This window comes from Saccopteryx bilineata, chromosome 4 (assembly GCF_036850765.1).
Source record: "Saccopteryx bilineata isolate mSacBil1 chromosome 4, mSacBil1_pri_phased_curated, whole genome shotgun sequence".
NCBI lineage: Eukaryota > Metazoa > Chordata > Mammalia > Chiroptera > Emballonuridae > Saccopteryx > Saccopteryx bilineata.
The window spans coordinates 43,437,771-43,581,949 of NC_089493.1; the positions used below are offsets into that span (position 1 = coordinate 43,437,771).

The window sequence follows — 144,179 nt, forward strand, 5'->3', positions numbered from 1 at the left end:
GTTGTTTTGATTGAGCTTAGTATTGGTGGTCATTTACATTATAAGCTTCAGAAACACTCTAAGGTTTTATTTGTCATAAAGAAAGCTTAATTCATTGGAAGAAATTAAATAACGAAAAAATACTTTAACCTGGCAATCATATATAGAGCAGTTATTCTAATGTTCCCATTGTAATAAGTATTAACGAGTATATGCAACCATGTTGATTGCAGTGTTCATGCTAGTCTTAGTTTCTTAAAAGAAAAAGCTGTTTCAAAAGCTTTGGATTCCTCTGATCTAGATTCTTTTCTATTCCATTCTAATGAAATTAATTCATACACATGATCAAGGTGACTAGGTAGACAACAGTGACGTGAAGACAAAAACAAACACAAAAGCCATTCCCTGGTAGAAGTGATGCCAGGTTTGATTTATGGGAACTGTGTTTGGCTGTGGTTTGTATGCATTTCTGGGACTATCTCTGAGTCTCTAGAACCTTCTTTTGGAAATGCGGCCATAAATATCACTGCAGCATATTGCCCACAGCACTTCATTGCATACCTGCAAAAGACAGCATCTGCACGCAGGACAACGAGAAATAATTTCCCACGAGGTGAAGATTTCCAATGATGATTAAAGAAACACACGCATAATGAATTCGCTCTTTTTTATGCAAATGTGTATTGATTATTTCCATTGGAGCATTAGACAGTGAAATGTGTACAAGCATTTAGACAAGTTCTTTAAAAGGGTTCTATCTTTACAAAGAGTATTTTTAAAAATTTTGAGATATTTTTGCTTGCAAATTGTGATTGCTGCTGGGAGTCCCAGAAATGATCAGCATATCCTAATTTCTTCAAATGGTTTTTAATTAAAACAAAGAACAAAAAAGAATAAACACGAGGTGTGTTTAAAATGCATCAATATAGGTAGCTATATTTTTTATTTCTTTTGAAGATTTCACAGGTAAAGACAAACACAAAAGCAAACTGAGTGAAGATTGTCAATAATGCTGCATCATTCTTTATAAAATACTATTTTATTAACTTGGTGCATTTTCTCTATTTACCCCTGTTTGACTTAGAGAAAGGATTTACTTACTCAGTGCAAGGACAGAGAATATATAGGAAGATACCGAGGTTTGCCATTTGATTAATAGATATAAAATAAAAATAGACTATAATGACATATATTGCTATCCCTTTAATAAGATAAACATATGTTCTCAAAATACATGTGTTAGAGATCAATGTAAAACTCACATTTAAAAATTCCAAAATTACATTTTATTTAAAAATAAAACTCGTCCTACTAAAAGCTTTAGAAATCGGAGCTTCCTCATAAGTGGCTCAGCCCTAACTTTGAATTTAAGATTATATGATAAAATGCACAAATTTTTGGACATCATTCACTTAAACCCCTGACTGAATCCTTTCCTGTGGTTTAAATTAACTACTTAATCACTTCATGCCAGGTAAGTAACACATTTTACATTTGGTTACAAAGACAACCCTAATGATTGGGTTAAGTGTTGCGCTACATATGTTAGTGTTTCTATAGACAGGATAAATGGGAAAAAAAAATGAAAATTATTTTCTGAAACCTGCTGTGTTTAAGAGTTGAGAGGCTGTTAAAAATGTTTCCAATAAGAGGCTTTGTTTTTTCCTTCTCTTTTCCCCCTGAAAGGTCTATCCCAGCTATCTCAAAAAAACAACAAAAAACACAGAATATGCATATCTTTTTTCGAAATCCCAATACAACTCTCAACCATCCTGGCATCCAACAGTAATTCCCACACATACGTAGCTCAATCTAAGAGCAATTTGGAAGAGTTTGCAGCATGGTAGTAGCATCTGTTGTTTCATTGTTCAATAATTCACAGTTAGCCCAAGTAGGAGATGCAAACAATCCTTTTTCATATTTGCATACTTGGAATTTGGCTTTTTGATTCATGATTGCTCCCATTAGCTTTGAAAATTCACGTTTCTGTCTAGTTGCATGTTTTGCTTGAGTGAACTCAAATCATGCTCTTGACTCAAATATTATTACAAGTGTAAATACTTTGGAGATGTAAGTGTCTGCCGCTGATTCGGGGGATGTTTGTTTTATTGATTTTCATCTGGCGAGTTTAAAATATGAGCAAACTTTTCATGAAGGGTTTGGGGCATTTGTTTGAACACTCCTGGAGTAATTGGAAATGCAACAATTGTTTAAAAAGTGGCATTGCCCATGAAAAGATTTAGTGAGGGATGAAGAAATTTCTTGAACCTAAAGACCTAATCTGGTGATCCAATTCTCCCCACTGTGTCCATTCCCGTGAAACTCCATTTACTCGCCCAATCCATCGCCAGCTCCCCGCATCCTACCTAGCCAATCCTCTAGGTTTCCCACATTGTCTCCTCTTTTGTCTTTTCAGTCTAAACAGAAGAACAACAGATAGGGTTCTGAAGGGCAGGGAGCATCAGGAGCTGCAGGAGAATGGCTGAGATGAGGGTCAGAGTCCTGCCCCTACTGCCAACAGTTACTACGGTTTGTGCTGCCCGGCTGAACAGTGTTCAAAGGCTTTGCTGGGCTTTGTTCCACTGTGTAGGGATTAGGCCTGGCGGTCTGAGAATTTGCCTTCTAATTAAAAAGGATAAAAGATAGAAGTAGCATTAGACTAAAACAGAGCAGTGATACTTCACAGGCTGATTTTTTTTTTTTTTTTAAGTCACAAGACAACGCTAGAAGTGGTCAGGATATTTTATTTCTTTGGTATTCCACTCAAATTAAAAAGAGAAAACTTTGGAAACTCTTCCCAGCTGCTGTGCGTGGCACATGGAAGTCTAATTGCATCTAAAATAGCCGCTGTTTACAGGGAGGCTGTTTGGGTGGGGGATTTGCAGTCAGCATCGGAGAATGAAGGCTGCTCCCAGAGCCACCTTCCTCTTTTTCAAATGCTGGCAAGAAATTAATTCTACCCAAAGTGAATTCTGCTTTTCATGCCACCCCCATGTGCCTGGCTCTCCAGCCTCTTGATGCCTACCCTACCTATTCTCTTTCCAGGGATCAATCATTCCTTTCATCTCCTTGCAGCTGTAGACACTATCTTAACCAGGTGTGAAATGCAATTAAGAAATAATTCTGACCTCACAGTCTTTTTTTTTTTTTCTTTATAGCAACCTGATGGAGGGCGATTTTGATTCTCTCCCTTCAGTACTGTTCATGTTCTGTGACAGTTAATGAGACCCTGTGCCTACATTTGTTGAGAAAGAAGCCATACCCGGATCCAGGGGCAGACTAGCAGTCTCTAACTAGATGATTGGGTGCACCCTTTTTTGCCAGGTCGAAAGAACTAGTGCTGACAGCAGAGATGCGACTGACACTTGTTGAATTTAACAAGCGACTGGGAGTGATTTGCCAAGTACTCCACAGACTGGTTCTACCCACTCCGGCACAGGAAGGAATTTGAGGTGAGAATTTTTGTTAGAACTGCTGATGAGATTATATAAATTAGTTGAGGTGGGGTTTTTTAAGGGAAAAAAAAAAGGGAGGAAAGAATTTTGTGGAGGACTTCAGAGCTTTCAAAGCCACTGAGCTCGGATTGCATACAAGTATAAAGGAATGCTCCCATGTTCCCACAGAGCTCATATTACGTCATGAAGTCAAAGGACTGCATTTCTTATTTTCCACTTATTTTTGTTTTTCATTCGCCCAGCATAAACAAGTAAAGCTCCCTTAGAGAAGGGATATTTTTTTAAGTCTGAGGTCATGAGACTAACCTGTTCATTTCAGAGGCACACATAAATACACTTAATGTTCACTTTTTTGAAAAACCCATATTATTATTATTATTATTATTATTTTGCTTGCTTTTATCAAATTGAGCAACTTATCTATTGACTACACTGAGCATGAATGGAAACATGGTGATCTTGGGAAGGACACAGAGCCATCTCACCATCCAGCATATCATTTTTGGAGCCAAGTCTATGAGTAATATGAATATTGTTTTCGTCACGAGAAAGAATTCAGTACAGAATTTCTGATTTTCTAAACTTTAGCTTTTTTTTTTTTTTCTTTTAAAGCCTCCATGGAACTAAAATCCCTTGGCTGTATCTTTTAAACGTACGAATTACATTCTGAAACTAGATGAAATTTTTAAGAATCAATGCTTGTGAAATAATCCTTATTAATTTCAATCATCCCCTTTGCATGAAAGAATAAAAGGATCTTGTCCAGTTCTGAGTTCAAAGACAGCCATGGGAATGTATATTAACTTTCAGTCACTCCTTTTATTTTTGCCTTTTTTGAGATGACCATTCCCCCTGCTGATTTTTCAAATGTAGCAAAGCTGGATCTGCTAGTTTCACTCTAAAGAAAACAAAGATAAGAATCTGATTTAGATGTCCAGGAACATCAGTATGAATGACAAGAGTAGTAGCTAACAGTGAGTCAACATTTCTGTTTCCAGTCCCAGACTCTCTTTAGCATTTAAAATGTCAGCCAGTAGCACAAAGCCAAACCATTTTAAGAATGTAATTCACAATATTTTGGCTTCTATTTTTCACCAGCTTCTGAGTAATATATTGTATAAGAAAGAGGTCTTTGTTGTGTTTCTAATACATGTATAACCTGGTGGGAAGCTGAATAAAAAATGTATATTATTTGCATAACTTGAACTAAAGAACCTAGTGCATTATTGGGTCTTGAATGTCTTAAATTTAAGTGAGCTGGCTTAAGAGTAATATTACTCTATTATGGCCCTGTAATTCATATAATGAAATCATACGGCTAAAAAAATTTAAGGTTTTTTAACAATGATAAGTGGAACCTGATTTTTGAGCTCCTTTTTAATGAAAACAGTAATTTATAAACTGGCACGTGTGTGCCCCGTTTTGTTTGCTGACAATAGCAGGCCATTGCACTTGTATCCTTTCATCTGCTCTCCCCTCCGTGCATGTGAGAGAAGCCCGTGCAGCCTAATGGTCCAGGCACCAGGGACGAGCAAGCTCCTGGAAAACCCAGGGATCTGCTTCTCAGACAGACCCACTGGAATGACTGGGTCTCTGTGCAGCTTTCTGTGTCCTGACAACCACTCCCACCCCAACCGGTGTTTCCTGCAAGTCTACCCTATGCGCCGTTTGAGCAAGTTGTGTTAGACTGAACTCCAGCGTGCTCACACTTGGCTCCTTACATAGAAAATTAGGAGACTACACCTCACATAGGTGCTGCTAGTCATCTTTAAATCTTATGGTGAGGGATGTTTTCCTTTAGTAGAAACATAAACCGGTAGCAGTGTTCCCTCTCACACCTAGGAAATGAGCCCTTGCTTTTAAAATAGCTGAAGTTACTTAGTGTTTGTATATAGAGAACAGGATGTTACATTCTTCTAACAGTTCCCTCATCGAAGTGTACATGTTTGCCTGGCTGAGTGTTCTTACATCTGAGGAGAGGTTATTCTTATCTATTGATATTTGGAGATAAAGAATACAGTGTATAACCAGATGTCGGAAAGCTCCCTTCTTGCAACACCCAAAAGATACAATGATTTATATAGTAACTATTTTACTCTACAATTACTAAAATATTTCTTGAAAGGACCTAGGAATGACTAAATGAGTAAATTAATAGAGTAAAAAATAAAGGAAGTGATCAAATGTACCAAAACAAAGAGAAATTGCTTATGATATTACACACTTGGGATATATATACTCTTATCTATTATCAGAGAAATTCAAATGTCCGATACAAACTACACTGTCTTTTATTAATTTGATTTAAAATTAAAACAAAATTTTGAAACTGGTTGATGGAGTAGCTCTCCATCCTGAGAATAGAACACCGCAGGCGTCATTGTCATAACAGTTAACTCTGTGATCTAAATAACGCTACCGAAGAAGCAATGACTGTTTTCTATCTTAATTTTTAAAAAGCAAGGTCTGAAACATATCAGCTCCATTGGAATCATTCTTTCAAAAGATTAAAACCAGCACACTAGTTCTACAAATGTCATCCTGAAGATCCTTCTGGTTGACTTTCTGTTTTTTGTTGCTAGGAAAAGGGGGTTGGAGGAGGGGAGGGTTTGGAGAGGAGATATTGGCTGGAAAAAAAACTTGGACGAGTTGCAAGCTCTGAAAACAGATTTCTTTATCCGCACGCCAGGTTGGAGCGCATCCCCAGACCGCTATGTTGAGCCACCCCGTCCAGCTGAGAAGACCGCCATCTCTAGGACGGCACACGAGCTGGATGCGTTTTCTCATCCATGGCTCTGGACCGCTTTCAGCCTCAGGTCACTCCTACACAGGAAAATTCCAGTTCTGCCTATCTGTGTTCTGGTGATATGGACTACCGTCTACCTGTGTGGGGCTGAGATCATAAAACTCCTTTGACTGGCAATATGGTCTGGATCGGAACCAAGGTCATAAGGTAAATAGCCAGTGCTTTATCCTCTCAGCCAAGCCCTTGATAAGGGGTGCTCTTTGATGTTGAGAATGATAGTTGGCTTTTTCAGAACTTATATCCAAAAACAGTAATGCATAATGCATTTGCTTCCATCCTACAGCTGCTGACACATGGTGGAGGGTTAATTTAAAGACTACTTAATGATGAGAGCTACTTTAAATTAATCAAATGCTTCATAAAGCAAAAATGATCCTCCACTAACAACAACAACAACAACAAAAAATTGCAAGCAAATACACCTACAGTTTTCAACTTCTGCCCAACAATTCCTTACATCTCTTCTTTTAAGACAAGCCAACAGCTGGCTGGTAGAGTCCCTCTCACTAACAGCGCCTCTTCCTCCATGGTCTCATCGCGATTCGCGATTCAATTATTTACAGTACACATTGTCCCTGCTATAAGGTGTAAAGAGTTCTACTGGTGCATAGAATGACCATATTTGCTATATCGGTAATTAATGGCTACCACCCTGGTGCCTAATTATAAGAAAAAGTTGTTTGTTTTTTTCACTTGCTTTGATTCTGAAGATCATATCTCTTTGCTTACCTGAGTAGCATAAACATAAAGCATAGAATGCATCTGCTTTCCCCAGGTTTGTGTTAAATACTTGAGCAGGTATGCACAATACCGCCAACCTCTGCAGTTTTTCTTTAATACAATCATTACTTCCTCTGGGCCTCCTAATAACATGGTTCTTTCTTGCTTTTTTCCTGAGACACCCGGTTTTGTTGAGACATACCTTCAATGGATTTCAGAACATGTTAGAAAGAGAACTAACAAAAATAAGAGCGAGGGATCTGAAAGCTAGAGTTAGTAGGAATTGGTAGGTCACATCATGGATGCCTAATTGATACCAACAGCAGAAGCTAAAATCACACTGCTGGAGATGGAGCAACTGTGACTTAAACTTAGTAGTCAGTCTGAAAGCCCTGCCTTTCAACCACTATACTATAAGCAACCAGCCACCATCCTCTGGAAAGGAAGGGCCTAGAATGGCACAACATCTGTTTATTACGTATGAGTGTTTAAAAACACAGACTATAAATTCCAACTGCCTGGGTTCAAGTCTGTTACTAGTTTTATGATGTGGGCCACATAACCTTTCTGTGACGGTTTCCTCATCTAAAAAATGGGAACAATAGTCTCTTCTCGCAAAGCGATGTTGGTAGGATGAAATGAGCTGGTATATAGCACCTAGGTGGATGTGATCAAGATTTATTAAGTGACTTGTTTTCTTTTGTTGGAGTTAACTATCCCAGTGTTGCTTTTATTTTTTAAAAAAAAAATTGTATTGCTTGATTTTAGAGAGAGAGAGGAAGAGGAGAGAAAGAAAGAGAGAAACATTATTTTGTCATTCCACTTATTTAAGCATTTATTGGTTGATTCTTGTATGTGCCCTGACTGGGGATCGAACCTGCAACTATAATGTACCCAGACAATGCTCTAACCAACTGAGATACCAGGGTCCAGTGTTGATTTTCTTAAGCTTTATCCATATATTTTTTTCTGTGGCATGAATGCCCCACTCAGTTCACTTTGCTGGGATACGTGTCTACTATCACCAAATAGCCCATTGTTCAAATAGCCCTTCCACTAGCAATCTGAAAGATAAAGCAAGAACTCCTTTCTTTTATCAGAACTCTTAATCAAAATCATATATATATATTTCATTTCATTCAATTCCTAGGGAGGAACAAAATGTCTGGATTTTTAAAAATATTGGTTGTAACTTAGTATACCGTTAAAATCAAAGTGTAAAATTCAAAAGCATTTTAAAATTATCTCAGAAATTTAAAAAAAGGGAAGTATGCCAGCATCATTAAGTACGAAGTCAAACTTATAAATTGAAGCATTCAATAACTCGTAAACGTGCTTAGCACTGCTGTAAACAGCCAATGGCAGCGCTGTGGACATTCTCCCTACTTCGCTATGTGTTTCTGACTGTGATGTTAATGGCTCCTTCAAAGAGGTTAAAAGCATATTGAGAGGAGCAATCGATGCAACTGTATTTATATGTAGTGATTTTCTCAGATATTAGGCTATACCTTAATCAGAAATGCATTCACCAGATTACAAAATAAAGAACACTTGTCATACTGATAAATATTGCTTATTGTCTTTGATTTTAACCCAACCACAGAGATTTTTTTTTTTTTTAGCATAGCACACATGGAGATGATATAATGCTAACTAAAAATGTATTTATGGAAGACTACAGAAATTTGAGCAAAATTTTCAGAAATCCCAAGTTTCCATTGCTGCTTATTTAAATTGGCCATATTTTTCTTTCAGTGCTGTTTTGGCCACATTGAAGTCCTGACCAGTTTCCCTGGGGAGTCAACAGAAGTTTGGCAGGTGCATAAGCTCTGCAGGGCAGAGAGCAAGAGGAGAGTGCAGCTCGGAAGGTCACTGTAAAATTTTGGACACCTTTCTGCAGCTTTCATATCTTAAACCCAAAGTTGTATTCAAGAGCTGACAAAATTTGGGAGAATTTTGAGCTGGAAGTGGATAGGTTTGGTAGTTTTATTCTGGCTAAGATCTAGAAACACTGGGAGAGAGCCTCCACGGTTGACATAAACAAGAATCCACACGCAGACAACTGCCCCTGAGAGTCGGGGCACAGCCCACCACTGCCCACGGTGACCCACTGACACCAGGTTTCTACAAGGGGGTTCGCAGCCCTTCACCCAGCAGTGGGCATGTCCCTGACGAACGATCTGACATGTGAGCCTAGGAAAAGCTGGAGCACGATGTGGACTATCTTTTCTTTGCATTTCTTTGTTTTGATCATCTTTGTTCATTCTTTATCAGAATGCCTTTCTCCAATTTCCTCACCCCAGCGGTCTGAATGTTTGCATGAAGTAGACACGTATCACTGCATATGAACCATGAAATGTATTAAAAATAAACGTTTTAATTAAAATTGACATTTCTGAGCCTACTGCTGAGGGCAGCTGCTTTTTCTCTGAAATTACTTTGTCCTTCTCTGTAGGAGCCCCATATAAGAGGAGTTTTCATCCACTTTAATACTAATTTAATATTAAAAGAACAGCATTTCTGTGTATACACAAAGTTTCTCCTTAAGGTTGTTAAACCAGCTCAAAAGACTACAAATGGGTGTTACGCTCTCATAAGGCATTCACCCATTTCCCCATATGTGTACACTGAAGGTGGCTGTCCACACCGGTGGCATGCAAGCTTTCTCAGTAGGGTTTAGGATTGGAGTGCCCGGTCTTGTTCCTGTCCCCCAGCATTGCTGGCCCAGTGTAGAGTCAGAGGCAGCTGTGTCTCATCGACGTAGCACCAGATGTTTTGGGAACAACTATAGCTAACCTGGATGGAGCACATAGTACGTGGTAGACATCATTCATTCACTCAACAGAGACAACGGGATTCTGACCCCCATGAAGTTTACATTCTAGTGGGGGGAGGTAGAAAATAAACTAAATAAGACATACTGCATATTAGCATGTGAGAGTCGTTACGGGGAAACGTAAAGCACAGAAGGAGGACAGAGACATCCAGGAGTGAGGGTGTTCGTTATGCAGAAAAGTGTGGTGACATTTGAATGAAGACTCAAAGGAGGTGAGGGAGCCATGTGTGGTGACACCCTGGAGCCGAGCGGTCCAGGCAGGAGGACAGCAAGTGCAAAGGCGCTGAGGCAGGCCTGTACCTGGTAGGTTCAGAGAGTCAGCAAAGAGACGGGTATAGCTGGAGTAAGAAGAGCAGAGTGAGAGATAAGTTCAGGGAAATAAGACTTTGGTCTTTCCTCTAAGCCACTGGAGGTTTTCATTATCAATGGCATGGTCTTACCTATTTTTTAACAGGATAACTCTGGGTGCAGTTAAGAGCGGATTATAGTCCTTTCCTGACACATACTATGTATTAAGTCTCATCACAGCCCCCTAGAAGGGTATTATTTTTATCTCCATCTTAAAGACGAGTAGCTAAAGCACAGGAAGTTGTGTGACTTGCCCAAGGTTCCATACACCTAGAAAACAGAAGGGATGGGTTTTCAAACTCAAGTTGCCTGCCTACAAAGCCCTGGCTTCCAACCGCTACGCTCTCCTGCTCCTCCACAGATAGAACCCAAAGTGATACATGCTGCCCCAGGAAGGGCTTATTTTTCATTGGTCAGCCAGACGAAGGCATAGACGGCTATAACTTAATATTGTGCTGATAGGAGTGTATTAACTATGCCATCAACTCCCATACTTCAGTAACCACCTGAGAGCCAATGACTTGTCTCTTCCTCAATTCTAGATCTCATCCTACACCGAGTCTCCTAATTCAACCATCTAATTCAGTTCAGTGAGCTCAGCACGCTTGATTAATAGCCTATCACGTGCCAGGATTTATACTAGGCAATTGTGTTATCTTTGCCCTTAAGGAATTTATATCGTAGATCACAAAGAAGCAGATGCGTGAGCATTGTTCAATAAGTGCCTCCTGAGATCTCCACTGGATGTCTTGTGGACACTTTCCAGCAACAGGTCCTAAATCAAAGACTCTCTCTGCCCTGATCCTCTCTCTTATATTTTATATGTTGGAATGATTCTCCTATATGCGGAATTCTTTGATTTATCCTTGATATCACCTATTCTCTCCTTCACCCCCTGGCCAGGATTCCTGTCGGCTCAAGGTCCTAAGTATTTTAAGGATGACTTTTCTCCTCTTCACCCTCTCTCCTTCCTTTCTCTCTTGCAGACCACCACCAGTTTTAAGCAGAAGAGATGTCAGGAAATGTTTTTTTGTAAAGCCGGATGATAAAAGTGATGGGCTGTGCAGGCCACAGTGAGTCTCTGCAAGCACTCTTTGCTTTGTTTGTTCGTTTTATTTTATAACCCTTCAAAAATGTAAGATCCGTTCTTGGCTCCCAGGCGGGATTTGGCTATGAGATAACAGCAACAGCCCCCAGTAGGTCTGCCTACTTCAGCCCCCAGTAGGTCTGCCTACTTCCAAGGCGTTCCCTAGGCTGTCCTCCCACAATGATTGCCCCCTGCCCATCTTTCTTTATTAGACATTTTAAAGTCCCAAGGCTTTGATTATTTCCTTGTCATTTAAATCAGTATTTAAGTATAAAGCAGCTCGTATAATTCTTCTTTAAAATTGTCAATATGCCCCCTATTAACTGCAGAATAAAATATAAATTCCTTATATACCAAAAGGCCTTCTGGCACCATCTCCGATTATTATCCCATCCTCCACACTGAAGGTCCCACACTGGGAGGGAGCCACAAAGAACTTTTCTTTCTGCAAACACTCTGTGGCTCCCTGAAGCCTTCCTATCTTTGCACATGCTATTCCTCTACCTGTCATACCTTTCCTCCTCTTCTCCCCCCTTCACCTCTCCTCCTCTTCCTCCTCCTTCTTCTTCCTCTTCCTCTTCCTCGTCTTTTTAAATTCTTAACTAGTTTACACTTCAAGGTATCTCAATTCATATTTATCCTTCAAGGTCCAAATTAAAAAGTCATCTCCTCTATGACGTATTCCAGATCCCTCCTTTGCCACTGTCCTGTCTGGCCGGAAGCAATTGCTTCCTGTGCTCTCAACAGAATTTGTATACCCCCTAACACATAGTTGTTTCCAGTACAAGCAAGGTTGCCTGGTTTCAAGTTCAGCTCTGCCACTGACCAGCTGGGATGCTGGCCTGAGTTTGTCTTCGGTTCCTTCTGGGGAAAATAGGAATTGTATAGTGGCTACATAGTTAATACATGTCACATCCTTAAGACTCTCTGACACATCCTCAAATCTAGATATGATTGTCTCAGCTAAAACATTGAGTACCATGTCTTGACTTCAGGCCAGGACTTCTATGTTTATGAGATGGCTACAGTAACTACAGTCTGGGAATTCCATTCAGACACAACATTCATAGGATGAAGAGGAATGTCTCTTCTTGTGTGCTATTTTGAGGAGGAAAATACCTTTTGCAGAAGTCCCAGGGAGACTTTTCCTTTATGTCTTATTGGTCAGATTAGGGTCACATTCCCAGCCCTAAACAAAGACTGTCAACAGGATCACCATGATTGATTAACACTAACCGGGATTTGCCCTGAAATTAGGAATAGGGATAGATCCTGGAATAAGAGGTTCTGTAAAAAGGGAAGGAGGGGGCAGTGGCTATTGGGTGGGCAACCAGCAGAGTCTGCTATAGAAAATTTTATTTTTATATTTATGTACCACTGTCACAGTAGTTTATTTTGGAAGAATTACTACATAAAAGGACTCATTTAGACTGATTAAAGTATCTCAGCAGGGTTGTGAACTTCTTGTTTTGTGTTTATATTTTTTATATTTTTAAAATATTAGCACATCGAGATTCTGGTTTAAAAAATCTGGGCAGTGCAGGCAATGGGGTTTCTCTCGCAGGTGTAACTGGTGCACAGTTGCCAAAGAGCTCTGCTTAGGAGCCCAAAGGGAGCCTTTGTGTAAAAAGACTATTTCCATGTCCATGAAAACAGAAGAGTCAGCCTAATTGGAAGGGTTCATATCTGAAACAAACAAACTGGAGAATCCTAAAGAGAAGTGTGATCCGACCATGTACCAGGCTTAAACCTTCACCTTAATTGTATTCGTCACTGTCCTTGTTTCACCTGAAATTGAATAAGAGCCTTTGATGAGCGTCAGGTTTCTAAAAGGGCACCCAGCTAACCACTGTGGTTTACAGAACTGGACTTTATTTACAACTGAAATCAACACCTCAGCAAGGCAGGCTCTTTCCACTTCAGAAATATACCTTCTGCTCAACATTGCCATTTTGTAAACTTCTTGGCTAACACCATAATAAATTCATAATAAACTCATAATAAATTCATAATTCATAATGAAATCTTGTAATGGTATCTTTTGGACAACTCAAATTTTATATTTATATAGGTCCAGAAAAAAAATCCTAGACACTAAATCTATAAAACATTCACTTTGGATAAATTTAAAGAGGAGTAATCTTATCTATATTTCACAGTCAGAGAATCTTTATAATTTTGAATGAAGTTCATTTGAATTTTTAGCATTTTGTTTTATTTTAAATTTATTTCTTGATTTTAAAGAGAGGGGGAGGGAGAGAGAAAAACATCACTTTGTTGTTCCACTTATTTGTGCATTCATTGGTTGATTCTTGTATGTGCCCTGACCAAGGATTGAACCACAACCCTGCTATATGGGGATGATGCTCTAATAACTGAGCTCACCAGTCAGGGTTGAGTTTTTAACATTTTACAGATGAGGGGACTGATTCTCAGACAGAGCGAGTGGAGTTTGAGAGCTGCAGAATTGAGAATAAGGTCATTTTGCAACTCTTCTCCTTGAGACGTAGAGTCTAATTCTTCTCCCCTTGAATCTGGCCTGACTTGATTGACTTGCCTGACCAATAGGATGTGACTGAAGTGATGTTCCGGAGCTGACAAAGCTAGGTCAGAAGAAGCCTTGCAGTTTCTGCCTCGGTCCTCTCGGAATGCTCGCCCCAGGGGAAACCAGCGGAGAGCAGTCGGACACCCCTGACTGACTACTGCCCTACCATAAGAAAGTTTGAGCTAGCCCATGGGAAGATAGCAAGAAGAGATGGGAACCCACCCAGCCCCCAGCTCTTCCAGCCGTTCTCCAGCCCAGACGCCTGATATAGGAGTGAAGAAGCCTTCGGATGACTCCAGCCTCAGCCATCATTTGATTGTAACCACATTAGAGACCCTAAGCTAGAACCATCCAGTTAAGCCCAGCAGATCCACAGAACTATAAGATGTAATAATATGATTTGTTTTAAGCCACTAAATTGTGGGAGAGTTTTGCTAAGCAACCATAGATGGCTAGAACATCCTCGAATGCAACCCTTTTACCCATACCATTAATAAAATACACACAAAAGGAAATTCGAATTCTAGACGGAACAAAGATTCATCAGGCTGTGGAGGAGTTACATCCTTGCTGTGCTGACACAGCATGGTGTCATTCGAAGGCACAATCCTAAAATTGCTTTAACAGTCGACATCACATGACAAAAATGATCTCTATTATTCATGTGACGGTGTAGCTTAGGAATTGAGGCATGTTCAGAGGGTCAGGCTAAGATACTTCTGGACTCCTCAGTATTTATGTCAACATCATAAATGACGTGAATACAATTTCAAACAATGGATTTTCCACCCTGGCTAGACAGATAGCTCAGTTGGTTAGAACATTGGTCCAAAGCGCAGAGGTTGCTGGTTCGATCCCCAGTCAGGGCACAGACAGGAGCAGATCAATGTTCCTGTCTCTCTCTTTCTCCCTTTCTCTCTGGCAAAACTCAATAAATAAAAATAAAATTTGAAAAAAAGTGATCTCTCTATCAGTTTTTTTAAAGGCCCTTTCAAGAATTTTCAAGATTCAAATGCATCCTTCAATGTTACAATAATTGTACAGCTGATATCATTTGAATGTATTATCACTCAGTGTTTAGTTTTACTGAACAAAATTCTCCTGGGAAGAAACTATATTATTACCACTAAGGAATCAATGATTCCTTACCAGTAAAGAATCAGGACATTGATTTGATTACAGCTGCCTTCCATGGGAAACTGTCCTCAAATATCTGAAAGATTTATAAGCTTATAGAGAAGAAACAAAATTGTCCCTTATGAATCTGTTGTATCAATGCACTTATACCTTTTACAAATCTTGAAAACATTGTACCAAGTGAAATAAGCCAGACACAAAAGAAAAATATAGTATGAGTCCATTTATACAAGGAACCTAGAGTAGTCAAATTCGTAAAAACAGTAGAATGAGGGTTGCCAGAACCTGGGGGTGGGAGGTATGGAGGTTTATTATTTAATGGGTTCAGAGTTTTAGTGTGGGCTGGTGAAAAAGTTCTGAGATAGATACACACAACATTGTTAATGTACTTATACCACTGAATAGTACACCTAAAAATATTTTAAAAAGTAGTCTGACCTGTAAGGGCAAAGTGAATAAAGCATCGAAACCCTGGCTACTCTGGTCAAGGCACATATGGGAGTTGATGCTTCCTGCTCTTCCCCTTCTCTCTCTCTCTCTTTCTCTCTCTCTCTCTCTTTTTCTTTCTCCTCTCTAAAATAAATATAACCTTAAAAATACTTAAAATGGTACTTTTTTTTGACAGAGACACAGTCAAAAACAGGGACAAATAGGGAAAGACAGACAAAAAGGAGAGAGATGAGAAGCATCAGTTGTACGTTGAAGCTTCTTAGTTGTTCAGTGATCACTTTCTCATATGTGCCTTGATGGGGGAGGGCTACAGCAGAGTGAGTGACCCCTTGCTCAAGCACGTGACCTTTGGTTTAAGCCAATGATCTTGGGGTCATGTCTATGATTCTGCCTTCAAGCCAGCAATCCCATGCTCAAACCGGATGAGCCCACGCTCAAACCAGGGACCTCAGGTTTTGAACCTGGCTCCTCTGTGTTTCAGTCTGATGCTCTATCCAGCACACCCCCACCTGGTCAGGCTAAAATGGTAAATTTTATGTTATGTATATTTTTCCACAATAAGAAATACTTTTTACTTAAAAAAATACACACACACACACACACAAATAAAAAGAAGAATTTAAGTGTTTTATCAGTCAGCTTCTCACCAGGAAACAGATGGCACATTCAAATTAGGACAATTTGAAGAGAGTTTAATGAAAGGACTCTTTACAAAGGTTTGAGCAGAGCATAAGGAAAATGCAAGGGAAAGAGGAGATCCTCAGGGCTGGGATGGAAGGAGCATAAACCAGAAGCCAGAGAAAGAGAAAGCTATATAGAGAGGGTCTTGTAGAGGAGCCAAATTTTCAACCGAAGAAGAGCCAGCCCATAACTTGCCTGTAGGAAGGACACCAGGAGTGTAAATGCCCCAGCCTTCCTCTCCTTCACTCCCCAGCCTTCTATCAGTAGTCCCCATTGGCCAAACCCGAAGCCAGAGGACGAGAGAACCTGTTGATGCCATTCCTATAGGTCAACCTCCAGGGAGAGAACAGGGAGGAAGCATAGAGAGTGGATAAGAGAAGTAAAAGGAAGACAGTGTTTGATCTAATGCAATGTCCTCAAAACAGTTACACTTACCTATTAGCCACAGCAAATACTCAGCTCCCAAGGCTTACCCCACAGCATAGTAATGACCAGGCTAAAGCAATGACCTTGTGATAACACAAGGGAACAAAAAATAAATATGTATGTACTTGGATACCCTTTCTCAGAAGACAGGGTTTGTTCTCCGGGGCTCAGAAGGGCAATCCCGTTGTAGCTGCCCATGAGCTGTATCATCTCTGTGTCGCTTCCTGGGAACTGACAATGTAACTCTAGAGATTGAGACCTAACAGAATGAGGCCCAGAGGAGGGGAGAAAACAGTTACCCATCCTTCTTTATTCTGTCTTAAGAAACCCTGAAAGTTCTGGCTTCCAATTTAAGAACCCATCTCTTTCATGTCCATCCTACTTATGGGATGTAGACTTCTTCTATGGGATCAGCAAAATAAAAATGTTAGACTACTTAGCAATGAACCCCCTATGGTTCTGGTTCTGGTTCTGGTTTGGCAGAAAGGTTTTCAATAAGAGTAATTTTGATTCAGCAAAGGGATATTTTGAGAAATCCTTTTTATTCTTTGCAGGTTAGGTATGAAAAGGGTTAATGCAACTCCAACATTAGGAAACACATGTCACGCTCTGAGGGTCACATTTGCCTGACTCTAACCCTCTCCTGCCTGCCTCACCTCAGCTGTCCCCTCCTACTTGACTTAAAATTCTCATTCCATTAATGTCAGCCCTCCGGGTTAGATCACTGTGGCCAGGTCACGGTCTCTAGAAGATCACTGCTGCTATGCACATATGTTACCTGGCAGGGAAAGGGCCCCCGATTAGGGGGTAAGGGAAGGACAGCCATCTTCTGTAGGCCTCTTTCATTAGCACATTAGCATGAATGAGCTTATCAGATTAGCTAATTGTCACCTGGATACTTTGGACAGTGCAGGGATACTGGTGAGGCACATTTCCACAAAAAGCAGGGGGAAGAGCACAGTGATGAGAAGTCCCAGAAGGAGCCTGGAGCATCCTGGGAGGGCCGGGCAAAGTGAGGCAGGACAAACAAGACGCTGCAGAGGACAGGAGAGGTGGAAGAGAAAGCTCCGCACAACAAGATGCTCAAGATGAATTTTTACCACTTTCAAGGCCTGCCTGAGAGCCGCCATCCCCTGTGTGATAAATGGCAAATATGCAAAACAGCTCAGACGCAAGCAGATAACTTGACTTAAATTTCTTAAAATAGTATCATGGGCAATGACAGGCTCTGTTTAGATGAAAAACTAGAAACCCTTCCATCTCTTCCCCTACGAACACTTAGAAAAGTTAGATAAAAACACATATATTTAAGTACATAGATGAGCATCAAAGGAAGAAAGGGAAAGTGTAAGCCTCTATAACACAGAAACTTCACTTCTAACACTCATATAAGAATAGAAGACAAGACTTTGGGCTAGAGTGAAGTGTAGAGTTGAAATTACGATCCTGGCGTAAAACCTGAACTCTGGCCTGACCCGTGGTGGCGCAGTGGATAAAGCGTCGACCTGGAACGCTGAGGTCACCGGTTCGAAACACTGCACTTGTCTAGTCAGGGCACATATGGGAGTTGATGCTTCCTGCTCCTCCCCCTCTCCTCTAAAATGAATAAAAAAATAAATAATTATATATAAAAAACCCAAAACAAAACCTGGACTCTGCCCTGCAGTGAAAGGAAGGACTGGGGAAAAAAATCTACCCAATGACACTGAAAAATAATAAGAAAATTTATCTGAAATTTCTTCAACTCTAGGTGGGAAAATAACCTCCTCTGGAACTCATACCACCAGGTCAGGAAAGCCAAAGAAGTGTAAACTGACATAAAAAGTGGTCCAGGCCAGTGGTAACCAGCATTTGAGATGACCTTCAGTGATCCAGTGACGTCCCTTAGCTGCCTGGCAAGAGCACATTCTCAGCGGGGACATACCTAAACTGAGCCATGCAGGGTTCCCTCAGATCAAGTCTCGCTGCAGATGAGCTCACAGTCAAAGCACATCATAAACATTTCCATATTGTTAAGTCAAACAGACACGGTAGACAAAAACAAAAGACTCCGCTATATTTGACTCTTGAGAAATTCAGATAATAGAGTGAGCAGCGATATAAATATATTTTAAATCATGTAAGAAGGAACTGAGCTTGACCTGTGGTGGCGCAGTGGATAAAGTGTGGATCTGGAACTCTGAGGTCACCAGTTCAAAACCCAGGACTTGCCTGGTCAAGGCACATATGAGAGTTCATGCTTCCTGTTCCTCCCCCTTCTCTCTCTCTTGCTCTCCTCTCTAAAAAAGAGTAAATATAATCTAAGGAAAATAAAATAAGGGAATTGAAATCACAAACACCGGGCATTATGGAAAAAGTGTAACCAGAATAGAGAAAAATAAATCCAAAACTTCTAAAATGAATTTTCACTTATTAAAAAGAAATGAACTGTCCTGGCCGGTTGGCTCAGTGGTAGAGCATTCGCCTGGTGTGAGGATGTCCTGGGTCTGATTCCTGGGCAGGGCACACAGAAGTGACCATCTGCTTCTCTACCCCTCCTCCCTTCCTCTCCTACAGCCATGGCTCCATGGTTCCAGCAAGTTGCTCCCCCCCCCCCGTTGTGATGCTGGTAAATGGAGCAAGGGCCCAGATGGGTGGAGCACCGCCCTTACAGGGCTTGCCAGGTGGATTCCTGCATGCAGAAGGAGGAAGAGAAGGAGGAGAAAGAGGAAGAGGGAGGAGAGGAGGAGGGGGGAGGAGGAGGAGAAGAAATGAACTTATTAAATAGTAAACTAGACCCAGATGAAGTGAGAATTAATGAGCTAAAAAACAGACTTTCCCTGGCTAGGTAGCTCAGTTGGTTAGAGCATTATCCTGATACACTAAGGTTGCAGGTTCAATCCCTAGTCAGTGCACATAAGGGAATCAACCAATGAATGCATGCATAAGTGAAACAACAAATTGATGTTTCTCTCTCTCTCTCACTATCTCCCCCTTCCGCTTTCTCTACAATCAGTAAATAAAAATTTGAAAAACTAGATCTGAGGGACTCTCAAAATGAAGCACAGATAGATGAATGTTAAGCTTCTTCATGTCATTAACTTCTCAACATTATTTTATTTTTCCTATTTTTTTACCTTTTATCATTAGGATTTCCATAAGAAAAGAGAAAATTAAAGAGATGAGATAATTTAACAGCAAATGACTGAAGTTTTTCAAAATTCAAGACACAAATCCTTAAATTTGTGAACCACAATGAGTCCCAAGTAGAATATGTGACTAAAAATGTATGGTTGGACATGTTGTAATAAAAATGCAGAACACTAGAGAGAGAGAGAGAGATCCTAAGAGCCTCCACATAGAAAAGACAGATTATCTTTTAAAATATATTTAGACATACAACAGAATACTCAGTACCAACAAAAACAAGAAAATAGACTAATGTCTTTACAGTACTAAGGTAAAATAACTATCAACCTAGAATTCCATATATAGCTAACTCTAATTTGAGACTGAAATCACAGTGAAATCATTTTCAGGCAAAGATATGAGGGTTTATCACTCACAAATTCTTTCTGAAAGAATTTTCCAGGGATAGACTTCAGAAGAAAAAGGACATCAACTCAAAAGTAAGTAGGATGGAATAAACAAAGGAGAACCAATAAGTTACTATGTATGGGGGTAAGTCTGAACAAACATTGACTGGTAAACATGTACACGCACACACATACAACAAGAGCAACAACAAAAAACAAGAAGATGATTAAATATCACAGTTAAAGTGTTCTAAGATCCATATATTGTACAAGATGAGGTAGGGATATTAATTAATTTTAGACTTTGTTAAATGAAATATGCTTGTTAAAATTTTTAAGATAATTGTGATCAATAACCTTCAAGAAGGTCCCCAATAAGCCTCATTTCCTGGTATTCATGCCTTTGTGTAGTTCCATTCCAGTTGGTCTGTGTCACTAAAAAATTATGGTGAAAAGCATGGTGTGTGACTTCCAAGGTCACAGCAGTCAGACAAGAAAAAGAAATAAAAATAGAATTCAAACTGCAAAGAAAGAAATAAAACTGTCATTATTTGCAGATGAGATGATATTGTACTGTATACAGAGAACCATAAAGATTCCACCATAAAACTACTAAAACTGATAAATAAATTCAGTAAAGCAGCAGGATACAAATAAATATCCAGAAAACAGTGCATTTTTATACACCAATAATGAACTATCAGAAAGGGAAACTAAGAAAATAATCCCATTTACAATTGCATAAAAATAAAATACCTTGGAATAAATTTAGCCAAGGATGTAAAAGACCTGTACTTGGAAAACTATAAGACTGAATGAAGACATTAAAGAAGATACAGATAAGTAGCAATCAAAACAGCATGATGCTGGTGTAGAACAGACATATAGATCAATGGAACAGAACTGAGAGCCCAGGAATAAAGACACATGTTTATAGTCAATTAATATTTGATAAAGGAGGCAAAATATACGTTGGCGTAAAGATAGTCTATTTGGTAAACGGTGTTGGGAAAATTGGACAGCCGTGTGCAAAAAAAATGAACTAGACCGCCTCTTATAACACACAAACACACACACACACACACACACACACACACAACTCAAAGTAGATTAAAGACTTAAATGTTAGACTCAAAACCATAAACATCCTAGAAGAAAACATTGATTGGCCTGACCTGTAGTGGCGCAGTGGGTAAAGCGTCGACCTGGAAATGCTGAGGTCGCCGGTTCGAAACCCTGGGCTTGCCTGGTCAAGGCACATATGGGAGTTGATGCTTCCAGCTCCTCCTCCCTGTCTCTCTCTCTCTCTCTCTCTCTCCTCTCTAAAATGAATAAATAAAATAAAATAATTAAAAAAATAATAATAATAAATAAATAAATAAATACTTTAAAAAAAAAAAAAAGAAAACATTTATTGTAAAGTCTTGAACATTTCTTGTAGCAGTATTTTTACAGATCTGTCTCCTCAGAAAAGGGAAATGAGAGAAAAGATAAATAAATGAAGCCACATCAAACTAAACAGTTTTTGCACAGCAAGGGTACCATCAACAAAAATGAAAAGACAACCCACTAAATGGAGGAACATGTTCACCAACATATCTGATAAGGGATCATTATCCAAAATTTATAAAGAACTTATAAAACTCAACACCAGAAAAACAAACAATCTAATTTAAAAAATGGATAAGAGACCTGAATGGACACTTCTCCAAAGAGGGAATAAAGATGACCAATAATCATATGACAAGATGTTCAATGTAACTAGTCATCAGAGAAATGCAAATTAAAACCACAATGAGATATTACTCACACTTGTCAGAATGGCTATCACCAATTAATCAACAAACAGCAGTTGTTGACGAGGCTGTGGAGAAAAGGGAACTCTCTGCACTGTAGATGGGAATGCAGACTGGTGCAGCCACTATGGAAAGCAGTATAGAGTTACCTCAAAAAATCTTGATAACATTATACAAAGTGAAATAAGTAAATCAGAAAAAACCAGGAACTGCATTATTCCATACATAGGTGGGACATAAAAGTGAAACTAAGAGACATTGATAAGAGTGTGGTGGATACAGGGGGAGGGGGGTGAGAAAGAGGGAGAGAGAAAGGGGGAGGGGCACAAAGAAAACTAGATGGAAGGTGACGGGGGACAGTCTGACTTTGGGTGATGGGTATGCAACGTGATCGAACGACAAGATAACCTGGACTTGTTATCTTTGAATGTATGTATCCTGATTTATTGATGTCGCCCCATGAAAAAAAAATAAAATTAAAAAAAAAATTAAGAACGGAATTGCCTTTTGACCCAGTGATTCCACATCTGGGAATATACCTGAAGAAACCCAAAATACCGCCTGACCTGTGGTGGCGCAGTGTGATAAAGCTGGGACTTGGAACACTGAGGTCACCAGTTTGAAACCCTGGGCTTGCCTGGTCAAGGCACATAAGGGAGTTGATGCTTTCTCTCCTCTCCCTTGTCTCTCTTTCTCTTTCTTTCTCTCTCTCTCTCCTCTCTGAAAATTGAATAAATAAAGCCTTTAAAAAAAGAAAAGAAAAGAAACCCGAAACACTTATTTGAAAGAATATATGCACCCTTAAATTTATTGTAGTGTTATTTACAATAGTCAAGATTTGAAAACAGCCCAAGTGCCCATCAGTAGATTAGTGAATAAAAAAGCTGTGGTACGTTTACACAATGGAATACTACTCAGCCATAAAAAGAAGGAAATCTTATCTTTTGTGACAGCATGGATGGACCTGAAGAGTATTATGCTAAGTAAAATAAGTCAGTGAGAGAAAAATAAGTACCATGTAACGTCACTTATATGTGGAATTTAATGAACAAAATAAACTAACAAAATAGAAACAGACTCATAGATACACAGAAAACAAACTGACAGCTATCAGATGGAAGGAGGGATTGGGCTGGATGAAAAATGTGAAGGGATTAAACAAACAAAAACAACAACAACCTATGGACACAGACAACAGTATGGGAATTACAAGAGGGGAAGGGAGTAGGGGGAATAGAAGAGGGTGAAGAGGGGATAAATAGTCACAAGAAGACTTGACTCGGGACAGTGAACACACAATACAATGTACAGATCATGTAATAGAATTGTACACCTGAAATTTATGTAATTTTATCAACTAATGCAACCCCAATAAATGCATTAAAAATATATATATATAAATTTAGAAAGAACATTTATGCTTGAATGGCACTATTACTAAGCTTGATTAAATAAACATGCAGAGAATTTTACACAAATAATTAGTGAACATGCTTTCTTTTCAAGCCCACATGGAACATTTACACAAATTGACCATGTATTCAGCCACAAAACAAGTTTTTAAATATCAATCCCACTGATCATTTTTTCTGGCCACAATAAAATAACATTAAAAAACTAACAAAAAATTACCTGACATTTTACATTTAAAAGTACACTTTACAGTAATCGTGAGTTAAAGAAGAAATCATGATAAAATTAGAATGTGTTTATAAGTCAGTCATAATAATAATAACAATAGCTTGTGTCATGCAATGAAAGCATCCTTGATAAATAGAAGAAATTAAGAGATGTGCAATAATAAAAAAGCAGAGGATCAAGATAAATAAAAGCTGTTTACTGAAAACATTTACCGTATTTCCCCATATATAAGATGCACCATTTTCCTAAAAATTAGAGGTCTAAAAACTGGGTGTGTCTTATACAGTGGTTGTGATATTTCAAATGCCATAGATGGAACTGAGGACGAGGCAGTATATGAAGACAGTGATTCATCATCAGACACAGATGAGGACAAGCTAATAGAAGGGAGTTTTGACAGTGATGAGGAGTTGTATGAATTTTATGATAAATAAAATTTGAGTTCAATAACTTTATGTAATACATTTTTTTTCAAATTTCAGGCCCCAAAATTAGGATGTGTCTTATACATGGGGGTATCTTGTACATAGGGAAATACGGTATAATACAGAAGACAAAATCTCTGTTTAAGAAAAGCTAAGAAGTCATAAAAAAAATAACCTAAAAAAGAGAGAACATAAGTACAGGTAAATAAGTGAATGCTATGATCAGCTTCATGCCACCAAATTTGGAAACATAGATTAAATGAAAATTTTATCTTAAAAAATAAAAACTGACCACAGCTGATGAAAGAAGCAATATAAAAGTAAAGTTCATAACATTTTTAAAAAATTAGAACAGTTGTGAAAAATATGTACACAAAACAAGCAAACAAAACCACCTAGCTCACTTTTATAAAATCCTACCAAGCTTTTAAAATATACATAAATTCTATCTTACACAATGATCCAAAAAAGAGAAGTTCCCCACTTTATTTTTTGAAGCTAGTATTCTCTTCACTTTTGACACCAAAAGCAAGTGAGGGTATTATGATAAAAAGAAAAGTACAAATTAAAAAAGCAAAAATGTGACTATTTCACTAGATGTACAAGAAAATATTTGATAAAATTCAGTCCCCCATCATTTAAATGCAAAACAAAATAAACAAAACCAAGAACTTGCCTGACCAGGCAGTGGCGCAGTGGATAGAGCATCAGACTGGGATGTGGAGGACCCAGGTTCGAGACCCCGAGCTCACCAGCTTGAGCGCGGGCTCATCTGGTTTGAGCAAAGCTCACTAGCTTGGACCCAAGGTCGCTGGCTCAAGCAAGGGATTACTCGGTCTGCTGAAGGCCCGCGGTCAAGGCACATATGAGAAAGCAATCAATGAACAACTAAGGTGTTGCAACAAAAAACTAATGATTGATGCTTCTCATCTCTCTCCGTTCCTGTCTGTCTGTCCCTATCTATCCCTCTCTCTGACTCTCTCTCTGTCTCTGTAAAAAAATAAAAAAAATTTTAAATTCTTAAAAAAAAAAACACCCCAAGAACTCTTGACAAACTAAGAATATTGCCAAACTTCCTTAACATCATGAACCTATACCAAATATAGTTAATGGTGAAACATTACAAACACTCTCATTAAAATAGAAATAATACAAGATGCTCACCATCACCACTTTTATTCAACATTGTGCTGATGGCTCTGGTTAGCACGGTGAAATGGGAGGAGAAAAATGGAAGGTATAAGAAATGCAAAGAGGGGTGGCACAGTGGACAGAGCATCAACCTGGAATGCTGAGGTCGCTGGTTCAAAACCCTGGGCTTGCCCATTCAAGGTACCTATGACAAACAATCAATGAACAACTGAAGTGAAGCAACTATGAATTGATACTTCTCCTTACCCTACTCCTCTCTATATAAAATCAATAAATAAAAATCTTTTAAAAAAATTAAAATTTAAAAAATAGAAATCATTTAAAAAATAATTGCAAAGAAAGAAAAGAAGCTGTCTCTGTTCAAAAAAAAATACCATTGGTTAAAAGAAAAACCTAAGACAAATATAAAATTTTAACAAGGTTGCTAAATATAGATCAATATACCCAGATTAATTGCATCCAACAAACTATTGGAAAATGTCATTTAAAGTTTTCCATTTATAATAATCTCATGAACTTTAAGAAATGTTGGAAAAATAAGCAACGACAAAAATAGCCTTATGGGAAGACATGAAACTTTATTAAATAGCATAATAGAACTAAAACAATAAGTGGTATATCAAGTTAATATATGAAAAGACTCAATATCAGGGGTCCCCAAACTTTTTACACAGGGGGCCAGTTCACTGTCCCTCAGGCCACTGGAGGGCTGGACTATAAAATAAACTATGAACAAATCCCTATGCACACTGCACATATCTTATTTTAAAGTAAAAAAACAAAACGAGAACAAATACAATTTTAAAATAAAGAACAAGTAAATTTAAATCAACAAACTGACCAGTATTTCAATGGGAACTATGGGCCTGCTTTTGGACGTCTTCCATTGTGCAGCCACATAATCCTTTGCGTAGTACCTCGTTCTCGTTCAGTTACTCTCAGAATACTGACCACCAATGAAAGAGGTGCCCCTTCCGGAAGTGCAGTGGGGCCGGATAAATGGCCTCAGGGGGCCGCATGCGGCCCACGGGCCGTAGTTTGGGGACCCCTGCTCAATATAGTAAAGATTGCTGTATACTAAAGATACATACATGTATATATATATTATATAGTTGCTATATAATACTCAATATAGCAAAGATCTCTCTAAATCTAAAAATTATATACAATGCCAATCAAAGCCTCACTTTCACAGACTGACAACCTGTATGTATCTTATGAAAGCTATGAGAACTAAGAAGGGGGTAAGGATGAGAAGAGGAGGCTCACTCCCAAAAGAGTGGCATTAGAGCAGCAATAGACAGATAGAGTGAAACGAAATAGAGAGCCCAGAAAGAGATTCTCATTTATAAATTTTTATTTATTTATTCATTTTAGAGAGGAGAGAGAGTGAGAGTGAGAGAGAGAGAAAGAAAGGGGGAGAAGCAAGAAAAACTCCCTTATGTGCCTTGACCAGGCAAGCCCAGGGTTTTGAACTGGTGACCTCAGCATTTCAAGTCAATGTTTTGTCCACTGCGCCACCACAGGTCAGGCTGAGACTCTCATTTATATAGGTGCTTGATAAACAGCAGAGATGACATTACAAATCGATGAGGAAAAATATATCATTCAACCAATGGGGCTTAGGTAATTGGAAATTAATATGGAAAAAGATAAAATTAAATCCTTTTCTCACATTATAATCAAAAGTTAATTCCAGAAGAACAAAAAAGTTAAATGTAAAAAAGGTAAAACTTCAGAACTTTTAGAAGAAAACAGGAGAATATCCTTATGGTAGAGAAGGATATCTTAAACAATACATGAAAAGCACAAACCTTAATGGAAATATGAACAGATTTTACTACTTTAAATTTAAATATTTGATATAATGTCATAAACAAAATACAGACACAGATTAGAAGAAAATATTTACAAATGATATAACAGTGGATAAGCATCCAAGCCATTAAAAAAAAGACTTCCTAAGAACAAGTGAGAAAAAAATTTTTAACAAAAATTTTGACTCAATTTCTAAAGTGTGAAAAATTGTTTGCCAGATGAACATTCACTATAAGACTAGGTTGTGACACAATTTGAGAAAGCAAGAAACTTGAATGGCAAATAAACATGAAAAAAATATGTTCAACTTTCTGAACAACTAATGAAATACAAGTTAAAACAATGACTATTTCATACTCATCAGACTGGCAAATATTAATATCTGATAATACCAACAGTTTTTAAAGATATGGGGCAATTAAATATTATGCATTTCTAGTAGAAGTATAAATTGGTACCATCACTCTGAAAAGCAGTTTCAAAATCCAGAAAACTGAACCTTTTCATATTGTCAGGTGTTATCTTTTTTAAAGAAAGTCTTGAACATGTGTATACAGAGACATCCAATGCTGCACTTAGTGTATTAGAGAAAAAAATGTATCAACATTCTAAAAGTCTCTTAGCATAGAAATGGATACATTCATTGAATGGAATACTGTACAGTAGTTAAAATGAATGCATTAGATTTATGTACATTAACATGAATAATCTTTAAAACATGATGGTAAGTGAAAAGAGCAGATTCCCCCCAAATGTTCAGTATTTATTTTTAAAAAGATAAAACAATTGTTTATGTATCTATAAATATATTGTAAAATCATCCATGGGAAGGAAGTACAACAATCTCAGGGCAGCGGCCACCTCTGGGAAAGGAAGGAGAGAGAAAAAGGAATGGAGGTCGGTTTTCAGCAGTTTTTGTTATATTTTATGCCTTTAGAAAATACAAATCTATATCAAGTAATAATAATAACAGTAATATATATTACATATATATATGTTATATATAATAATATATAACAGTAATATATATTACATATATATGTTATATATATAATAATATATATATAACAGTAATATATATATATATGGTCTACCGGAAAGTTCTGTCTGTTTTTGGAACAAAACAAAATACAAATTTTTCTTACCGTCAATAAACTTTATTAAATAATATAATTGCCATTATTATTGATTTCTAGCCAGCATGAGGGCAATTTGTATATCCCATTTTTGAAAAATGTTTTATCTTTTGATGTGAAAAATTGAACCAGTGCTTGTTTGATATCTTCTTCATTTTTGAATTTTTTGCCCTTCAAAAAATTTTGTAAGGATAAAAACAAGTGATAGTCAGAGGGTGCTAAGTCCAGGGAATATGGTGGATGTGACAGACATACTTCTGTAGCATTTCTTCCTTGTTGAAATTCGTAAAAATTACAGTGGGCGTAAATGAACTTTATCAGTAGCCATGGGTACACTATCACTTCACACATAAAACTAATGTGAATCAACTTTGTTTTAGTTAATTTGCTACATCAGTATGTATACATTAAGTGATAAAAATAGAGAGGCACACATGCGCCAAATAAACATGTGCTTATGTGTCGAAACTTGTGATAGAAAAGGACAGAACTTTCCGGTAGACCTTATATATTTAATGGTGGTGGATACATAAAAATTCAACCCATTGTTTTCTGACTTTTCGGAGGTGTATGAGATGTATCATAATTGACAATTTTAAAGAGGAATTCAGAGATGTGAGATTATGGTTGGTTTTTATCTTATTGTTTCCTTAAAACTTTCTATAATTGTTATACATTACTTTAACAATAAGAAAAGAATATTGGAAAGTGTACAGACAGTCCTCGATAAACCTCCCAGGCCACCTCAATCTGAAACGTGGGCATACTATTATCAATCATTTAAAATCGATTTCTAAAGTGTGATAAGCGGTTGCCAAGTGAACATTCACCATAACACTAGGCTGTGGCACAATGGGCCAGGTCATTTCAGTGGTCTTGGTCACCACTGTAGCATCTGTACCATTGATCTATGCATAGCTATCAGTCTCATTCGTTACCAATAGCAAACTGATCGGCTCTGCTGCATATAAATACATGAGAATTTTCTGATTGCCTCAAAGGTTTCATTTTCCCTTTTTTACTTATGTGTGTACAGTAATATGTGTGCATGTATCCTTTCACGTGTGCATATAATTTTTTAATTCCGTGAACTAACTGCCTTGCAGAGATAAGGAACTGAGGTTGATTTTGGAGTTCAGGAAATTCTGGGCATTAAATGAGGCAGAGATTCTCTTACTTCTGGGTCACTGTTTTGCCTCCAAACAGAAGATGTCAACAGTTGCCCAGTGACCTCCCTGAAATGTTTGTGGTCTTGTGTCAGTTCCTAACAACAGTCGTCACATAATAGAAGTACTTTATTTATTGTATGTACTCCCTTGATGTCTGTCAGGTTTTTTGTTTCCTTTTCTTTTTATCGGGTTCCTCACCATTGATATTGCCCTGCTGTTGTCTTCCTGGGTTGAAAGGACCATGTCCACTTAACTAACTTGGCATGGTGACCAGCACAATTTTTTTTTTATTTTTTTGTATTTTTCTGAAGCTGGAAACGGGGAGAGACAGTCGGGGAGAGACAGTCAGACAGACTCCCGCATGCGCCCGACCGGGATCCACCCGGCACGCCCACCAGGGGGTGACGCTCTGCCCACCAGGGGGCGATGCTCTGCCCCTCCGGGGTGTCACTCTGCTGACCAGAGCCACTCTAGCGCCTGGGGCAGAGGCCAAGGAGCCATCCCCAGCGCCCGGGCCATCCTTGCTCCAATGGAGCCCCGGCTGCGGGAGGGGAAGAGAGAGACAGAGAGGAAGGAGGGGAGGGGGGTGGAGAAGCCAATGGGCGCTTCTCCTGTGTGCCCTGGCCGGGAATCGAACCCGGGTCCCCCGCACGCCAGACCGACGCTCTACCGCTGAGCCAACCGGCCAGGGCCATGACCAGCACAATTTTGATGAACACGTGAGCGTTTCATAAACTTTTTATGGTGCTGCTATTTGTGGCACCGAAACTGTGCTGACAACCATGCCTTAAAATGACTACCTATCTATCCACACACTGACATGAAGACACTGGTGTCCACCGCCAAGGCACAGAGTATCCAGAATTAGCAAATAAAAAAAATGCAAGATGGCATAAGTAGCTTTTTTAGCATAAGCATATCCCAATCATTGCATAGAACATATTTATACTAAAAAAAAAATTGTTGCATATCTGAAATTCTAACTTAACTAGTCATTCAGTATTTTACCTGGAAACCCTCTGGAGACACACTTCTTGAAGGTCTCTAAACCATTTGGTTGGTTAATCACCCAAAATGGGAGAGTTGAGAATTTTCTTAAAAGAAACTATCACATTCACTTGAATAAGAATCAAAGAAAATAACCACACATTGAAATCTGGTTCACAGTTATAGAGGCGCTTATCTCAGTGCGTGAACCTCATGACTGAATTATTTTGGGCTCTCTTTGGACAGAATAAAGATGTTGAATGCCAGATGGTTATTTTCTGAGTCACCAAAACTCTCCATTCTCCCTGCACTGGCAGCGGCACATTCTTGGAGCTTTCACTGAATGACAGAACTAGAACAGATCCAAGGGAACACAGAGTAATGGGGGGGGGGGGGTGGCTGTCATCTGATAGAGAAGTGATTTTCCAAAAGAAATTTCAACCCTTCCATGCCTTCTGTCTCCCTTTCTACCACCACCCAGTTCTGTCTCCAAAGCTTTCAGACTCAGGGTGTTCTCAGAAGTTATACATGCCAAAATCTTAGGACAGAAAAAAACTGTAAAATCCTCCTAGTTAAAATCAATCCATGGAAAATTTAAAATGGGAGGGGATGTCTAATCCCACTTACTGATTCAGTGGCAGACTATGTGGAGAACTGTGTATATATGAATATAATCTATTGTGAGACATATATAATGAGGAAATTTGAAAGAAATTTCTATCATAACTACTGACATGAAGATTGTTCATGCTTAGTTACTTGCTGCTTAAAACCACTGGCAAAAATACTCAAAACCTAGTCTCTGTGAAGTCTTCTGTGCCTTTCTGTATTGTCTACTGTCCCAAGCCTGCCACTTCCAATCCCCTCCTAAAAATAAACTGATTGCATTCCTTGCTGTATCTCTAGATCCCAGCCCTGTGTCTGGCACATAGGAAGTGTTTGAAGTTATTTATTAATAAATTTTAAAAAATCAGTCACCTATTTAAACTTTTTAAAATTGATTTTTCATTTTAAGATATAGCCCAACAGCTGGGGAATATAGTATTGCCATTTTTAATTTTTTATGCTTTCTCTTAGTTAATAAACTGTACAATAGAGTTTTATTTTTAAACCAAATAAATTAAAAAGCAATAAAAAGTAGTGTGAAGTAACTTAGGTGTGTGTTGGCTTTTAAATGTTTGCTTTATGCTATGTAAGCTAAAGGAGTCAAAACCAACGAGCAAAATGGAAAAACCAAAAAAAAATTTTTTTTTTTTTTGCTATGTGTTTGTTTTAACAAATGAAAGGTTAGGTATTTGAGCTTATGGTAGCTACATGAATAAATCATAAAGCCCACCTGACCTACGGCTTTCTTTATAACATGAAATCTCTGTGTTATTGTAAGGCTATTAAGCTAGATCTAAGATGATTATTTTGGAAGTAGCAGAAAGATAAGAACGTTTACTCAGATGAACCAGTTCTCTCACGTTTTTTAATAGGAAATACTTTTGAATAGATATTCTTGACAAGCTATTGCACGTCTGTGTTAGCTGTATGTCTGCTCTTAAATATATATATCTTCAAGAACTAAAGAAGCTGTGCTCATAGCCTGAATTGGTGTTGAATCTTTCTCTCTTCAATATGTAACAAATGAAATATGCATCATCCAACAATGACTCATTTTCTAAAATGTACATATTTGATCATTTATTCCCAGCAAATAAAGAATATAGACTGAGAGTCATACATTTCATGTTTTTTTTTTGTTCCTAAATAGTCTCCTGACCTCATGGTATGCCACTGTACATTAGATGAGCTTCCTTTGAGGGTCATGTAAACATCTGTGACAATCCCTAGCGAACACTTGCAACTTAATGCCAACACATCCAGCTGAAAACTAAAACTTACGAGTCGTGTATTGTGCACGATGTTTGACCATTGTAAAGCATCTGGTAATTGACTCAAAGTTTTCACTTTTCATTGAAATGGTTGCTATGCAGACATCACTATGGATCACAATAGAAAGAGATGCACATCACCCATGTTCTGCCCTGACTACAGTCCTGGCCAAATTAAAATCCCAGCCTGGTGAGTTGATTCCATAGTAAACTGTTATGCAAAAAAGCTTCAGTCACATATCACTGCCTCCTCCTGTCTTTTCTCTGGCAAAACATTAAGGCTGAAGATATCAACAACAATTAGAATTTAAACCTCTTCTCTGCTTAGTAACAAATCCTCTCTATCCCTGTCTACCCAGAAACAATCTGCCTGCTTATTCCTATTTTCATGTCCTCTCCTCTCAAATTAACCTTGGTTGCCTTCCCATTTCTGGATAATGTTATCGATCTTGAGTTAAGATGCCTAGATGATATAGAACTCAGCATATAAGCATCCACATTTTGAAGTCTAGCATAAAATATCTGTTTTGAACATGTTTATAGAATAAAAAACTTTATAGTGCTGTACAAATAGCCCCCTGAGTTCTGGTATTCTACCTATAACATTATTTCTGTAGATCTGGGACTTTAGGATAAGAATTGGGTTTAGATGTCATATTACAGGTTTTCCCTAGAAAAATCTTAGCTATAGGCAGGTCTCTCTCTTTAATGGCTTCCATGCTTTCTATTGCTTTTAGAATATATTCTCAATCTCTTATCATGACCTTCAAGGCCAGTAAAACTCCAGACTCACCTCATACCATTCCTTCAGCCCCCAACTGCTTGATCACTATGCTGTAGATACATGGAACATAACAAGTACAGGGTTCTGTGCTTCTTGCTCCCACTTTCTAAAATGCTTTCCCTTCTAGCTCTGTGCATGACTCTGGCTTCTTATCACCCTTCAAGTGTCAGTTTAAACACCACCTCCTCAGAGAGGCTTTCCCTGACCACTGCCTCTGAAGTAGCTCTCCTGAGTGTCCCCGAGCCTCCCGCAGTTCTCTTTATCACATCATCCTGTTTATCTTCTTTGTAGCACTTGCCACAATCAATAATTATCACCAGACTATAAGCTTTGAGATATCACCACTATATCTCTACCATCTAGTATAGTGCCTGGCACAAGATGGTGCTTGATATTTGTAAATTAATTATTAAGTATGTGAATGGATAATTAGGCTAATAATATACATGTCCCTCTTTTTTTATTCATTTTATTCATCTATAGTATCCAGCACCATACAAGATATTAGCTAGAAAAATTTTAATTCTATACTATTTTTGAGAAATTTTAATAATAAAGAAGAATATTAAGAAGCACATGTTTGCAAGTATTGCTAGTCATGTGCTAGGTAAGTTTGTCTTTTAGAACTATTGCTGGTGTAACTGTTGGACAGATTCCCTAGAATTCCTCCCTTCCTTCCTCTCTTCCTTCCCTTCTTCATTCCTTCTTCTCTCTCCCTCCTTCCCTTCCTCCCTTTCTCTCTCTCTCTCTCTCATTTTTAAGTTACATATGATATTGGTGATTAACATCTTAGCTCCCAGTTCTTCCATCTTAAAGCTCTTCCTCCAATTCTTACACGACTTTGTGAGCTGATATGCAGCATAAATCAGGAGTTTGTCTACAGTCACATGGTCCCCTGAAAGACAGCCTTTCAGGTACTAAAAGGCAAACAAACCTAGAGTATAAAGCATTACATTTATATTTGGAAGCAGCATGTTACAGATAAAAGACATTAGACTCAGAAAACTGTGATTCTAATCATTTTGCCACTATAGATATGATAGAAAATCAATGCACTATTCTGTGCCCCAATTTTCTCATCTATAAAATTGAAATAATGTCTCCTATCTTGTCTTACTTCAAAGGAGGAAAGGATCCATTGAAATGATTATGTGAAGCACCCTGCAAAAAACTGTGCGAACATAAAAGGTGTATTAAAAAAGAAGCACTATTTCCTAGTTTGCTAGAAAAAGAAAGATAGACATATCTAGGGAGCAATGGGTATAGTGACAATATTTTCAAAACCAAAATCAGGGCATATCTTTTGGCATATGATCTGACACATGGTCTGACCACATGACAGAATATTTGAAATCAAAATGTCCTGAAAAATCCAGGACATGTGGTTGCCATGGCAATGAGGAGCCATAGGGAGGCTGTGGGCAATGAAAAGACAGGGTCGAATTGGCAAGCATGGAAAACTATTTTGCCAGTGATGTACAGGACAGTTTGGAATCAATCGATGTGGAAGACTAAAAAGGCAAGGAGAAAGAAATGTTACTCATCTGAGTGTGAGGTGTAAGTAGTAGTCCCGTTACATCCTCATTTTGAGAAAATGTTCCCACTCACTCAGGGAAATCCAAGGCAGTATCTGGCTCACGTGAATAGGAGGCAGGAAGAGATGTTTTGGATAAGAATTTTGTTGGACCTGGAGAGTATTATGCTAAGTGAAATAAGCCAGGCAGAGAAAGACAAATACCATACAATTTCACTTATATATGGAACCTAATAAACAAAATAAACTAACAAACAAAATGGAAACAGACTCATAGATACAGAGAACAGACTGACAGCTGTCAGAGGGGAGGGGAGTTGGGGGCTGGGTGAAGAAGGTGAAGGGATTAAGCAAAAACAAAACAAAACAAAACCCTCATGGACACAGACAACAGTAGGTAATTACCAGAGGGAAGGGGGGGTGGAGGTAGCAGAGGGTAAAGGGCGGATAAATGGAGCCGGAAGGAGACTTGACTTGGGGTGGTGAACACACAATACAATACACAGATAACAGATTATAGAAGTGTATGTACTCCTGAAACCTATATAATTTTTTAAACCAATGTTACCCCAATAAATACAATTTTTAAAAAATGTTCCCAGTGGCGGTCTCATGTTTACTTTCGATACTCCAAGGGCACCTCTGAACTAAAAATTATGTCATGGTAGCTTTCAGTTCTCCAGACCAAGTAACACTCCCTAGAAGCCCCCCAGTCTAGACCCCACTCTTCCTCCATTGAGATGGAAAGTTGCATATCTCTTCAACTCTCAGAATTCCACCCTCCATGGGTACCATTCTGCCTCCACCTTCCCGTTCACAAATGCAAGCAACCTTTCCCTCTGTGGAATTGCTCAAGAAATATTGTTCGTGATTTACAACTCCATCAGTGCTCTTGACAACACAGTCCTGGTATCATATGAATTCTACTGATGACTTTTAGGACAGAAAGTCAGATATTTTTACAGCCAGCCAGAACTAATGTGCAGATAAATCAGGAAGGTGTATGGACTGAGCATGGGAAAGCTTATAAAAAGTTTCTTTTCTTTTTTTTTTAGTATTTTGCACATTCTTATTAAAATTAATAACGCTCATATTCCTAAGGAGCAAGCATTGTTTCAGGAAGCAGATTTCCCATCTAGCTCTCATTTCTTTCCAGCTCTTGAAGACTCCAAGACCTCTAAATGCCATCCAGTGCCTATCACAAGCTATTGAGTTGGCATGTTTGCAAATTGCATGCAGTGAGATCCTTCCATACCAACAGCCCTGTCTCAGATTCCCCAGCATTGCAGCCAAACTAGTATTGCCTGCACATTTTCTTCATCTTTTCATTGAGTTCAGTGTGGCAGCAGCACATTCCTCAGCACAGGCTCCAGTCGGCATGGTAACTAGGGAGGGACTGCAAGCTGCCTTCTTGCAGACTCTTATTTCCTTCCGAGAGTGCTTTTTTGGCGGGGGTGGGGGGAGGGGGGGCAGGGCGGATGGTGGTGGAGGAAGTGGTGAAAAGGAGGTAGAGAAAGAATTGATTGGGTTGGGCTGAGGGCTGGGGGGGGGGGGTGCGGAGGATGAGCAGAAGAAGGACTTAAACGCGCTTTTTTAAAAGAGTTATCTGGTCCACCCATGGTGTTGGTGTTAAATTGCCGGGGCAGAAAAAAAGTCCTAATTGGGGTGGGGAGGCAGTGACAAAGCAAAGCTTGTTCAAGCCTCGGAATCTGCACTGTTGATAGTGCAGGTACCTCAGGGCGGTTGGGAGTGATTGCTGTGTTGACTTTGTCTAATTGCAGGGGAGGAGCTATGTGAGCTGTGACGGGCAGTGTTACACCCAGTGGGGTGGTCGACAAAAACTGGCATCGCCACGCAGGGCTGAATAAACTGACTGACAAAGCTCTTGGCATATTATTAAAAATCTGGCAAAATGTTCATCTCTTGACAAAAATGTAGAGAGACTAGTAATGCATAACTTTATCCCATGTTGGATTTTTAAATGGCTAATGCCAAGTTGTCTGTCAAAATTAATAGGGTATTGCTTCTTCTTATAAAACAAAAAAATTTTTGTCCTACATTTTATTCATTTATTCATCGCTAAAAAAATCATGTAGTTGCTAAAATTTTCATTTAGGAAAGGGGTTTGGAGGTGGTTAACCTTGATTTTAAAGTGCTATGAATTAAAAGCTACTTCTCATCATGTTTGCTATAATAAAAACCATACCTTCGTTAAAATGTAAACCATCTTGTTCTTTGAGAATAAATTAAAACTCTGCGTATAATAAAGGGAGATATAAAAACTACAATTATTGAATGTATCTTTATATGAATTCAGATGGAGACTTTTTAAAACTTCTGTTATATCAAGAAAAATGTTAAATAGTTAACTGTTGAGTAGAGACTGCATTATCAGAGGAATTAATCAATATATTGATTGACTCTTTTTTGCTATTTCATGTTCATTTGTTTCTCCTCCTTTTTTGCTTCCCTCAAAGCCTTCATGCATGCAACTTCCTGTTCCAGAATCCGAGTTCAAAATATAAACAGTACTCTGCCTCGTCATGTGCATAGGGTGCCTTTGAATAGTTGTTTCCTTTCTTATTTTGCACATTCTAAATCTCTGTAATGAAATGGAAATGAAAAAAAAAAGTCTCCCATAAAAAGGTAAAAACCTTTTATAATGTATTTTAATTCCTAGTTTACTTTGTGGAACAATAAACTTTTTTGTTTATTAGTTTAGAATTTTTGTTTGCCACCCCCCCCACCCCCAATCCAAATGGCATTTCCTTCAAAATCTCATGCTTTTTGCTAATTCTGATTTTTAAGGTCTTCAAAAAATAACACAAAGTCAATGAGGTTGGTGGGGAGAGTTTGCTTTGAAGCCCTAATAAGTAATTTGGTTTGGTGGTTATTTTATTGTTGTTGTTGTTTTTTCTCTTCTTATAATTATTAAAGCTCCGCTATACAGTTGAATCTCTAAGCTCTGTTTGAAAACTAGGATATTTGAAGCATAAACATTGGTAGCTTACAGGTACACTGGTAGGCGTACAGGTACACTAATAGCTTACAGGTACAGTGGTGGGCTTACAAGTAAAACGGAAACGCAGGGCTGTTCCTTAACTGCTGAAGGAATAAACATATAAGTAGGAGATGGGCTGATTCCCTACTGTTCATGTTTGCTCACTGGGAACATTTGGTTCACTTGGCTTGGCTCGGCTCATTATTTCAGCTGGGAAAGTCACTATATGAATTAATAGCAGATTTCCTAGCTGAAAATAAATGTTTACCAGTTTAGGGGGCTGGGGATTTTGGCAAAGATCTGACTTTTTGTCTGACTGGCTCTTTTTTTTTTTGGCTTGCACATCCCTGAGGTGTGTAATTAAAGTAAGGGAATTTGCACATAGTGCTTTAGGGATTTAATGAATAGAAAACACAGGCTATTTCAGCAATTTGGTGCCTAATGTCAGAGTGTACATTTCCTGTGTGAGGTGTCACAACAATAGGACTCCGTGACAATAAAGGTGCCTGCAATCCCATGCAAAGAAAAAGAAAAGTGGCAGCATTTGTTCCTAAATTCCAATACAAAATACATTAAAAAAAAGAGAACAATTTACATTTTAAAACAGATGGACTTTGAACTTGAACATACCTTCAAAATTAATGGCTATTAAATCAACCCCACTTTGCTGAATATTAAAATTCCCTTCAGGACAAAGATCTTGGCTGCTGATATCAGGTTACATTACAAAATAGAACACACAGTATCAAATGGTTTTAATCATAACTGTTTTTGCCTTGTTGAAATATTTGAACAGCTCAACATCTGGAAAAGTATTTTTAAAGCTCAGGAACCTTGAGGGGACAGGTAGAAAACCCAGATTAACATTTATTGAGCACCTGTTATATGCCAGATACTTTTACATGATATAACATTTAATATTTTACAAAAATAACCGTGCAAAAAACTGACATTTTTCTTGGGGAAAAAATATGCTCAAAGAAATTAGGTAACTTGCCCAAGATCCCATAATCAGTGGCAGCAGTATGTGAGAAAGGACCCTGCCCAGTGAAAGTAAGCACTCAGGTCAAACAATTACCATTACTGTTGGACTCCAAAACCCAAGCTCTTCCAACATAGCTTGCTATTATTTTATATATATATATCTCTTACATAAAATTTATTCTAAAGAATAAAAATTTTGTTTCTCCCTCATCCCCAGTTCCTGATCATTTTTGTTTTGGTTTGGTTTGTATTTTTGTGAATAAAGGTTGCGGAAAATCTTTAAAATTTCTTGTTCCATCCTCTGCATAACAGTGTAAAGTGAAATGAGCTTGTGTATCCTGTGTCACAAGGGAGGACATCTCAATCTGAGGGTAAACTGTACTCTCAATGCAGGACCAGGGCGGCCACGACAAGGATGGAGTCTCCAACAGATCATGGAGTGAGGGCCCGCTGTGGTCACAGCCAGAGGCCCGGCTGTGGCACCCGCCTCACCACAGGGCTCCGCTCTCACCGCGTGAGGCCTCATTTCTAACATCTGTAAAAAAAAAAACTTTTTTGAATGGGTTAGATGGTCTGAAAAGCCCATTTAAAAAAAAAGAATCTGAACTACCAAGTGGCCCTTGGCTGAGATAAGAGAGCAGGGGGGCAGGTGAGGTAATCCATAAACATGGGAATTCACCAAAGATAAGCTTCAGGTAACTACCTTTCTTGTGGCCACTACAGAAGGACATCTGTCACGTTTTTATAGCCATGGTCTTTCATGAAATGATGATCAGGTTTCTACTACATCTTCTACAATGACAGTATTTGATATCATCCATAAACTAAATGCTAAGGTACAACATTGTCTTTAAAAGGCTTTTCTTCCTGCCTGTTCCTCTACTGACTTTTCACTTTATTTTAGGCTCTCAGTGGCCTTCCTCTGAGTCTCCAAAAACCAGTGAAGAGTCATTGACAGACCACACCTCTGGCATGGGGCACCAGCCTAATTCTTGTTAAAAAAGAAAAATGTACATGTGAGGTGTATGTGCATGTATGTGAGAGAGAGACCTCCCACAATCCTCAAACCATACAGTTCAAGAGACTGGAAACTCAGACCTGTCACCCCATACCAGTCATATTCCTGCTCGATGAGAGACCCACACTCTACCCTCTCCTCCCTCTCATCAATAAGACAGATGCTGGCAGCTCTCCAGCAATAACTATCCCAACAGAGGAGCCTCCTCCCCAGGAGAAAACCATCCCCATCAAAATTTTTAAAAATGTGAACATCAAAAGTTTGAGGTTTTTGGCCCTGGCCGGTTGGCTCAGTGGTAGAGCGTCGGCCTGGCGTGCGGGGGACCCGGGTTTGATTCCGTGCCAGGGCACACAGGAGAAGCGCCCATTTGCTTCTCCACCCCCCCCCCCCTTCCTCTCTGTCTCTCTCTTCCCCTTCCGCAGCCAAGGCTCCATTGGAGCAAAGATGGCCCAGGCGCTGGGGATGGCTCCTTGGCCTCTGCCCCAGGCGCTAGAGTGGCTCTGGTCGCAACAGAGCGACACCCCGGAGGGGCAGAGCATCGCCCCCTGGTGGGCAGAGCCTTGCCGTTGCCCCTGGTGGGCGTGCCGGGTGGATCCCGGTCGGGCGCATGCGGGAGTCTGTCTGACTGTCTCTCCCCGTTTCTAGCTGCAGAAAAATACACACACACAAAAAAAAGTTTGAGGTTTTTGAAGCACGTATATTTTTACTCCACTGGGACTTACGATCTATTGATCCTACCACCTTGCCATTGTCCTCATCTTTTCCCTCTGTGGCCCCACCTTCCTCCTCCTTATCCTACTTAAATTCCATGACCCATCATAATTATTCTTGTCTTGCAAGCACCCTCATCCTCTCCGCTCCTCTCTCACTGCATTGTACTGAAAAATTCTCAGGCCTGATTAAATGCAACTTACTATTTCATGCCAGCATCCCTGCAACAACAAAGTGTGCTAGCTAGAAACACACACCATGCTGGCTGATCTCGTTTGAAATTCCCGATCATTGCCACCTGCTGTGGACCACTGATGTTGCCCAGCTCTCATTTGGTGTCCTTGTCCCTTCCTTCTCCCGTCCTCTTCAACACCTCCTTCACCTCTTCTCCTCTCTCCTCAGTCCTCCACAATCAGTTCACTCATCATCATTCAGTTGCTTCCTATTTCATCAAGAAAACAGAAACATTCGGGAAGGTCTTCCATGTGTTCCACCACCACGTGTCCCCAGCTACCAGCATCAGAGCCTTTTCTCCTGTGACTTTGGGTGGATTATTTGGGCTCTCAGCCAAGGCCAGTTCCCACTTTTGTGCTAGAAACCACAAGGATATTTCTTTAGCAATTCTTTCCCTCTCCTGCATCATTGATCTCCGCCCATTTTCTTTAACCAGTGCTATAACATATAAACATGCTCTTGTTTCTTTCATTAAAAATACAATCTTTTGACACCACCTCTCTGTCTTACCACTCCACTTTCTCTTCACCTCTTGACAACAGAAATCCCCAAAGAACGAGTTTATATTCACTGGTAATTTCTCTTTCCTCCCATTCTCTCTTGAAGCCAACCTGATCACCGTCTTACCCTGCATACATCAAAATTGCTCCTGTTATGTTACCAAGGACCTCCCTTGGGCAAATCCATCACTCAATTCTCAGTCTTTGTCTCACTCATAAACGTTTTATATAGCTGATCACTTTGTCTCCACTGAAACACTTTAACTTGCCTTCCAGGACACCATGCTCTACTGAGTCTCTCCCCACTTCTTGGGTTACTTGTCAGCCTCTTCTCTTGGTGCCTCTTCATCTCCCTGACCCTAACAGTTGGAGAGCCGCAGGGCTTAGGGTTTGATCTTGTCTTTTTCCTACTACATTCAACTCATGATGTCTCATCAGTTACATGACTTTATTTTTTTACTTTTATTTTTTTATTAAGTCTCTAGGTTTCAGAAAGCTTTTTTTAAATTAATTAATTTATTAATTCATTATTAGAGAGGAGAAACAGAGAGGGAGAGAGAGGAGAGAGAGACAGAGAGAGAGAAGGGGGAGGAGCTGGAAGCATCAACTCCCATATGTGCCTTGACCAGGCAAGCCCAGGGCTTCAAACCGGCGATCTCAGCATTTCCAGGTAGACGCCCCATCCACTGTGCCACCACAGGTCAGGCAGTTACATGACTTTAAATACCATCTCTACACTCTGTCTGGATTCACATATATCTCCATATTGAATGGCTCTTATGCTGGGCCCCTACTATCCTACTATGGAAACTAAGATCTAGCTTCCTTTTTTTTTTTTTTTTTTTTTTTTGAGTGAGTGAGTGAGAGAGAGAAAGAAAGGCAGGGAAAAAAGAGAGAGGGGAAGGAAAGAGAGTGAGAAACATCAACTTATAGTTGTTTCACTTTAGTTGTTCACTGATTACTTCTTGTTTATGCCTTCATCAGGGGGTTCAAGCCGATCCAGTGACCCTTTTTTTGCTCAAGCCAGCGACCTTGGGGTCAAGGAAGCAACCTTGGGATTATGTCAATGATTCTGTGCTCAAGTTGGCAAGGCTGTGTTCAAGCCAATGAGCCCATGCTCAAGCTGGCAGCCTTGGGGTTTCAAACCTGAGAGCTCAGTGTTCTAAGTCAACACTCTATCCACTGTGCCACCACCAGGCAGGCTAGTTTTCATCTTGTTCCCCTGTTATGTTAAGTGGGTTTCTCTCTTACTTCCCTGTCTAATATCACAATCCCTTAAGGCTTGATTTCTTATTGGTTCCCATCAAGGGAACCTGAACCTGGTACCTGCTAACAGAACCTTCCTAATATTGCCTACTTGCTTAGGTTTCTGAATATCATCTAAGGAGGAGGAGAAAGAAGAGAAGAAAAAAGGGACGAGAAGAAGGAAGAAGAAAGGGAGGAAGAGGAGGACTCACGGCTAGGTACACAGCCCCAGTGATATTGAGTGTTGGGGGTGGTCATCCGTCACCCTTGGGAAGCGGCAGTAGGTTCCTTCCTGAGCAACCACTGGCAAAGTCATTAGTTTGGCGAGTTTGCTGTGAGTAAGCTTGAACCTTAGTATTGCAAATCAGAAACTTCAAATTTTTAGAGAAAGTAAATAAACTTTTCTAGGGACTGCCTAACCTATTTCATAAGTCTGATATATCAAATCAGGGTACCGGTTTATTAATTTGCATTAAGAAATACCAGTCATAGGAACTACGTGAGCAACATATTCTCTCCCTACCAACAAATATATATTTTGAAAATCTATATCATGTTCAAAGCCAGTATATTAACTTATAGTAAGAAATAGCTGCCTTGATGAACCAAATTCTTGAAGTTCATACTATCTGTGCATTCCCTCTTTCTTTTCAGACTTACACAGGGAACAAAATCATGACCAGATGTTAGAAAAATAGCAGCTAATTACATTGCGGCCAGAGTGATTCTTTTTTTTCAAAGCACACGTTGGACCAGGTCACCCCTCTAAAACTAGACACTGTTTGTAGAAGACAAAATACTCAACCTACTGGCTCTACATGGTCTGCCCACTTCAGTCTCTGCCTTCAGTATCAGAATAGGTTAAGAACATGGGTTCTGTAACCATGCTTCCAGGGTTCAAATCCCATTCCTCTAATTCTGAGCTCAGGTGATTGTGCCATCATTTCCACTTCAGTAAAATGGGAAGAAAGACAGTGTTTATCTCAGAGGATTGTGATGAAATGTTGGAGAGTAAACCACTTTCAACAGTGCCTGGCACTTACTAAGTATTCAATAAATATTATCTATTATCTAAAACCACTCTGGGTCCAGCTGCCCCACCTCCTGCCATTCTTCAAGTCTGCAGCCAGCCTGGTGCCCTGCACAAACACTGGCCCCATTTGAAGTCTTCTCCTTAGATGTATCTCCTTCTGCTGTTCAACTCCAACACAGCCTTCACCTGTCCCATCTACAGTCACTTCCTCAGACAAGTCTTCCCGGGGACCAGAACCCTCAGTCTACCGTTTTCTTCCTCATTGGCTTGTGCCTCCTTCCAGATGATACCTGGGCCAGGACAGTGCTCTGGCTTGAGGGGTAATCTCCATACTTGGTATTGGATCCCAAAGCCTGACAGACACTGTAGCTCTCCATGCCAATTTGTTTGAAAAAATATTTAGTCAGTCTTTCAGGGGCAAAGCTAGGACCAGCACCACTAACTATTGCCACAGGGACTTTTAAAAAAGTAATTTATTTGTTGATTTTTGAGAGAGCAGAGGCGGGAGAGAGAGACAGAAACATCAATCTGTTCCTGTTTGTGCCCTGGCTGGGGATTGAACCCACAACTTTCACATATTGGAACAATGCTCTAACCAACAGAGTTATACACAGCCAGGGCACCACAGGGACTCTTTTAACTACCTCTGGGGGCTGGCCAACCCCCTTCTGAATCACACATTTTTCCTTTGCACATGGTAATACATTTGGTCAGGTTTCATAGGGCCCTCCTCCGGTCCAAGAAAACCGTGTGTATCAATGCTCTATTTCAGTTCACATTGTTTTTAAAGTTTTGCTCTCAGTGGGCATCTTATTTCTAACTTCTGGCAGGGGTGGGGGACATGAGGGCTGTCTCTTTAAATTTCTTTATTACTGTCAACATACCTGGACCAGGAGTCCATGTACCAGTGGAGATACCCTGGTGTTTTGTATCACAGTGGTGTTCTTACATGAACACACCACTTTCCACACGGACCTCCCAAAGCCTGAGCTGGGTCTGCCCCACCCCAATGGACCTCTTCCAGTCTACTCACCTTCCTGGCAGGGTCCTAAAATAGAGCCCAGCAGATATTCTTTAAAGGGAAATCAACCCCAAGTGTGTTTTTCAATAAATGAAGAATACAGCACTGCTCTGGGAATTAATTATTCTGTCTTAAATGGAAATATTAAAACTGATTCAAGGACTAGAGTAATAAACACAGAAGTTACCATCACCACCACATACTTGCAATATACAATGTGACAGATGCAAATCCCCAAGTTAGTACCAGGCAAAAGTGACTACAGTTGTCAAGTTTCATTCCAGTTCTTACAAAGCCTCTATCAGAAAGACTCAATTCTATGTTAGCAAAAATAATTGGTCTACAACCCATTCTGAAAGCCTCGGAATGTGAAAAGCATTGCTCTGGGTTTTCGTACTGTTTCCATGATGTTGAGATCTGGTTTAGGCCAGAGATGTGTGTGCAAATGTTATAAGAAAAGGACCCGTCCAATCCAATGCAGAATGTCGCAGAAGGTAAGAACACAAAACTCAGGTTGAAGAAAGCCTCTCCCTGGGGTATTTCTCGTCCTTTATTTTTACCCCAGATCCAAGACTTGTGGTTAATTCAGATAAGCACTTGACCTTTGTGGGTGCTTATCCAAAGTCAACCTTCCCGTGTCTGAGGGTCACCTGTAACTCATTAATCTCAGTCCATTATTGTTTTGCAGGGATGTCTGTTCCATTTAAGATATAAAACTCCTATACAGATAACATGGTAGGTTAATGCACTCACCTTTCATTCCCTGATTGCTGGGTTCACACCAAACTCAATTCTGTTATGAGTAAGGATTACGTTTTGATATGTTCCCATCCCCAGGAGCCATTTGTCTGTAGGTCTTCACATCCTAAAAGGATGTTGCAGGCATCAGCATACTCTTTGGGGCCCTATACAGGAGATCCCAGGGAATAGAATGGCCCAGAGGTTACTGGGTCAGGACTGGAGAGGAAAGAACTATTTAGGGAATCTTGCTGAGTGCATGCTTCTGGGGTGCTATCAGTCTTTTGCCACTCTCAACTCTTAAGATGAAAACAAGGCCATTATCACTTTGCAAAAAATAATAAATTGCTTTATATAGACTCTAGTACGTTGTGCTGGCCTTCCTCTCCGACAGCACGAAACGTGCTAGCAGGCAGTCAGGAAAAAGGCACAAACTCTTTGCAGGTTTTTTAATTTTTTTTTAAAACATCATCCTTTTCAAGCATTCTCTTGTTTATGATTTACCTTCATTCCTTCTTCCATTAGAAAATGCAAATGTATGCTCATCACCTCTAGCAAAACCCGAGATGCAAATCTAGAAGAAAATGACAGCCAGTTCAACTACCCTCTAAGACAGAGAAGACGGCTCTGGGGTCGGCCAGCCCAGGATAGAATCCTGTGCCTGTCGCTTACAGCGTTTGATTGACCTCTCCCAGCCTCAGTTGATAGCTACAAAATGGAAATAATTAGAGCGCCCACCACAGAGACTTATTGTAGGAATCAAAGAGGATAATGATACGTAAAACGCTTAGAATGGTGTCTTGGCGTAAGTAAAGGGCTCAATAAGTGTTAGCTGTTATTGGTACTTAATTGCTCTGATGCATGTTATAGGAAATAATATATATATAATATATATTATTTATATATATATAAATTTGTGGTTTCCTCTCTAACCACCTGGCAGGAGACTGAACCCCAAAAGAATGCTTCTGGTTCTTTTTACTTTACAGGACCACACCAGTCTTCCCCTGCACCTCTTCCATGCCCCTTGAATTCCTCCAAGTTAAAGTACAAGGGAGTGGTCGAAGAGCGAGGGCGGCACGTCCCAGACTGCCTCACTTAATTAATTTCAGCCGACTCCTGCTGCCGACCACGCTGCCGCCGCCTCAATTACCCTCGGTGCTAACAACGGAAAGCAGCGAACAAAGGCTTTCACTTTAGAGCAAGAAAAGGAAAAAGGTACTGTCGATACATATTTACTCGTCAATGTACATGCTTTCAGGAGCCCTTTGCTGCTTCTTTTCATGTTCTTCGAGCCTAAGAACCATTTAGAGAAGCCCTGCTGTTCTAGCACCCTAAGGACATGTGAGAGGATGCGCGCAGGCCGCTGAGAAACAGAGCTTCTATTTATGTGGAGCGAGGCAGGACTGGTCTTTGACTAACAATAGTGGAATATCTTAATCGCAAGCATTCTGAAGTCATGCCAGGTAGAGAGCTTAGTGTTTGACCGCTCGCATTTCTTTCTTTTTTTAAAAAAAGTACTACATGGGAAAGACACTGGCACGTGCAGGTAGGCTGTTATTTTCAGGATCCACTGTTCTCCTTCCCATTAGGAGGTTACGAAGGAATTGGTCCAAATCCTCACCCCAGGAGTAGTCTAGATTCTAGACTCTAGAATGTCTAGAAAAGAACAGGTGCCAAGGATCGACAACCTTTTGGAAAAGGGGGTTACAGGACTACCCTTGAAACTCGGCATAGTATAGTAAACAGGCTATTTGGAGTCGTGTTTATTGGGGGTTAATCTGTAGGGCTGATGATTTTAAAGGTTGGAGTGCCCCTCCCCCCCCCACCACTCTTCACTTTGTAGTCGAACAACTATGACTCCCAATTCTCATTCCTTATGCTTTTAGGAGCCTTTATTACAGGGTCTAATGCAATGTCTTCAGCAGAGATAGCATGTTAGAATAAAGTCATTAGTAGGGTGGGAAATAAGAGTGTTTATCTGCCTTAAGAGATAACCTGACACAATAGGAGTTCAAAAATCTTCATTGAATGAATTTATGATTTTATGGAAACTACTAAAATGAAAGTCCTGGGAAAGAAGCCACCAACAGAATAACTGATTTCTATTTTTAGGTTTTAAGTTAATTGTTAAAAATATTTAGAATGATTCTGGTTCCCTGATTTAGCAATAAAATGATCTCTGTATAGAATATAAAAATTAGTTATATATTATACTGAGTGAAATAAGTAAATCAGAAAAAAAACTAAGAATTATATGATTCCATACATAGGTGGGACATAAAAATGAGACTCAGGGACATGAACAAGAGTGTGGTGGTTATGGGGGGTGGGGGAGAGAAGGGGCACAAAGAAAACCAGATAGAAGGTGACAGAAGACTATATGACTTCGGGTGAGGGGTATGCAACATAATCAAATGTCAAAATAACCTGGAGATGTTTTCTCTGAACCTATGTACCCTGATTGATCAATGTCACCCCATTAAAATTAATTTAAAAAAAGAAAGAAAATAGAAAAAAAATTAGTTATAGGCAACATTTGGTAGAAACTTCCTATTTCGCAATGTTTCTACAATTCTGTTTTCCCCATCTTCCTATAAGAATAGAACTCCTGCCTGACCTGTGGTGGCGCAGTGGATAAAGCGTTGACCTGGAAATGCTGAGGTCGCCGGTTCGAAACCCTGGGCTTGCCTGGTCAAGGCACATATGGGAGTTGATGCTTCCAGCTCCTCCCCCCTTCTCTCTCTCTCTCTATCTCTCTCCTCTCTCTCTCTCTCTCTTTCTCTCCTCTCTAAAATGAATAAATAAAATAAAATAAAAAAATTTAAAAAAAAAACTTGAGTTAAAAAAAAAAAAAGAATAGAACTCCTAGTTTTATTTGTATATGTGGCTTGCCACATAAATAATCTATTTCTCAATTCCCACTCTCTGCAGCTAGCCGTAGGTAAGTCACTAAGTTCTGGTCAATGGGATGCAAACAGAAGTAATAAATATACACGACTTCCAGGTCATGTACTTAAAGGAGTGTGGCCTTCTCTTCTTTTTTCCTTTCCCACATGCTGGGAGGCAGATATGACGGTTGGTGCTGCAGCAGCCATCTTAAACTGTGAGTTGAAAGCTGTGGGTTGTGGCTGACAGAGCAACAGACGCAGCCTTGCCTCTGACACCATCAAACCTTGCAGACTGCTTGTACTCAAACTTTACATGAGGTAGATACTTCTATCTTGTCCAAACTGGTGTTTGTTTGAAATGCCTTTGTTATTTTAGCCCAATCTGTACCTAAACAAATATTAACACCATGCTGCATCAAGAAAGAAAGCTAAAAGGAAAACTCCTTTCATTTGACACAAGTTGAACAGAATCAATTACTGAGATATTAATTGGTTCCCATATTTTTCAACTTCTAGGATGGTTCCCATATTTTCAGGATGGGTTCATACTGTTGTTGACTAATGAAGAAAATGTTGGTCCTGATTTTTAAAGTCCTGGTAGTAGCCAATGGTATTAGTAGCAAGTGTGAAATCTAATCCACTGCCTGTTGTTGTTGTTGTTGTAATTGTGGTTGTTGTCTTTAATGGCCTGGGAGCTAAGAATGGTTTTTACATTCTTAAATGGTAGGGGGAAAAAATCAAGAGAAGGTTATATGGCACGGGAAGGTTAAATGAGCTTCAAATGTCAGTGTCCATAAATAATGTCATATAGAATAAAGCCACATTCATTCATTAAAATATTGTTGGTAGCTGCTTTCTACCAAAGTTGATGAAAGAAACTGTTTGGCCCACAATACCTAAACTGTTTATTATATGACATTTTCCAGAAGTTTGCAGTGCCTTCCCCATGGTCTGTTTTCTGTTGTTTTAGTGGAAGGTATTGGTTTCCTTCACTTTGAAGTTTCGAGCTACAGGATTGTATTTATGCATTTATGGATCTTTCTCAAATAGCTTAATTTTTTTTTTTAAGCAATATAGGTGGAGAGAGGGACAGATAGGGACAGACAGGCAGCAAGAGAGAGAGAGAGATGAGAAGCATCAATTCTTTGTTGCAGCACCTTAGTTGTTCATTGATTGCTTTCTCATATGTGCCTTCTCTGGGGGGCTCCAGCGGAGTGAGTGACCCCTTGCTCAAGCCAGTGACCTTGGGCTTCAAGCCAGTGACCTTTCAGCTCAAGCCAGTAAACATGTGGTCATGTCTATGATCCCACGCTCAAGCTGCAGACCCTGCGTTCCAGCTTGTGAGCCCACGCTCAAGCCAGCAACCTCACGATTTTAAACCTGAGTCCTTTATGTCCCAGTCCAACACTGTATCCACTGTGCCACTGCCTTGTCAGGCTCAAACAGCTTGATTTTAATCATGAAGAGTATTTGATTAATTGATAAAAACTTAAAAAGTAAGTAGCTAAACTGTATTGTTGGTACTTCTGGGAAGACAATTTTGTAGATTTTAATGGCTGAATCTTCAGTCTCACATTAGCTTTATTTCATGGGGTATTGGTAGAGAGCAAGCCCTGCTGTTAAACACCACTTTTATCATATTTCTTGTACCATCCCCTCAAATACATTGATTGGCACAGTCACTATAGTAGTTCAGTTTCTTAATAATCTAGACCAAACTTTTGCAATAATATTCTAAATAATTTTCTTGCATCCAGTGTCTTGCCTCATCTGTCCCCCATCATAAGAATGAGCTTCCTTAAATAGCTAATTGCGATAGGTAATCATATAGTACATGTCTCATCTAAAAACTTTCAGTGCATCCATTGCTTACAGAATAAAATACAAACTCCTTAGGCAGACATTTGTGCTTCTTTGCAGTATATCCTTACCCTAAATTCTGTCCAGATGAAACCCTTCCCTCTTCTCAATATACCTTTGTAGGGGATGGCCTGTTCTTGGTCCATCTTCTATGCCTCTCTTCATACTGTAATTTCTTGCCTCCAAATCTAACCTTTTTATCCATCCCTGCATATTTAAATGCCATTTATTTTTTAAGACCTAATTCCAATATATTAACTCTCTCATGAAGACTTCTCTGACTCTTCTATCCCAAGCTCAATAAGTATTGTGGATACCTGTGGCTTTTTTTCCCCCCTCCTGGCAACATTCATTCACCATTCTTCTGGAAGGAATCCATTGACTTTACTTTGGGGATTTATGCAGTCTTGATGGGACTGTATAGCTCAAAATGCCCTACACTTCCTGATGAGGAAATGGAGATGTGACATTCCCAAGGCTAATCACAAGTACTCCCTGAGTCTCTCTCCTACCAGCTGTCTGTCTGCAGTTTAATTCTTGAGTGATACAAGCATGGAAAATGGCTGGAGCTCATTCAGGCCCCGAACCACCCATTATTTCTGCTCATAAACCCCTGTGAGCTGCTGTGCTCCAGTCCTTGCCACTGTTGGTCTCTTTGGCCAATCTCGATTTTGCAAAGGACTACACATCCTTCCAGTGAACAAGGTCTTTTGTAAAATCTTCCCAACTGCTGGCTTCTATTGTTGGCAAACTAAGACATTGACCGATAGAAGTGATGATCATTCCTTCTTCCAAGCACTTATAATACTATGCACACATTGCTTAGGGCCTCTAGCATTTGCTATCTTGTATAATAATTATCCATATCATTGTTTTCTTTGTTTTATGCAATGGCAGTTCCTGAATTCTATACAGGAGGAGCAACTGGGACGGAAGCAGAAAAGTGTAAGGGACTTGTCACGAATCCTTATTGACGTATTAACTGTTTTTATTTTTATTGTACTTTTATTTTTTTTAATTATTTATTCATTTTAGAGGAGAGAGAGAGAAGGGAGGAGCAGGAAGCTTCAACTCTCATATGTGCCTTGACCAGGCAAGAGCAGGGTTTTGAACTGGTGACCTCAGAGTTCCAGGTCAAAGCTTTATCCACTGCGCCACCACAGGTCAGGCCTTTTTATTGTACTTTTAAAGTCCATAAAAGAGCACTATTTTCTAAGGTGCCTTTATTTATACTTTAATTTAAATTAACAAAAAATTCATTTACCTTTTCAGAAGTACTTATTTGAAGAAAAATGACATTGACGATTATGAAGGGGTAAAATACCTCCTCCCCTTCCAAGGCTCCTTTTGGCGCAGCTGCTGACCTTAAAGGACTGTGAGCCACTTGTAACCTCTGTGGTCTCTGGCATAGTGCCTTACACACCATCAGTGCCCAATATATTGGTTGAATTAATCATCAATTAGTGGTCACTGTACCATCTTGTATCATTTTTCTTTTGCCTCCTTTCCAATAAGAATTCAAAGTGTGTGTTTTCCCACTTAGAATTTATTTGCCTTAACTATTTTTTAAAAAAATAAATGATCATTAAATGTTCATCAGTATAATGAGTACTGTTTTAAGAGCTGGGAATCCATCAATGATCAGGCAAGATTCCTGCTACAATCGAGCTTGCATTCTACTACAGAGATGTCTATTTCTTCAGAGATGAGATCACTATGCAATCATTTCCTTCCTAACTTACTGTAAGTATAGAGCCCAAAGTGTTCATCTTCCTTTTATGTCACTTTGTGTTCCTGCTTCTTCTTTGTTACCGCCTTCGGCTATAATATAGTTTACTTCTAAAACTCACCTCTCCTTGGTATTATTGTTTTCACTATGCACACTATATTTCTTTTCTGTGTCTTTTGAAGTTTGAACTATCCTTCAAAAATAACAACACATTATTTTTCAAACTTTTGTCCAAAGTTTCTAAAGCTTAGAAATATCAGTCACATATAGCCAATATTTGTGAGTCATTGAGCCCTGAACTCTTAATAATATACAATTAAAAGAAAAAGCGTCCACTGAAGTAGCATTCAATTCTGCTTTTTAAAATCAGAAATCAGACACCTCTAATGTATTACCAGCATGCAATGGAAACTAAAGTCCTAGAAGAAAATTAAGTCAGAAGTTAACATATTTTTTTTCTGTTTCTGACAGACCCAGTTCTTATGTTGGAATGAAAGTATAATGGAAGGATAAGAATCTGATTTTAACAATTATATACTCTTTATTCAGAAAAATGTGCCTAAGTGCTTAGTCATAACATCCTGCCCACAATTCCAGAAGGGCCACTGTTACGTTAAGGCTAGCTGTGGGCTCAAGAATCCCAAGACCCCAGAGTCAAGAGCCCCAGATTTGTGTTTTTCTGAAGTCTTTAAAGTAAATTTCATTTTAAAGTAGCATATTTTTTAATGAATCATAAATTTTACTTCAAAATATAAATGTCACTAAATATGCATACACTTTAAAACAATCAAATTTACAATTTAGTTACTTTTTTTTTCTTTTTGCATAGGACATTATACAATGTAGAAATTATGCCAGACACAGTTTTATCCAAGCAAGCCAAGGCCAGATTGGGAATTGTACAACTTCACAGTAGTAATCCAGGGAAGGTGAAATGTGACATTTGGAAGCAGGGTGCGGTGTTGGTTATAAAACAAAAAAAGAAAGTTCCTACAGAAAAGGAAAATGTGTGCTCTGTGAAAATGGTCCTGGACCCTCGGATTCTGCCTTGGGAATTTGGCGAATGATTCCAGAGAGGCTCCATCAAAGGCTTTGGGGAAGGGGTCATTTGTTGGGTCACACATGCACCCAACACACTCACACAAGCAATCGCCAGCCATGCGGGAGCCACAGCAAACCCCATGCCCACAAGGCAGAGTTGCTCAGGATAGCCACATATCCATGCTGTCAAGCCCTGGGGGTCCTCAGCATGTGGCACAAGGAGATTCTCTAGGGTGAGGCCAAGGAGCAAAGTCTCCCACTCACACAATCAGAGACAGGTATCCTGACCCAGGAATGGATGCCACCCCACCCCCCATGTGTTTGAGCCATGCTGGGAGGTGGCCCCCTTCCTCCACGTGGAGGGCGGGCTGGGGAGGGATCCAGGTATGTTCAGCCCAGTTAGTGTGTTCTGAGTGGGAGAGACAGCCTTTGGCCAGATCGGTGAGTGCCTTGCAGGCATTCAACTCACACACTTGGTTTGCAAATGAGTGTGTGCTGTCATTGTGCCACTAGGAAGATGCTCCAAGCCCTGGGAGCAAGCTGCTCTTGCAGCCCACCCCTGTCACCCATGCATCCTATGCCCCCATTCTGTTCATTCTTTAAATAAAAGCAGTAAGGTTTTAAAGCTTCATGAGAAGGGGAGAGGCTGGGTGGAGCCAGGTGGCCACAAAGGAAGTCCCATACATATCACAATAGGGAGTCAGTAGAAACTATGTGTGGCTCCTCTTCCCATGGGGACCGGGGCTCACAACTCCCACCAAATCCAACTCTTCTAAACAATCATGGTCTGAACAGTGGGTGCGGGGAGGGCCTTTCCCTAAACAATGTTCAGACCACACATCTGGATAGGTGCTAGAATCACCATGGTGCAACTTCCAGGTGCAGACGTCAGCATTACTGAGGTCCCTAAACCTCCCCATGCCCTGGGTCAGAGCTCAAATCAGTGAAGGGTGATTCAGAAGTGGGGATAGACAGCTGGGCCACAGATGGTCCTCAGACCACTTGTTGGGACATACAGAGAGGTCCAGTGGCTTTCCGTGGTCCTCAGTGAAGTGCGGCAGACCAGTCTTCTGTTCCCCCGAGAGTGTGTCCGGAAAACTCCCCTCCTTTTTTGCCAGAAGTAGGTGCTAAGTGGACTGCAAAGGGTCATAGCACTCCCCAGGGACTTCAGTCTTGATCCCAGTGAACAGGAGTGCCACTTAACAGGAAAGTGTGATCAGAGCAATCGCATTCACTCATTTCTGACTCCCAGTTTTAGATGTGTTTACAAGGCGACCTGACTTCTGATAGGCAGCACTGATTTTGTTTAAACCTATTTTTAAAAAGTCATTCAGTCAAAGACAGAAGTGCTAGAAGATTTAAAGGGTCAGAAGTGTCAGTCACATCACGACCAGTTAGAAGTGCTTTGCAGGTCACCCACTTCTTTTGCCATCCAAAGGTTCCATTCTGGTGTGATTCTGGTGACCACATTTTCCAAAGCTAACAACAAGGATGTGGGCTGGCAGTTGGAAAGAGCCAGGTCCTATGACAATTTTCTGACTCAGAGACTAACTTTCAAGGATTTGTCCCAGACACATTCCAGAGAATTTTGTATTAGGATTTGGATTCACAAGGCCGTTTAAGCAGCATGTTTAATGACAGCATTCAACCAGGGATTATATCTAAGCAGGAAGAACTACTTCCAAGCAAGAAATTAGTAAAGAAATGTCATTAACAATAAAAATACATATAAATTAAAACAGTTATACTATTTTACATGTTTTAGGCAGTGAAACGTGTTTTAAAATATTTTATTTATTGATTTTTAGAGAGAGGGGAGAGAGAAAGAGAGAGAGAGAGAGGGAGAGAAAGGGGAGGAGCAGGAAGCATCAACTCCCATATGTGCCTTGACCAGGCAAGCCCAGGGTTTCGAACCGGCAACCTCAGTGTTCCAGGTCGACGCCTTATCCTACTGCGCCACCACAGGTCAGGCGGAAACGTGTTTTTACCATCCAGGTTGAGGCGGTGGCGGCCTCACTGAGCTCTGCATTCCTTTCTGCTATACTATAAAATACAAAAATATAAAATTGCCAAAAATCATGTAATTCTTTATTCCTTTTGATCCAATATATTTAAAATTTTTTATTTGTTGATTTTAGAAAGAGAGAGAAAAGAGAAAGATCAATTTGTTGCTCCCCTTATTTATGCATTCATTGGTTGATTATTATATCATATGTGCTTTAACCCAGAATCTAACCTGCAAATTTGACATAACAGGGGGATGCTCTAACCAACCGAGCTACCCAGCCAGGCAACACAATATTTTCACTTCTAGGAATTTATCCTAAGAAATTACTTCAGTCAAGTCAGTACCAAAGTGCACAGATATATTCATTATATCATATGTATAAAAGCAAAATTATGTTCACCTTTAATGATAAGTCTTAATAAATAGTGACATTGTAATTATGAAGACTGTGTAGAACCACAGAATAATATTTATTAGTTATTTTATCTTGCCGTATTGCTGTATCTTTAATTTTTTTGTAAAAAAAATTGGGATATAAGTAACTACCTAAATAAGTAATAAATTTCCAAGTTACTGTAGCAAAATAGGAAATATCATGAACATCTTATTGCTACATTATAGAACTACACTGCATACAAAAATTAGGGGATCAGGGAATGTGCAGATACTCCAGTACTTTCAGCCTTTTGTATAGTGCATTTTCACCAATGAAATCAAAGTTGGTTTTGCATCTCATTTGCATAATCAAACAATTTTTTTGACTTGTTTGCTTTTCTGTTGTTCTTGTTTAATAAAAAAAATCAAATGCTTCTTTTTTTATCACTTCACATTCATTTTTAAATATCCCCTAATTCTTGTGAGCAGTATATATACACATTTGGAAGGTATTACACATACTCATTTCAGCAAATATTAAGGGAGGGCCTGCTATGCATCTTATAGTCAGTCTATTAGGCAGAGAGGGTGCTAGACTATAGGAGAGGTTATTGGCTAGTCACCAACTTTTGTATTTCTTTTGCTTACAGATAGGTAGTCAGGTGACTGAGAGCTAGCCAATGGAATAGGAAGAGTCACGTGTGCCGCTTGCAGGTCTGACCCATAATGCCCTCCTGCACTCTCTCTTTTTACTCTCCTTCCCTTCTCGCTGGTTGTAATAGAGATAACCATAGCAATTACAAAAACCACAATTTGAAGATGGCAGAGCCTCTGCCAACCTGGTACCCTGAATGAGTACAGAGAGGAGAGACACTGACCGATCTGTTCATCTTCCCAGGACTCTAACATGAGCAAGAAATAAAATTCCAACATATTGAGCCATTATGTTTGTATCTACTCATCATTGTAGCCTTGTTTACCCTAACCATACATATATATATATATATATATATACACACACACATACACACACACACACACATTAGACATGAGTTTTATTTATATTTTTAAAGTATTTTTATTTATTTTAAAATTTTTAAAGTTAAATTTTAGAGAGAGAAAGGAAGGGGGAGGAAGAGAAAAACAACGATTTGTTGTTGCACTTATTTATGCATTTATTAATTGAATCTTGTATGTGCCCTGACCAGGGATGAAACCCGCAACCTTGGCATGTCGGGAGGATGCTCTAACCCACTGAGCTACTACTGAGCCAAGACTAGATATGAGTTTTAAAATAAGTACTCTAAATTTTTAATTCGTTTATTACAAACTATTAATTAAAAAGGTTGAAACAAAGGTTGAGATCATTTGATCAACCCAACATTTTTTTCTTGCTTATTTGCTAAAATATATACTTAGAGCTTACTCAATGATAGTGTAAAAATTAAACGATCTTTGTTTCTTACCTATTGACAAAGGTTATGAGAAATAAGAAAAATAGAGTTAATTTTACTGTTTATTAATTATAATTTCTTGACCTTTAGAGACATTTTTTTAAATGTTTAAATAATTTGACCCTGGCTAGTGAGCTCAATTGGTTAAGAGCATTGTCCCAAAATAACAAGGTTGTGGGTTAGATTCCTGGTCACGGTACACGTGGGAAGCAACTAATGAATGAACGACTGACTGAGTGGAACAGCAAATAAATGCTTCCCTCACCCACTTTATTCCCTCTGTCTCTAAAAATTAAAAAAAAATTAAAAGTAAGCCCTGATGGGATAGCTCAGTGGTTGGAGTGTCATCAGGAGCACAGAGGTTGCTGGTTCAATTCACCAGTCAGGGCACATACAGGAACAGCTTGATGTTCCTGTCTCTCTCTCCGTGCCTCTCTCTCTCAATAAATAAATAAATAAATAAATAAATAAATAAGTTTAAATAATTCTAAATTTTATACTTCTCAACTGAAAATCTCATACTTTAGTTCAACTTTTTAAAAGAAAATTTTTTCCACAAATTGAAATATTATAGTGGTGAAATATTATAGTTGAATTTATTATTAAATTTAACTATGTTAAAAATTTCTTTTGTTTTTATATAGCATCCACAATAATAATTATGGGGAAAAATTAAACTGACAGTTTAATTTCATAATCCTCAGTAAAAAAAACAAACAAAAAAAAAACCCCCACAACAAAACACTTGTTTAGAATATTACATATACAATTAGAAACTGAATGTTGGCAGAGACAACTTGCACATTGATACCTGGCTATATTTAGCAGGGGGAAATCTTTAAAACAAGAAAAGAATTTCACAAATTGGAACAAATACTCAGAACTGAAAGTAGCATGTGCATAATTCCATTTCTAGCACCCATGTTTAAAACATTTTTTTCATCCATGTGTCTCAGACTGCCTTCACCTCTTTCATATCTGAGTCTGTCATTCAGGTTTTCATCATAAATAATCTTTTGTTCAAGTGAAAAGAATTCCTCCTGTCTCAGCCACAAGATTCTGAAAACCCCTCATCACAAACTCCCTCTTCAGGTCAGTGGGGTGCCATCAGCCCTAACAATCATTTTCTATTTCTTTCTAAATATAAACACGAGAATTGGTGCACAGAGCAGCTCGCCCACAATCGGAGTGCAGTGGGTATTCCCAGATCTCAGAGACACCTGAAAGCCTTGGCTCTCTGGTCTCATCCTCACAGAAGCAGGAATTGTCCAACAGAAAGCTGACCAGTGGAGAAATCTGGTTATGTAAATGTAACACCCTCTGCACGGAGGGCTGCTTGCTTTCAAGTTAAAAATCACCACGTACCTGTCATCATCTGACAATATTAACCTTATCTTCCAGTTTCTATATAAGCCATAAAATCAGTTTGAACTTAGATCTCCATTTGTCTCCAATGGCAAATAAAACATGTAATGTTTAAAAGCTAGTAAATAGAAATATACCCCCCTCCCCGGTAACACAATTAATAAGCCAGAGGGGTTAAAACTACCCTGGGGTTGGGGACACTCCTTGTTAGGAAATGGGGCATGGGTGAGGGTACACACCCCAATACTCTCTTCTCTAAAATAAATGTAACTCGGATTAGAAACTAAAATAATAATCTATTGCACACAGGTAGATAATTTTTCTCACAGCTGTACTTATTTGCTGCTTATGGGGAGTACTTGCGAATGACTTAATACGAGTAGGGAAAGATGTTAGAGCTCTCAAAAAAAAAAAAAAAAAAAAAGGAGCAAGAGTAAAAGTGCAAGGGGCACTGGGGCCGATCACAGGTGTCCACACCTGGGCCCTGGCCGGAGACAGAAGCCCTGCACCTTCACAGGTTGCCCTCATGTGTTGCTTTTCAAAGTGATGCAAAACATGATTTTTCCCCTTTTTATATTTAGAGCTATTTGAACAGCTGTACAGGGGATTAAAGTGAGGAAAAGTTTAGATGCACTGCCAAGGAATAGTCATTAAAAATCTGAAGAACTGCTTAGTATACTGTCATGCTAACCACATCCTCTCCCTAGAAATCCTCCCAAGGAACGCCTCCACCCCAAGCAACCTTACGGTAAAAATACTTTACCTGCGTATCCATTCGTTTTTTAATTTATCCCAGCATTTATTTAGTAGATGTAGACAGTGCTCTAGTTCTGTCTCAACTTCATGCTAGGAGCTGGGATTATTTCAGTGAACAAGATAGGCCAGGTCTCTGCCTTCATAGTGAATCTGCACTATGATTAGATTTTGGAAATCAGTATAAATGACCATCCTAAACACTGTTCGCTAATATCATATAAATGGATAATAAACACTTCTTCATTTTAGTTACTTAACTCACTTATCTCATTCATTGGCTCAATCAATATTTAGTGAGTGAGAAATGTGGAGAAATGTGTTGAGGATTTATTTGGGCATATTTTGGAAGAGTATACTTCATTTTGTTCTTATCTAAACCAGGTGAGGTTTGGTCTGAGCCCAACGCTCAGGTATTGACTCCTGGGTCTAGAACACCCCAAGGGACTCTATCTTAGTGTCTGGCACATGGTAGACACTTCAAAAAAATGTCTGTTGAATGAATTTAAAAACTGAATGAACACACTTCAGGAATTACACATTCTGGGACCACTCCTTTTTTGAACCACAAATACCAATCACTTGGGCATTTTGTCCATGTTGTGGTTAACGAGTCACTGTTTCATGTGAATGGCAAACAAAAGTGCAAGATCATTGGGGCCAGATATCCCATCTTTGATGTCTTCTTCTGTCCAGAGCACAAGGCATTCAGTGGTACTCAGTAAAAATATGGAATATTTTCAGACACGGAACTGAATCACTGTTCTCATGGAAAGTACCTGGCATTTTTATTATAGCATCTACTGATTCTGTGCTTTAGCCGGTTGGATATGGGCTCTCAATGATGCCATGTTTATTCTTATGTCCATGCCTTTGTTCCTTCTGTTCCTTCCCACCTCAACCTCCACATTTCTCTGGACTGACCTAATTAACCCATTCTTAAGAGCCCAGACACAGAAGTATTACTTCTTTTTCTAGACTACTTGCCCGACTTAAGCCACACCCCCAAATCAAGACTCATTGTCTATACTACATATCATTTATCTGTGGCATCATTTGTATTGTTGCTGTATTTTGTGGTTAATTTTCTTTGCATGTATCTCTAGGTCAGTGTGCTGGGTATGGTCCTCTCCACTCTAGAACTATTCTGTCCCTTTCTCCACCCTGTTCTGTATACTCGGATGCTAAACTTCATGGATCATGTCAATGGACTCCCTTGTTTTCTGGTTTGGGGATGAATTTAACTAATGATGGCCACCAGCAGGAAACTGGAAGGTGTCGGGAGAAAATGTGTGGTATTTGTTTCCCAGTCCCCTGCTTGTTGGGAGGCAGTGTGTCCCCCTCTCCTGAAGGCCACAGCTCCTACTAGGTGGTTCTCTCCGACCACTACAGCTACGACCACCACTACAGCTTGCTCTGGGGCTCAGCAACTGCTCCTTCCCTTAATCCCTTCAGGTTTAAGAGTCACAATGGCTCCCTGGTGTTGAAAGTCTCATGGTGCTTCATCATCCCTTGAGGGTCCCTTCACCCCTGCCAACACATTTGTATAGTCCCTTTATTAAACTCTCCCCAATAGCCACATACCGTGCCTGGGTGTACCACCTATTCCTTGCCAGGACCATGAGTGACAGAGGGAGCAACTATTGTTTTGTCTCTTTGTGTATTCCCATGAATTGCACCTTGATACAACCCACAGCTTGTCACTGAGCTCTCTGTGGGTGCTCGGCAAGCATTTGCTGAAGGAAGGAATGAAAGCATGTATGGACTACCAGACCTGAATTAACATTTTATAATTCACGTCAAGAAAAGAAAAAAACAACTATGAACTATATGGTTCCTCGATATGAAGATTTGCCTTCAGCTACTATTTATACACAACTATGTACAGTGCTCACCATGGCTTTTGTTCTCATAGTGTTTCAGGCTTCTGTTGAATCTGTATTTATAAAATTACCTAATTAATGTGTATTAAATATAGTTCATATATTTAAACTCACTTATTCTTCTGAAGAAGAAAAATTAGGTTAGTTGAACTAAAACTTCCATTTTTTCCTTCTTTTTCACTTACTTTTTAAAAAACTTTTCTTTACTGATGATGACCCAGTCACACCAGACTCTGACCCTCCTTACTCCCAGGCCTCTTTTTGAATATGTTTTCGCATACCTCAAGCTGATTGGTGAAAATTATATAAATCTGATAAATAGACAAGCTGTCAATCTCTTCAGGAAGTTCCAGTTTTTTCATCAGCTTATCTACTCCTGTTCTACTAAACATCCAAGATGCCACCTGACATATGCCTATAACACTTGGGTGAGAAAAGAAGTGTGTTAGTTCTATGAAGTAGAGATGAAGAGATAGGTGAACACAGATAACCTCATGAACAGGTTAGATGACTCCCTGAGCAGTCTTCTTTTTATTTTTATTTTTTATTTTTTATTTTTTTTATTTATTTTATTTTTTTTATTCATTTTAGAGAGGAGAGGGAGAGAGAGAGAGGAGAGACAGAGAGAGAAGAGGGGGAGGAGCTGGAAGCATCAACTCCCATATGTGCCTTGACCAGGCAAGCCCAGGGTTTCGAACCGGCGACCTCAGCATTTCCAGATCAACGTTTTATCCACTGTGCCACCACAGGTCAGGCAGCAGTCTTCTTTTTAAAAGACAGAGTTGCCTGACCTGTGGTGGCGCGGTGGATAAAGCATTGACCTGGAATGCTGAGGTCACCGGTTCAAAACCCTGGGCTTGCCTGGTCAAGGCACATATGGGAGTTGATGCTTCCTGCTCTTCCCCCCCTTTCTCTCTCTCTCACTCTAACTCTCCTCTCTAAAATGAATAAATAAATAAATAAATAAATAAATTTTTAAATAAATAAATAAATAAATAAAAGACAGAGTCTGGCCTCTCTCATGATAGACGCAGCCTGGTCTTCCTTCCTCAGGGGTCTTCCATAATACACATGTAGACTTTTCTGCATTATCTTTTAGAGTCAGAGAATGACCTATGACAACAAAATACAAGCTCTTTGAACCATTTGGCTCTTTGAACAGTACCATTAGCTGATTAATACCCTCTTAACATAATTGTTCACCAAGAATAATTGGGCAATTAGTGAATTTCTAGCTAATATCGTCCATGATGAAGTACTATTTGGTAGTTTGCTAGGTCAATGGGTAGCAATGCAGGTTGATTGTGATGGGTACGGCAGGGTTCTGCTGTTCAAAACCTTAACAGTGGTGTAGCCAGGTTGAGAGTTACAGCCATCGACACTGAGGGATTAGATAAAGTAACAAAATCATGCCAGCTAGGTGATTCATCATTTCAGTTACTGCAGAATCAAACCTATGAAGGAGAGTTTGGCGTCTGTGATTACCATACCTAAAAATTGAGAAAGAAAAAAAAAAAAAACTATCACAAAGTAACTTCAATTTTTTTTTTTTACAAGAAAAGAATCGAGCCTGACCTGTGGTGGAACAGTGGATAAAGCATCAACCTGGAATGCTGAGGTTGCCAGTTCAAGTCCCCGGGCTTGCCCAGTCAAGGCACATACAGGAAGCAACTACTATGAGAAGCAGGAAGCTTCCTGCTTCTCTCTCCTCTTTCTCACTCTCCCTTTCTTTCTATCTCTCTCTCTCTCCCTCTCTCCTCTCCAAAAATCAATAAATAAAGTCTAAAAAAAAAAAAAAAAAGAATCATGATTGGTTAGTGGCAAAGAACTACATACTGACTTTCTTCTGATAATGTATCCAATATCATTTCTACTTTTTGCCAAGATGAAATTGTGAGGTAAAATTGGATGTGTTTTCTAAAAGTAAATGCAGCAATCACTATAAAATGTAGAGGGGTTTAATCCTCTCTAGCTTCTGACCTTTATTGCATTTTGAGTGTATTTGGAATTCAGATAGTACTATCCTAACTACCCTCTGGAGATAATAAGCAAATAATCAAATGACCCAAATAAGATTCACCCAAGAAATAAGGGGGTGGGAAGCTGATGAACAATAAGAAACAGTGACCTGAGTGGTAGAGGGCTTGAGCTTTAACATCATGGCTTTCTTCCCAGGTAGAGATGCTGACATCCCCCCCACACACACACAAGATGCTCACTTCTTTATACTTACGCAAATGGCAAGCACCTATAACTCTTATGGTTATTCTTAAAAATTAAAAAAACCTGAAGCCAGTTCTTCATGACAAGTAAAATGGTTTTTAATAGATAAGTAAAAAGAGATAAAGCAACACTTCACAATCCCTGCAACCACAAACAGTCAACATCAGAATGGGAAAGTATAGACATATAGGGACAGTTTGGCAGCATTGAAGAAAGTCTTTGAGTTGAATAATTGAATTAGAGACAGCTAGCAGAGCTTCATGAAAGCGATACCTCGTGTACCTTACTAGTTGGAGTGCTTTAGAGGGCATTTACTGCCATAAAAAGAAAATGGAACACAATGGATGTCATATAATTGTTAAAAAGCCATTGGATGTTTTTGACAATGAAGATTATTGGCTAAGACTGCATCTATTGTGTAAGTTAAAATAGCTTGTTGGATTAAAAATTGTTCAAAACCTGCAAAAAAGTGAGTGGATGTTAATGGAAATTTTTATTTTAACTGAAGGGAGGTTATCAGTAAGGGTGAAATAATAGCTTTGAAAGGAAATGAAAAATTGGAAGAATACACACAATCCAACCTCATTACATTTGACTATTGTGATATATTCTCTGGTACCACATACTAAATTTCCAGGTGTTTTTAACCCTATTATGTTTACTGTCTCATAATAACCTCCTTTTCTGAAGACGAGATAGAAAGAAAGGGGGCATGTTTAACAGAATTCTATTTAGTATGTTGACTGTGATTAGTGGAGCACACATCTTTGACTTTTCCAACTTACCTACCTAAAAATTATAAATACATATACATTTTTTTTTCTGTCTGTTGAAACAACATAGCCAAAAAGCAATGCTATCCTACCTATAGTATATTTCTCTCTGTATATATAACCTGAGCTTACAGCAAAATATTACCATGCTATATATATATCAATATCTACAAACAGGTAGGCAATTTTGATGTTGCTAAAATATCTGATTCATACCCATCAAAAAGACTCTGCACATAGTATTAATTCCTCTTAGGAAGTTTACACAAGTCAGAATGACCAAAACTTTTTGTGATATTCAATTCAACCATAAAAATATGATTAGAATAGTCAAATCTATTTTTTTTTATCCTGAGAGAAGTATTTTCAGGATATATGAATCTGTCATAGTAAGGAGTTTGTTTTGTTCTAATGGCTTGTGCTAGAAATCATATTTTCTGCAACCTGTCCTAAGCAAATTAGATTAAAAAAAATTTTTTAAGCCTTGTTGAGAAACTATTAAGTCTTTGAAACTGTGGAAAATTGGTACTCATATTGACCTATATTTGTGCATATGTTATTGTCTGTTAGTGATGACAGCTGTTGTGATAACAAGAAATTGCATAAAATTAATTTGAATATAATGGGTTTGATTTAACAACTTGGATCTTTTTAGAATATCTTAAGTAAAGCACTTTATTTGTTATGGACAAACACTTAATACTTTACATTTTTTTTAGTAGGTATATTTCTCTATGTGTTTTGCTGGATATAAACTCATTGAGGAATTACATTACAGAATGGGATTTCATTGGCATAGTTAAAAGATGAAGGTGTCTGATGTTAAAAGAATTCAAACTATCCCCATGATGGTGGGTGGTGAGAGCATCGTCCCAAAGCACAGAGGTTGCCAGTTTGATCCCTGGTTGGGCACATACAGGAGCAAACCAATGTTCCTGTCTTCTCTCTCTCTCTCCCCCTTCTTCTCTCACTGAAATCAATAATGTTTTTTTAAAAACTTAAATTTAAGAAATTCACAGAACTGTACACCAAAAGAGTTCATTTTACTCTATGATAATTCAAACAATAAAAGTTTTTTTTTTTAATTCAGGATATAACAAATGGTCTAGATATTTCTAATATCTGTGCTGGCCTCTGGAGAATAAAATATAACTTATGGTATGTAATAAAAGTTTGTAAATAAATGCATATAATGCTAAAACAGCAAAGAACAAGAAAAAATGTTTGAAAGTACTGTACATACCAAAAGTACAAAAGAACTAGGCAATCTGGGACTATGAGATTTCTTGAGACAATTTCAAGGTTAGTAAAGCATTTCACAACAAAATTTACTAGTTGGGAATAAATATTTCCCTTAGTTATTAAAAAAAGAAATTTGAATAATTTTAAATTTATGTTTTCATCATAGAATAAAAACTGGAGGGAAACTCAAGGAGTCACTTAATTATGTTCACGCAGATGAAAATAAAGGTAGTTAACCAAAGCTTTCAAATGTCTTCTCAATGATCTTCCAAACATAGCCATTGCTCAATGGCCACCTGTACGTAGCTTTACAACTAGCCATTCCTCAATGGCCACCTAGTTTTACAACTAGTATAGGTAAGTTGGAGGGAGGGGGTGCTCAGCTGAAATAGATCCTACATTAAGTTCTTTTATCATCTCTGATTTCAGAAAAAAGACATAAAGAACTTTATTCAAAATTCCGGTACTAGAAATTTCTATGCTTTTCATGACATTAACTGGGTCATCACTTTAGCCATTCTTCTTCAACAAATTTACCCTTTATGCTATGCTCATTGAACTGCCATAAGATGTTTTTATCATAAAACTTCTTTTTGTTTACCTGGGGCTCTTCACATGCATTGTATTTTAAAGAATGGTGATTAAAGTAGGTCTTCTACTCTCGTTAATTCTCAGTCCCAATCTTGAGGTTGGGTTCCTGGACAGTGCATGCTCTGCTTGATATATTTTTTTCTTTTTAAAAAACAATCTGGGAAGAAGTTGAGTGTTGTATATACAAACCACATACAAATTAGCATCCTGTAAAACCTCACAAGGAAGTAGGCACATAGTTCTTTAGTTTGTTTTTTAGTTAATGATGAAAGTACAGGTTAAGAATATGACAGGAATTAGCCTTAAATTAAGGTGATGCCCAGAGGAGTTATCATTCTCTTCCTGTCAACATTATGATGGAGGTATAGTCCACTTCCCCCAGAGCAGCAAAACAAAATAGCATGAGTGTTATAATTGACAGTCACAGACATTTACAGACACTTACAGAATTAAATGTGCATTCCATTCAGATACTTGCATGTATAAATAGAAAAGGAAGTAACTAGAGGTGTAAAAATAAAGATGATAAAGATACTTGACATTAAGTTCAAACTTCAAGTGTGAAACACTCAGAGACTGTGACTTCCATAAGTCAGCCCTAATTCAAAGAAATGGCCAGGCTGGCATGGGCCAACTCTAGATATGGCCTGAACAGGACCTAAAGGAGGCCCAGCTGAGGCCCATCACCAGCTGATGAGGAAGAAGACTCGAAACAGAACTAACAAGTCTAACTGGCAAAAGGTTTTATCCATTCCTAATTGTGGAGAGGATCCATACTCCAGTTGTATCTTTCTGTACATTATTTCTTTACTAACTGGCAAATTATTCATTTCACAACATGTTCCATTTCTCCTCAAATGATTCTTTTACCACCTTTAGAAAGCCCTGCATAATATGCCCTTTCATATGCCTGAACTTGGTGGACACAAGATGGTGGGAGGGCTTCTTCTAAATCTTTTTGCTCAATATGTAAAGGATAAATAGCATTCCAGACAAACCTGTTACTGTGTGAGTGTGCCAGCTGTTACACATCCAGGAATGAGACCTGTTTTGCAAAGAAGGAAAAAGGTTCTGTTCTAGAAACTGCTCACCTAACCTCTTGTTTTATATTGAGAGTTCCATAATATTGCCATTATCAACCGCATAAAACAAAATGGGTGGTAGCTGGAAGACTACCCAATTTTAAAATTCTGAAAAGAAAAGCTAAAGATTATGGGCTGTTTCCACTCTCCTCTGCTTTCTTGACAAGAGGTAATGTGGGTCTGAAGAGGAAACCAAAAATTAATGTCTTAAACCAGAAGTCTTGTTTTGCGTAAGTGCCCAAATACTCTGACAAATTCATTGTTGCTCAATATTTAAAGGCTGTGCTTTTACTCAACCAACTTCAATTTGTCCTTTTGCTTCTATATTTTTTCCATACTGGACCCATGTACCATTCTGGCAATCCTCCCTCCCCTTCTGTCTGGGTTTCATTCCCTGACAGGAGCTCTGTGCCTGTGTCTCCCTGCCATGATCTGTAAGCCTTACCGGTGACTAAAGTTTTAGACTTGTTCAGTGGTGGTATCTTCACCCATAGATTTAACTGAGGCAAAGTATTACCCATTGAAAACCTTTAGCATAAACATATGAATTAAGAGAGAATTATTAGGAGGCAAGCTCTACATAAATTTAGATAAAAGCCTAAATGGTTGATAATGGCAATATTATGGAACTCTCAATATAAAACAAGAGGTTAGGTGAGCAGTTTCTAGAGCAGAACCTTTTTCCTTCTTTGCAAAACAGGTCTCATTCCTGGATGTGTAACAGCTGGCACACTCACACAGTAACAGGTTTGTCTGAAATGCTATTTATCCTTTACATATTGAGCAATTTTAGATAAAATTTAGATAAGGCAAGATGACAGTTTGCCCCAAGTAAGTTAATCTATGGAGAGATGCCTTCTATTAGTATAACTAAACCCATTATTTTTTAAAACAAAACAATTCACATTCAAAAAAAGGGAGAAAAATTAGTACTATGAAAATGACTAAAGCCTGACCAGGCGGTGGCGCAGTGGATAGAGCGTCGGACTGGGATGCAGAGGACCCAGGTTCGAGACCCCGAGGTCGCCAACTTGAGCGTGGGCTCATCTGGTTTGAGCAAAAGCCCACAAGCTTAAACCCAAGGTCGCTGGCTCCAGCAAGGGATTACTCGGTCTGCTGAAGGCCCGCGGTCAAGGCACATATGAGAAAGCAATCAATGAACAACTAAGGTGTTGCAACGCGCAATGAAAAACTAATGATTGATGCTTCTCATCTCTCTCTGTTCCTGTCTGTCTATCCCTATCTATCCCTCTCTCTGACTCACTCTCAGTCTCTGTAAAAAAAAAAGAAAAGAAAATGACTAAAAATGTCACTTCCCTCTGTTTGCACAGGGGAGTTAATATCATGAAAACTTTGTCACACAGTATTTATTACTGTATTAAGAAATCAATGCCCATGTGCGCAAATTTGAATTTACAAAAACTGAAAATTTAAGGTGGTAGTATTAAGGATTGTTTTCATTTTTTCTTTATAGTTTTACATATTTTCCAAATTTTTGTAAAAGAGTTTTAGAAATAGAGAAAAAAGTTAAAAACTAAAGAAACCACCTCTTTAACATAGTTTTTCCTGCTGAATTATTATCCTGTTCATGAAACATCAGCATAATAACTTCAAGTTGCTATTGATTTCATCAAGATGTGTCTAGCTATGTGTTTAAATAATAATTGAAGTGAGGATGAGAAATATATTTTACAGAAATTAAGAATAATATTATGCCTTTATTCCTTATTTATATGATCTCAAACCTGAACATATTTGAAAATATTTGAATGACTGAGGTTTTTTACTTCTCATCTGGTAAGTGATACTATATAAGCTAGCTGTCTATATTTTGGTCATCACCATAACTTAATGTCAACATTATTATACACATTATCTATTTCTCTACATCAGAATTTCTCAACTTTGGCATCTATTGACATTTTGGGCCAAACCATTTTTGTTGTGAGGGGCTGTCCTCTGCTTTGCAAGATGTTTAGCAGCATTTCTGGTCTCTAGCCACTAGATAACAGTTGTGACAACCAAAACTGTCTCCAGACATTGCCAAATGTCCCCTGGGGGGAAGAAATCACCCCTGGTTGAAAACCACTGTTCTATAGTAAGTTATTACTATCCAAATATTTTGATTATCTTTTTAACTATCACCTATTGCCATGGCCACATTAATCATGCCATGATTCACATTGATCATAATGATTAAAGAAATTACAGAGTTACTCTGCACTCAGGCTCTTACTATCACACTATTAGACAAAGCCTGTGAATATTAAAGGAAAAAAATTCCTATAATTACAAAAATAAAAGATTACACAAAAAGAGCAAAGATTTTGGTCGTATGCTGGAATCAAACTAGACTCATTTGTTGAAGTGGTCTGAATGACTCAGAGACATACAACAGCCATTATCCACTCAGCTGTCGCATGGCAGATATTAACACATATTTTGGAAACGAGGGCTTTTGCTTCATGTGACAATACTACTGATATTTAAGGAGAGATGTTAGGAATTCACCAGTCAGGCATGGCTTTTGCCTTTAAATGTCACCTATCCTTGTTATTGCCTTTTTAAAAAATTAAGTCCACATTCTGTGGCATCCACAACCAAAGTTCTGTAGCAAAAATGATGCCAAAATGAAATTCTTACTTTCATTTCACGTAAATAAATATTATAAATGATCATCATCAATAACATAAATAATAATTATTACCTGCATTATCATTCTTCTAGATGGCAGTGATGTTTATTTCATCACTGTGAATGGTGGATGGTCTTTTATCTCTTCTAACTGCCTCCATTCTTATGGGATAATTAACTATGACCCACAAGCAAAACTAAGAGTGATTTTTTTTTTCAAATAGACAGCCTTGGTTCATTCTATTGCCCTTCCATTTTCTTTTTAAATTTTTCAAAATAACCTGTAAGTTTTAAAACTTACTTCATTTTAAATGACTCTTTTTTAAAAAAAAAAGAAAACACGGCAGTGGGATGCCGGGATTGCATTCATCCCAGCATGCCCCACCACTGTTCTTTGGATGGCAATCACAGAACCCAGACATCAAGCTGTGGAGGAGATTCTTCCAAGCAACAGCATCTGGCTCTTTGGCAAACTGAACAGGCAGTTGCCCTGGTGGCTTTGGAGTTGCCTCTGGGTCTGTCACAGGGTAAGGCTGCTAATGGAGTGTCTGGATTCTCATCCCCTTTTCATTTCACCGTCTTTCTCCTATACTTTTTTGGCGTCAAGAAACCCACTCTCTTCCGTAAGGCAAATACTGCCCTCCTCAAGCCTAATAGATTTCTACATAAAGCCTGTTGTACTTCAGTAAGTATCCCTTTCCACTGCCCACATCCCTGACGAAAGTGTAAAAATAGGCAGGCATTCTGGCAGCGGCCACACTGGCATTCTATTTCATACCCCACCTGCAGAGAGAATCAGAAATTAAATGTTCTATTCTCAGTCCTGGATATTGTAAGCCTGTATTTTCACCTTCTTTATTTGGAATAGATCTCTTTTGCCAGTTAAATTTAATAAAGTCATGTTTATAATATGAATAGCTACCTAATCTCATGGAAACTTTTTTTTTTTTTCATTTTCAAGATCACACAATCTAAGCTGGTAAAGTGGTATAAAAACTATAGGGGCTTAGTTTCAAGAATTTATAGCAATTTAAAATCATAAGTGCAGTCCCTGGGACAAACAACCACCTTGAACACCAGAGTCGGCGGCTCCAGAACAAAGGCGTCCTCATAGCCTCTTAGCTGTGTAGGAAATTAAAAAGACCAAATTTGGAAAGTAAAGAATGAGTTTGTGGATGTTTTTAGGATTAAAAACATAACAACAAGAAGCTTTTGAATAATTTGTACCAAAGGCATTAATCAATATGGGCTCTCTTCAGACCACAGGCTATTCATAAGTGCCATGACCCACAAATTATAGTCAAAAGATGAAATAACTATTGGTGCAGAGATGGCTCAAAGACCCTCGTGGGTCCAAACAGACCTAGATCAGTAAGACAGCTTTCTAAGAGGTAGCATTAAATTCCTCCTGTTAGAGATCACCAGCAAAAGAAAGGCTTTGTACACTGGCCACCTCTATGGAGACTCGGTTCTAACCTACCATTTGATCACCACATTCAATAACTCCATCAATGACCTATGGAAAAATCCATGATAATGTCTGTTTTATGGCTGGAAAGCAAAGTAAAAATGGGGGGGAGAACATCTTTACAGAAAAGGCTATATTTGAATGTACGTTCTTTCTTGGGAAATCCTGAATTCAAAGGGAAATAAAATCTACCAACTTTGAGGACTGGCAAATAGTTGAAGCTAAAATGGTCAAAGCCAAACAAATATGCAGTAACTATTTCTACCCCAGAAAAGGCAATTTAAAAAGTAAACAGTATTTGTAATTATTTCCAATACTATTTTTCATTCTCTTAGAGAGAAGAATGTGTTGATGCTACACACACATATTATCTCTTTATCTCTTAGATACTGGTTAAAAAAATATAGAGTTAAATCTCATTTGTTTTTTTCCCTACACACACACACACACACACACACACACACACAAAATTGTCATCTACTAGAGAGCACATAATCTGTCTACACACTTAATAAATTATACACTCAAGTTGCCTTCTAATTTTATTTTTAAGAAAGAAATCAAATTTGAACATTAAGACTCATCTTCTTTTGTCAGTTAATGCAAACAACTCCTACAGCTGTCCCTCAGAATGCTACTGTGGTTGATCAACACAAGTTCCTACAACTTTGAGCAACTGATAAAATCTCTCCAGGTTTATTTTTGTCCCAAATAATCATCTATATTCTGGAAACCAGAAAAACCAAGATGACTTCTGCCCTCAAACTTGGGATGGTGAATTTTCCAGATGATAATGTAAACTTATAGATCAAATGCTTATTATAAATATCTGCTTCTGCTTTACATGGGAGAAAAACATAACTAAGTTCCTGGTCCTGAGCGTGAATCTCTCTAGACATAACCAATTTATGACACAGGCAAAAAAAACAACAAAACAAAACAAAAAACCAACAACATGGCAATGCACAAATATCTGTGTTGAATGAATAGATCAACAAATCGATAAATTTGAGTTCATTGTATAATCAACTTTTTAAAAAATATGTGTGCTCTGGAGACTTCTTAGATTGGTAATTATACATCTTTAGAGAAATCAGACACTTGAAGATGCACATGAAAAATAAGTAGATATATTAATTCATATGTGAATATATCAGTTAATACACCAAATTGATCTCAATGTGTCATCAGATTTGACTATATAGTCTACTGCAAAATGTTTGTGTTTTTTTTTATTGGAATGTCTTTATTAGGACTCTAGTGTTGACTGAGGTTTTATATATCCAATGGAAACTACCAACACATTTAAAGATATTTCTTTTTTTTTTTTTTTTTTTTTTTTTTTTCACTTTTCTGAAGCTGGAAACAGGGAGAGACAGTCAGACAGACTCCAGCATGCGCCCGACCGGGATCCACCCGGCACGCCCACCAGAGGCGAGGCTCTGCCCACCAGGGGGCGATGCTCTGCCCATCCTGGGTGTCGCCATGTTGCGACCAGAGCCACTCTAGCGCCTGAGGCAGAGGCCACAGAGCCATCCCCAGCGCCCAGGCCATCTTTGCTCCAATGGAGCCTTGGCTGCGGGAGGGGAAGAGAGAGACAGAGAGGAAAGCGCGGCGGAGGGGTGGAGAAGCAAATGGGCGCTTCTCCTGTGTCCCCTGGCCGGGAATCGAACCCAGGTCCTCCACACGCTAGGCCGATGCTCTACCGCTGAGCCAACCGGCCAGGGCAAGATATTTCTTAATATTAATGGAATTGTTTGGTTTTCCTCCAAGAGTTTTATCACAGACATAAGCTTACTCAAAGTCACTTATTCCTTGATGTATATCTAGTGTCTACAGAATGTCTCTTGGTTCGAAAAAGCCTTCATCCAAGCCTCTGCTACTTCTGTTTTTCACTGAAAAAGGTCAGGATAAACTTGGTGCCACGATTCTATTGATGCTCAATATCTATAAACCATGCCCATTTCTTCTAAATTTTTTTTGACATATTTTGTGCATCAAATATAAAAAGACACTCCCTTTCCAAAAGAAGCCCAGAGCATACCATCAACTTATAGTTTGGTCTGTGTGTCCTTGAAGCAGTTACTCTGTCATATTCAGAAGCTAAGTATTAGAAGCAATTATATCTTTCTCCTTTTGCTTGTTCATTGTTGAAGAAGCTGCCAGAAAACTGCCACTCAGTCTAAGAACTACTGTCTGTTGCTGAACTAGCTTAAATGGTATTCGATAAATGATTAGGAATGTCATTATTGAGTGGCTATTCAAAGTAACACACATGCTAAGAAAGATGCCTCCAGCATCCATAGGTCAAATGCCAAGAAACAGATCCACAAATACAAGTTAGTCTGTTGTTAAATTTATGTTGTTGGGTGTATGACACCTAAGGTTCAAGCTATCCTGAGAAGAAAACCACTTCTTACTGGTCTGAGAGATCTGGTCTCCTCCTTGATATCCAGTTGATATACAGACTGTCACCACCAGCAGAAACCAAGGCTTGCTTGATAAATTGTAACTGAAGTACTTCAATTTTTACAATCTGAGAAGAGCAGTCAAGAAGAACAGGAAAAGCTCCATACATCCTATAGAATGAGGCAGGAAAGGAGGGCAGAAGGGACCTAGAACCTGCCAAGTTGTTGATAGCTGGCTTTCACCAAAGGGAGGTCACAATGCTCTAGAGATCCACCTGTTCTGAGGGAGGGAGAGGAAAAGCCAGGGCTTCAGAAAAAACTCCAGGTCTACTTGTCTTCAGAGGCTTTGAGTGGATGGAATCACAGAAAAGGACACATCAGCAGGAAGGCTGTAGATGAATAGGTGGGAGCAGGGGGGAAAGTGGGGTCTGTTTGATTGAGGGAGGGATCACGAGGCTGGCCCAGGGACAGTGAAGACTGTAGAAGGAGTGTGCGTTTGTGGAAGAAACTTTCATGTGATGCTGTCCCTCCAGGGGAAGGGTTGTTTCTAGTTGGGCCTTGGGGGCCTGGTTTCCTCCTTCTTTCTTTGCAGGATATGTATGTGAATGTCTTGAGGCAGAGTTGGAAGTCTGGCTACCTGCTTCTCTCTCTTCCCTTCCAGGCACTTCTTATGGGCTCAGACCCCCACAGTACAGCTCTCCCCGGCGCTATACTGGCTGGCCAATGCAAGAAGTTCCCAGAACTCCCAAAGGAGCTCGCTCCTCCATCAACTCTCTGGTGAAGGGAGGTGACCACCTGGCGTGAGTGTGCTTATTAGCCTGCAGCCCCGCCCAGGCCCACACTAGGGGAGAGGGTGATACTGATGGAGGGGTATCTCCTCCCCCAGCTGCCTGAGCCTCAGCTGGGAGACTGCTCTGGGCGAGGGACAAGGACACAGGCGGTTTCTAGAGCTTTAGGACTCCAAACAGCAGGCACCTAGCCCTTCGCGGGCTCCGAAGCACCTCATAAAGACCCAAATTGAGATCTGACCCTTCTCCAACCTGTGCCCGCCCTCGGGGTCTGGCGACCTCAGGGACAGACCGCGCCCTCGAGTCCGAGCGCCCGGGAGAGCCGGTATCCGCCCGCTGCAGGGCCAAGCCTGGCACTAAGCACCGCCGCTAGTTTGGCGCCAAGACTTGGGGGCCCAGGGTCTCCCCTTCTCGCGCCGGCTCCCACAGTTCTCCCGCCGGGGTTCGAGGCGGCTGGCGCACGGCCTGCGTTGGTTGCGCCACGCCTGGGAATGGAAAAGCCCAGAGGTGGCCGCCTCCTCCTCCGCGTCCCCCTGTCTGGAGTCGGGGCGTGCTCGAACCCAGGAAAGGTCGGGATCCCCACCTTCCCCCGCCCCTTCAACACACACGCACGTGCGAGCACACACGCACTCACACACACAGAGCCACCCAGACACGCGCGCGCGCGCGCGCACACACACACACACACACACACACGCTTTGGCCTCCCGGCTCGAGACTTGGAGAGGAGATGCTTTGGGGAAACTTGGTCGACTGGTCGGATGACCCTTTGCGCCCAGCTGTCCCCACTATACTCTCAGTTCTTGAAGGTATTTTCCCCACGACTTTTCCGTTAGTGAATCAAAGCATAACCCAGTTTCCGAGGCAGCCCAGTCCCTTTGGTAAACTTCTCAAAATCGACCAGGTGCCCCTGAGTCTCCAAACCCTCCAGCGCGCGGGGACCGCGGCCGCCCCCGCCGGACTCGGCGCAAGAGGGAGGGAACGCGGTTTGCGCGGAGACCCCAGCAGTCCCGGCGCGGGAGACGGGACCCGGGACCCGGGACCCGGGACCGCGCGACCCGCGGGAAGAAGGGCCAGGCCCGCGCTGCACTTATCCGAAACTAGCCCTCCTGATCACAGGTTGCCCAGGCGTTGGCACATTAAGAAACCCAAATTAAGGAGTGGGTGAAGTGGGGAAGGAGGGAGTCGGGGGCGTTTGCACCTCGTATCTCAGGTATGAGCCCTTTTCAGTGACATTGATGCAACTGCATTAGAGTTAATGGCAGCAGCCTGCTTCTCATGATTAATTGTCTTTGTGTTTGGATAAAGTATGTAATCTTCTCAACCACACCATTAAAATAGGTTGCCTTTTCAATTATGTGTCGTGAGCACAGCAGTCAATTTCCCTAATGAAGATGCGTTATATTTTCACATTAAAAAAATAATAATAGAAAAATCCCACGTTTTCATTAGATGCGATTCCGGAGAAATACAAGAGAGTTCCCCCTAAATTTATGCGGTCACGTAGTGCATGAAACTCCAGGCTTTTAAATAAATGGAAATTTCTGCAGATAAAAGAAAAGCATGAGTATCAAATAGGCTCAAACCTTCTTCATTCATATTTTAAAAAGTAAATACGATCATTTTTTTCAAATGCACTTAACAGCTTTAACAATAAAAACAAGTTCAGTGACTGTCTGAGAATATGCCTATAAACTTTTTTGGGAGATCCTGTCTAGTTGACTGATAATTTGCAGATCTTAAACTAAATCGGTGATGTTAGTTGAAAATGCACTCTGCACATTTAGACAATGTGCAGTCTTTGAACAAATACCTCAGCTTGATCATTAAGAGCGAAAAATGTCTGGGCTGTGCACCTACAACTAGTTTTTGTATCCTCCCACACTTTCATTTTTCTTCTTTTTCCTTTTATTAAAAAGACAAATTGAAAGCTGGTGACTCTGGTGGAATTGTTTAAAATTCTATGCCTTTGTGATAAGCAACTTTTCAATTGCTGTAAAAAAATTAAAATTGCAAAATTTTAATTTTGAAGTTTTTTTTTTAAATAGTCAGAAATGTTCATTCCTGGGTATGAAAGTAAAAAGTTTGCATCCATGAACAAAAATGAGAAGTATGTGTTATTCATTTCCTAATCTTGGGAATTTGAGATCTCACAGAGAAAAAATATCAAGATCTATGTTTTCTTTGTTAATAAAAAACTTGTTACTATCTTTTGCATATGAAATACCGTTTTAGACAAACAATACCTTTTTCCCCCAAATCTCCATTCAGTGTGAATACTCCCAGTGGAGCCACATTAGAGAAAAGTGTTTGAGGGGGAAAAAATAAGTCAAATTCTAAATAGGAGAAAAAAGTTCCCAGCAATAGCTAGATTTAGGTTTAATTTTTTCTTTGTAAGGCAACATCAGTTTGTTTTTGTTTTTCTTTTTTGCAAACATCTTTTTCAGGTTTTAAGTGTTATGTGTTTTAAAAATTGAACTCTTTTTTTTTTTTTTTTAATCCAGCAGCCCCTTAAAATGATCTGTAAAGAGTGGGAAATTAGATTTTCGATTAAAACCTTATCCCATCTCGAAGGATTACTTTATATTGATTCTTAAATATGGCTACAATTGATGGGCTCTAATTAAAAATCCAAAGGAAAAGTCTGTCGTGCCCATATGAAAGAAGCTTTTCATATACGGGAAATAAAGCTTGTAAAAGGTTACAAATAAAAGATTAGAGATTTATCCAAACTAGTTTAAAGCTTCACTGCGGTTTTCTTTTCTTCTTTTTTCCCCCCCTTTCTTACAAAACCATTCCCGGGCCTTTTTCCCCCTAGTTTTAAATGAAGTTTGCAAACAGGCAAGATATTGTAATGGTTGTTTTATATCAGCTCTGTGAGCTCAAGGCTGCTGCCTGCAGTAGAATTGATTTCAAGGAAACTTCAGGATGAGGAGATGAAAATTATATAAACTGACAGCTACCACCCTCCATCAATCCATCCACATTCCCGTCCACACCCTCACCCTCACTCACACTCACACTCCTTACTTTGCTCTCTAGCTCTGATACTCACACATGCCCTTCCTACCCCCCCCCCCAACCTTGTCTGCACACACCCTTGGTCCCCACACGCTCAGGGACAGACGCACAGCTCCCAGCTCACACTCAGCTCATAAATGTCTCACAGCCCCACATCTCGCACTTGTCACACAATCTTAATCCGTTTCATTCCGGAACAACACGGTTCTCTTTTCCTCTTTTTTTGCATTTGGAATTTGCCTCCTACTCTTTTATCAAGACAGCACAATCCTATCTTTGAAGTCATTTCTTTCCCCCTCACCCTCTTTTCTGAGGCAACCGCAATGCAGGGAATAAGCAACCCCCAAGCTTAACGGCTAAGTGGTCTGTTGCCTGCTATTTCCCCCCAAGTTGTGCCTGTGTTGCCAATCTTTAACCCTCGTTTAAGAAAATTAAAGTTAATCTCGTCAAAGTTTTAAATCAAGACATATCTTCAAACCTAATGACAAATGACTTTCCCCCTAAATATCATGGCACTTCTAAGGCGAGATGTGGTCCCCACTGCCCACTGGATTGCTGAAGACTGTAAATTAATCTTCATATGTCTGAAGTAAGTGTTCAGGGAGTCTAACCGGCTCTTTTCCCCTGGAGAGGCTGTGTTCTCACAGAATATGGGTTTTGTTCTTCTTCTTCTTTTAATTAGCTGCAAGAATCCTGAGATCTCTCTCTTTTCTCCTCCCACTGCTCCACTCTCCCTCACACAACCATAGTTAATAAACTTGGAGGAAAGTTTGGAATATTTTTAACTGGCCTGCCATTCAAGACGGGAATCTAGATTTCAAAATGTGAATATCAGTCATATTGTGGAAACTACATGCAACCCCTGACAAATAACTTGATTCCCTGGGTATTAGTTTTCTTAATTTAGATCCTGAATACTTTTATATTCATAGCAAGATAATTGTACTCATGGCAATGAAAAACTACCCACTTGTTAATGAAAATTATTTTAAAAGACAAAGCAAGTTACCATAAGTCAGATTCATAGGAAGAAAAAAAAAAAAATAAAAACCCCACAGAATACAGGGGAAAAAAGTTAAAAATGAATAGAGAAAATACAATGTAAGTATATTGGAAGTTCAAGGACTTACTGAAAATCAAGAGTTAGACTTTTCATCCAAAGAGCCTTTTTCTTCCACCAAGCGTCTAAGGTTTTCAGTACAACAGCCCAGACCCCTCCCTCCTCCCAAAGCCAGTGGCTTTTGTCCTGACCTAGAATAGGGTTTGTGGGGACTGTACCTGAGTCGGGCTGTCTGCAATTTCCAAATTGGCAAGAAGAGACTGGAAGATAAAGAAAATGTTCTTACAGGTGAAGAGCAATTTTGCAACTTTTCCAGGAGACACCCAAGAGAAAGCTTGCTTGCTACCAACTGCTGCAGAGTCTGGGCAGAATTCCTCTAGAAAGAAAAAGAAAGTCTTTTTTTTTTTTCCCCTGTCTGCCTCTCTCTGTCTCTAGTTCTCTTTCTTCTCTCTCTCTCTCTCTCTCTCTCTCGCTCTCGCTCTCGCTCTCGCTCTTTCTCAGATCCAGTCTTTTAAAAGCTTCAGCACATTGCTAAGCTAAAGGGAAATTCTCTTTGATAAAGCGGTGTTTCCAGCTCTGGGTTTTAAAACCTAAATCTATATTCAAATCTGGCTGAAGGTGTGTTCTGGGATTTACGAAAGCCTCTTAAAGGGGTAAATTTACCAAAGCGTGACAAAATCATCACAATCTTACTTTAGACATCTGAAGTGGATGAGAATTTTAAAGAGACCCTTGTTTATTTAACACTGTCCATTTCCAACTCGCGGTTTATTGGCCCCGCATTTCTGCGAAGTTCTTAGACTGGAGGGCACAGGAGACGCGGGAGCAGTCCGCTCCGGGCCCACTGAAAAGGAAGAAGCCCTCCGCGCCCCACGGCGCCAAAATCCACCCGTCCCACAGAACCCGGGGGTTTTCAGGGAGCCTCGGCTGTCCCCGTCATCTAAGAAGACACTGAAAACCTCTGCGTCGAGCTCGAGGGGTTTCCCACGACACTGGGCCCCAGGGCAGACAGGTCTCCCTGTCGAACATTTTCCACTTACTTTGTGGAAATGGCAAGCGCGTGTTCTGACATCTCTGCCCCTCCCCTCCCCCACGGACTGCAAGGCCTCCCTCTCGCCCTTCTCCTCAGCCAGGCCATCAACGTCCATTTTTCTTTTTTTCCGTTCTTTGATGCTTTAAACATCACTGTGGTCAAACTGGGGCAAACGCTTTTTTTACTCTGGATAGGAGAGGCTCTGGCTCAGGGGGTCCGGGTGGATGGACCCTTCCTTCGCAGAAAGCACGGTGACTGACCGCGCGCCCCCGAGCAGCGCGGTGCGGGCCAGAGCGCCTGCAGCACCCCCCCCCCCCCGCACACACACACATTAAGGCCTCAGAGGGCAGTCACCAGGTGTTTCAGCACGGTGGGGGCGGGGGGAGGCAGAAAGGAGTCTGTACTCACCCTCCCCCACCCCAGCCCGGGACCCCCAGAAAGTCGCGGTTCCTGGGAACGCGACAGACCACGGGTCTCTTCGGACTGGAGCGGTCGCGGGGGCCCCGGGAGGAGCTGGGCAGAGAGATCCCAGGCCGCTGGGGGGCTCGTGGGGACGCCGGGGCCCGGAGCGCTAGAGACACCTGCGAGGCGGCGGCGGCCGCCGAGAGCCCGTCCCCGGGCCCAGGCGGAGCCGGAGCTCAGCCCGGCTGCTGAGCGCTGGCCACCTCGTGCGCACTCCCGTAATTCGTTAATTGCTGTAAATCCCAAGGACGGCCACATTTGATTACACATACAGTATAAGAACCGACAACAAAGCGACGAATTAATTACCAACTTCATTAACATAGGTCCCCAAATTAAAGGCAGCGAGCTGTTTCTTTGGGCCCATTTGCAGTGGTGGTGGTTGGAGGGGGGAGGTTTAGGAAGAGGTTTTATTCTCCTTTCCCGGCATTGGGAGCGCTGAGGGAAGCACGGGCCCCGCCGCCCCTCCCCCACCGCCCACAGCCTCGGGCGGCCCGCTCGTGCCCCCACCCCCACCCCGCCCAGTCCGTCCCTGCTTTCCCAGGGACTGCGATCTGTTTGGAAGCTGCTGGGTCCCACTCTCGGTGCCGGGAAGAAAGGCTGGGCTGGGGGTCGCTCTCCTTGGATCGGGTCCCCTGGTGCCGACACTTTCCAGGCTCGCGGTTCGCAGCCCCCGCCTCGGGCCACGCGGGCTGCGTTAGCTCCAGGCCCCGCAGCCGCCGCAGGCGTTGGGTGGCGTTGGTTTCAGGGCAGAAATCCTCATTCTAGTGCGGGCCTCCCTCCCGGGGTATCCTGCCGACCCCACTCTCCCCACCACCCCCGTTTTCTTACCTAGCTTCTTTTTGTCTCCCCAAACGGGCCCCGGGATTAGATTCGGGGTTCTTGTTTTTTGCAGCCTGCCTTGGGCTTAAAACGCTAAAAACCCTGCGAGGATCCCGGGAGCCCGGCTCTCTCGCTGTGGGGACCGGGGGATGTTTACAAGAACAGAACGAGAGGAAGAGACACTGTTTTTGAAAATAGTTTGTTCTTGGACTTGTGTCTTTTGCTTTCACGACCACGCCGCACTCCCAAGCCTCCTTCCGTTCCCCTTCCTCGGACCCTCGGCGGGGTCTGACCCTGTGTGAGGAGGCAGAGTCCTGTTTTTAAGCTCCAGTTTGACTTGTTTTCTGCGTCTGATGCACACACGTATTGCTAGCGCGGAATTCGATACCCCAGCCTGCCCCCACCCTCACTCTTCTCCAGCCTTTCCTGAAATATTTTTATCTTCCTATCTTACACTGTATGGGGTTTCCTTTCACCCCTTCTCCTAAAACAAAAACAAAACAAAAAAGGGGGTGGGGGTAAAAAGGGAGGACAGGAAGAGGAGGCGAAGGCAAGAAGAAGGCCTCCCTGTCCATCATTTTAATTATACAGTTAGTTCATATGCTCCGACCCATAATGTATATTTTAAGCGGGGCCCAGTGCCTTTCAAGAACATTCTGGTAATGTCGGAGGCCTGGATTTGTTGCCCGCTCGTCCCCCCGTGCAGCAGCGGCCTGTTTTCCTCCCCCTGTTGTGTGTTTTTATTATTTTCCCTCTGGCTTAGATGTGTCAATCATTCTCTCCCTGCCATTGGTTGGAGAGTTTGCGTCAAAAAAGTTGCCAGAGAGGCGCTTTCTCAGCAAATCTCCTTGAGAGCGGAACCGACCTCAGCTCCAACTCAGCCTCCACTGTTATTAAAAATAAAAATTCGCTAGAGCAGTCCTCAGCACGTCTACTTTGTATGTATCGCAGAGGGGCCCACGCGCGTTTCGAACTCGAGCTACTTTCCTCATTTTCTGTTCTTAAAAAAAATTTTTTTTTTTCCCGTTGTGTTTGACTTTTTTTTATGGAAGGGTGAAGACTGCAAGGTTTATAACTCAATGCTCTTGGTTTCTTTTAGGATAGCTGGCTATTTGGAATTTTGAAGGATAATTTGATTTTTTTTCTAAACTCCTATGCGGCTGTAAGGTAAGTGTCCGTCTGTGTCGTCTGTCTGTCTGTATCTCTATCTATGTGTTCCTATGTCTACGGTCCTTCCGGTACCTGCTATAGACCGAACGGTGCACCTCTGCGAACGTGGGTTTCTCCTAAAGGCTTATGCTTTTTTTTTTTCCCTTATAAGATTTGAGATGTAATAAACGATTGTTGCGAAAAATGTAGGACCTGGCGAGGAGGGCAGGAGGGGGGAGGCAGGGAGGGAGCGCGCTCCTGGGCTTGCCGCTTCCGCAAAACGTCGTGGAAACTCTGTGAGTCTAACGTGAGGTGTTTCGGAGGGGGTTTGGTTGTGGGGGGGGGGGGTTCTGTCAACGCCCATTCAGGGATTCTCCCTGCGATCTTGGAGTTTTGGCCCTCAGCTGTGGTTGAGTCATTTGGATTGATCCCAAGGACGTTTTCAGAGCCCAAGACAAAAAGATGCAGATGTAGGTAGAGTGATGCATAACAACAACAACAACAATAACAATACCTGCTCAGCACGGGCCGGTGCGCCCGGAGCTGGCTGGTGGTCGGCGGGCGCGGACGGCCGCCGCTCCAGGCCCTTCCGGCCCCTAACAGTGAGGAGAGCCGGGCGGGTAACCGAGGAGCCGGGAGCGCCAGCATCTCCTGTCGGTCCTCTCTCCCCGCGCCTAGAGCAGCTTACCAAGCTTCCTCCTCCGTTTTCGGCCTCTTCCAAAGGCTTCCAGGTCTCCTTTTACTTCTCGAACACCCCCATTCCCCGCAAAAAACAAACAAACAAACAAAACAACAACAACAAAAAACCCAGGAGTACAGTAATTTCCACCCACACCCCCGTGGTTGTAGTGGCCCCAGACCGGGTCAAAAGGCTGAGCGAGCGTAGAAGAGTCGTTTTTCAGCGTGACTTTGCTGGGGGTGGCTCAGGGTCCGGCTGCGCAGCGCTCCGCGCGCACCTGGGGCGGGCAAACGTGGCGGCGAGTGGCCCCCGCTCCGCCCCAGGCCACGGCGGGGCCCGGGACAGGCACCTTCCCGGGGGGAAGGCGACCCCACGGCTGTGCGCGGGCCGGGACGGCGGCGGGGCTGGCTTGCGCGCTCCCCTCCGGGTTCGGCAACAATAGGGTGTCACGGGCTCGGGCTGGGGGCGAGGGTGCGCCGAGGCCGGGCCTCTCCTCGCGGTCTGCCCGCGGAGAACCATCAGAAACTCTCTGCCGGCACTCGGCCTCGGGACGCGTCGCGCAGCAAACTCCTAAGCCTTCGTATTGATGGGTTCAAGCGATTCTTGAAATCACGGTCCGATTTCAGAACAGGTTTTTGAAACCAAATCCCCCATCAGAAAGCCACGGAGTTGGCTTTTCCCCCTCGACAGTGGGGCGAGGGAAACAAGGCCTGGAGCGGTGGGTTACTTGGGGAGGGGACGGGGAAGTCGCTCTTTGACAGTCTCCCCTCCGTCCTAGAATTGCAGGGTGAGGATTTTTCCTGCTCACCTCAGGACCTTTCCCAGTCACCCAAGTATTAGCACCGAAGAGGAGTTGGCGAGGAAACTCCTCCCCTCAGAGGAGGTAGACACCCAGACCTCTCCTCTCGAGCTAGCGCCCGGCTCTCTCCTCGCCATAATTAATAGTCAAGACCAACCCTTCTGGCACGTTCTTCCTCCCTCCCTTGCGGGTGGCAGCATTGTTTGATTACCCGAGGCCAGAAACTTTCCCTCGAGTCCGCGCGGGCTGTTTTCCACGGTGCCCACAGCGGTTTCTCGTCCTCTTCCTCTGCGCGCTCTTCCCAGCCGCAGGCCAGTCGCCGGTCCGCGTAGTTTTGTTTCCTTTTCATCAGGCAGAAAATTAATCAGCCGGGGCGAGAAGCAGAGCTGAGCACGGCGGCCTGTAATTAAGGGACGTGTGCCCCTCGGATTATCTCGTTAGTTTATCAAGAAAACATTTATTATAATTAATTCTCGGACGAGGTAATTATTATTGAACGAGGACACAGCAACTGGTAGATAGGCTCCTTGGAAGAAGAAGAAAAAAAAAAACCAAGGGGGGGAGGGAGTAGGGGGGAGCGACAGATTGCACGAATTGACCGTTAGATATAAGGCGGCGCGGGCCGACGCGGGCAGTGGAGCCGGACCTGGGGCTGCGAGGCTGCGGGGCTGCGAGGCTGCGGGGCTGGCTGCCAGGCGGGGACGCCGGACTGAGTCACTCGCGCCCGGAGGTGCGCGCGCCGACCGCCTCCGGCTCCTTCTAGGTAGGAGTTCCCCAGTGGCCGTCTCCTGAGCAGTCCTTTTGAGGCTTATATATTCTTGAAAAGGTGTTTCTGTTTTCTCTGATGGGCTCTGCTTAGAGAGGAAGGGGAAACGATGTCCTTGCAGGGCTTTGAAAGTTAGATGGAAGGGCCCCTGGCCTGGCGTTTCTGGAGTGGATACCTAGGTTGGCTGTTGAGAGTTCCTCCTAGTTTTGTTTTTGAAGTTTTTTGGAGACATGACTTGGGGGCGGTGAACACGCAATACAGTGTACAGACGAAGTGTTGTAGAACTGTGCGCCTGAAACCTGTATAATTTTGTTAGCCAGTGTCACACCGATACATTCAATAAAAATAAAAGGGTGAATTCAGTTGAAATCGAAAGCAAGCAGTCTATCCGAACGTTTTAGCCGTTTTTGCGATGATAAGGGCAAAGGAGCACCAAGGATTGCTGTCCCAGCGCTTTCTGTCTGTTTCTGCTTTTAATATTGAAATGTGCTACTTTCATATATGATGTGTCAGGCATTTCTAATTGGGTGAGAACTCCACATGGAAGAACGAACGCTTCCATATTTATCATGTGTACATCTGAAAGGATTTCAGGTTTTTCTATAGTAGTTCAGAACTTTCCAATATAGTGAAATTGCATTAATCAAGAAAGAACTCCGGTTTAGAGGCTATTTAAACAAATACATGACTGTATTTTAAAGCAATGTTGTTTCCACTGCCTTCCGAATACCTCTTAAAAAGAAAAGAGATTACAAAACAGCAAGTCTTTGTTGTAGGGGCAACTAAATTAGTTTTACTGATGAGATAATACAAACTCCTTCAAGAGGAGCATTTATACAATTATATTAATTTAGATCTGAGAGCAGAAAGCATAATTTTTGCTTTGAATTAAAATTAGAAAGAAGTAAAACTAAAAAAAAAAAAAAAGAATAGATAAATCAAGAAGTTGCAGTAACCTAGTTCCCCTGGTGGAACTTTGTGCCTCTATCTTTTAAGCAACGTAAATACGAAAACCCAGAATCCTTAAAATTCCAGGAGGACCTTTGTAAAAGTAAGAAGGAACTTCTAATCTTGTATCCGCCATTTTAAAGCAAACTCTCAGAGTGTCAAAGTTGTAAAGTTGAGATCCTTGCAGGATAAGTGCCATCTATTAGGAAAATAAAAGCCGGACTTGCCAACTGCCAGCTTATATTAACATCCATTTTGCATCCCTTGGCTTGGGGGAGTGAGAGACACTCAGCTGAAGAAAAGTAAATAACTTCTTTCTCTTCCTTTCTTTTCCCTCCCTGAGATCTTTTTCTTGTAGGATTGTAGGAAACTGGAAAGGTGGGGAGAAATTCTTTTAGTTTCACAAACTTGGGTGTTTGTGTATCTACTTTCCTTAAAAACTAAAAACGTGCAAAAGGCAGCTAGAGTTAACAGGAAATTGCTGGAGCTGCTGAGGACCCAAATGTCCGAAAATTTGCCTCCTGCAGGACCTACAGCTTCCACACATCAAAATCAACATGGAAGCAGCTTGCACTACAAATGTGCACCCTTTCTACTGGCAGATGTGGGGGCCTCTCATTTTCTGATTGGTGGGATTCTAACTTTACTTCAGAATTTCTAGCAAACCCCAAGACAATCTTGAAGGGGTTTTATTTTTCCCCACTATGTTTAAGTATTTGATGGGTGTCGATTAAAAGTTAAATTCTTGTTTATTTAGCTTTAGTTTGCTATACCCATCTAATCAAGGTTCTCCAGAACTCTAATAAATCTGTTACTTACCTCAAAATCTAATTATCCAGACTACTAATTAGGTGAAAATGATTACTGGAAATGACTTGAAATGTGGAATAATAGTGATTGAGCAGATTTCTCAAGTTTGTCGATTAGTGAGTTGGCGTTTTAGATGTTAAATGCACTGACATGTTAGGTTCGAAGCTGTTGCAAGTGGTAAAAAAAAAAAAAGGCTAAGATAATTAAAATCTGCCTTGGAAAGGCAACAGTCTGTGGAGGTAGATTTCTTGAATTGTTTCTTTGTTTCTCACCAATGGGCTTTGTTATCAGCATTATTTATTTAGCCAAAGAGTTCTTTGTCTCTGCAAATGGCCCCAATCAAGTTTTGTTTGAGACAATTAGCTAGTGCCAGCCAATGAGTCCTATGCAAATGTAGGGATAGGAATGCAATGTGTGCATTTGAAGGCGTGGGGTTTTGTTCTTCAGGGAAGGCTGATTGTAATTGCTTTCTTCGGATACTTTTTTTTTTTTTTAAGTTTAGGGTGGGGGTGGGGAAGACAGGTTTATCTGGTCTCCATCCCTTCTAGTTTCACAGCAGCTGGGGGGTTGGGGAGGTGGGGAGGAGGGTCTGCAAGCCCTTTAAAAGCCTCTGCATTGAGTAGCCCGAGCTCTTTCTAAGTTAGGGGTGGAACGTGGAAGAGCTGCTTCCTCCAAAGCAGTAAACCAGCACCTCTATTTGTTTGTTTGATTTGCCTTTAGTTCCACCACTCAGACTAACCCACCAAGGACCCTGAATCTGTCCACCCCCGGCGAAGCAAGACCTTCCGGCTGGGTCCCCCCGATTTGGGCCGACTTTGCGCCTCCTAACAACCTTAGCATGATGTCTTATCTTAAGCAACCGCCTTATGCAGTCAATGGGCTGAGTCTGACCACTTCGGGCATGGACTTGCTGCACCCCTCGGTGGGCTACCCGGGTAAGTGAGCTCCGCCCTTCCCCAAACCCGCCCCGCGACGAGATGCCACCTTAACCCTGGGTGCACCGGGCTGGCGGTTATGTTGCCCCCTGCCCAAGAGGCAGGCGAAGTCCCCTCTGGCTTTTTCTTCCGAGAAGCAGCTCCGAGCCACCGTGGGGCGTTTGCTGGCGGAGTAGAGGACCGGGGCTGTGGGGGAGCGCGTAGGAGGATCTACGACGCTTGCACCGAGTCACTTCTGATTCTTGGCGAGAATAGGGGGCACACATTGGGGTGGGGCGAGGAAGATTTCTACCCTTGTCATTTTGGGCGACAGGCCCCTCCCCATAGCTCGAAGCCCTATTCAGAAATACCTTCTGCCTCTCACCCGAATTCTCCCTGCCACGCCTGGGGTTTCTCCTCTGACCTCCAGGCTCGAAGCGCTACAGGTGTGATTTACCGCAGATGCGGTTGCCTTCCTTCTCGGTTAGGTGTTTTTTAAAGTCCTCAAAAGAGGAAGTATAAAAATATGACCCCATTTTAAAGATGAGGGAACAAAGGCCTTTGGATTTCCAACCGGATCGGGATTCGCTCCATCAATCCGAGCTGCAGGTCCTTGAGGATCCTTTGACTTCACGGAATGGGTTTTTGTTTGTGTTATGCTTTAGGGTTGATTTTGGAGGCTTTTTGGTTTGTTAGCTTTGGAAGGGATGCTCTGACTGGAGAGATCTCCGACGCCAGGCGGAGTAGGGGCTCCCCTGCTTGGGGCAGTGTGTGTTATGGGGCCTCCCGTGTGCGCTGGAGGAGCCCAGGCCGAGGAGGGGGTGGGGACGCCATTGCTGGGCTCTGGGTGGGAAGGCTGGGAGGACCAGGGGAGGGCTGCCCGTGGGGGAAGGGGCGTTGAGCACCCACAGAGACCCCTGTGACTGAGAAACTGCTCCCCCACCCTAAAGGGCCCTGGGCTTCTTGTCCCGCAGCCACCCCCCGGAAACAGCGCCGGGAGAGGACGACGTTCACCCGGGCGCAGCTAGACGTGCTGGAAGCGCTGTTTGCTAAGACCCGGTACCCAGACATCTTCATGCGGGAGGAGGTGGCACTGAAAATCAACTTGCCTGAGTCAAGGGTGCAGGTAGGGCAGATGTAGACAGACCCATTCTTCTTGGCCGTGCCACCCCTCCCCTGAACACGGTGTATGTTGAAGACTCAGGAGAGTCCCATGTCTTAGAAATGACCAAAGAAGGCTTCAAACTAAATGCTTTACAGAAGGCCAGCACACTCTTCTCCTAAGGCTTCCTGAATGCCTGAAGCTCCTTTTACTCCCTCCACCTTCATTCAATCCTATAAGCAAGGGTCTTTGGCCTCAGGTTGTAAAGTGAGACTGGCAACTTAACTGCAGCGATAAAGAACAGTACTGGAACTTGGGTACCTGGCCCAGCACTGGCAGATCCAAGTACTGTCACACAATATTTTAATATTTCCCTTCTCCTGTGTAGAAATCCTCTCCCATGCTCATCTACTTTTATGGGTGAAAGAAGCTTTGGCGCCTAGATAGACCCAATATTTTTACAGATGAGGAACCAGAGTAAATGATTTATTCAAGGTCACACATCAGCTGGTGGGAGAGCCAGACTGTAGAATCAGCTGGTGCTCTGGCCAAAGACATTACACAAGAGTATTTTCTTTGACTTTTTAGGGATTGAACAGAATTTATTAGCTCTGAGCCATTAGCAGATAAAATACTGCATAATATCCTTGGTGAGTCCCCCCCCCACACACACACACATACCACCCCCATTTTCCTTAGGCCCCCTTAACTTGACCTTAAGCTGGAGAGGGCAAGTCAAGTTTAACTTTCCTAGGACTCAAGCCTTATATGGAGTTTTTTTTTGGAAGAATGTTCAGCACCTAAACTACATATACACTGGAGACTCCCCTTCAGCTAGGAGACATCAGAGTAAACTGTAAACAAGGGACGAGGTTTTTTCAAAATAGGGTGGAAAAAGTTTTAGCACTTGTTAGGCTTGAACTGAAAGAAAAGAAATGACTTGAGTAATTGGGGTGTTTCACTCAGCCTTGGTGGCACCATATTTCCACAGTTGGGACACCCATATGGAGAGCTCATTAAAGAGGACAACTAAGGACTTGTTGCCCAGAAAATGCCTGTAATTTCTCTGATAAGCCCTTTCACACAGTAACTACAGCTCTTTCAATACAGAATATGAACAGGGCTCCTAAAAGAATCTCCAGAGTTGTAAGGAGAGGCTTAAGTTGACAAGCCAGTGAACAGAGTGCAGGAGACTGAGTCTGGGCTGAGTGGCCCTATCCTGAAAGCACAGACTCGATTCTCAACTTGGGACTAGTAGAGAAGGTCTGACGCCCTTGAGTTCAAAGCAGGGTACATACCAGTCACTCCACTTACTATAAAGAAGGTTTCGGCAAATGGTGACTTGCAGACCTCATTTCTCAAGAAGATCACTTCTTGGAGCTTTCTTTTCTAAGTGAGTTTTTCTAGGAGGTACAAAAGTAGAGTGATGACACTAACCCCCTTATTAGCAATTGCTCCCTAGAAGATGACTGTAAACTGTTTGAGTTTACGCTACTCTTGTTGGCATGTGACAACAGATTGTTTTCTCTCCCCTTGTGTTTTCCTCCAAAAGATGTAAATATGTTCTATTGCACCATGAGAGGATTCCAAAATACAGCTGGGTCTATGTGTATGTGTGTATTCAGGTTGAAATAACATAGAAAAGTGAGGTGGAGAATTTTTGGCCATATGATTTGGGTGGGGATCTTAAATTTTATTCTAAGTCAGGAGTAAAGCAGAGTAGACAGAGCCTCCTCAACTTTACAATTGTTGGAGCATATATGAGAGTACTAGGTTTCTAGTAGCAGGAGAGATTGTCCGCTTAGCTCATTTGTCCACATAAAATAAATTATAACCTAGGAGCCACTTGTGTTCTTAAGGAGTTGTTGAAACTACGTTAAAAAGGTCTCTTTCCCTTTCAAGGTATGGTTTAAGAATCGAAGAGCTAAGTGCCGCCAACAGCAGCAGCAACAACAGAATGGAGGTCAAAACAAAGTGAGACCTGCCAAAAAGAAGACATCTCCAGCTCGGGAAGTGAGTTCAGAGAGTGGAACAAGTGGCCAATTCACTCCCCCCTCTAGCACCTCAGTCCCGGCCATTTCCAGCAGCACTGCTCCGGTGTCTATCTGGAGCCCAGCTTCCATCTCCCCACTGTCAGATCCCTTGTCCACCTCCTCTTCCTGCATGCAGAGGTCCTATCCCATGACCTATACTCAGGCTTCAGGTTATAGTCAAGGATATGCTGGCTCAACTTCCTACTTTGGGGGCATGGACTGTGGATCTTATTTGACCCCTATGCATCACCAGCTTCCTGGACCAGGGGCTACACTCAGCCCTATGGGTACCAATGCAGTTACCAGCCATCTCAATCAGTCCCCAGCTTCTCTTTCCACCCAGGGATACGGAGCTTCAAGCTTGGGTTTTAACTCAACCACTGATTGCTTGGATTATAAGGACCAAACTTCCTCCTGGAAGCTTAACTTCAATGCTGACTGCTTGGATTATAAAGATCAGACATCTTCGTGGAAATTCCAGGTTTTGTGAAGACCTGTAGAACCTCTTTTTGTGGGTGATTTTTAAATATACTGGGCTGGACATTCCAATTTTAGCCAGGCATTGGTTAAAAGAGTTAGATGGGATGATGCTCAGACTCATCTTCTGATCAATGTGCCAGGAGGCATAGAAGGAAAAATGAAGGTCCTTAGAGGGGCCCACCAACCAGCAACCTGAAATGGACAAACCAATCTACTTAAGATCCTGTCATAGTTTTAGATCATTGGTTTTTCTGATTCTCAAAGTGATCAAAAGCATTCTAGTCATATGCAACCAAACACCACCAAAAAGAAACAAAACTAAATTGTGAGGGAAAGGAGGGAAGGACATAGTAGCCTTCTTAAGCAGAGGTGTTCCAATGTTTTAGCCAATCCTTGGTTGAATCTTGGGAATGGACAGTGTCTCAAGCTCACTCACGTTTCATGACCAACTGTTAGTTGGCACTGAAAACCTTTTCAGGGCTGTGTGAATTGTGCGACTGATTGTCCTAGATGCACTACTTTATTTAAAAAATAATGTTCATAAGGAGTCAATATGTAGTTTAAGAGACAATCAGTGTGTGTCTTATATAAATGGTACATCTGTGGTTTTTAATCTGTGCTAGACTTCAAAACTGTGATCTCCTGTTATTGTATGCAACCTTGAACTCCACCTCTGCAGGGGTTCTTCTGTGATTAAATAGGTTATAATTATAAGCAAAATTCAGAGCAACTGAGTACTTTATCTAAAAAGATTACCTTTGGCTGGAGGTGAGCTGCACTGAAACTTTACAACAAAATGTCTCTGGACAAGTAGAGTGAGAGAGAAGAGAAACAAAAGGACACTAACTCATCTGTAATTTACTGTTGGTAAGCCTAGCAGTAAAGAGACATTGGTCAATTGCTCTGACCCTGATGAATTTATAAACTGAGATCATTGTTGTTTATGCTTGCAGATGTTAACTGGAAAAGTTATATATGCATAAACCTTTTCCTGGATTTGGCAGATATGTATAATTATATTAAAACGGTTCTAGCACAACATTGGGTCCAGTTTAATTCTATGCCATTATTTATGAATGAGAAGCCTTTTCCCAAACATGTTTTTCTTAGGTCAGAGCGCAGACTTTTATTTTTTAAATTGCTGGGGCGGGGGTTAAGCTAAAGATACAATAGATATGAATGACTATGGTAGGTAAACTTTTGTGATTTTTCACCAGGATTGCTCTGAAATGGGATACAGAGGAGGCTAACAATCATTAGGATCTTGCTCTCCTTGCAGTGCTTTCCCTGCCACATACCTCACTGATTTCTTATTTTATTAATATGTTTTAACATAGATCAATTTTTGTTTTTAAGCTGGAGGGAAGGGATGCAGTACCTCAAAATGAGAATGACAAGAATTCTGTGTTTTTATTCTCTTATTTGATTAAGGGGACTTTTTTTAACTTCCAAAAAAATCTGAGGTGAACATGAGAAGGAATGTAATCAGAATCTGAAAGCAATTCAGGCAGAAATAATTTCTGAACAAAAGAGTTTCAGAAAAGTTTTAAAACCTATAATTTTAGTAGTTGAACATAAGGCACTCTGGTCAGTAATTTTTTTTTTAAGAAAGTGCTGAGGGAAAAACAGGTCCCCTCCTGGTTGTACCTGCATTTGTAAGCCAATCACCAGAAAAGACAAATGGGCCAATGATCATGGTGCTCTTCAGGTCAAAGCAATACTTAATCTTATCTTAAACTTATTATGCTCTTTAAGTTTGACCAAAATTAAGTGACTCTTGCTTGTAACTATTTAAATGAAGGTTAGCAGTTGCAACCATTTTGTTTTCTGGCTATTTAATTTTTTTCTGTCCCTGACTGCGCATGCTCTCTCGAACTCTACATCATCTTGCCTAATAATTGTTTTTGTTTCACTGCTAAAGAAAATGCAATCGTTCCCAACTAACACTAGAGGTGAAACTTGATGGTGAGGTTGCCCGGTACCTACTGATAACTTATACCCTGCTGTAGTTGCACCGAGAGAAAATCGGGGTGGAGAATTTGTTGTATAGCTTCTCAGTTTCTGGGTCTTACGCTTCCAGTTTTTGACATGCAACAAACAGTAAAGCAGTTCCAAAATAACTTCTCACACTGCCTTCAGTTTTCAGGATACCCCACAAAGGGTCGGGGAAAATCACCCTCTCTTTAAAAACAGTCATGATGAACAACGGCTACTCTGCAAACAAAGCAGTTAGCAGTTTCTCTCCTGGTATTTAAAAAAAAAAGAAAAAGTCAGAAAAAGGCGCTGAGCACCCACTGAAACGATTTCCTCCCATCACCTTTGCACACCTTCTAACAGGCCACGCAGTTAAGTCCCTCTGAATCGACGAAGTAGAGATGAATTTCCCCTGCGCGAGGGCCCCGGAGGGCCAGGAGGGCGGGGAGCGGCGCCGGCCGAAAGACGCCGGGAGCTGACCAGTACTAGGACGGGGTTTAAGGAAATTAAGCCCAATAATGATAGCTGGTGTTGGTAGTTTCCCTCCAAAGTCTTCAGGGAGCTCCTTCAACTGCATACTGGCAATCAACAATGCCGGGAAACGGCAATCTTCGGATTTTTTTTTGAGGGGGCGGAGGTGGGGGTGGGGTAGTTAGCTTTACGAAGATGTGTTGTCCCAAACCTTTATCTTTCCCACAAGGGTTCTGGACCCTTTGTGTTTCACCTTGGGAGTGTCTCTTCCCTCCACAGATAAGAGATTCGGTCAAGTCAGTTAAGTTCCGCCTTTCGAAACCTGAGTTGCAGATAATGGTCAGTCCCTCACCTGGCCCACCCGTTTCCTCTAACCTCGCCTTTCCCAGGGCGACCCGCGCCATCGCGGCCTGCGGGAACGGGCGCGGAGCGCGGGCAAGGCGCGGGTGCTCTCCGCGGTTCTGGCGATCCACCAGCCTGTGCTCTGAGCATGGGCCGCCCGGTCTGGCGATGCACCACGCCTGAGCTCTGAGCTTTGGCCGCCCGGTCTGAGTCAGCCGGGAAGCCGCTCAGGTCCCTGCCCCGGGGCCAGGCCCAGCCTCAGGCCCAAGTCGGTCCCCCGGTTGGTGGCGCCCCCTGCGCCCACTCAGCGGGGCAGGGGCTCTCGCCCTCCGGGGACCCCTCTGGTGTGCGGCGCTGGCTCTGGTGGAGTCCGGCCCTCCGCCGCGCCCTGCGCGCCCCCATTGGCCTCGTCTGGAGGCGCCGCGCGCCCCCGCGCGCCCGGGCCCAGGACGCAGTGGCCGCCGAAGGGCTGAAGCCCCTCCAGCCCTGAGAGGAGCGCAGCTCCTCCGCCCTGAATTCAGGCTTCGGGTCAGGCGCGGGCCTCGGTCCGGGCCCCGGGTGACTTCACGGCCTGGCGGAGTTAGGGGCCAGGCCGGCTCCGGGCTGTGCGTGGGGATGGATGGGCCCGCCGGAGGCCAGTGCCCGGTGCGGGAGGGAGCGAAGGGCGAGGCCCAAGGGGAGGACGGCGAGCTGGGGAGCTGGGCCCACCGGGCTCGAGGAGCGGGCCGGGGAGGTGAAAGCGAGCCTGGCGGGGCCCGTGGCCTTTTGCTTCCCTCGTCTCCCGGGAGGAAGCGCCGCAGACGGCTGGGTCTCCTACCCGCGGAGAAGGGCGAGACCGCCGCCGCCGCCACAGCGAGGACTCCCGCCACGTCTGCGGCGCGCGGTGTCCAGGGCGGACTTGGCGCCGGTACCGGCTCCAGCTGGACCTGCCCGGGGCCCCCAGAGGTCCCCCGCCCCCCGGGAAAGCCAGGTGCTTCGGCAAGTGAGTCTGGGTGTGATGCTTGGGTGTTCCGCCTTCCCTTGGGGTCCTGGGCTCTGAGCTGGGACTTTCAGAGGAAGCCTGGGCAATCTGTTACCCTCGCGCATCCCTTTTTCTTCTGCCCTCTTATTTCTCAGTTAAACTTGAGTGCCTTGTCTTTTCCTTTTTGGACCCGGCGTTGCATTGGATGGCCCTGAAGGCTGGGTGCCAGTTCTGGAACAGCGAAGCAGTGCCTTTCGTGTCCCTAACAGTGTCAGGCAACCCATTCCGGTTACCTGCCGGGCCGGCCGCAGCCGCGTGCCTGTCCCCACTGAACCAGAAGCGGGCGCTAGCGCGGCCAGCTGCGGCACGCACACCACGTGCTTGAACCCGCATCTAACACCCGGTGACAACTTCGCTGTGTTATCCAGACAAAGCTGTAGTTCAAAACCAGGCGTCCCCATGTTAGGTAGTGTTTCACTGCATACAAAGGCGTGTTTTAATCATCGCAAAAGAGAAACACAAAGAAGCCTGGCAGGAGATAGGCACATCACAGCATCCCACACAAATAGAAGCTGAAGTAATAGAAAACAACCAAAATGGGAAGATGCAGGATCGGGTTCAGTCATGACCTCAAACTGTTTCTTTCCTCCCTTTGAAACCTTTGCGAAGGACAGTTCTACAGCCCTCTTTCTCTCTCTCTCCACAAAAAGGTACAAGCCCCAGTCATACATCTGCACGCCCAGATCTGTGACCAGTGCCTTGAACATCTGTTTTTTCTCCTCAACGGCCAGTGCCCTGTAAGAGAAGTGCCCTGATAAAACCTGATCCTTTAGTTGCCCCATTTCTGCCCTTGGGTCAGCATGCTAGGAAAGATGGGGAGCCCCTGGGATGGAGAGAGCAAGCCCCCAAACAAAACCCACTCTGATGTTTTTCAGTATTAGGCTCTGAAACTGCACAGATTATGGGATTTGTCTCGGACAGAATTAACATTACATGTGAGACTGTAGTGATCTGGTGTATTGAGACACATTGTATAGGATTGCTTGGAGCATCTCTTCCAAACTGCCTGTTAATAGCAACATGAGACCTTAAAATGATACATGGGTTTTTGTTTTTAACCTGATTAAAATGAAGTTTAGGCAGTATTTTGGAAAGGGCAGTTTTTCTGGTAGAAGTGGTTCGAAGGAAGCAGAACCCAGCGCAAAAGTGGCTTAAGTAAGCAGGCATGTCTTTGAAAGGGCGTCCACCATACAACACTCCTGACACCTGTGCACAGGAGGTGCTCCTGGTTCTTAAGGGAATCAGCCAGACTTCCACTCTTGCAAGCAGTGTGTTTTATGGTTAAAAACCAACCTGCTTTTGAAAGCAAAAAAAATAAAAAAATAAAAAAAAATTCAAAGAATCCTACCAAGTCCAACCCATTTGGTCAAAGATAACTGCAGGTGCCAGAGAGCTCAGGCTTTCACTAGGGGGAGGGCCAGCTTCGAATTCGGTTTTTCTCTTAGAGAAAAAGTCAAACAGCCTGACGTCTATGACTCACTATTATTCTTTAATCTCCCCCACCCTTGAGTCCAATTCTTAGTATAAGGAAACATGGTATGAGGGGGATGGAGAAAACAAAACAAAAAAGAATCTCACAGCATATATAATTGCAAGGGTCAAAGTTTGAATTGATTTCTGTTGCAGCACCACAAGGGAAAAAAGCTGTCCAAAAGAGTGGGCTCCTCTGCCTCCCTCTTCAGTGTCTTCTTCCCTTAGTTTGCCTACTTCCGAGGTAGTAAGGGGGCCTTTCGGATTAAGGGTTTCTTAATCTACTGGGCATCACTAGGAGCCACTTCCAGTTGAGGGCTTTTTTAAAAATAAAATGCCCGTTTCTAGCAGCTCTATACGATTGCCAATCCCCTCCCCCCTCGAACGGCTCCTGATGGGAGCAGCAATGCCTCCTCTGGGGGCCAAAACAGCAGCAGGTCGTGCACCCTGCCAGTGGGTCTGCTTGCCTTCCATTCCAGGATCCCAGGGTAAAGGCGAGAAAGCGCCCCTCAGAGACAGTTTTTGAGTAGAGTGAAGGTTCTCCCTTAGGCCCTGCCCTCAGTCTCCCAACAGAAATCTCGAGAGGCCCAAGGCTACACTGAAACCTGAAAATCACTCATCCCAGCCTCTGGTTGCTAAAATCTGTTCCAAGAACCAATGGTCACATTTTAGGTTCATGGGCCATTAATACAAATCTCTTTAACATTCAAATGGCTCTTAAATGCGTTGATAGCAGATTACTGAGGCCTAATGGACATCGTGTGTGATAACATGGTCCCTGAGTAGCGAGGTTCTGGAGTGGGTGTCTCACCACGGCTACCTGATTATCAGCTTACAGCCCAACCACTTTGGAGCTGCGATGCTCTTAAGAAGAGGCGTTCTTCCCGACACCAGAGCGGGAGACATCTGTGTCCTTCAGTTAACCGATTTAACAACCGCATAGTGTTCTGGAAAGGAAAGGGGAAAATTTGCCTGTAGGTGTAAGGTCAGCTCCAGACGCACGAGGGGCGGACCGCGAGACCCTGCTCCTCCCCTCTCCGCCGCGAGAGGGTGGCTGGGGCAGGGAGGCCCTCGCCTGGGAGCCCGGAACTGTCCTAAGTCCGGGGCTTCCCCGCGGGACTCCCGCGTCTCAGGGCCTCGGAGCAGAGCCCCTGAAGCGGCTGCTTGGTTCGTCCCGACAAGGCCCGCCACGTCCGGAAAGGCGCGTGGCCCCCCTGCGCTCGGCGGGGCAGCCTTGGGGCCGCGTGGCGCACAATGGAGCGCGCTCAGGCGCCTAGGCAGCCGCGGCGGCGCCGGGGAGGGAGTGGGTTCCCGGGTTTCAAGAAAAGTGTGACACGTCTACTATGTTCCCGTTCTCCACCCTGCACCTTTCACTTAGCCAACCAAGCAAAAGACTGAAAGCTGGGCCTTCCGTGGCCGCGAAGTACCCACGGGCATCGCCCCGGGCGCCCCATCTGCGCGCGAGGCTCCCCCAGGCTAAGGTCATTTGGGGCTCCTAGATTGTAGGCGGCGGCGGGGGTTTCCGGGATGGCTGGGGTAGCATCCCGCCAGCTGCGTGGCACCCCGAGACACCAGCCCCGGCAGCGGGCCTCGAACCCCCGGCTCCTCGCCCTGCTCGCGGCTGCACGTGGCTGGGTCGCCAGGTCCCCTACGGAGTGGTAGGCTGTGGGTGGCGCCTGCCTGGCAGAAGCGAAAACGGGCCCAGGGCAGAGCGTCACCGCTCTCGAAAGCGGGAGAGGCCCGGAGAGCCCGTGGCCCGCGTGCTCCACCTTCTCCACCCGCTTCCGTGGACTTGACGGGGATCAGAGGGCGGTGGGTGTGAGTGCAGCGACGCGGGGAGGCAACGAGGCAGGTGAGGCCGCTCTGGTCGCCGCAAGCCCCGACCACGGCCCCATTCTGGACGGGCTCCGAAAGTCCTAACTTTCTCCTTGCAGGTCCTGGTGGTGAAAAGACGCGGGAACTGAGGCAGGCGTGCCCTTAGCGCTCGCGACCTGGAACCCCTCTCTCCCGGGCCGGGGCTGGGCTTGCACCCCGGAACCAAGAGCGCTGGTCCCGTGAGGCACAGCCGGCGCTGTCCTGGGGTCCTCGCGGAAGTGCACCCACCGGGGCACCGAAGGCCTGGACACCTGGCTGATGGCAGCTTCCGGTTCCAAGGCGAGACCTCGCCTGCTGGAGCGCCAGGTACCCCGTGCCAGGGCACGTTGGGTGTCTGGTAAACGGAGTGTCCTAACATGAATTTTGTGTTAGAGTTTTGAACACTTAGGGTGCACATATAAAGCTTCTTCCCTGAGTCTTTCTTGGCCATAATCCATGCAAGTTTGATGAACTTTGAGTTGTATCTGCTTAGAAATTTCCAGCCATTAATTCTTATTACTATGGTTGTGCTAAGGCATTTTTAAAATATGGGCTGCAGATATTTGGGGCAATTTTATATGCACATATTTGTCTACAATAAAATTAGGTAATTTTGGAAATATATTAATATTTTAATTGATGCTAGTCTCTAATTGAAATGCATTTTTCAATAGCTCTTATCGCTGATTAAGTTGATTCTATTTTTAATTTTAATCTAAGTGGGCCACTTGAGGTTTTAGAAGGCTAACAAGAACTCAGTCTATTTGTTAATTAGCTTTACCAAAAAGCATAGCCTTTATTTGGTCTTAAAATTGACCATAGATCGGGCCTTCTGATTTTTAGATGGAATAGAAGTAGAAAACTTCATGCAAACATGTACTCACTGTTTTCAAGGACGAAAAATTAAACTGATTAAACCAATAATCTTGATTCGTGACCATTTTAAATCGATACATTGCTTCTCTCCCCATTGTTTTTCTTCATATGTATTGATAAAGATGTGGAGTATGTAATATACACATTTACTAAAAGATTCCTGAGCTTATATCTTTTTCAGAAACCTTTATTTTTTATTTATTTATTTATGTATTTATTTATTTATTATAAGTGAAAGGAGGGGAGATAGTGAGATAGAGTCCCGCGTGAGCAGCCACGGGGATCCTTCCGCCAACTCCCTCTGGAGCCAAAGCGGAAATCAACTGGCTATTTTTAGCCCCTGAGGCCCACACTGGGACCAGTCAAGCTATCCTCAGTGCTTGGGAATGTGGGGGTGGGAGGTGTGACCTTCAAACCAATGAGCCATTGGCTCCAATAAGGGAAAAGGGAGAGGAGGGGAGAAGGAAGGTGACCTGAATTGAACCTGGGATGTCTATAGGCCAGGCCAATGCTCTATCTACTGAACCAATCCTCCAGGACCAGGAATTCTTAACCTGTGCTTCAAGCAGACTTTTGGGAATGTTAGTATGTGGATACAGCATAGAGGATGGGTGGATTTCCTTCATTATATAGAAATTGTTTTTGTCTGTTCAGTGCAATTTTTATGAGTGGAAGATCTGTACACCTTTTACCATATTCACAAAGGGTGTGTAACCACCTAAAATTAAGAGCCATTTGTTTTTATGATGCATATATTGTGAAGGAAGGGTGAACTTGGAGATGGAAACTTGTAATTCTTGGTAACAACTAAACAAGATGGCAGCCCTATGAAATTTAAATCTACCTTCAACATTTTTGAAACCTTGATTAAAAAAAACCCAGTAATCTAAAAAGTCACCTTTATTTCTAAATTCTGACCTAGTTAGGCCTAATTTGAATTATTGTCGATGAGGCTGTTTATATATAATCCATTCTAAAATAATACATGAATTAAACATGAGTTATTTTTACTACTGTATACACATGAAATGTAAAGTAGAAAATTTAAGGAAATATTTCAGTGATTCAGACCAAAAAGCCTCTTTAACCAAAACAAAACAATCAACAATAACAGTAACAATATATAAATACATATTATCTTGCCCTAATTTAAAATTTCAGAAAATTTAGTGTCCATTAGTTCTCTCTCTCTCTCCATATACATAAATTTTCCAACCATGCCTAAGTTCTCAAAAAAAATTTTTGTTGAAAAGTTTATTTTCCTTAAAGCTTGATGATTGTCAAAGATGGATGAAACAATAAGAGTGGTAGGAGTTTCTGACTGAATCGGAAGGAGGGCACGTTTATGCCACCTAGTGAGGAATTCAAGGTCACATGGTACTTAGCTCTAGCCTGAAATCATAGAAATGTTCCTTTCTTGCTTGTAGAATTATTCTGCCCTTGCTACTCCAATAGGGAACCCAGTAGAATTTAAATGAAATATCCAGAGGCCTGAGAACAGCAGACTGCCCATTTCCTCCACCCACAATCCCCAGTTTGCTTCTAACCTTGTCTGAGAAGATATCTTCCATTAGTGCAAGAGGAACCATAATCTATGGGTTTATTTAGTATTTGATCTTTGCTCAGAGGCTTCCATTTAGAGTAACCACGGCAGCAAAGATTTAGATCTGGTCCCTAATATAGCTTGAACCAGGTGACCTCAGGATACACAAGATACTAGCAATTTATTTCGTATCAGCTCCCAAGCCATCACCAGATGATAACAACCCTTGGACACCGTTAATCTCTGCTTGACTCAAACTGGTGACCGCAAGGTGAAAGGCAGGGCGTTATCTCTGAGCAATTCTTCTGGCCTTCCACAGATTGCCAGTTGGGCCAATACAATTGAAGCCTCTTCTCCAGTGTTACTTTCAAAATTTCTTATCCAAAGTCTTTGGTCTTTGTTGGACTGGAAGGTAGGAGGGCTTTATCAAGGAAAATGCCCAAGGGCAAGATGTAGGAGCTTAGAATCCAATACAAATTAAAAGGTTGAAAAGGTAACTGTGTGTGTTCCTTGCCCAATAAACGTTGAACATCACTGTGACTATGACTAGAAAAAGCCTCTGGAAATGAATGTTATTGCCAAAGAGTAGAGGAAAAATGCAGAGGCATAATGAAAAGCAAAAAAACTTCCTAGAATTGGTTTTTATTGTTTTGAAATAGCTTTATTTTTGCAATCTGTACAGATCACTATATATTCCTTTGGTATCAGTTCAGGGATAGAAGGGTCAGTGGAAAGTAAGGGGAACAGTTGTGAATAAAGGAAAGGGGTGTCCTAGTGAGCAAAAGCTGTCCTGTGTGTAAGTGCCCAGAGGGAAAGTAGGCTAAATTACCTGCAGGGGAACTGCTGCTATTTGCACTCTTCAGATATGTAGCAAGAATAGTTTTAGCCTCATATCCCAGGGTACTTAGCTCTTGCCTGAAGTCATAGAAATGTTCTTTTCTTGCTTGTAGAATTATTCTGCCCCCTTGCTACTCCAATATCCTGGTTGTAATGATTCTGTATGATTTTGCTAGATGGCTCTAGAGAAGATTGACAAATAGAAAAATTGAGAGGTTTCAAAAATATTGCAACTATTTATTTTAATGTTTTCTAAGGTCCATGTGTTGAAAGTAGGTTATTAATGGTAAAAGTAAAAACAATTTATTTTAGGTATTTTTAGCAATAAGCTCCTTTGGACAGGATCAAAGATCAACTTAACATGTGCAGCATTTCAGTCATTAGTAGACAGTATCACTGAGACACCACAGTGTTGCTCCGTAACTTCATTCCTGAACCTTCTCATGTGATGTTCTAGCATTTTCATTAACTGGTATTTGCAAACCCTACTCCATTGTTTGGTATCTTTTACCCAAAATGATACACTAAGTAAACCCAAACTATAATTACTAATCACAGGATAGGTGCATTGTATACAATTGGTAAAGGGACATCCCTTATGATAGAGTCATTGATTGATAAAGTGGTTATTTTGTAACATCAGGCTATTGTCTAAGTGATTGTAGGGAATAAACAATGAAGTCCTGTCACTGCTTAAGGCGGGCCTTGGCACTAGTGGCACACTTACCGTATTTCCCCAATTACAAGATGCACCTTAATTTGGGGGCCCGAAATTTGAAAAAAAAAAATGTATTACATAAAGTTATTGAACTCAAATTTTATTCATTATAAAATTCATACAACTCCTCATCACTGTCAAAACTCCCATCCATTAGCTTGTGCTCATCTGTCTCTGATGACGAATCACTGTCTTCATATATTGCCTCTATGGCAGAGGTCGGGAATCTATGGCTCGTGAGCCAGATGTGGCTCTTTTGATGGCTGCATCTGGCTCGCAGAGAAATCTTTAATAAAAAAAATAACGTTAAAAATATAAAACATTCTCATGTATTACAATCCTTTCATTTCCTACTGCTCATGTTCATGGTTGAGGCTTGCTGGAGCCAATCACAGCTGTCCTCCAGAACAACACCAAATTTTTATTGGATAATGCATAGCGTACATGGGTCGTTGTATGGCTCTCATAGAATTACATTTTAAAACATGTGGTGTTCATGGTTCTCTCAGACAAAAAGGTTCCCGACCCCTGATCTATGGCACTTGAAATCCCACAACCACTGTATAAGATGCACCCAGTTTTTAGACCTCAAATTTTTTGAAAAAGTGTGCATCTTAAAAATGGGAAATACAGTATGTAATGTTCAAAAAGCATGAAGAGTCACAGCATTTGCCTAGTCAGACAAGAGGCAGAAAAAAAAATCATTTTTAGAGAATTTAGAGGGAATTACAACCTCAGGACTAGCTCTCGAGCTCCCGTTAGTATCCGCCTGCTTCATGAGAAGTGGTCTGGGTAGAGGGAGGAGACTAGGCCTGTGTTCTCTTGATCTAGTGCCGTCACATCTTCATGGTGGCGTTGCTACTTGCAGACTCAATCTCCCAAATGGAAATGATTTGTATATACTGGGGGTCCTCGGGTTACGACAATCTTGACATACAATGGTTCAAGTTTACTGTGCTCACTCCCATAAAAACTTAAAAAATTGAGATGTGAATGTTTCTGCTTATGCTGTTAGCGTTGTACTTACAACTATGTGGGCGAACTAGTTTGGTTGTGCGGCAGAAGAATTCACAGTAACGAGGGTATGTGAGTGAGGGAGTTGGCGTCCCCAGTACACTTACCTACGCCGTTTTGGACTGTTAAAAGTGCAAATGAGTTAGGATAGATAAGTGACTTAGGCTAGCATGTGTTTTGACTTACACAAAAATTCAGGTTACATCACTGTTGTAGGAACAAAACTGTGTCATAACCCGAGGTCCCCTGTATGTTGAAACTGTAAGCAGGGCATTGGACCAGTTGGTGTATGCAAATTGATAAATTTACTACTTCTCAGAGGTCAGTTTTCGCTGTGGGACTAGGACTTTTACACTGGTGTGTTTCATTGATAACTTGAGTGCATTTGGTGCCAAGGGAATTCTGTAGCTTCCCTTGTGAAAGTGCAATCTGTGCTCAGCCTGCTTATCTTTTTCTGAATATTCTGAACTCTATTTCAGCTTTGGATAACTTTATCCCAACTTTGTATACAAATTGGGCTGTGGTTCTTGTTTTTGTTTTTGTTCTATATTTCTAGCTCTCCTAACCTTGTAGAGATCCTCATACAACATTATTTAATAAGGAAATGTGACTTTGATGTACTTTAGAAAATGTAAGACAGTACATGTTTTTTGTTACTTGATAAATTGACCCCTAGTTTCCCAGGGGAGTAGCATTCAGACTTTAGAGTTGAATTGTCTGGGTTTAAATCTAAGCTCCTCTGTAACAAAGTAGATGTTTGTCCTTAGGAAGATTATTTAACCATTTGTCCCTTAGAGTCCTCATCTCTAAAATAGGAAAAGTAATCGTTTCTACTTTCCCAATTGTTGTGAGAATTAAAGCACATTGTTCAGTATCTGGTAGGTACTGAGTGCTTAATCCATGTTCCCTCTTACTGTTACCACCATGATTGTCATTGTCATTGTAGTCAGTCTCTGGCCAGCAAAACTGAGTCCGAGTCAACAGTCTTAATAATTTGATACTATCATAAGTATCAGATTATAGCTACAGCATAATTGAGTGGTTAAATTCATTTCATGTTGACTTAACCTTTGTCACAAAGAGTCTGTATTTTTTGTTCAACAGTCAAAGAAATCGTCTTTCAAAATCATCAAATACTTTTGGAAAAGAGGAAGTAAGACAAAGAGAAATTTGACAAGGGGGTCAAGGTGTAACAAAGTAAACCACTCTATTATCTTTAAACTATACTTCTAGTCCTCTCCACATAAGATTTAAAATATTTATCCATCACTGCAAGTAGGTTTCCCCCAGCTCCAAGCACCCCGAACACCAGCCTGTTCTCACTGTACTTGAGAATGATACTGGCATCTTTATTCCCACATAATGTAGGTAAATTCAGTGTGTGAGAATGTTCATTGTCCCCTCCTCATTTCTAAAAACACTGTCAAAACTCAGTTTTAATTTCCTTTTAAACATGGCTCAAACAGAGCTGCCAACACATTTCATATTTTTTGCGTTAAACATTGGCATTTAACAAGAAAAGTGATGTAAAGTCATTTAGTAATTTGGTAATTAAAGACCTTGTAAATTGGGCTCTTGGTTTTTAAAAAAGGAGTAGGAGAATAATCAGAAATAAAGGCATTTTATGTAAATTCATGGTACGGATGATGGCGGGAGGAGAACAGAACAGGGTAATGAATTTGTTTCAGTGAATTTACTGAAGATGGCAATTTAGCTCCCTAAGGAATTACAGAGAAAACGAGCAAGAGGCTGGAGGGGTTGACATCTCAGGAAAGCCTGAATAGGCAAAATGGACCACATTTGTGAAGAGCAAAACTTTATCATCCACTTCCACAATTCCTCAGCACATAGGTCCGAGCAAGCAAGTTGTTTAAGGCTGCAAAATCAAACTGTGTCTCCAAGGTCACAGGCAGGGAGGCAAGACCTCCTTTGTAATGTCTGCAGTGGAGCAAGAATCTGACAAGCACCTGCAAGAATCTGGAGAAGCATCACCTACTAGGCAGGCAGAATTGTCCAGCGTCATCCAATGGGCTCATTTGGAGTAAAGGATAAAAACAACAACAAAAATATCTCAATGATGACCTCTCATAAGCTACAAAGAGTCCCTCAAAGGAAGTGATAGAATCTCCATTTTGGAGAATTTAGAGCCAAGGAAGGAAGAAAACTCTTAGAATTAAGCCTCAGGAACTGTCCAGCATTAGTAGAGGGTTGGACTCATTGCTAAATGATCTGATAGGTTCCTACCCATGATATATCTTACTGTATACTTATTAAATATTACTTTTATTTTTCAATACCTTTGACAGTTATGACACTGATGGTGTCATTGCCCAAGGGATTTCTGTAGGTTTATATAGATTTGCATTTGTTCCATGAGGAAATAAGTATTTCCTCATGGAGCAAATACATTTTTTCAAAGACATTTCAGCTTTGACCTCCTCAGAAGATTGAAAGAATCACCAAGCACATTGCCAGCTTCTCATGGCTGCTGTCAATGTCTCCAAACAGCAGACACTAACTGCATTAATAACAATTATATGAATAATAATAAGATCATAATGTTTTCCTGGCCCAGAGACATTGAAACAGATGCTAGAGACTTGGGGTGGTAAACACACTGTGCAATATAGAAATGATGTATTGTAAAATTGTGCACCTGAAACCTGTATAATTTTATAAATAATATCATCCCAATGAATTTAATAAAAATAAAATAAAAGCAATACTAGAATGGCTACAGGAGAGGAATCTCAGGTGTCAGGTTTATTCAAAGTTAAGTTTCCACTTAAACTTTCACTAGGATTTAAGAAAACTGGGACTATCATAACTTATATCCATCCATTATGTAAATATTAGAGCAGGGGTCCCCAAACTTTTTACACAGGGGGCCAGTTCACTGTCCCTCAGACCATTAGAGGGCCGGACTATAAAAAAAACTGAACAAATTCCTATGCACACTGCACATATCTTATTTTAAAGTAAAAAAACAAAATGGGAACAAATACAATATTTAAAATAAAGAACAAGTAAATTTAAATCAACAAACTGACCAATATTTCAATGGGAACTATGCTCCTCTCACTGACCACCAATGAAAGAGGTACCCTTCCAGAAGTGCGGTGGGGGCTGGATAAATGGCCTAAGGGGGCCGCATGTGGCCCGTGGGTCGTAGTTTGGGGACCCCTGTATTAGAGGGTCTTCTCCGTACCAGGCGCTCTCCTAGGTCTGGAACACACCAAGTTTCAGTTTCTGTGGAGTTCACATTGTGCTTATGGGAGAACATACTGATGGGTGGTAATAGTGGGAGCCGGAAACTTCCGAGTCAAAAGGAAAACACTGGTGGGTTTAAAGACATACAGAAAGGTAAGTGACACCAGAAGCTTAGTGTTTATCAGCACTCTAATGAGTGAAGACATATTTTACCCCCAAAACACGTTGGAATAAAATTCAGGTGTTCTGATGAGGGTGCTCCATACTTAGTCGCTTCGGGTGTCCTGGGCGTATGGAAGGAGGCGGGAGGACATGGGATGTTCTGTGCCGAGAACACACGTGGGTCCCAGGGTCTGTGGCTGCTGAAACCCCATATGGTGTCCTGGGTCCTGGCCTTGTTGCGTGACAGTTGCTGCTAACAAGCTTGGCTTTGGTATGAACGTCTTTGAAACTACCCCCCCTCCCATCCCCTCCTGTCGCCTCAATCAAACGAACTCCTTTAAAAACAGGGCTGTTAACAGAATGGCCAAAGTGTCATTAGAATAGGCAAAAATCAATCATTTAGTGCTTGCTACAGACATACTGATTGCAAATTAAAGAAAGGCCTTTTTGGAAAACACAGTCCATTAAGAGACCATTTAACGTTTAATTACTCACTGCAGTTGGAAACTCCGCAGAGCTGCAGCCCAGCCAAACGGCATCAAACTCGAGGACGGATACAGTGACTGGTGCAGAGTTTCCTTTGGGGTTTCAGATACAAAACTTCAGACCCACGGTGGTGTATTCTCACACTCTGGGGCTACCATAATACTTAATTATTACTGTCCCTGTGGGGTAATATGACCTTGGAAAATGTCACACAAGAATTCCTCCAAATTGTTTGTTTTATTACTCTTCCTCCTCCTCCCCAGTTTCTATTTCTTGGCCCTGTTCTTTTCTGTAGGAGCCTTTCTCTCTCTCTTTCCTCTCCAAATGGCATTGTGAGGTTGAATTCACCAGGTGTGCAAACTTCCTCCCTCCTCTGACACTTCTTTGGCACAAAGCACAGGTAGCTCAGCAGGTATTGTCAGGGTCAAGTTAAATAACAAAACCTGCCAATGCAGATTTCTGTCTCATGGCGCCTGGCATCAATGGGTCCTCAGAAAGACTGTTGTGGCTTTCATATTTCCCTTTTTACAGCTGGCATGGACTTAGCAGTCCACCACCTTTCTCCTACTCTGGTCTTTGTCGGGACCAAGGCAGGGAGGGTAGGGACAGGAGCAGGATGGTGAAAAGCTTTATTCTACTTAGAAAAAATTAATTGGAGCAAGTACTGTTGTTAGGTCTCAGGTGTAAATCTCACTGGTCACTGATAGCTCCCTGATTCGTAGGAACTAATTTCTGTGGTGATCTTTTAAAGTTTAAAACCAGAAGGAAAAGTGGTACTTTAAGCATTGAGTTATATGCCAGGTAAATGCCAAAGGTCTTACCTTCTTGGTAAACTTAGAATCTAGTTGATTGTGAGAGAAATAGGACCAGAGTATTTTCATTTTTGTTTTATTTTTTATGATCTGGTAGTAATTCTACTAGAAATAATACTACTAAGGGAAAAAATGGGAATATCCATGTCGTTAAAAAGCAGACATCCTACTGGCATTAGAAAGCTTTGTCTGCAGGATGTCTAGTTTCCATGGCTCTTTCTGAGAGGGAGTTCCCAGATTGTTTCCAAGTTCTTCTCAGAATGGTGCTATCTGTAGTGACATTACTGAGCCTTGCCAACAGCCAATGCTCTCAACATGCCTCAATGCATTGTTATATAACAGCATGACTGAATATGCAAATCAAGTTATAAAATGGTTTTCTATACAATGTTCATATTTTCTTTAACAATAAAGTGGGATTATATTTTTGCCACATTCCTTAATTTAATGTGCAAGTTCTTATTTTTTTTCTGTGTCCACTGTGGAGCTGGCTTTGTTCACAATTGATTCTAGTGAAGAAATTCCTAAAGAAAGGAGACGTGTGTGTGTGCGTGTGTGTGTGTGTGTGTGTGTGTATGTGTGTAGTGATGGTGATATATTTAGAAACTGTTAGGTTTGTAGCTAAACTCCAATGCCTCTATTCTCCTATTCAATACTTTTCCTGGCTGGGTCAAGTAGGAAGAGTGAGTAATGTCCCTGCAGGTTGAACTTGCTGTGGGGCTCCTCCTGATACTTTTCTGCTACAGAACATGTGGAGTTGTGACTCCTTCTACATCATTCTGTTGCCTATACCAACAGTAAAGAATGATCCACAGGTGTATGTTACAGCACAATATTGATTAAGTGAGGGGCTTTCTTGCAGGTAATACTCTTTTTATTTTACAAGAACAGATAGGCATCTGCTAAGAAATAAAATAATGGGCACTGGCCGGTTGGCTCAGTGGTAGAGTGTCAGCCCAGTGTGTGGATGTTTCGGGTTCAATTCTTGGTCAGAGCACACAGAGAAGCAACCATTTGCTTCTCTACACCCCCCCCCCCTTCCCTTGCAGGGGTAGTCAACCTTTTTGTAAAAACCGCCTGCTTTTGCAGTGCTGGTCAACCTGGTCCCTATCGCCCACTAGTGGGCATTCCAGTTTTCATGGTGGGCCAATCGTGGCTCCATTTGGTTGCTCTGCTGGAAACGCCCACTAGTGGGTGGTAGGGACCAAGTTGACCAGTACTGCAAAAGTGGGTGGTTTTTATAAAAAGGTTGACTACCCCTGAATCAGCTCTAGAAGCCAAGAGTGTTTCTGGAGCCTCTCTGCCTTAGGCACTAAAAATAGCTCAGCTGTGAGCATGGCCCAGGTGGGCAGAGCATCAGCCCCAGACAGGGGTTACAGGATGGATCTCGGTCAGGGCACATGGGGGAGTCTGTCTATCTCCTCCCCTCTCACTTGGAAAAGAACAAAAAATAAAATAAAATAATATTTGGAATAATTACAGATATTTATTAGGTAGTATTAAAAGTTACTAATTCATTAGGCCATTAAATTTTACATCAAACATCTAACAAGCTGTTTATAATATTAATGGAGAGAGAAACAAGTGTGTTGCAGAAACTATATATTTTTTATAGCACTGCTAAATACAAAATATTGTCTACATTTAAACATCCCAGGACAGGACAAGTGATTGTAGTATCAGGGAAATGCCGCCCTTCAAGTTAATGGCTGATATGATTATGCTTTAAACCCTATTAAACTATCCATTCCCATTTCTTCAGATTACATGAGCACAGCCATAAAAGTAGTTTTGGTTGGTGCTTCTATATTACCAGTTTCACCTGGACATTGTGACCAGTGATGATTTTATCTTGGAGTAAGGGAGAGGTGACAAACTCTAGCAGTATCACATTCATATACATGTATGTGTTACGGATGTGGAACACACACGCGCACAATACACGCACAAACACCCTTATTTTTTGGTTGACTTTTCACGTGTCTTTGTCATCTCACTGTGTAGGATAAATCTTCAGGGCATTTTACTTTAAATTTATTTTTATCCCCTTAGTATCTAGGACAGGAATTGGAATACTGTAGATACCTAATACAAATAAATTGTTGATAGCTAATGATGACTCTAGCAACCAAGGGTAAGGCCGGAGGGTATTTAGCTGTCTGTCTGGCACCTTCTCTGAGCAGACAGAGCCCTACGCTGGTCTCTTATCTAGTCCCCTGGCTCTCCACCTTCCAATCTGTTTGTTCATGCTATTAGACTTACTTTTTAGAAACCAGATCTGTAACACATAAGGGCCACAGGATAAAGGCTTAACATCTTAGCCTGACATTTAAGGTTCTACAACAGCGCTTTTCAAAATTTAATGTGCATACAAATCACCTGGGGATTTCATCAACACAGACTCTGATCTGGTAAGACTGGGGTTGAGGCCTAAGAATTTTTAATTATCTCCCAGGCAATGCAGATGCTGTTGGTCCTGGGACCACATTTGGAGTAGCAAGTTTCTATAATACTTGGCCCGGCCCAGGTGTTAAATGCCTTTTTAGCTTCCATCTCAATTTAGTTCCCACCCTGCACCCTACATTCTAGCAAAACTGTTGTTCTTGGCATTTCTTGGCAATTCTCCGACCTGTGATTTGATTCATGTTATACCCTTTCTGCATGCTAAAACATTACTCATCCTTCCAGACAGCTCAAATGTCACCATCTCTGTGAAGGCTTCCAGCTTAGCTGCCCTCCTCCTTGGCCAGCTAATCCCTCTGTCTACCAAGTTCTCACAGCACTTTGCTAGTTCTGCTATTTAGCACTTATTACAAGTTATCATAATTGTTTGTTTACACGATTGTCTTTCCTGCTAGGCCATGAGCTACACAGGGCAGGGGGCCAGGCCTCATCTACCTTATAATCTCTGGGTGCAGTACAGAGCACAGCACACACAATAGTTCCTTCACAAATACTGGTGGGAGTGAAATGAACTGAATTTCTCTTTGTTGCTCTTTTGCAGGAGACTTTTTAACGATGAACGGTTTGAGACAAAATTATATCTTGACAGAATTGAAGGGGAGGTCACAAAAGATCATTAATATCATAATATTAATGTTATTTTTTATCAGCTGTGATAATAGTCCGTTAACTCTGATTATTATTAATGAGTGCTATTATTTATCTATTGAATGCTTACTATGTACCAGGCACTGTGTTAATCACTTAGATATAAAATTTCCTTTAAATTTTATATCCTACTTTTTAGATAAGGATATAAACACAAAATTTAGAGGGTAAGTCAATGCTGCAGCTCAGGAAACAATGGAATTGGAGTTCGAAGCCTGCCTCTTGGATCCAGTCCATGCTCTTAACCCTTTTTTTCTGACGCTGGAGAATAGAAGAATAGTGTTGTTTTAGGGCTTCTCAGTGTGCCCTTCTGCTTGGGGTGTTCACCAGTTATATGTGTTCTAGATGCAGCAGGGTCTCCCTTCAGGGCAAGGACCCTAAACCTTTTCTGTGCTTTGGACTCTCTTAGGTTCCTTCTTACAGACTCCCTGGAATAATATTTTAAAATGCATTAAAAACATGTATAATTACAAAGAAAACCAATTGTATTAAAATATAGTTAACAAAATAATAAAAAACAAAGGTGTGATATAGTAATATGTGCCCCTTTTCTCATTTTATTGAGATATGGTCAACATATATGCCTTTCTTTGTCAATGACATTAACAATAAGATCTGGCTATGAGTCTAATAATGACTTGAATTTTGAAGTATTGATGGACCTAAGCCAGAGATTGGCAAACTCATTAGTCAACAGAGCCAAATATCAACAGTACAATGGCTGAAATTTCTTTCGAGAGCCAAATTTTTTAAACTTAAACTATATAGGTAGGTACATTCCTTATTGAGGTAGTGCCCGCACGTGGTATTTTGTGGAAGAGCCACACTCAAGGGGCCAGAGAGCCGCAGTTTGCCAACCAGGGCGCCTAAGCAATATTTGAGATACTTGCAACAGCTAAACTATGATAAAAATATCTGTGATCTCTCTATATTGAAGACAAAGTCACAGGTACTGTTTAGGGTACTGTGGAGTGTTGCTGATATTTATAATGGTAGTAAATTTCCACAAGAGGTTAGTACAATTAAAGATGTGATTTTTTTCCTATCCAAGTTCATGACCCCTAGAATTCTGTGCATGAGCACCTTGGATACGTATGTGGGGGGATTGGTCCTGTGAACTACAGGTTCTAGGGGGAAGGGGACTTCTGCCTTTTTGAAGAGGTTGGGATACTCATAGATTGAAGTCAGTCAGTAGGAAAAATTGTCAAAAATGCACAGAAATGGCACAAAGTCAGTGGCGAGAGTATGGAGTGGAGGAATGTAATAAAGGGGATGAAGAAGAAGAGGAGGAACTTGGCAAGGGGAGATACCTGCAACAGGTAAGACTCTTTGGAGGGTTTTCAGAAGTAGATGGAAGCACGCTTGTAGAAATCTTACAGAGTGTACAGAAAAATCGTAGCAACCGGGGAAACTCTGTAGCTGTCCCCAGGAGAAAGAAACACACGGGATGGTACTGTCCTGAGGAGGACAAAGGGACCTGTGATGGCAAGTGGGCAGTGTCCCCATCTTCCTGTATCATATACACTGATGTGTGCCAGAGGGTTCATCAAACCCACTACCCTCTACCAACTTAGTCTGACTCAAATGGGGACAAATGAAACAGGGTAAACCCAAACCTGGTATATAGCATTATTGACTCTGAAGAGATAGTCAGTCCAAAGCTTGGCTGCACATACGGTATTCTGTCACTCTAAATTGAAAGCTTGTTGTTCCAATGACATCAGGTGTCTCTGTTAGGCATTCAAGTACACTGAATTCTGATCCCTGTTTTCCTCTTAGGGCCTTAACTCCTTTTTTGCATATAGTTTATATTCTTGGAAATTAGATCTATCAAAATTCCTTGCCCACTCCCATTTTATACTTCTTTGCAAATTCCAACGCCAACAATGCCCTTTCTCTTATCCCAATCCCCAAATCCTATCCATCCTTTTAGGCTCATCTCAAATGGTCTCTTCCATGAAGATTTTCCTATGTCTGTCTGTCACAGTCCCTCAGCTGAAAGCAATCTCTTCTACTCTGGAACTTTCATAGCACTTTATCTATATTTATCTTATAATATATCATTTCCAATATGTTACTATGGACAATAACAGGTGTGGCTTTTGAAGAAAAATCATACTGGCAAAAGTGCCCAGTAATGGGAGGAAAAGCAGAATACAGAATAAAAAACAATACTTATGGCTCTTGGTACTTCTGTATTAATATACAAAGTGCCATTAATAAAGTGAACTTGGGGTATCAATCCAAGTTGTAAATACAGGGTGGAGCAAAAGTAGGTTTACAGTTGTGAGTATGCAAAACAGTTTATTCTTGTATGGTTATTTATTAATGATTATATTATTTATTTACATTACAACTATAAACCTAATTCCACAGGTATCACCTAAATAGTATGATGGAATTACAAATAGGAAGTGGCAAATGAAATATATTTGGTTAAGAAATAAAAAGAATTTCATTACAAGTGGAGGGGAAGTTTAAGAAGACTGTATATACTAGCTTGGAGTGACATGATTGGGGCCTTCCTTACGAAGATTACTGTGGTGGCAGCTGAAGGATGGATTATAGCAGAGAGAGATTTAAGGCAGAAAGACCAGTTGGCAGGCATTTAAATAGTCCAAGTCAGATATAATAAATACCCACTTAGGACTTGAAGGTTTCATGTCTAGGTGCCTGGCAGTATGATGACGTCTTTAAGAAGAGCATGTAGTGAAAGGGTTTGGGGGGCAGTGGCAGGATAAGAATGATTTGGGCTTGAAAAGCTCTTGGGGTGCAGGAAAAGTGAGAGCCTCCCAATCAAGGAGCAAACATTAAATGCAACTGTAGGCTGAATTAATAGAAATCCTACGTCCTGATCATAACTGCAGAATGAATTGCAACGAGATCTGGTTTCACACTTTATGGAGGATTTTGATAAATATGGTAACTTGCACATTCTCTCATTTGAAGAACCTTGGAAGAAACTTGGAATATTTAAATCTGAACAGGTAAATAGGGAGAATATAACCACGGTCTTTAAATATGTGTGACACAGAAAAAGTAAAGAATTAATTCTATTCGGAAGTGAGAGGTAATTGGGTGCTGGTAAGTGAAGTTGCAAGGTGAACAGTTTTGGCTTATCCTAAGAAATGATTTAGTAACAATGGGAGGTGCCGAATAGTGGGAAAAACTGACTTGCAGAGCGCTAAGCTCTCGTCTGTGACCTAATCAAACAGAAATAGGATGAAACTCTGGTCATATGTTTTGTAGGAGGATTTTCTCTAGTCTATAAAAGGGTGTTGAATTACAGGATGTTTATGATATCTTGCTACTCTAAAAATTTCAGCTCCTATTCTCCAAGGAAACCTTTATTTCATCCTGCCCTGGTGGGAGTGAGCCCTCTTCTCTGTGCTCATGAAGCACCCTGGGGTACCCCTGCTGTACTGGTGCCACAAGGGTGGCAATAGCTTCTCTGTCTTCCTCATCAAGCTGCCACCTCTTTGAGGGTAGGAACTGTCTTTTATCTACATTGTCTGTGCAGTACTTGGCACAGAGTATTAGCGTTCGGCAAACGATTTTTAAACGTTGAGAAAATAAAGGGATGAAGGCAATATGGTTCAACTGCTATAAAATGTGGGCAAAGGAAGTTAAAGCTGGGAGGTTTCAGTTTGCAAAATTACCTTCAGTGGGAAAATCACATTCTCATAAATCACACGCTTTCTTTCCCTCTTCTCCCCTAGTTGCAGACTCAGTTATCAGAAATATGAGGGAGTTTGATCATAATGGAGTAAAATCATCTTATCTGAAAAGTCAGAACGTGCTTTCAGGGTAGCAGAAAATCAAGGGACTTCAAAGTTGCATTTGATTTTTATTTAATTAGTGAAAAGTTAAAAGCATAAAACATCAGTGGCTATTAAAAGTTTAATATGTAGAAACATGCCAAGGTACGTATGGAAAAGAGCAGCATAGAGTCAATTTACACAGCTCATGAGCAGTTGAGCATCACGTGATCACACATTCTTGGGAAATCATCAGACCTCACAAGTGGTTCTCCCCAAAGATCCAATTTCTCACCTATCCTTTGATACTATTTGCACACCGATTATAATGCCCATAGTTGTCAATCTATGTTAACACACAGTGTTGCTGCAATCTATATGGGGCTAAAATATCCACTGTCCTAGGTAGGGAATGAGCCTCATTTCTGGAGTGCATAGAGATGCTCCTTCCTGCTAGTTTGCCTTCAAAAACATGATGTACAAGAGCTGCAAATCACATCCTGGAACATGTCCTATGTGTAGCCATCAACCAGATGTGGAATTCAAGGCTATATTCTCTTTTCAGATTTTGCTAGAGCCAATGAGAAATTACACTGGCAAAAGTCTTCCATACAGGGAGAGAAGGCAGTACATTGCTTTCTGTGACATTTTGGACATGCATCATCCGGGACATTCATATAAGCAGGTGGCAAAGCTACCTGCTGTGCCCTGACCTCCAAGCAGCCCTGGACACTTCTGGGTGCCTAGCACACACAGAGGCCAGTGTGGTACCTGTTAATGAATGTTGTCTTAGAGATTACAGGGCTGGAAAGAGAGTTATTACATCATAAGTGGGTAGTTGTAATTGTAATGGGAGTGATTATAAAGGAAGTAAATGAGGTACCTCCTGTGAATGTGAAGGTTTCTTATCTTAACAACATAATAATTGTATCCATGACTGAGAGTGAAGATAAACAGATCCCAACATTAATATTAACACTATTTCACCGGCCTGAATAAAAACATATGCAGCTGTCATTTGATTAATTTTCATTAATAATAAAAGAAAAATCATACGTGTCTAAATCCCCTACTATATTTGCATTGTCAGTGTTGACACTACGGATGGACCAGTCTGCTCATTCATATAATTCACCTTAAATTGCCCTATTATAAGAGACTAAAGAAAGGATTTCTGTGACATATAGGACTATATGCATGTATCTGTGCTTGTGTGCATTTGTGGTCCATGATTGTGTGTATGCATGTATGTGTTTCTGTGTGAAGGATGCTGTTAACTATATGAGACATGGCCTTACAAGCTCAAGTTTCAATGTGCTAAAGGTTACATAAACTGAAGGGCATAAATGCTACAGTAGAACCTGAAGCCTTTAGCACACCTCTACTTAGTTTCCACCTGAATATCCAACACAATCGCACATATTGAATCTACTGATGGAGCTTCTACTCCTGTCTTTATTCTTCCCCTGCCCTGAGACCCACACACTCCAAATCAGTGTTATGCACAGATGGTGAAAGAGAGAACTCAAATTAAAAAAGAAATTTTACTCTCCACGCATGGTTCCTTACACTTCAGGGAGTTTTAGAAGGCAGGACCATTCCTTATTCGCTATCAGAGACGGGCAATTCAGGGAATGAATAAGGGTGAATTCTCAGAAGAGATTGAATTCACAAGGCCAAGGGATTGCAGCACTATGGGCTTCTTTCTCTGAGAAAATGCCCAAGATAGTCACTGACATACACGTTTGACCACTAATTCAGTGCATTGAAAATTTGGCTTGAGGGGATGCCCTAGAGGGAACCCAAGGGCTCATTGTCACTCAGCTGCGTGTGGCCCTGAGGGACCTGTGAGGCTGCTAGCTTTACCCGTGAGGACAGACAGCAGTGCAGAGAGAAACAGAAGCAGATGTAAGAGTGTCACATGTCACAGTAACGTTTATGTTAGGCAAGCACACTCCAGGTCAGCTTGCAGACCGCCTGCAGGGCTAGAAGAGCCACCATGAGTTCCTGTAGGAGTGAAGGCATTGTGGAAATGACCTGCTTACACATAGCTAATAGAAGAGTATCACATTTATCAAAAATTAAAATCATTTTCTTTTAGTTATTAATTTTAGAGAGAGAGGAATGGAGAGAGATAGAAACATTGATTTTTTTTTTTCTGTATGTGCCCTGACTGGGTGGGGGTCAGGGATCAAACCGGCAACCTCTGTCCAGTGGGACCATGCTCTAACCAATCACGCTATCTAGCCAGGGCTATAAAATGTTTTTTTGTTTGTTTTTTTTTTTGTTTTGTTTTTTTTTAGAGGAGAGAGAGAGAGAGAAAGAAGGGGGCAGGAGCAGGAAGCTTCAGCTCCCATATGTGCCTTAACTAGGCAAGCCCAGGGTTTTGAACCAGCAACCTCAGCATTCCAGGCCGACGCTTTATCCACTGTGCCACCACAGGTCAGGCTAAAATGTTTTTTTTTTTTTTTTGACAGAGGTTTTAAATCAACACTAGTGAACTTAGAAATGATAAAGAGCGCTCTCCCAATGACCTCACAAACAGAGCTAACCAGAAAAAACCATGATGAAGGTTACCTTTCTGCCATTCAGACTGATACTCCAAAGGCCTAGAAGGAGATTCGGACTCTACAGTGAATGGTCACAATGCTGATCTCCAGAGTTGATTCAGTCCCCACTCCTGGCAGATTCTCTGTAAGAGCAGGGGACAGAAAAGAGAAAGTAAAAACACCTGTTGGGAACTTTCCCCAAGCAACAACATTTTTGTCTCTCGAAAGACCAAAGCGCGGCTGAACCTTAGAAACCAGGTTCCTCTGGTTGGAAACAGAGCAGGCCAACAGCACCTTGAAACACTGCCCTGCTTTTCAAGCAGTCGAGGGAGGTAGAGACCGCCGAGAGCGCGGCGAGGGCGGCCCTGAGAAGGCCCTGCAGAGGTGCTTCATTAACCCGATTAAGCAGGTGGATGGAGAGGGCCTCGCTGATAATTTACACCTTGCTAATGAAGCGTGTGACTCTTAATCTCCTCCAAACAAGATACACTCATGAAACTCTGGTGCACGGAAAGGGGAAATTAATTAGGTGAAAAAACTATGAGATTATAGCAGAGGGATTCCTGCGAGGCAACTGTAACCGGGTGGTTATTCATTTTAGCCTTTCTGAAATTAATGGCTGAGCTGTCGAGTAAACAGTTGTGGTACATTTTGAACTTACAAGAAGTTCAAAAGCAGTGCGTCATTGCGTGTCTGACTTTATGTTTTGTGTGTCTTAGAAATGAGCTCTGCTAGAATCGGTTGCCCTGATTTCTAGTGAATAATTTTAATATATCTGACTGTATTACAGCTATTTATAGTAATAGCAATAAAGGATTTGTTTATATATTGCCTATCATTTTAAAATGTTAAATGCAAAGTAATTCTTATATCTTGAGTTGGAAGAACTTTGTGTCCTAAAGAGAAACATTTTATTTCATATTTATTTTATTTTCCAGCTATATTGAGATATGGTTTACATATAGCATTGTGTACGTTTAAGGTGTATGTGGGGAAAACAGCTGTGTTAGGCTTGCTTGCTGGTTTACCAGCTGTAAACACTTTGTCTGACTTATGCATGAGCATGTGGCAGCGACACATGTGTACAGCCTATAAAAGGCTGTGGGCGCTTGCGCTCAGGAGGATTGCCTGCCCGCCACCCTGAGGGGCCATTTTGCTGTTTGTTTGCCTGAGAGGCCATTTCCCCTGCCTGTGTGCTTGTCTGCCATCGTGAAACTTTATTAAATGGAATGGCCCAACCCTTTCCAGCTCCACAGTTTTTCTACCATCTGCCTGAATCCAATGTGAACCTGCCTGGCCTCGGCATTAGCAGCAACTTTCAAATATACAATACACTATTATTAACTATAGTCATCATGGTGTACATTAGATTTCTACAACTTACTCATATTACAACTGGAAGTTTATACCCTTTGACCAATATCTCTCCAATTCTTTCACCTAGTAACCACTGTCTGGTCTCTGTTTTGGAAGATGAACATTTAAAATGATTAGTTAAAATTATTGCATAAATGGTATTATGTATTTAACTCTTAAATTCATTTATCCACCTACCTATTCATCTAGTCTGTCAAAAAACATTTCTCCACCAGGTGTTGAGCACTGAATTAAGTCACAAGTTTCCAAGGACAAATGAGACAAAGCCCCTGGACTCAAGAAGTGCATTGTTTAGAAGGGACAACAGAATCAAACCTTCCAGGCAGGGAAGGGAGTGTAGTGGCAGTGAGGATGCATGGTCATTGCTGCCTGGAGTTGGGGTAACTTAAGAGAAATTATCTCAATGTGGGCAAGGTTGGGAAGCTGATTTCAGGCAGAAGATCCTCAAAGGCATGAAGTTATGAAATGTCAGAAGACTTAGGGGAATATCCAGTGTTTTGATACTGCTGAGTTGGGGGCTATGTATACAAAGCCAAGTTTTCTGAGCCCTTCTCTCTGGGCAGTGGAAATCCAATGGATCCTGGGAGTTTACAGTTTAAGTATAGAAGGTGGATTATAGACCAGCAAGAGTAGAGGCAGGGAGAGGACTTCAGTCAGTTGCTCATGTTCTGCTGAGAGGTGACAAGGGTGGCTCTAGGGCTGAGGCTGTGGGGGTGATGGGCTGGCAGCCAATTAGAGAGATTCAGGAGGTAGAAAACAAGAGGTGATTACTAAAGCAGTGTGATACATGGTAGATGCTCAATAAATAGCTGGCGAATAGATAAATGGATGTGCTTTTTTAGTGTTTGGTCTGTGGTTGCAATTTCTCCACTTAGCTCTTTGAAGATGTTAATTATAGTTATTTGGATGTCTTTCCCCACCGCCACCCTTTCTGTGCCTCATCTCTTTCTCCTCTGAGGTTTCCTCTGCATTTCTATGTAATTATAAAGATATAAATATACAAACTATATATATTATCTATAGTTGGTCCTATATTCAGTGGCAGAGGCTCTCATCAGAAGTGGAGTGATTCTGGCACGTCCATTCATGTGGCATGTCCATTCATGTTTAAACATGAGGTACAAAAAGCCGATTGGCAGCTCTGTGTACATAGGCAGAGTTTTGTCAACTATGGGGGATGATTGGGTATTTTTTACCAGAAAAAAATTAACTTGCACTAGAGAAGAATTTTCTAACTGCTTGCCTGCTGCTGTGAGCAGGGGTGATAGTCAGCTGGTACACACCAGTGCAGCTATACTGGTTATTAATATGTTGAAACTCTTATGACTGGTGGCATATAGTCACTGCCCTGAGCTCCCAACTACCCCTCACTCTAACTACCCTGATTCTTCTCAGTCCCCAACTCCTCACAACCTCGCAAACTAGAGAGTTAAAGCCTGCAGGACCTTGCCTCTGTGCTAAGGCCAGTGTCTAGTCTGGCTGGTTGGTGTACATGTTACACTGATCGTGTTTTACATATTAAGAATAAGACATACAACTGGCATTCTGAAAGAGCAAAAAAGGGGTTTGGGTGGTTCTGATTCAGCATGCAAACTGTCAATCATCTCCCCCATCTTTCAGTGCAGCATTTCACCCTTGCTCTCCTCCTTGCCTCGTGATCCCATATCCATGGCTGGAGACCCCCTTGTTTGATTTCTCCAGTGTCACCCTCCTATCTCCCACTGGTGTGAGACAGTTGGTCACCTGGCTCTTGTACAGGACACGCAGGACTGTATTCTCCAATGTAAAAGCCTCACCCTGAATTCACTCTTTTTGATAATATTTGGGGTCGTCCTGGCTCCGGCTTGGGCTCTGTGGCATAAATCCACTTGCTCTTGTTTTGTGTTGATCTTGCCCTTTCCAGTCTCTCTCCATGTTGCTGAGACAGTTGCTGTCTGGCCATCTGCTTTCCATCTTCCAAACTTTATAGATGTCTTGGCTCTAGATTCTCATGGACAGTAATGATTCCTGGGACTCTCTTTCAGTCACTTGAAGCTGCTTGGAAGAAAAAAAATGTTATAATAATTAGTCAAGACTCAATGGTTTCATAGAAAAGAAACCAAGTCAAACTGGTTTAAGCAACAGCGGGAAGAATGTTTTAGAATTCAAGGGTTTTCTTTCAGACTCAAGGGTGTAGACCCTGAGAGGAAAGATTCATTTGCTGTGAACCCTGAGAAGGAATTTATCTGCTGAGATGGACTCCACATGGTCAACCAAGAGCTCGAATTTTATGAATAAGAGTCTAGCAGCCACTTACTGACAGAGGCTCCTCGCGTTGCGTATATACCAGGAGAAAGCTCAGGCTGGACTCTTGGCTCCCGGAACTATACCCAGTTTATATACATGAGCTGAGTCAACCAGGGAAACCCTGGTTTTCTGTTTCAAATGGAGAACTGAAATCTGCCCCATCCAATCAGGGCTGCACAATTACATCTACATGTGCTTCTATCCTGACCAATCAGAACTGCTATATAATGACAAATCAAAACTGCATGACTCAAACCAGTTAGAACTGTATGTATTTGGAAACCTCATTTGCATAAAATTGGTCCAATTGGAAACTTGAGGAAAAACTTTCTCTGTAAAAGGTGGCCTACCCTCTGTCTCAGTGGAGTGCAGTTTCAGCTGAGACTGGGTTTCCCAGGTTTGCAAACTGTTTTCCTCTGAAGAAAAGTCTCTCCTTTTCTGCATTTCTTTGGAAATTTTTACAAGGGAATGATTCTTGAACCTAAAGTACAAAGCCTCTGGATTTTCTGTTTAATTTTTTTTTTCCAGGCAATTTTACTTAATTCCTTTCTGGCTTGTTTTTGTTTATTTTCCCTCTGACACTATCTCTGTGGTTCATGTGGTGGAATATGGCGTACTTACGATTTCAAGTACCAGTGGAATTTAGCATGCTGCCCCTCTGAATCAGTTCCAAATCTGAGGAAGGAATGAATTGGCCTACCTTGAGATAGGTGATCCTCCCCACCTAAATCTAATCCAGAGAGAACCTAGTAGGTCATGAAGTACAAGCTTTGTTACCACGTGGATAGGCCGACCAGGAGAACTGTTTCTAAAACTGAGGGAGCCATTGCCAGCTAGGTAGACACACCAAACGGTGTCAACAGAGGAGAAAGCATCAGTTCTTCCTACCAATTTCATTTACAGTTCCTTTCCTCCACCTTCTTTTTGGAAGGACAGAAAGGTCAGACTCGGGAGGCATTCACAGCTGATTCGGAAAGTTGCTGCAACTGCAATTGAACTAGACCTGGAACTGTGGCAGCCACAGCAGGGGGACTCAGTTCTCCCAGGTCCTTCACAGCCTGACCGTGGCACTGTCTCCTGAGGAGGGCAGCCTGTGCTCCTGTTGTCTCTTCCTAGAAGGACTCTGGTCTGTTGCCCAGGGAACCTGGGTCAGCTGCTCTTCTCAGTCTGGGGCCAGGACCTCATTTCATTTGTCTTTTTTACTTCCACTGTTTAAAAAGGGAAATATTGATCAAGGTCTGCTTAGGGAATTTTATCAAATAACTACGGCAACACACACACTGTAGACTACATATCAAGTTCCTCTGAATATTACATGCCAAGCAAGAAGTTTATGAATTAGAGCCCCATCTCCCAAGTGACAGAATTCATTTTTCTAATGAAATGTTTATTGAATAGGGCAAGAGAAAGCAAGCGCATGTGCTACTTATGCTAATCAGCATTTGATAAGTAGAATGCAATTTTCTCTTTAATCAACCTAGTGCCCATCATGTTCAATTAGTAATGCACTGGTGACAGTCCATGCAGGGCTGGGAGGAGGGGAGCAGCGAATGCTGTTCAAGGATCTATAACCCACCGGTTCAACACCACCCAATGCCATGCAAATGACTTCAGAGTTAAAGGGAGCAGAACCCACAGGCCTCTAATTAATTTCTAGTCCTTTGCAGAGATAGGGGCCATACTGCATGTAGCATGAAATTCCTTTCTGCTTGAAGTTCTTTTGAAATGAAGTTATAACTGTAGTACTATATGTATGGACTAGCTTTATAATAATAGCTATGAATCACTGAAATAGAAAGTACTTTTCAAATGATACTTAAACATTGTATGGCTGCTAATAGCAACATTAGAATTAAAGTAGATAAAGAGGTTGGATGCTCTTATTTTTGATTCTAGTGTTTTTGGCCTTTAGAATTGTCTCTGGTGCAAATACACTGAAGCAACTAGAGTGGGTGTGGTCACATGTTCTGTGATGGCCCCTTCAACCCTTCTCCAAATCATTGCGCTACGTCCCAGTGGTTTTCTCTGAAACTAGTTCTGAATAACAAACATTAAGTTCTTATTTCATCTGCTAGTAAAATATTTTGTGCATTGTTTTTTACCCTATGCCAGTTCCATAAGACAGACTCTATAAAGAAATGCTTCACATTTAGGATCACTCCCTGGATGATGCTGGTTTTATGAGGCAGAGGAGTTTTCTGTTCTTGAGAAAGTTGGTTTCTAGATAAAATCTAAAGTGACCGTTTAATTTTTGCAGTGTGCCTCTCTTTGTTGGTCTTAGTGTATTACAAAATAATGTTTATTAAACTTTTCCACTAGAGGGATTTTATTTTTAACCTCAGGAACAGACAGTTGAGTTCATCTTATTCTTGAGTTCACATTGTAGTATCATCACCCCCAACCTCATTCGCATTCATCTTCACATCTCCATAGGCACCTCCTCTAATGCAGAGCATGGTCTTCCTTGGATATGTATGTACCCTCGGAAGATATGCAATATATTTTTTTTGCATGTGTATGATTTTAATATAAATAAATGATGCTGTATCTATATAGATTTCATTGCGGTTCTAATTTCTAATTTTTCCTTCCACGCTGTCTTTAAGATTTGTTCTGGTTGCCCTATGTGTTTGTAGTTCATTACTTTTGACCACTACATAATTGCATAATTGTTACATGCATTTCCCTTCTTTTTATCTACCTCATTCAAAATTTCCATTGTAATGAAAATATGCTTTGAACATCCTTGTACATGATCATTTTGAGACTCGTGTGAGAATTTCTCTCAGGTATATACTATAAATAGCATCAGATTATATTGGAGCATAACTATACCTAGGTCTACCCTCCGATCAGCAATATATGAGGGTTCATAATTCATTCGCCAAATAGTCTCCAACACTTGTCATTATCTGACTTGCCAATATTGTACTAATCTGATGAACATGAAAAGTATTTTATTGTTTTAACTTACATATCTCTGGTTTTTAGCATTGCTTATTTTCCCATGTATTTGTTAGCTCTTTCTATTTTCTTCACTGTGAATTGAATATTCATATCATTGGAACATTTTTCTATTGGAGTTCATGGTATTTTCTTAATGAACTGAAGTTCTTTGTGTAGTCTAGAAATTAGTATCTTGTTGGCTCTGCTCAGGACAAATATCCTTTCCTTATATGTCACCCATTTGTTAACTTTATCTGTGGTGTCCTTCTTAAATGATACCTTTATTTTTCTTATGGTTTATGCCTTTAAAGTTTTTAAAACAAATCCTTTTAGGCTCTGGCTGAGTGGCTCAGTGGATAAAGCATCGTCCTGGCACACCAGGTTGTGGGTTCGATCCCCAGTCAGGGCATGTATGAGACACAATCAATGAGTGCACCACTACATGCAACAACTAAGTGGAAATGGAATGGCAAGTTGATGCTTCTCTCTCTGTCTCTCTTTCAAATCAATGGATAATTTTTTTTTTTTAATTCTCTCTTACCCTAAGTTTACAAAGTTGTTCTCCAATATTTTTCTTATGTTAGCCTTTTAATTTTATCTTTTCCACAGATATATCTAATTCTCTCTGAAGTTCATCTTTTTAGGTAGAGCTCAACTTTTATATTTCTTCATATAGTGAATCAGTTTTCCAACATTGACTCATAGTCCCAATAACTCATCTTTTCTTGACTGATTTTTTTTTTTTTTTACAGAGTCAGAGAGAGACAGGGACAGACAGACAGGAATGGAGAGAGATGAGAAGCATCAATCATCAGTTTCTCGTTGCGTGTTGCGACTTCTTAGTTGTTCATTGATTGCTTTCTCACATGTGCCTTGACCGCGGGCCTTCAGCAGACTGAGTAACCCCCTGCTGGAGCCAGCGACCTTGGGTCCAAGCTGGTGAGCTCTTTGCTCAAGCCAGATGAGCCCGCGCTCAAGCTGGCGACCTCGGGGTCTCGAACCTGGGTCCTTCCGCATCCCAGTCCGACGCTCTATCCACTGCGCCACAACCTGGTCAGGCTCTTGACTGATTTTTAAGGACATTTTTCTTATAGACAATTGGTACATAAGAGGAATGTCATGTATGTATATAATATTACATTTTTATTTATTGTTAGACTCTCTATTCTGAATCATTAGTCTATTCCTGTATCTATACAACTTTTCTTTTTTAATATTATTACCAAGACTTTCTGGCATACCTGAATACCCTAGTGGGGAGAATCTGGCTCCTCCCTCTTTGACTTTCCTTTTCAAAAGCACCTCAGCCACTTCTGGTCCTTCACTCTCCCATATTCACGTTAGGATCAATCTGCCATTTTTTCAAAAAGTCCTCATGATATTTTCTTTGGAATGTCAAGAAATATTTATATCATGTTATCAGCTCCTCACTACAAATGGCTGTCCTGAAAGTACCTCCCACTAGTACAGGGCACTGATCTTTGCCTTCCCTGGGTGCCGATGGCTTGTGCACGAGGCCTCCCGTGGCCTGTCGGGGAGAAAAGTGCACAGCAGGACCTGTGCTCTCACGTGTGTCACGTGTGAGGGATACCTGATCCTGTCTGCCTTCCCTTCCCTCCATCCCTGTGTTTATTAGGGTTTTACGTTCTGGATTTATCAGTCCCCCTCTCACATCAGTGGCACCTCCACATTTGAAGTTTAAGGCTGAGTTTATCTCCGGTTGTTGGCCATCTTGCTGGGAACCAGATACTGTTCACTGCAGTTTTTCAAATATGTTTTTTCCGCCCTCAAACAAACAAACAAACAGATTTTAAAGTAATTTCCTGTCTAGCAACTCTGTGAAACAGGTAAGGCAAGATGATCATCCTGGGATTCAGAAAAGCTGTGTGACTTCCCTGAAACTACCATATCAGAAGGAAGCTAGGGTGAAATTGGAACCCCAAACTTCTTCCTCCAGTTGCAGAAGAGAGAGAGAGAGAGAGCATCCCGGAAGAAGGAGAAGACGCAGGCCTCAGAGGAGTCGGCAGTCTGACTCTAATCCCTGCGCTGCCATCCCGTCTGCACTGCGTCTTCGGAGTCGCTGGTGGTTCTGGGCCTTGGATTCCTCCTGTCTGGGACGGGCGATCCCCAAAGCCCTGTCCAATGCCCAAATCACGAGATCCTGAATACACAGGGAGAGAATCAAGGCTGGTTTATGGGAACTTCAGCCTGCTGGTTGCTTTTTGTTCTTTTCTGCGGAAAGTGCTAACGATAAGGGAAACGGCCCCAAAGCCAACAGCCTGGAGGGTAGCTGCGGAGCTATCTAATTAACAGGCTGCAAACACAGCTTCAGGATAAACTGACTGGATTTTATTGTGATCTTTGCTGTTTAGAAACTGAAGGGGACAGTGTTCCTGAACGGCTCCCTTCCTGTTCCTGAAAATGAAACAGGCTCTTGAGGGAAGGGGATGCTAGAATCCTGAGGGACTTTAGAAAACAAAACAAAGCCCAGAGGACAGATCTGCTGCCACGGGTGCCAGTGCTGAAGAGAGGCCAGAAAAGGACAGGGTCCCTGTGGGGTAGACAAAGCCAAGGACAATGCCTTTCTAGAAAGAGTGTTTTCCTCAGGGGAAAGAACAAACTTTAAAAACAATGAGAGGCTTAGTGAAAGGAAAGGGGATACAGGGTAAGAAGGCAAGTCTTTAAAAATCCTGACACTCCATGGATCACTAAGATACTAACAATGGGAGACTGGATTCCAGACCTCAGAAAGAAGGGGGAAGAGCTTGGGAAAGACCTAGAAAAGTCAGTGAAATATGAAGAGTCAAAATACTAGAGGCTATTTATGAATTGAGAAATGGCAGATTTTAGTGCTGAATACTGTTTTGTCCATCAGTAATGTCCGCATGGAATTAGGCCAAAGGAACAAAGTGTTTTCTTTTGTGATGTTTGAGTCAAGTGTAACAGTCGACATGTCCCTATTTGTGGTGCTGCCTTTTATGGAGTCCACTGTCCAAATGACGTATAAAACTATTTCTTATATAATTGTGTATCTACAGCAAGTTCAATCCCTTGGCAGATGGATTCAATCACATAACAAGTTTCGCTGACTTTTTTGGCTTTGCTTATCTGTTTTTCAGCAATTAACTGTGGTATAGTATCTCAGTGCTGGTATTTAACATAAAATCTCTCGGTGTAAAAAGTTTAACAAAAAGACACTGAGAAACAAACTCAGCTAGCTATGAGAGAATCAACATTTTATTCACAAAAGACTAAAATTCTGTTGACTGTAGGCCAATTATAAAAAGAATTTATTCATCTGCATGTTAATGAAGTTCCTAACTCAGAGCCTAGCCTGCATGTGAGGAGGACTCAAAATGTAGGAAGAGAACATACTGGCTGCAGCTCTGAATTGCTTAGATGATTAAGCCTTTAAACTGTAGTGTTAATTGCAAAACAGGAGCTGGGCACCTGAAAAGCTCAGACTACGTACCCTGGTCTCTATACTCTACATTATTTCTAAGTATTTGAGGATAGTGAAATCTTTGAGAATTTCCAAAGTAAGATCCTACACTCTTATTCACAATGCAATTGAAAAAGTAGAGAACTTAGTAAGTAAAAAGGCTTTAGGTTTCTGTAATTCTGCAAGACCAACCTATAGATGGCCCCTGACTTCTGTCGTCTCCTCTAGCACCAGGCGCCCTTCGCTTCTTACATTTCTAGTCATCAGCTTTCTTTCAGTCCTTAAAAGAATCTGCCTTCAATCAACCTCAGGACCTTTGTCCATGCTGTGCCCTCCACTTTCTATCCTTGGCCTCACCCAGCTAATTCCTCCTGCTCAAGGTTTCAGCCTGGATGTGTCACATCCTCAAGGAAGCTTTCCCCAATCCTTGAATGATCTGGCCTTTTTACTCTGCTATACCCCCCCCTCTGAAGGCAGGAACCCTATGTTTTTGCATACCATTTACCCTCAGCCCCAGTGCCGTGCTTAGTATGTTGTAAGTATTCCAGAAGTTCTCAAGTGAATACATGAACAAATGCTGAGGACACAATCAGCCTGCTTCAGTAAAACGCCTTAGATTTTGAAAAATAGGACTGGGAAGCATCTCAAGAACTCCCATCTCCAACCTTTAGAAGCAGGCGATGAGCCAGTAGAAGAATACATTGCTAAAACAATACTGTGACTTGAGCATCTTATTATGTGAGCATGTCTGCGTGAGTGTGCAGTTATGTTACAAATTTTAGGGAGCACAGGTAGGTACATAGCCAGTTACATTGCGGCTGCTCTGTTCGTCTGTGGGTACAGACCGCAATTCTTTTTATCCACAGTGAGGCAGGGTGTCCCGGACACGTGCAGCCTGTGTTCCTACAGGCTTTAGTTTGTGAAGCTCAGAAGCCACTAGCCCATGGAACCACAGCTGCTACTCACTCCATTATTCAGATTATGAGGTTGTGTTATTGTTTATTTGTCTAACCACTGCTGAGTCACTGCAGAGGCAAAGGTTTGTGGCTTTCACTTGTTCTACTGAGAAGAATAAGTCAAAAGTATTTAGAAATGGCATTTCTTGCATGTACGATGTTTTACTCAGAAGCCCCTAAGAACAGGGGCTGTTTGATCACGAGAATTACGATTTCAAATGGTGTCACAAAAGACCTGTGTACGTCAGCTCGTCAGCTCCGGTTACTCTCTAACCTTGAAAGGCCTATTTTCTCCTCTTGCCAACTCCTCCGATGCAGCTTATCGGGGAGAGAGGATTGCTATTGCTGTCTAGGGCCCATAATTAATCCCAGAGACAGTGAGGATTTAGGACCACTGATTGTAGCTGACTTCAAATTAAAAAGTCACTGTTCGCGTGTGAAACAGACACCATATGTTATAAACAAACCCTCTGTATGATGTAGACTGTCAAGATAGTTTAGATGTAAACACAGGTTGCACACAGAGGAGGTGTTTTTTACAAGTGCTCCTTCACACTTTGCAAAGATGTGATGGACACACAAACATGGGAGGGAAAAGAAACATGTTTTCCCTTCAGTTGGTCCCCAGAAAATATGTGTAAATTTAAACATGAATGTAGTGAAAACCTCAAATTACTAGTTATGAACGTTGTCTTCTTTCTCTTTGTCATCAATGTGGCGAGTCCAAACAAAGGCAGACACCGGTCTGATTGGTTAGTGTAATCCAATTGCCGAGTTGAGCTTCTTTTCTTGTCCCTGCCATGACTAATTTGTGGTTTCGCAAAGTGTTTCTGAATGTCAGACACATCAATTATGAGAGATGGGCAAGATGCATAAGGAGAGCCATAAGGGGGAGGGGTGCTTACAAACGTTTACAAGGAACTGACGATATGATTGTAGGCAGAGGTCTTCCTGGGTGTTTGCAAAAGCAACTCTCTTATTGAAGAAGGTGGCTGGATTATTTCTGAATTAAAGAACAAACTATCTGTTCGGTGCCAATTGGAACTCCAGGCTCTGCAGTTAGCAGTCTCATTTCTGCTCACTAATTGGTCCTCCTTTTCCTCAGCTGGTCTCTGAGATAAACACAACAATGGCACCTTCACTCTGTAGACTTTGGCACTTTAAGGGAAGGCTGGGTTAGGTGTTCATAGATTCTTTAAAGGTGTTTATTTTCCATAGCTATAGTGATTTTTCCCCCTACTGAAACTCTATTATATACTCTTTTGTTGTCCTGGCTGAAGCCTGTTGTTTCTGCAGAAACAACAATAGGCCTGAAGATTAGGGTTGCATTTTATGGGCCTAGCAGCCCAGCAGGGCATCGCATTTGTATCAATCCTATAAATTCCTGGCATCAGGCCTCTTTACTCCTAGTAATTAATCTTTTTTCATAAATGCTGTCACGTTTAGAGCTGTTTTATTAAGTTTCTGATCTCTAAATTTTCTGTCCGCCACTCCTTCGCCTCATCGGTGTCTGAAATGAAAATAGAAAGATAATTAATAAGCTACCAGAGAGATGGCTCTTTCCTGTTATGACTTTCGTTTCTTATTAAGGACTGTCAGGCAATCTGGACACAAGAGCCACTCTCTCCATCTCTTTGAAGACTGGTCCCCATCGCCAAGCTCTGGGCATGGCTCGTTTGGGTTTCTGGTCCTCCTTGTCTGGGTGGGTGCTTGTCAGGTGCGAGAAGCTTAACAAGGAAGTTGGCTTCTTTCTCTCCCCTTTGTCAAAATGCTGGAGCTCAAAGAGGAAGACCTGTTCGTTCCCTGCCATTGCACTGGCCCTTCCGATGCAGGCAATGGGGCCGACTCCTGTCCTTTTTTTTTTTGCCTCTTTTGGGATTGCAGTTGCATTGGTGTGTGGTGGTGTGAGCAGCTTTTTGCCTTGGCCCACTGACCTAATTGCAATCGGGGAGGTAAAATATTTTCATTACCCTCTCCCCCAGAACGTAGAAATCTTCAAAGGGATCCCAGGAGGGAGGTTAGCCTCTTAACCCTAATTTCCCTACCGCTACCTCAGCTTGGCTGTGCATCACGAAATTAGTCTTCAGTTGCCGAACATGGTGGCACTAGGATGGTTGTCGGTTTTGCTTTTTTAAAATCATTTCCGATTGTAAACCCAGCGATTATTTCATGCTGTTTAAACTATATTTGTAGTCTTTGATCATGCATAAGTAGACTCAAGTTAACTGCTGATAGAATGATGATATTGTTCTCCATGTTTCTTTTCCTTTTTCTTCTCTGTCTGTAAGGACTCCGCGCCTAGGAGCTGGCATCCAGAAACTTCCATTACTACATTACAACGTGCCTTTGTTTTTTAATTGGTTCAGGATTACCTATTTGCATGACAAACAACGTAATCCAGTCAGAAGAAAAAATCTGTTGTGTGTATGCTATGCATAATATATATTTATTGAATTTTATAAATTACTGATTATTTTAAAACGTGAAAGACCCTGGATTTATAAAGAATGCCGAGAAGGATGGAGTGATAGTCATTGCTGATTATTGTTATTTGAACACAGGCTGGTTTCCTCCTCTTTCCTCCCCTTCCGTTTTTTCCTCAGGAGTTCCTTTCTACCTGCCACCCCTGTCTGCACGCGGCTTCCCAACGGGAAGATGCTATACTTCCATGAGTGGGGGGCTGCCGTTGTGGCAAAATCGGTTTTGAATAACAGCATCAAGTAAATTCAAGTGCCTTGCTAAATATATTTCGAGAGTAAGTAATTAAGGATTGTAAAGCACTTGGAAAAATAAAGTGCCAGGTAAGTGCTAAGTAACAAAGAGTAATCATAACAGTAATGAAAGAGTGAACTGCTCAATCTTTCTCCCTTCTTTTCCTCTAAGCATTTTCATCATTTCAGATTTGGCTCCTGAGTGCAAATCTTTTATTTCTAATGAAGAACTAGGGCTGAAAATAATAATAAGGAGGGTCTTTGAAAATGACCAGGTTTGTGTAGTGAGTTGAGATCATTCCTTCTGCAGCCTCTGCTCCCGCAGCTGCCCACCCAGCTGAGATTTAAGCTCCGTCCTCATGGGTGGGATGCAGAGGAACTCGGACACAGAACCCCCTCCGCAGGACAGCCTTGTGCCCATCATGGCCACTCCATCAACCTAGTGATGGACCTAATGATTTATTTTTTTATGATTTATTTGGCATTTTATTATTTGTATCATTTTTTTCAAAGATCTTGAGACCACCTGCAGTGATTGTTACTGTTTCCCACTGTGGGTAGAATGTTTCACTCCCTTGGACAACTCTTCCAACAATCTGATTAACCTTGACTTCTGGATGCTTTCTCTGTCTGACCCCATTTATAAAACATGTACATCTGTATTTTTTTTAAATAGGTCATCTATATTAGTTACTATCAGTGTTTATTTTCCACTTTCTTCAACCTTTGGCAGAACAGTATCTTCCCTTGTGTGCACACCCTTATCCCTGTCTGGAGATCTCAAAGCCTCACACAGGTCGGGGTTACTACCTCTACGGCGTTTGCGCTCACGGGTGCGCAGACCACACACGTGATGGGGATGAACCATGAATCTAATAAGAATACTTGGGCCTGGAACTGGCCGATTTTTCAGCCTGTTATTTGGATATACCAAATAAAGGCTCAGTGACGTAGATGGAAAATTGTCCTTTGTTTCCCCCTTTCTTTTAAACAAGGGCCTGTGCAACCTTACAATAAATGTAGAATGTCAGAGACCTTGAGCTTTCTGCATCTCTTCTGTACTCTACCATCACACCGCATGTGTGGCCGAGATAAAGCTTGTTCACCAGCCTTTCTGGGACAGAGAATTGGGATTCAGCAGAAACTTTGTTAAATAGCAGTAATTGAACAATACAACAGTTGCGTATGAAAGTTGTGTGTGTGTGTGTGTGTGTGTGTGTGTTATTTAAAGAAAGGCCCCAGGAAATCTCTTTAATTGAGACATGTAATTATATGTGCGCATACTCAGTAGAACGTTACCTTTTGGGAAGCGACATATCATATAGGAGTCAAAAGGACATGTCCAAAGATTTTTATTTCAGAAAACAGGAAGTAATTTTATTACTACCTCAGGAGAATTTGACATTCCAATAAATCGTAAATTCAAAACACCGTCAGCATTGATGGGTAAGATTTCATTCTTAGGAAAACACAATTCTTTCAAGTATTTAGAAGTGGCCTCAAAGCATCTAGAAGTGAGGCTTCGGTACCCATCTTACACACTATTTTGGTCTTTTGTTTATTTATAGGAACAGTTACACTGATTCTGAGGTTTCCTTCGTGTTTAGTAACATGGAAGACACAGGTGACCTAAAGTAGAGGAGCAGACCCAATAGGTGGGAGAGAAATTTAAAATGGAGGTGAGGAAGTTTTGAGTCTCCAAGAAAAGTCTAAAAGGCAAAGTAAGAAATTCTTTGTTTGAATCTTAATTCTACTGATGATTATTTTTTTGTGTGTGATGTCGGTCAAATGGATTATTTCTTCTAGCGCTTTCCGGCATTAGTCAGTGGTAGTGTTCAACGACAGGCTGTGAAGATTACCAATAATTACTTACAGAAATTTTTGAAAAAATTAATTTTGATATAATTTTCTAATATTTAAAAGTCTTTTTAAAAACCTTCATAAATTATTTTTATATGTTAAATATAGACGAGTTAGAAAGTAATTATACACAAAGTAAATTCTCATAAACATTCTCATAAAAACTCTTTGATTAGATTTCATGAAATATAAACAGATCTGGACATTTGAAAGAGACATTTTTATTGTATTTGAGTTGATTTCCTAAAAAAAAAAAAGTTAACTTTTTTAGAGAATACTATAAAACTATTTAAAATCAGTTAAGTATAATTTTTGTCTATACTAACATTTTTGACCCCACACAAACTCTTTTCTGGGACTATGGAAATTGTGATTCAATAAGACATGCATGTAGGACTAATATACTCAAAAGAAAATGACACTGTGCAGAGGTGTGACAAGCAGCTCAAGAGCCAAAACTGCCTCCCCTTTTTTTTTATTCTAATCATTTTACTTGATAACATGGTGTTCTTTTAATTAAAATCTGACTTGAAGCAAATATAAGTATATAATACAGTTATCACAAATCCTTTTGAAATGGGTTGGGTCAAGAGAAGAGGATAAAAACATTTAAAATATAAACTTAAATTTCCAAAACTATGGCACAACTTGATAAGGTTTCACAGAGAAACACAACTTGAAGAACTCCTTTCTCATGATGTCGCCTGAACAAATACGCAGGCAAAGAAATGAAAGGATATTTGCAATTTATAGCAGGGGACACAGATATTTAAAACAATAGAAGTTTCACTCAAATTAGAGGTCTCAAGTATAGGCATTGGTGTTTTTACAAACGCAAAAAATATATGTCAGTGATAAAGTCAGCAGGTTATAGGTTAAAGGAGCAAGACAGTTAGTGATTTATTCTGGGCCCAATACACTTAATATTTTCCTGCTGCATTGGCCCTTCCCCACCCCTCCCTCCTTCAAATACTCAAACCCCTCCATTTTAATTAGGCCACTTGGAAACATCATTAAACTTGGCTATTTTTGCATGTGGGAAACTGTGCACCTTCATTTGCCTCAGAGGCCTTTTGAATTCCACCTTTGCCAAAGGAGAAGGCCCCTCCTGGCTAGGAACAACTCCTGGGTGCCTTTTGAAAGTGTTCAAGGGCCCTCTGAATTGAGGGCACAGTGGCAGAGTCTGGGCGGGGTCCTGAACAGATTGTGTAACTGTTGCACAACCAATGTGTACACGTGTGTCACTAATTTAATTTTAATTTTACTGTATGCGTTTGTATAAGATCCTGCAGCTGTCATGTGCTCGTCATCTGTCACTGAACTATCACTAAGCCATGCTGGGCTAAGACAGGATTATAAACGATGAACTGCCATGTGCTCTAAATCTTCTTATTTGCCTAGCCTGGAAGGTATGCCCTGTAAAATTTGATTGGCAGTGAGCTCTATGCTGGCCATTGACTTTTGAAGGCCTTTTCTATTGGTTCTTTGAACAGCCTTCAGCGGCCCGTATTGACCATCACCTGCTGATTGCTGCACGCCTGACCTCCAACCTCCACGTCTCATCTTTTCCCCTACTCGTTTGGTTACTAGCTCAGGGGCTGCACAACCGGCCCCATTGCTCTGGTGGCACGAGCACTATACAGGGCATATGGCTGACTGGTCGTATGCAGAAGGGGATAACTGAAGCCAAGCAGACCCGGCACTGTTATTACAGCAGATGGGGGAAGCGTGGCATTCAATATTTAGACAGATGCCACCTCCTTATTCCACCTGTCTGGAAGTTGGACATTGTACAGAACGAACTGTCTGCCTAATGATGAAGGAGACAAAGGGCACATTTATGAAGCGCAGCCGAGCAGCGTTATTTACTGAGCACACACAATATAACTGTTGACCATAACAATAAGTGGGAAGTGCTGCTGGTCAGGGAGGCTGATACAATTACAGTAGAGCAGGGAACTGCTTACTTTTTACCCGCTGTTTGGGTGTCTTTACTTTTGACGAGTGTGGGCAATAAGTAGGACTCAAAGTCTGTGATGAATGCCTGACACAGATTTTCTCAAACGATCCCGCACATTCCTTTCTTGTTAAAATCCTGAAAACCAGAGTCATTTCCTCTCTGTTTTGCATGGTTCTTGAAAATTCAGTCCTTAATTTTCTCATCCATGAATGGTTTCTCATCAAGCAGAAAACAAAAAAGTTATCTTTTTTAACTGCTACTATTTTGATGTTTGGCTTCAAAATGAATATCGTTTTCCTTTAAATTCAAAATACTGATGTTGCTGAACCATAGCGACTTAGAGATTTAGTTAGAAATGAAAAATAATGGTGTATATTCCTTGAGGGTGTGGATTTTCTCTGGTAGATCACTCAGTGTGGTCTTGTGTGGATTTTAATTTGTAAATCATATTATCCCTTCCTTGCTGATTAATTTTTTTGTGTCAATACTAGTCTACATTTATGTGTAAGGCCGCTTCACATTATATCAGTAATCAGTAAGTGGGGATAAATATTAATATGTACAGTTTATGAATATCCCATACATAGACTTCTCACAGGAGTGTAAGTAGACCAGCTTGTTAAGAAGCAAAATAACCCGTGACTTAATGCATCTAATATTTATTTATTATTATAAGCATAGGCACAGGGTGGAAGTCTTCTTTCACAGGGAAATAGTTAATAGGATGCTCTAAGCCAAAAGAGTCGAAGGCATTAATTTACAAAAAGTAACCAATGATTAAAAGTTTTCAGAAGAATAACAGCACACACATTATTTCTGTTTTAGAATCGGCCTGTGTGATGAGGCAAAATTCAATTTTAAAAGATTCTTCCATATCTATTATCAGGAGCATTGCTGATTTGAAAAACCCAGAATTATTATTCTTAGTGGAAGCCACCAATGAACAATCTTAGTTGAATAAATAACTGAGAAGCGCTTGAAAAACTTTTTGTTCTCATCCAAGTTTAATTTGGGAGGGGGGTGCTGAGAGTGTTCTTTTTTGGTTCATTTTTCTCCAGTGATTATTTCACATTAAAACCCATCTGACGAAAGGCATATGGAAGGGAAGGGAGGTCATTGCTAATTGAACAGCCTAGGACTTGTGAGGTTAATTACAGATATTAACGCTGTGGTTCTTCAGCTTCTTGCCCTCAAGAAGCCTCTAGCTTCCAAATGACCTGGCTCCAACAAAAAGACTCTCTTTAGCCCATTAACTAATTGATAAAAATGTGAGTGTTTAGAATGAGTCTAATTAAATCACCGCGCCTTACAATTAGTAGTCCATTTGGTAGCTGTTGGGAGATGGGTAACCTCAGCTGGCATTGTAGGAGAATAAAAGATAAAAATAAAAGGGGGCTTAACCAAGATCATTTTGAAAGCTGTTTATTTGAAGACAAAGTATACATTTGCCTGAAACGTCTACATTTGCTACTTCAGATGCCTTCCTTTTCTAGGGTAGCACAATCTCTGGAAAAGAAAATAATGTCTTTTTTCTTCTTTAAGAGTGGGCATGCCTCACTTTGTCTAATAAAGTTACATAAGTGGCTAGGGAATTTTTCCTGCATTAGCATTAAGCTAAATTCCTTTAGAGCAAGGAACACTGAAGTTTGTCCATTGAGCTTTTGTTTAAGGACCGACAAATGTCTTGAGGAATAGACATTTACAAAGCCAGAGTGGGCTCCGGAACATCTTACTGTGCCTGAGTCTGTTTCTAACTCGCTGTTCCTGCAGCAGTCCTGATCCACGGCTTTTCTTGAAGCCTTCGGGGCTGGAGCCTGCCCGGGCCCTGGGTGGAGGGATCAGGACCACTGCTTTCACCCAAGCACATACAATAAACCACAGCCTAGATGCTGACTCTTTTGTTCCCAGTAGGAGACTTTCCTGGCTCCCTGGTGGGGGATAACATAAGGATAATATAATACTTTTCACTGAAAAAAAAATAGAGGACTGGATGAAGAAGATGGGGCACATATACACCATGGTATACTATTCATCTAGGAGAAATGATGACATCGGATCACTTACAGTGGAATGGTGGAGTCTTGGCAGCATTGTGCGGGGTGAAATAAGCGAATCAGAAAAAAATAGGAACTACAGGATTCCATACATTGGTGGGACATAAAAGCGAGACTAAGAGGCATGGACAGGAGTGTAGTGGTTACGGGGGGTGGGGGGAGGGAAGGAGGGAGAGGGGGAGGGGGAGGGGTACAGAGAGAACCGGATGGAGGATGGCGGAGGACAATCTCTCTTCGGGTGATGGGTATGCAACAGAACTAAATGACAAGATAACCTGGAAATGTTTTCTTTGAATGTATGTATCCTGAGTTATTGATGTCACCCCATTAAAATAAAAATTTATTTATAAAAAAAAAATACTTTTCACTGAAGTTTTTAATGCAATCTATCCATCAAAGAGCCAAGGAATTTCAAAGGGGAAAACATGATTTCTAAACATCCATTGAATATTTTCTACATTTATTAAAAAAAATAATCTATAGCCAAAAAAGCTAATTTATCCTGATGTGTATGCTAATCTAGGCTGACATCAAATTCTATTGAAACAGGTAATAAAATGGAAGGGAGAAAAATTGGCTGAGAGTCCTCTATTTTCTATAGTGTCTTGTAGAAGTTGGTCATAAAAATAAAATCATGGCTTCTTGAATAAGAATGAGGACTTCTGTACTTAATCAGGTGTCAACACTTTCACCAATGGCTCTTGAGAGATGGCTCCTGTTGGAAGCATGCAGATAGTGAATAAGCAACAGTTATTTTCAAAGTTTTTGAGATGTTAAAGGGGTTATGATCCATATCAGGGCATGTCAGTTCTCCCCCACACATTCACTGCAGAGACATTAATATTGATCATCAACAGTGGGCCCATGCATACAGTCCCCGTTAATATAAACCCAAGCAAAAAAGTGTTAAAAGTATATTCCACTTTTTAATCATTTATTGCTTGTCTCCAAGAGGAGGTATTTCCTTTCTGATTATCCTGTCATTCAACTCATGCTAATTAATGAGTGTAACAGAACTTTAGCAGACAGTTTGGTTGCAGGTGTATTCAGACCAAGGGAGATTTAATTACTTGCTAATTGCCTGGTGTCCAAGGTAACGTAATATTATAGTTGCAAATGCTATGGTATTAATCCATCTTAAAGAAGTGAAGCGTGGCTCCGTCTCTATATTGAGAGACTCCTGGAGGATACAGTTGGCATTGCTACAAATGCTTTGAGGATGGGAGATCATGTCTTTGTGTTTGCGAATGCACACCCAGTGTCTCACATAGTACAGGACACATAGTAGACACTCAGTAAATATTTATTGGGCAATTGAATGTGAATGACAGGAAGCCAACCAGAAGTACAGTATGAGTTATCTGAGCACAGAAAAGAAAGTTGTAACTTAGGACATTAAAGATATAAATACAGGAAAAAAGAAAGCAAGCTAACATTTTCTGAGTACTTTTCTGCAGACCAAGTACTGTCATTTACCCAAATTATCTCATTTTAGCTTTTCAGCATGGTAACATTGGAATTAGACTATGCACTTTGGATGTGGAAGCTCTGATTTCAAGTCACAATTCTATCTCTTACTACCTCTAGGTCCTTGGCCAGTTCATCTAAAAGCCTCAGTTTTCTCATCTATAAAATAGAGGTTGTGGGAATAATGCTTAACTCAAGGAAGAGTTGTAAGGAATAAACAAGGTTTAAAAATTACAAGCATAAGATAGTCGTAAATCAATTATTACTTATTATTTTATAATGGTATGTGAGGTAGGCATTATAGTTGTCATTTTACAGAGTGGATCTTTGAGACTTAGCAAGGTTACATAATCTGCCCAGATTCACAGAGCCGGTAAGGGGCAAACAGCAGCCTGATTCTGAATCCCAGGCTTTTCCCATTACATCAGACTCCTCAGAGGATCCTGGTGATCTAAACAAATGTGGCTGATGACACTGATTCTACAGTGAATCAGGCCCTAAAACCAGACCCTAAAAGTCAGCTGGGTAGTTTTGGAAGCCACCCTCGATTTTGAAGCACAGCATATAGCTTGGGAATAAGGGATCCCTGTGTCATGGACTGTGGTTTGCCAGCACTGAAATACTGCTTGCTATGTCATCCTGATGCTGGGATTGACCTGTGGAGAATGGGTGGTAAAACCACCAGGGAAGTGCTGCACGGTGTCCTACAGCGAAGGAGCCAAAAACAGATCAACAAAAGAAAGAATAAAGGGCACCCTGAATTACAAATCAAACTTCACAGCCTGGTATGAAATGAGTGGGAGAATGCACCTTCTAAGAGGGAGCTTGTCATCCATCTTAAGCGGTGGAGTGGCTTCTTTACCTGAAAGTTGTACGGTATTTTGGGCTCAACTTCAGGTCAGTCTGTAAACGTCTGTTGCAAAAGAAAAAAAGTGTTTACTTGTCAATCTGATTGGCTATATCCAGAACGTTCTGGCATCGTCTTTGATTAAGTAGGGCAATGGCTTCTTTAGGCTGTGGTGATGAACACTTGGGAGTGAAGACACCTGGATTTTTCTATATGCTACTTCTGACCTTGGCCTAATGAACTGAAATTGACCACACTCATTATTCCTTTCAGAGCTAACTCTGTGAGGATGTCAGTTTTGTGATCTTTTCCATGTCTATGGCTGAGGCTCACAGTTTCTATCCCTCTGTGCGCATCACTTAGTTCTGTTCCCTGGCCACATATTTGGGCCCTTCCCCTGCCAGGCTTTATAATGTTAGTTACAAGCAGGACCTTGCAAGACCTTGTGAATGGCTCTGGGTGACATCATTCTGCTGGGGAGTCATTGTAAAGAACATGATGGTCCATCAGGTATAGCATTATCCTTTCACCTCTTCCACCATTGTTCTTTTCCTTCCTCCTCATATTTCCCCATCCCTTCCTTCCTTGCAAACCTGATGCCAGTCACTACCATTAATAGCCACTGCCTTATCTTCCCCAGGGATCTCTGCCTTATAAGCTGTGGGGCAGAGAATGTCAGCTATTCACCAAGAATATGTTTCCTCTTCTTTCTGGAGACCTAACTAGTCTAATTCTCCAGATTCCTTTACAGTTATGAGTGACCATGTGAATGGCTCAGAGTGACATCCATGATCCTCCATGATTTTCCCACATTTTGGCTGAGTGGGATGGAGAATGATCGAGGTGACTTTGGAAGTCATGTTTTGAAGATGGCAGAACCTCTCTCAGCCGGGATCCTTGAATGGCCATGTGGAACAGTGCTGTCTCCGACCTAATACATGCCTCAAGTATTTCAAGAAACTGAAAGAAATTTGGTGTCTATTTGTTACAATCACTAGTATTACCTTAATGAAATCTGGATCTGTGTTGTAGAAGAAAAGTCATGATCCAGTGCCAAAGATATACAAGGCACCATCAAACAGAAGAGAACATTGAGGCCTATGATTATTTTCCATTCTGCCTCTCCTACTATAGAGGTGACTGCCCTCACTGCACAGATCCCTGGATTTTTATGTCATTTGAGAGCAGTTTAAATGATGCTGTCCCTCCAGAGCCTGTTCATTTGTGAGGCAGGCTTCATTTGTGGTAGGTCCCGTCCCATGGCACCTCTCAGATACAGAGTCAAGCCACTGGACTAGAGGCCGCTGCTATCATGGGTGCAGGGAACGAGGCGAGGCAGTAATGGGAAAGTCATTAAGCATCCTGATTTTTATGCCTTTGCTGTTTTTATCATTTAAACTGTAGTCACCTTTTTCTATGTGTTCAAGCCACAGATGAAGGCAGCCCTCGTTATCTGTCAGGGAGAAATATTTCTCAGCAAGGCTCACTAGTCTGCACTTTCCTAATCTGTTGTCACCAATTTAACCCTTAGAGGATGGAAGTTTTGATTTTGTCAGAATCAATAGGATACACGTCTTACCAATTCATGGTTGAGAACTTATGTAAGTCTGTGAATTGCCTTGGAGGACAATGAGACAATGAACTTTGAGTTAAGAAAATGTCATGGTCCTGGCAGGTTGGCTCAGTGGTAGAGCGTTGGCCTGGCGTGCGGAAGTCCCGGTTCGATTCCCGGCCAGGGCACACAGGAGAGGCTCCCATCTGCTTCTCCACCCCTCCCCCTCTCCTTCTTCTCTGTCTCTCTCTTCCTCTCCTGCAGCTGAGGCTCCATTGGAGCAAAAGATGGCCCGGGCGCTGGGGATGGCTCCTTGGCCTCTGCCCCAGGCGCTAGAGTGGCTCTGGTCACGACAGAGCGATGTCCCAGATGGGCAGAGCATCGCCCCCTGGTGGGCGTGCTGGGTGGATCCCGGTGGGGCGCATGCGGGAGTCTGTCTGACTGCCTCCCGGTTTCCAGCTTCAGAAAAATAAAAAATAAAATAAAATAAAAATAAAGAAAATGTCATACAGACATCTGTCTGTAAAGGCAGGTGTTTCAAGATCAGTAAACCCACTCTTACATTAGCTACTGTAAATTTCAGGATTTGCACTGCACTCCCCACAGGGGCAAATCCACACATTTTCTTTCTCAGTCCTATGCAAACATCTTTCTCAGACTCTGGAATCATATCAAGGAACTCAAGTTTGGTGGGATTCAGATTTCTCATCGCCCTCTCTGAAAGAGGGTAGAGAGAGGCTTGCAGTCTTTATCCCAGGCAGTGGAAGAGCATCCGTGTGAGAGAAACAAAAAGCCAAAGGCAGCTGTTGTAGAATCTGAAAGCCTAACAAATGCCTCAGACTTGAGTAAATCCCCACCAATAAGCACATTCTCTATCACAGCAAAGTTGAGAAATACGATCTGAAACCAGAAGGGAAGCATCAGGCAACTGGGAAGTGTATGAAGATCAGCCCAAAGCCCCAGCCATCGTCTGTGGGCCAAAGTGCACCATATGCACTGGACATTGATTATGATAGTAAAGGGATTATAATTCATTGGGGCATTTTGTATATTACTCAAATCCAACAGATGGGAAATTGGCAGGTCCTGTTGAATAGAAAATTCAACATTAACTCAAGTGGGCTGATAAAATCACCATAAACCATTTTAGAATATCCTTCAACCACAAGCTCAATGATTAAATCAAAAACCTCTTTAGCTTTCATTCCATGATGTGTGAAATCTATGGGATGTTTTGCTCCTAAAGTTCAGATGATATGACTTCAACTTGCATAGACTGTATAGGATTATAGAACCCTATTGAAGTCTGTCCCTAAAGAACATTTTGCCAGGTAAACACCTCAAAAGGACAAGTATTTTTCAAAGTGGTATGGCCTGTAAGGGCTTTATTCACATAGCTTCGATAGATTAGATCAATCAGCAAAGAACTAACTGTATAAATGCATAGAGAGATAGATGGAAGATGATGAGGTCTATACATTAGATTAGAAGCTTTCCAAAAGGGGATGCCAATGACTGACCCTTGCCCTTCCGTTGCTGAGAGATGGGGAGAAAACTGGATATGGATGTGAATAAGCAACTACTTAGAGGAGAATGTGACAGATGAGTGGCAAGTTTCTTCAGAGGAGGGCAATGTCTGGGGAAGTGGGAAGGATGGTATAAGGGTAGTGAGCAAGCAGTGTACTCCAAGACCTGGTGGTGGAACACCCAAACTGTATTTTAACAGACCAGACTGTACAATAGTGCCACTAGCCATTTCATGAACTCTAGGAGGGGTTTCTATCAGAACACCTGCACTATTCCAATGGTCCATGGACTGGGAGAAAGAAAAAAAAAAAGAGAGGAAACATGCTGATTGGATTACGATTTAATATTCAGTTCTTTTTCCCTTTTATTGCGAACTTGCTGATTTGAAGCCAGGGACTAAAAGATGTGTAAAAACACAACACATTTTTGTCATTTGGAGTTTTCTTTTAAAAATTAAAGTAAATTAAAACGGTGTTTAGAAATTCTTGAGATGATCATTGGCATTACAGAGATCTGAGTCAGGAACGATCGCTCCAGGGACTTGGTCTCTCCAAGTAATGCTTAGTCTTTCCAAAGAGTCTTTTAGTGGGCATTTCTCCCCAGAAGAAAAATCACAATAAAAAAGCACAGCTTAGAGACATGTTTTTACTTGTATTAGAAACCCAGAGACATCTCTGTGTATCTCTCTTCTGAAGTGGGGATGACCTTGGAAGAGTGTCTGACTTGGTTGGGCGGAAGGCAACTTCCCAAGGGAAGAGACTCATTGGCTGGACACACAGGACACTTTTTGTACGTATGAGCCTCAGTACCACACCATGATGAACTGAGCAGGCACATAGGGTGCGAAATGTCACATCAATGGACCTCTCTTATGGGTACGTTTGTCTCATCACCATTATCATAACTCCTTCTCAACCTCCTCATAAATATCAGTCACTATTTATTAAACACCTACTTTATGCCAACTGCTGTGTTTTATTGTAGTTCACTTATACTATTACTAATCCTCACACAAATCCTACGAAATAATCTTATTTCCATTTTTACAATGAAGAAAAAAGAGATTCAGAAAGGTTACGTGGTTTGCTCAAGGACACACAGATGGTAAATGGCTAATGTCAGAGTCGGGCCTGGTTCTGTCTGATTCCGCTAGGCTATGCTGTCGTCCCTCAGCCAGGTATTTATACCTTGCTGGTTGTCTGGGGGAGGTTTCCAAGGCCTATCTACGCACCAGAATATTCAGTCAAGGTGTAGCCAAGTCTCCTCATGGAAGACATTTTAGAGCATTTTTGTTGCTATGTATTCAGCTGGACCTGGACCGTTCTCTCATCCCAAATTGCTTCCCGGAGTAACTTGAGCACTGGGGAGAATAGGAACTAAAAATTATATGCTGTGTACCTCTCTCAGGAGAAAAGAGTATGCTGATTTTATACAGGCCAAAAGCCCAGGTGTATTTTATGCGGATTTTTCTCAATTGGTGACTTCAACCTCTTTGCATTTGGCACTTATTAGGAGCTCTCCGGGGGCCTGGTGCCCCATGGAACCTCCTCCCTCCAGGATACTGCAATCTAGTCAGGAGGTGAAACAGACACACCAAGTAGGCAATTAGAGAACAGGGAATTGTCAAATTGTGTGGAACCACTGCTGGAAGTAAAATACTGTTGTTTGGAAGAGGAAATACTTTCTTAGGGTGTGTGTGTGTGTGTGTGTGTGTGTGTTGTGTGTGTGTGTGTGTGTGTGTGTTGGGGGGAAGGTTATTCATGGGCTTATTTGAGGACATGTCGAGTTGAAGGAGATGAGGCTTTTCCAGGCACAGACATCTGGAAAGAGCCGGCAATCCAGAGTCAGAGCCCAGAGCATGGCGAGTGGTCAGGGCTGGGGAAGGAGGCTTCTGAGTGCTGTCTAGGTATGGTATGAAGGACACAAAAATAAATATGTTCTAGAAGGTTTAAATTTAGAAAGAAGCAAGGAGAGGATTATATAACATCCATAGTCAGAGGGCCAGGAGGAGAAAGAACAGAGGGAGGTCATAGTAAGGAACCCAAAGGTGTGCTTGTTGGAGAGAGAAGTCTGCAGTGTCACCAGCCACAGAGACGAAGAGTCAGATGCACGTAGAGAAGAGATGGCTGTGGCTCTCCAGGGCGGGGCCTGAAAGCGGTGCAGCGATTCTGTGTTCCTCATCTGCCACAGGGCTGGCCTCGGGAAATCTTGTCATTTCATAGCCTCAGTTTACCCACCTTAGCAACTTAGACATGCCCTACCTGGGAGCCAGAGAACTGTAAAGTAATTCACTTGTACAAACCCCAAGATGTCAGTGAAATGAGCAAGTCTACTTATAAACAATGAGTCTATACTGCCTATTTCAATGTGCTATGAACAGGCCTGACCCCACACCCTCAATTCCCGGCCCCAGGATAAAATCATTTTCCAGAAGAGAGAATTTTTGCAAGAATTTGAATTGTTCACAGGTAGTTCTGGAGAACAGAGGATGCTCAAAGGGGAACAAGAACTGACTGCCATGCTTCAGAGGCTGGTCTTTCGCATGGACAAGTGCAGGGTCAATCTGCAAAGCCACATAACCATTCAGAAAAATCATTGTATCATCTGCAAAGTACTCTTTAGTAATAGCTATAATCATTTTGTAAGAGCCTAAATATTATTGATTAAAGTACTAGAATAATGAAGAGCTTATGAACCAAAACATATTTTTTAATTTCATAAAATTATTAGTTCACTCTGAAAAATAAAAGGGCATTAGGATATGTTGCAGGCAAAGAATATGCCAAAAGCTAATATATTAGAGTCTTAAAATATTTTATCCAAATTGTTTCTTACTTATCTATGCTTTGGGACAACAGAATAAAGTGGACATGGATATGCCTGTGGGCCAGATGTAGCCCAGAGAGGTTAATAAGTCTTTCGAAGTAACACAGCCACAGTGGGCTGAGCATCTAACCTATGCCATCCTCCTCTACCTCTGCTATACACACCACCTCATTTATAATCCTGACAAACATACCTCATCCCGAGCCTGATCCCTTAACAAATATTTGCTTATATAATGAATAAGAGTCCCAAACTGAAATGGCCCAACTGTGGAAATAAATACAAAACAGCTGTCAGAGCTTCTAGTCTAAATTCCAGTGGGCGGTCTGTCTTCAGGGTATGTCCTCAGAGCCTTAGGAATTTGGGGAGTTTGGGGAGTTTGGGAAGTGTAAATGTGAAACGCTCACATTTTAGCATATTTTCTTCTCTGCTGGAGAAGAACAAGAAATGCCAAGTTGTAGATTTAGCTAATGAAAACACTGTATCAGCAAATACCCGGAGCAGGGTCCCGGCAAGGAGCTGGAGCGAACACCGAAAACAGCCTCTGCGGCATCAGGTGGGCTTTGCGCCGACGAGAGCGTGTACCGTGCTGGGCATCATGCACTTGCTCTGAAAACTCCTCTACTGGCAATGACTTGACTGCATCTGACAAAAGTCTACCACTCATAACAGCAACTTGCTGAACATCTGTTGCCTCTATTCCTTTATTTGAAAATAATAACTAA

General features: G+C 41.4%; 1 protein-coding gene and 2 long non-coding RNA genes across 7 annotated transcripts; 2 read left to right on the plus strand and 1 right to left on the minus strand.

Annotated features, from left to right (window-relative positions):
• Nucleotides 1-2,300: 2,300 nt before the first annotated feature.
• LOC136334526 (uncharacterized) lies at nucleotides 2,301-9,305 on the plus strand. 2 transcript variants are annotated; one of them, XR_010731172.1, is made up of 4 exons: nucleotides 2,301-3,076; nucleotides 3,304-3,431; nucleotides 6,124-6,387; nucleotides 8,716-9,305. It is a non-coding gene; the product is annotated as an uncharacterized lncRNA (long non-coding RNA). The 2 variants fall into 2 exon arrangements; XR_010731171.1 differs by having other exon boundaries at nucleotides 2,301-3,431.
• A 28,847-nt stretch (nucleotides 9,306-38,152) lies between these two features.
• Nucleotides 38,153-77,979, minus strand: LOC136335057 (uncharacterized). The gene is made up of 2 exons (XR_010731257.1): nucleotides 77,657-77,979; nucleotides 38,153-38,824 (listed from the first exon to the last, which is right to left on the minus strand). It is a non-coding gene; the product is annotated as an uncharacterized lncRNA (long non-coding RNA).
• Nucleotides 77,980-80,345: 2,366 nt separating this feature from the next.
• Nucleotides 80,346-90,474, plus strand: OTX2 (orthodenticle homeobox 2). 4 transcript variants are annotated; one of them, XM_066276509.1, is made up of 5 exons: nucleotides 80,346-80,693; nucleotides 80,855-80,922; nucleotides 85,627-85,841; nucleotides 86,771-86,946; nucleotides 88,825-90,474. In XM_066276509.1, exons 3-5 carry the CDS (start codon nucleotides 85,745-85,747, stop codon nucleotides 89,443-89,445), a joined length of 894 nt encoding a protein of 297 aa, XP_066132606.1. In that variant the 5' UTR covers nucleotides 80,346-80,693; nucleotides 80,855-80,922; nucleotides 85,627-85,744; the 3' UTR covers nucleotides 89,446-90,474. The 4 variants fall into 4 exon arrangements, with proteins under 4 accessions (XP_066132606.1, XP_066132609.1, XP_066132607.1 ...); XM_066276512.1 differs by having other exon boundaries at nucleotides 80,349-80,922; nucleotides 86,795-86,946; XM_066276510.1 differs by lacking the exons at nucleotides 80,346-80,693; nucleotides 80,855-80,922 and adding an exon at nucleotides 82,032-82,864.
• Nucleotides 90,475-144,179: the final 53,705 nt, after the last annotated feature.

Coding starts and splice junctions, on each gene's coding strand:
- OTX2 (XM_066276509.1), top strand. CDS start 85,745: ATGATGTCTTATCTTAAGCAACCGCCTTATGCAGTCAATGGGCTGAGT. Junction 85,842..86,770: donor CCCCTCGGTGGGCTACCCGG/GTAAGTGAGCTC, acceptor CCCACCCTAAAG/GGCCCTGGGCTTCTTGTCCC. Junction 86,947..88,824: donor TGCCTGAGTCAAGGGTGCAG/GTAGGGCAGATG, acceptor TTCCCTTTCAAG/GTATGGTTTAAGAATCGAAG.